At 56.2% G+C, this 135218-nt stretch overlaps 10 protein-coding genes and 1 long non-coding RNA gene across 35 annotated transcripts; 6 read left to right on the forward strand and 5 right to left on the reverse strand.

The window, feature by feature from the left end:
• The first annotated feature begins 23638 nt into the window (after positions 1 to 23638).
• CAMSAP3 (calmodulin regulated spectrin associated protein family member 3) lies at positions 23639 to 38634 on the forward strand. 5 transcript variants are annotated; one of them, XM_023644634.2, is made up of 19 exons: positions 23639 to 23911; positions 28848 to 29101; positions 30068 to 30190; positions 30270 to 30365; positions 30582 to 30614; positions 31473 to 31520; positions 31771 to 31909; positions 32501 to 32640; positions 32717 to 32810; positions 32883 to 32937; positions 33106 to 33179; positions 33494 to 33563; positions 33710 to 35120; positions 36393 to 36532; positions 36613 to 36911; positions 37309 to 37405; positions 37719 to 37831; positions 37909 to 38027; positions 38107 to 38634. In XM_023644634.2, exons 1-19 carry the CDS (start codon positions 23764 to 23766, stop codon positions 38410 to 38412), a joined length of 3759 nt encoding a protein of 1252 aa, XP_023500402.1. In that variant the 5' UTR covers positions 23639 to 23763; the 3' UTR covers positions 38413 to 38634. The 5 variants fall into 5 exon arrangements, with proteins under 5 accessions (XP_023500402.1, XP_023500399.1, XP_023500401.1 ...); XM_023644631.2 differs by having other exon boundaries at positions 23640 to 23911; positions 33659 to 35120; XM_023644633.2 differs by lacking the exon at positions 31473 to 31520 and having other exon boundaries at positions 23640 to 23911; positions 33659 to 35120.
• A 1271-nt stretch (positions 38635 to 39905) lies between these two features.
• XAB2 (XPA binding protein 2) lies at positions 39906 to 49118 on the reverse strand. Its single transcript, XM_023644636.2, has 19 exons — positions 48914 to 49118; positions 47669 to 47817; positions 47251 to 47374; positions 46815 to 47012; positions 45739 to 45873; positions 45484 to 45648; positions 44188 to 44332; positions 43640 to 43791; positions 43430 to 43549; positions 43117 to 43248; positions 42889 to 43020; positions 42692 to 42805; positions 41565 to 41727; positions 41277 to 41467; positions 40972 to 41094; positions 40716 to 40887; positions 40319 to 40448; positions 40126 to 40235; positions 39906 to 40034 (listed from the first exon to the last, which is right to left on the reverse strand). The coding sequence occupies exons 1-19, from the start codon at positions 48962 to 48964 to the stop codon at positions 39973 to 39975; spliced, it is 2568 nt and encodes an 855-aa protein (XP_023500404.1). The 5' UTR covers positions 48965 to 49118; the 3' UTR covers positions 39906 to 39972.
• A 61-nt stretch (positions 49119 to 49179) lies between these two features.
• PET100 (PET100 cytochrome c oxidase chaperone) lies at positions 49180 to 50749 on the forward strand. The gene is made up of 4 exons (XM_005611497.4): positions 49180 to 49298; positions 49998 to 50084; positions 50242 to 50274; positions 50601 to 50749. Exons 1-4 carry the CDS (start codon positions 49272 to 49274, stop codon positions 50682 to 50684), a joined length of 231 nt encoding a protein of 76 aa, XP_005611554.1. The 5' UTR covers positions 49180 to 49271; the 3' UTR covers positions 50685 to 50749.
• PCP2 (Purkinje cell protein 2) lies at positions 50738 to 52936 on the reverse strand. 2 transcript variants are annotated; one of them, NM_001433535.1, is made up of 4 exons: positions 52674 to 52936; positions 51986 to 52100; positions 51580 to 51704; positions 50738 to 50930 (listed from the first exon to the last, which is right to left on the reverse strand). In NM_001433535.1, exons 1-4 carry the CDS (start codon positions 52722 to 52724, stop codon positions 50811 to 50813), a joined length of 411 nt encoding a protein of 136 aa, NP_001420464.1. In that variant the 5' UTR covers positions 52725 to 52936; the 3' UTR covers positions 50738 to 50810. The 2 variants fall into 2 exon arrangements, with proteins under 2 accessions (NP_001420464.1, XP_005611555.1); XM_005611498.4 differs by lacking the exon at positions 52674 to 52936 and adding an exon at positions 52220 to 52440 and having other exon boundaries at positions 50742 to 50930.
• Positions 52937 to 53657: 721 nt separating this feature from the next.
• Positions 53658 to 64169, forward strand: STXBP2 (syntaxin binding protein 2). Of its 6 annotated transcripts, none has more exons than XR_011440402.1 (21): positions 53658 to 53927; positions 54211 to 55697; positions 55854 to 56001; positions 57413 to 57462; positions 57732 to 57813; positions 58329 to 58405; positions 58551 to 58629; positions 58710 to 58813; positions 59217 to 59365; positions 59566 to 59650; positions 59745 to 59875; positions 59974 to 60081; positions 60365 to 60422; positions 60569 to 60634; positions 60732 to 60812; positions 61098 to 61236; positions 61748 to 61857; positions 62486 to 62721; positions 63311 to 63396; positions 63522 to 63679; positions 64013 to 64169. XR_011440402.1 is itself a non-coding variant. In XM_070272605.1 (21 exons), the coding sequence occupies exons 5-21, from the start codon at positions 57756 to 57758 to the stop codon at positions 64096 to 64098; spliced, it is 1671 nt and encodes a 556-aa protein (XP_070128706.1). In that variant the 5' UTR covers positions 53658 to 53927; positions 54211 to 55697; positions 55854 to 56001; positions 57413 to 57462; positions 57732 to 57755; the 3' UTR covers positions 64099 to 64169. The 6 variants fall into 6 exon arrangements, 3 of the variants coding, with proteins under 3 accessions (XP_070128706.1, XP_070128707.1, XP_023500405.1); XM_070272605.1 differs by having other exon boundaries at positions 62626 to 62721; XR_011440403.1 differs by lacking the exon at positions 53658 to 53927 and having other exon boundaries at positions 55447 to 55697; positions 55851 to 56001.
• An 8969-nt stretch (positions 64170 to 73138) lies between these two features.
• On the forward strand, positions 73139 to 74607 carry RETN (resistin). Its single transcript, XM_014741141.3, has 4 exons — positions 73139 to 73264; positions 73441 to 73568; positions 73939 to 74016; positions 74340 to 74607. Exons 2-4 carry the CDS (start codon positions 73451 to 73453, stop codon positions 74474 to 74476), a joined length of 333 nt encoding a protein of 110 aa, XP_014596627.1. The 5' UTR covers positions 73139 to 73264; positions 73441 to 73450; the 3' UTR covers positions 74477 to 74607.
• A 4494-nt stretch (positions 74608 to 79101) lies between these two features.
• MCEMP1 (mast cell expressed membrane protein 1) lies at positions 79102 to 81964 on the forward strand. Of its 2 annotated transcripts, XR_002809012.2 has the most exons (7): positions 79103 to 79250; positions 79531 to 79620; positions 80181 to 80309; positions 80504 to 80554; positions 80645 to 80791; positions 81077 to 81139; positions 81251 to 81964. It is a non-coding gene; the product is annotated as a mast cell expressed membrane protein 1 (long non-coding RNA). The 2 variants fall into 2 exon arrangements; XR_002809013.2 differs by lacking the exon at positions 80181 to 80309 and having other exon boundaries at positions 79102 to 79250.
• Positions 81965 to 82620: 656 nt separating this feature from the next.
• TRAPPC5 (trafficking protein particle complex subunit 5) lies at positions 82621 to 84860 on the forward strand. 3 transcript variants are annotated; one of them, XM_023644639.2, is made up of 3 exons: positions 82640 to 82707; positions 83895 to 84037; positions 84249 to 84860. In XM_023644639.2, the coding sequence occupies exon 3, from the start codon at positions 84258 to 84260 to the stop codon at positions 84822 to 84824; it is 567 nt and encodes a 188-aa protein (XP_023500407.1). In that variant the 5' UTR covers positions 82640 to 82707; positions 83895 to 84037; positions 84249 to 84257; the 3' UTR covers positions 84825 to 84860. The 3 variants fall into 3 exon arrangements, with proteins under 3 accessions (XP_023500408.1, XP_023500407.1, XP_070128708.1); XM_070272607.1 differs by having other exon boundaries at positions 82653 to 82707; positions 83883 to 84037; XM_023644640.2 differs by lacking the exon at positions 83895 to 84037 and having other exon boundaries at positions 82621 to 82707.
• A 1894-nt stretch (positions 84861 to 86754) lies between these two features.
• On the reverse strand, positions 86755 to 96686 carry FCER2 (Fc epsilon receptor II). Of its 10 annotated transcripts, none has more exons than XM_023644108.2 (13): positions 96494 to 96686; positions 94922 to 95042; positions 93761 to 93883; positions 93425 to 93478; positions 92860 to 92913; positions 92294 to 92347; positions 91681 to 91743; positions 91414 to 91476; positions 91219 to 91281; positions 91037 to 91126; positions 88839 to 88990; positions 88598 to 88704; positions 86755 to 88412 (listed from the first exon to the last, which is right to left on the reverse strand). In XM_023644108.2, exons 2-13 carry the CDS (start codon positions 94941 to 94943, stop codon positions 88274 to 88276), a joined length of 984 nt encoding a protein of 327 aa, XP_023499876.1. In that variant the 5' UTR covers positions 94944 to 95042; positions 96494 to 96686; the 3' UTR covers positions 86755 to 88273.
• Positions 96687 to 111646: 14960 nt separating this feature from the next.
• On the reverse strand, positions 111647 to 114907 carry CLEC4G (C-type lectin domain family 4 member G). 2 transcript variants are annotated; one of them, XM_001496835.4, is made up of 9 exons: positions 114826 to 114894; positions 114393 to 114494; positions 113967 to 114020; positions 113717 to 113779; positions 113443 to 113547; positions 113057 to 113146; positions 112694 to 112842; positions 112472 to 112587; positions 111647 to 112189 (listed from the first exon to the last, which is right to left on the reverse strand). In XM_001496835.4, exons 1-9 carry the CDS (start codon positions 114878 to 114880, stop codon positions 112051 to 112053), a joined length of 873 nt encoding a protein of 290 aa, XP_001496885.1. In that variant the 5' UTR covers positions 114881 to 114894; the 3' UTR covers positions 111647 to 112050. The 2 variants fall into 2 exon arrangements, with proteins under 2 accessions (XP_001496885.1, XP_014596881.1); XM_014741395.2 differs by lacking the exon at positions 113717 to 113779 and having other exon boundaries at positions 114826 to 114907.
• A 10657-nt stretch (positions 114908 to 125564) lies between these two features.
• LOC100066639 (C-type lectin domain family 4 member G) lies at positions 125565 to 128910 on the reverse strand. 2 transcript variants are annotated; one of them, XM_070272609.1, is made up of 9 exons: positions 128709 to 128910; positions 128355 to 128456; positions 127929 to 127982; positions 127680 to 127742; positions 127379 to 127483; positions 126993 to 127082; positions 126644 to 126792; positions 126411 to 126526; positions 125565 to 126133 (listed from the first exon to the last, which is right to left on the reverse strand). In XM_070272609.1, exons 1-9 carry the CDS (start codon positions 128761 to 128763, stop codon positions 125962 to 125964), a joined length of 906 nt encoding a protein of 301 aa, XP_070128710.1. In that variant the 5' UTR covers positions 128764 to 128910; the 3' UTR covers positions 125565 to 125961. The 2 variants fall into 2 exon arrangements, with proteins under 2 accessions (XP_070128710.1, XP_001496899.2); XM_001496849.5 differs by having other exon boundaries at positions 125565 to 126103; positions 128709 to 128887.
• Positions 128911 to 135218: the final 6308 nt, after the last annotated feature.

Consider the following 135218-nt stretch of genomic DNA (forward strand, 5'->3'; position numbering starts at 1 on the left):
GCATGCACAGGGCCAAGAATGTTACTCTCAGAGGCTCCCACACATTGCCCCTACTGTGTGCTCAGCTGAGGTTACACAGCAGGAGCCCGTCCCTACTGTCCCCTCACTCTCACTGTCCTGTCGTGTCAGTTAGGAGCTTAGACTGTGACAGCAGACGGCCTGGTGTGAAACCCCAGTCTGGCCTCTTGCTGGCGGCCTCAGGCTCGTGCCTGAACCTCTCTGAGCCTCAGTTGCTTCGTCTGTGAAGTGGGGCTGCTGACAGTTCGTGCCTCATCAGGTGTTGCTATTGCTGGGTTCTGGCTGGACCCGCGCCCCTGGAGGCCCCCAGCTGGAGCCCCTACTGTGGGTGCAGGCCTGGTGGGGCTCCAGGTCACTGCCCCCGCCACATGCTGGACCCGGAATGGGGACCAAAGGGTGAACTCATGCACAAGACTATCCTGAGAGCAATGGGAAGCCCTGAAGGTTCTTTTTTAGTGTTATTGTAAAATATACACGACAGAAAATTGACCATTTTAACCGTTTTTAAGTGTCCAGTTCAGTGGCGCTAAATACATGCTTGTTGTTACGCAACCACCCCCACCCTCCGTCTCCAGAACTTTCTCATCTTCCCAAACTGAAACTTTGTCCCCATTAAATGCTACCTCCCCATCCCTGTCCCCAGCCCCTGGCCGCACCATCTTAACTTTCTGTCTCTGTGAGTTTGATGACTAGGGACTTCCTGGAAGTGGAATCATTTAGGATTTGTCCTTTTGTGATTATTCACTGAGCATCGTGTCCTCAGGGTTCACCCATGTTGGTGCAGGTGTCAGAGTTCCTTCCTCTTTAAGGCTGATTAATATTCCTTTGTGTGGATGGACCACATTTGCTCATCCATTCATCCATCAGTGGACGCTTGGGTTGCTTCCACCTTTAGGCTGTTGTGAATGATGCTGCTGTGAACCTGCCATACATGTACTTGTTTGACTCCCTGCTCTCAATTCCTTTGGGTCTGTACCCAGAAATGGGATTACTGAGTCATGTGGTAATTCTAGGTTTAACTTTTTTGAGGAGCCGCCATACTGTTTGCCACAGCGGCCGCACCGCCTTACATTCCCACCAGCAGTGCACGCGGGCAGCCTGGGAAAAGCTTTGAGCAGAGGAGAGAATGGATCTGTGTTCCTGGAAGGGGGTGGGTGGCAGTGGGCAAAGCTCGAGACCAGAGACCAGCGAGGGCTGAGGGGGCCTGAATCAGGGCGGCAGACACAGATGGTGAGGACGGGACAGTGCCCAAGGAACCTTAACAGGAAAATTTGGCAGAACGTGGAGATGGACGCACAGTCGGGGACACGGGAGGGGACGCCAAGGAGAACAAGGGACCTTAGCATAGGGAGGGACGTCTTTACTGAGTTGGGATGAGGAGAAAGGAGCAGGCGCAGGGAAGATGCTGGGCTCCATTTTGGACTCATTGAGTTTGAGGAGCCAGAGGGACCAGCTGGGGGCAGATGGCGGGGACTCTGGACATTTGAGATGGGAACCTGAGAGAGACATTTGTGCCGGGAACAAGTCTGGACGTGTCAGGCCAGGGGCGGAGGTTGATGCGATGGGGATGGATGAAGTTATCCAGAGAGGATGTAATGGGTAAGAACAGCCCGGGGGCCGGGTAGGTCCTGTCTCTACACTCTCTTCTGAGCCTCCCCTCCTCGCCTTGGAATAGCCCCACACCTTGAGCCAGCTGGTGATGGGTTGAGGACCCTAATTCTGGTGACTCTGAATTTGGGAGCTCCACTCTGCAAAGGGGGCTCAGGTGGGGCTGGAACTTCCCAGAGTCCCCCGGTACAGCGGTTTTCTGGGGCAGCTGTGACAGAGTACCACGGGCTGGGCGGCTTAAACTACATTTATTGCAGTTCTGGAGGCTTGGAAGTCAGAGTTCAAGGTGTCGGTAGGGTTGGTTCCTTCTGAGCCCTCCCTCCTTGGCTTGTAGACAGCTGTCTTCTCCCTGTGTCCTCACATGGCCTCCCTCTGTGTGCCTGTGTCCTAGTCTCTTCTTCTTCTTCTTCTTCTTCTTTTTTTTTTTTTTGAGGCAGATAAGCCCTGAGCTAACTACTGCCAATCCTCCTCTTTCTGCTGAGGAAGACTGGCCCTGAGCTAACATCCATGCCCATCTTCCTCTACTTTATATGTGGGACGCCTGCCACAGCATGGCTTTTGCCAAGCGGTGCCATGTCTGCACCCAGGATCCGAACCGGCAAACCCTGGGCTGCTGAGAAGTAGAATGTGCAAACTTAACCGCTGCGCCTCTGGGCCAGCCCCAATCTCTTCTTGTAAGGACACCAGTCCTATTGGATTAGGACCTACCCGGATGACCTCATTTTAACTTAGTTACCTCTTTAAAACCCATCTCCAAAGACAGTCACATTCTGCCTTACTGGGATGTCTTAGTCCATTCGAGCTACTATAACAAGGTACTAAAGAATGGTGGGTGGGCTGGCCCAGTGGCGCAGCGGTTAAATTCACACATTCTGCTTTGGCGGCTGGGGGTTCTCTGGTTCAGATTCCTGGCACAGACCTATGCACCACTCAGCAAGCCATGCTGTGGCAGGCATCCTACATATAAAATAGAGGAGGATGGGCACGGATGTTAGGTAAGGGCCAGTCTTCCTCAGCAAAAAGAGGAGGATTGGTGGCAGAGGTTAGCTCAGGGCTAATCTTCCTCAAAAAAAAAAAAAAAAAAAAGGAAAGAAAGAATGGTGGCTTATAAACAACAGAAATTTATTTTTCACACTTCTGCAGGCCAGGAGTCTGAGATCAGGGTCCTAGTGTAGCCAGGTTCTGGAGAAGGCCATTTTCAGGATTACAGACTGCTACTTCTGCTTGTACCCTCACTTGGCAGAAAGAGGGCAAGAGAGCTCTCTGGGCTCTCTCTTATAAAGGCACTAATCCCATTCATGAGGGCTCCACTCTCATGCCCTGAATACCTCCCACCCCGCTGATGCCATCAAATTGGGGGTTAGGATTTCAACGTATGAATTTTTGCAGGGAACACAAACCTTGTGTCCATTGCGTGGGGATTGGAACTTCAACATATGAACTCGGGAGGGGGGACACAGTTCATCCCATAACACCAGGGAAGACATTTCCAGTACGATGAGGCAGTGAAGAGCACAGGCCAACAGTCAGACCACTTGATTTGAATTCTAATTTCTTCCACTTCCTGAATTTTGTGGGCAAAAGACCGGGTACTTCTGAGCTTTGGCTCCTGTGTGAGTTTCCTGTGGCTTCTGTAACTAATTGCCACAAACTTGGTGGCTTAAAACAATACCCATCGGGGGCTGGCCCCGTGGCCGAGTGGTTAAGTTCGCGCACTCCGCTGCAGGCGGCCCAGTGTTTCGTTGGTTCGAATCCTGGGCGCGGACATGGCACTGCTCATCAAGCCACGCTGAGGCAGCGTGCCACATCCTACAACTAGAAGGACCCACAACGAAGAATATACAACTATGTATTGGGGGGCTTTGGGGAGAAAAAGGAAAAAATAAAATCTTAAAAAAAAAAAAAAAACAATACTCATCGATTGTCTTACAAGTCTGAGGTTCAGAAGTCCGAACTGGGTCCCCCTGGGCTGAAGCTTCCTCACACTGCATCTCTCCGACCTCTGCTTTCATCGTCCATCTCCTTCTCTGACTCTGACTCCGACCCTTCTGCCTCCCTCTTATGAGGATCTTTGTGATGACATTGGACCCACCTGGATGATCCGGGGTCATCGCCCATCTCAAGATCCTCAGTGTAATCACATCTGCAAAATCCCTTTTGTCGTGTAAACTGACACGTTCACAGGTCCCGGGAATTCGGACATGGGCGTATTTGGAGGGGGGGTGCACATAATTTTGCCTGTCACAACTCCCTCCCAGGTACATGGACTGAGCCAATAGGAGACCCTGAAAAAATTACGTTTGTTACTAGGACGATTAATTAGTCTGACTGACGTTCTGACTATTCGTGCCTGGAAGGTCAGTGCCTCAAGGGTGGGGAACTTGATCTCCTGTGTCCCCATGGTCGAATCAACCTTTCTGTTCTGAGGAACCCGGTCTCAGGATGTCAGCACCACGGACAGCGAAGGGTGCTGTCCGAGGTGCTGCTGAGGCCCCCTCACCGCCTTCCCCTTCGAACCCCCACACCCCTGCCCCTCCAGATCTCTAGGTTTTCAGGGGCACATTAAGCTGAATACCCAGCCCCGGTTTGCCCCGTGTCGATGTCTCCATCCTAATTGCCTTCTGATCCACCCTCACTCGCTGCTCCAATTGCACAGCGTTCTTTCTGTTCCTCAAACTCTCTGTTGATTCCTGCCTTGAAGCTCTTTGCTCTTCACTCTGTGCAGCTGAATAAGTTTGTTCTCAAATGGCGCCTCAGACTGTCTGAAGCTACTGCCTCAAGCAGCTTACCACCCACCAGCCGCCCCCCCTTCCCTTGCCTTTAAATCACTCTCACTTATTTATCACCTGTCTCTGAGACACGCTCAGATATAAGTTCCATCACTTGAGAAACCTTGTCTAGAAGAGCCCCTGGCTCATAGTAGATGCTCAATCAATGTTTGTTGAATGAAATCAAGCTCTGAAGATAAGGCAAAGATGCCTGAGATGTCTCCCACTCTCTAGGAATCTTGAAACCACGTCATTTCCCCTTTTCCTTAAGCACGCAAGAATTCTCACGGTAGCTCTATGGAGAAAATGTTATTGCTATCCCATTTTATAGAAGAGGAAACTGAGGCTCAGAGAAGGGGTTAAGTTACACAGTTGTTCAGAGGTGGAGCCGGGACTCACGTTCGTAAGCTTACCCACCACACTATGCTATTTCCTCAGGTAGTTGATTTGTGGGGGTTTCCGTTCTAGGATGCTGACCTGGGGGCAACACTTGATCCTCAGGAAAGAAGTCCTCCATAGACCTAAAAGGAGCCCCCGCGGTCACTAGAGCCGTCCCCTAAGATGCCCTAAGTCCCTTCACCTACTTAGGCTGGCATCAACCTCTCTACCTTCTCTAACTGACCTTGAGCAGGCTGGGACCCCTAGCATCTTGTAGTTGGAATGGAGCCTGTTATGAGCTGAACTGTCTCCCTCCCAACTTCCTATATTGAAGTCCTAACCCCCAGCACCTCAGAATGTGACTCTGTTTGGAGGCAGGGTCTTTAAACAGGTGATTCAGTCAAAATTAGGATCCATTAGGGTGGGTCCTAGGCCACTGTAACTGACGTCCTTATAAAATGGGGAAATTCGGACACAGAGACAGATACACAGAGGGAAGATGAGGCGAAGACACAGAAAGAACGCCATTTGCAAAGCCAAGGAGTCCCTGAGGCCACCAGAAGCTGGGAGAGAGATGTGGAACAGATTCTCCCTCACAGCCCTCAGAAGGAACCAACGCTGTTGACACTTTGATCTCGGACTTCTAGCCTCCAGAACTAAGAGATGATAAATTTCTGTTGTTTGAGTCCCCCAGTCTGTGGTCCTTTGTTATGGCAGCCCCAGAAACGAACATGGAACCCTTGGCTGGACCCAGAAGCCACGGTGTGGATGGGTGGGTGTATCAATCAGGATAAATTAGATGATGCTGCTGTAACAAGTAACCCCAGAGGTTTGGGGACCTAAAACCATATGAAATTAATTTCTTGCTCCCAGGACGTATCCAAAGCAGGTCATGTAGGGGTTCTTTCCCACGTGCCTCTCTCCACAACCCAGGCGAGGAAGCAGCCACTATCTAGAATATTTCAGGTCACTGTCGCAAAAGAAGGAAATCTCTGGGGCACCTTGCACCAGCAATCAAATAATCCGGCCTGGAAATGACAGAGTCTTTCTGCTCACCGCTCCTTGGCCAGAACAAGTCACAAGGCCCTACCCAACCACGAGGGGGCAGGAAAGAAGGGCCTTGCCATGTGCTCAGAAGCAAGGGCACTGGGAATATTTGGTGACCATCACTCATGACTAACAGAGTTGGGTGGGCTTTCCCTGGAGTTTCTTGGGCTGTTCAGGCTACTTCGCTCTGGTTCCAGAGATTGGGGCTCAGCTAATGCCAAGAAATCTTGGGGTTCCTGTGAAAGCCTGGGTTCTGGGGGAGGGGGCTAGCAGCTCACAGGAGCTGACCAAGAGGAGTGAGATCAGAGGAGACTGATGGAGCTCGGCTCACAAGAGGACTTGCTCTGCATGTTTCCGGCCGGGTTTTTGGGAAGAGCCATGTAGAGATCAAACGGGGAAGCGCCAACCAGGTCAGCCCCCAGGACATCTGGGAAGCTGAGTTAAAAGGCATCTATAGAGTGGTCCCCCAGGTATCTACCCAAGACAAATGAAAACACGTGTCCAGCAAATTCTTGTATACAAAAGTTCAGAACAGCATCATTTGGAATAGCCAATCAAATGCCCATCTACTGATGAATGGATAAACAAATGTGGTATGTCCATACAATGGAATATTATTTAGCCATGAAAAGAAGTGAAGTACTGACAAATGCTACAATGTAGATGAAACCTGAAAACATGATGCTTTTTTTATTTTTAAGTCTGTTTTTTGGTGAGGAAGATTGGCCCTGAGCTAACATCTGTTGCCAATCCTCGTCTTTTTTTTTTTTTTTCTTTTTCTCCCCAAAGTCCCAGTACATGGTTGTATATCCAGGTTGTAGGTCATTCTAGTTCTTCTATGTGGGACGCCACCACAGCGTGGCTTGATGAGCAATGTGTAGCTCCACACCCAGGATCTGAACTGGTAACCCCCAGGCCACTGAAGTGGAGCATACAAACTTAACCACTCAGCCAGGGGACTGACCTCGTTTTTCAGCTTTTTTGAGGTATAATGGACAAATAAAATTGTAAGTTATTTAGAGTGTACAATGTGGTGATTTGATATGCATGTAATTGTGAAAGCATTCCTCCATTGAATTAACACATCCGTCACCTCACATATTTACCTTTTTTTTTTTTTCGGTGGGTACATTCAAATTCTACTCTCTTGGCAAATGTCGATTATACAATACAGTGTTATCAATCATAGTCACCATGTTATACATCAGATCCTCAGACCTTATTCGTCTTGTAACAGAAAGCGTGTATCCTTTTATTAACCTCTCTGTATTTCCCCCACCTCTCAGCCTCTGGGAACCTGTTTTCTACTCTCTGTTTCTAAGAGCTCAACTTCTATTTTTAGATTCTGCATGGAAGCGATACCATGCAGTGTTTGTCTTTCTCTGTCTGGCTTATTTCACTTAGCATAATGCCCTCCAGGTTCATCCATGTTGTTGCAAATGACAAGATTCTTTTTTCACGGCTGAATAGTATTCCAGTGTGTGTATATATATATATACCACCATTACTTTATCCATTCATCCATCAATGGACACTTAGGGTGTTTCCACACCTTGGATATTGTGAATAAAGCTGCAGCGAACGTGGGTGTACAGATAGCTCTCCCAGATAGTGATTCCATTTCCTTTGGATATACACCCAGCAGTGAAATTGTTCGGTCATATAGTACTTCTATTTTTAATTTCTTGAGGAACCTCCATACCGTTTCCCATAGCGGCTGCACTAATTTACATTGCCACTAGAGTGCACAAGATTTCCCTTTTCTCCACGTGCTGTGATGGACGTGTTCTCAAAATGATAGTGGCGATGGTTGCACAACCCTGGGAATACGCTGAAACCCACTGAATCGCCCACTGTCAATGGGCGGGTTTTACCGTGTGTGAATTTCATCCACGGACAAGACAGGGAACCTTCGGGAGCAGACAGACGAGGATTTTCTCAGAGCCAGGGGGCTCTTTGCCAGCTGGCGACTCAAGATTTCTCACCTGTTTATTTTGCATATTTTTATTGCACACTCAAAGGGTTGCTTTGTGATTTCAGTCAAATGAAACAGAGCTCCGTACAGGAGGACACACGAGTGCACACACACACATGCGCGCACATGCACACACTCACACGCTCACACGCCTTCTTGCATCAGCGTTTTATTTCTCTGCCACCAGGGGGCGATCCTGCTGTGATGTCCGGGTGTCCTCCCCCAGGAGTGGCGCCTTCAAGGGTGGATCTCGCCGCCGGCTTTGGGAGGGTTGGGCTGGCTAACTCCTTGCTTTTTTTGTCCTTTAGAGCAAACGATATTTATTGAGGAAGGGGGGTGGTTTTTCTCAGTATAAAATGATTACTGGTGTGCTTAAAATAAATTAAAAAAAATAAAGCAGAAAAATAAAGGTAATATGTGTTCATTCGGAAGTGTATATTCATGATAAACGTTCATTAGAACATTTGGAAAACACAGAATGTAAAGGAGGGCAATAAGTCACCCAAATTGAACTGCCCAGACATGAACTCTGCTAATATTTTCTTCTCTTTTCCCAGCTTCTCACTCTATGTTCAGTTCAAATGTTCCAGTTTTGCTTTTATTGAAACTCAGAGCCATGAAAGAAAAGACAGACATATTTGATGACAGGAAAACCCGTTGAACAGAGACAAAAGACCAACAAAGCAACAGCCTGGAAGGAAACATTTGCAACATAAATTACACGCAAAGGGTTGAGACGATGTTTATTAAAGGCTTATTGAATACCAGGCACTCTTCTAGGCACTTTTCATATACAAAGTGATTTAATCCTCAACCCTATGGGATAAATACTATCATTATCTCTATTTTACAGATGAGAAACAGAGACTCAGAGAGGTTAAGTGACTTGCCCAAGGTCACACAGCTCGTAAACAGCAGAGCTTGGATCAAAACAGCTTGGCCCCAGGATCCATTCTCCCAACCCCTACATCATCATACCTCTTTAGAAAATCCAGATCAACACGCAGACTATGTAAACAGGCTGGAAATACAAATAGCCAAAAGCAAATGACAACAACAGCCACATGCTCTGTCTCACTAGTAATCAGACGACTTTCAGTGTTCATTCTTTAATTTGGCAAATGTTAAAAATATTGAAAACTTCAAGGTTTATGGGGAATTGGATGAATAATAGGCATTGCCACGCTGTTGGGCTGGGGTATCCGAAATTATTGAAGGTTTGGGAGAAGAGAATTTGGCTGTGGTTGAACTAAATATTTAAAGCACGTAAGCTGGGACCTGGCACTCCACATCCAGCAATCGAGCCCATAAATCTGTTTGCCGAAAGATGGGTGCTCATCATAGCCTTCTTGCAGTCATGCCGTTGCTCGTAAAAGTGGAATGCAGACGGCAGTCTCGGAGCCTGACAATAGGGGCATAGTTAGACGGATTAGGACTTGCCATGCCCTGGGAACGCTCTGCAGCCATTAAAAGGAATGAGACAGACCTACATTCACGGACATGGAAAAATCTCTGGGCATATTGCTCCCTGGGAAAAAAAAAAAAAAGTCACATAACATTACGTCCAGGGCGATTGCATTTATGGCAAAGAACACGAAAGTTACACAAGTGTGTACGTGCATCAGACGCCCTGGAAGTCTGTTCCGAACAGCTGACGGTCGTTTCCTCTTGGGAAGAAGTGGCAAAACGAGTATTTAAGGGAGAATTTGTGTATTTTCGTTTTTTGTATTCTTGGACACCTGACAGCGAGATTGTGTCATTCCAAGACTTTTTAAAGCCCCAGAAAATATCTTGTTCAATATTCCTTTAAAACGCGACTCCTCCCCGTCTCCCCCGCCCCCACGGCTCCATGATTATTTAACTAGTTCTTCCCTGCTCGGGTCTTTAGGTGGTTTCCAGTTTTTCACTGTTATAAATGAAATTGGAACGAATATCCTTGCATGTCAATCTTTGTGTGCCTCTGTCATAATTTCTTTTTGCAACCTGCAGTTCATTAGTGAAGAAATAAAGGGACAAGCACGTATTGTTTCTCTGCCTATATGCTTAGCAAAAAATCCCAGATGTGGAAATGCTGGATTAAAATAAGTTGTTTTTTTTTTTTTTTGAGGAAGATTAGCCCTGAGCTAACATCTGCTGCCAGTCCTCCTCTTTTTGCTGAGGAAGACTGGCCCTGAGCTCACATCCATGCCCATCTTCCTCTACTTTATATGTGGGACGCCTATCACAGCATGGCTTGTCAAGCGGTGTCATGTCCACACCCGGGATGTGAACCGGCGAACCCCAGGCCGCCAAAGTGGAACATGCACACTTAACCGCTGCGCCACCGGGCCGGCCCCTGAAAATAAGTTTTGTTATCATTCTTGATGCATTTTGCCAAGTTGCCCTGGAAAAAGTGGTACATGTCCCCAGCAGTCGATGCAGAGTCTTGCTTCCTGGAACACTTGAAAACACCAGACAGAGTTACAATTTTAAAATATCTACTCCCGCCACGGCAAACAGAATAGCTCACAGCCCCATATTGTGTGCCGGGTTCCCTTCACACTTAATTTTAAATGGACTCCTAGCAACATTCCTACTTCACTTTTCACTTTCTAAGTAAACTGAGGCACAGGACAACGAAGTGACTTGGTCTATGGTTTGACTTTTTAAAGAAGCCCAGAGTTTAATCTCCTGGCCAAATGGCTTGAGGCTCTGGGTTCATGACCTCTCCAACCTCAATGCTTTCTCAACTTTTTCAGATCAGTTGGTAAATATTTTTGGCTTGGCCAATCGTCCAGTTTGTGTCGTGACTGCTCAATTCTGCCCTTGTAACTCAAAAGCAGACAGACCATATATAAATGAGCGGGCATGGCTGCACTCCAAGAGAATTTATTTGTGGACACATGACATTTGAATTTCATATAATTTTCAGATACTGTCAAATATTCATTTGATTTTTTTTTTTTTTGGGGGGAAGATTAGCCCTGAGCTAACATCTGCTGCCAATTCTCCTCGTTTTTTTTTTTGCTGAGGGAGACTGGCCCTGAGCTAACATCTGTGCCCATCTTCCTCTGCTTTCTATGCGGGACACCTACCACAGCATGGCTTGCCAAGCGGTGCCATGTCCGCACCTGGGATCCAAAGTGGTGAACCCAGGGCCATCAAAGTGGAATGTGCGCACTTAACCACTGCGCCACTGGGCTGGCCCCTCATTTGATTTTGAAAAACTCATTTAAAAATGTCAAACCCGTTCTTAGCTTACAGGCCATACAGAAAAAGGCAGTGGTCAGCTTGGGCCAGTGAGCCATACATCAAAGCTATTAACCCGTTGTAATTTATGTTGCAAATATTTTTATCCCATCTTATTTTCTGGCTTCATTTCTTTTGTGGGTCTTGAATGCATTCTGTTACATGGTGTGTGGTGGGGTTGGAACTAATTATTTTTCCAAATGGTAAACCAGTTGTTCAAGCTACACTTGTGGAATATCCCATCCTCTCCACCACTTTGAAGTGCGATCTTCATTGTGAATTATTGTTAAATATGATTAAAGTTCATCACGCTACATTTTATAGATAAGAAGATATATAGGTTAACACTAGGCTATATTCTTTCCTATTAATGTTTATTTATTCTTTTTTTTCCCTTCTTCTCCCCAAAGCCCCGCAGTACATAGTTGTGTATTTTTAGTTGTGGGTCCTTCTAGTTGTTGTGTGTGGGACGCCACCTCAGCATGGCCTGATGAGCGGTGCCATGTGCGTGGCCAGGATTTGAACCGGTGAAACCCTGGGCCGCCAAAGCGGAGCATGGGAACTTAAGCACTCGGCCACGGGGCCAGCCCCAGCTCTAATAATTTCCAGTTGATTTTCTAGGTAGACAATCGTGTCCATGATGAATTGTCTTCTGTTCCTCAATAATTGCATACCATTTCTGATTCCTGCCTTATTGCATTGGCCAGCACTTCTAGAAAGAAAGCTAAACACTACAGGTGATGTTGGCCATCCTCGTTTCTTTTGAATTTTGGGGGAATTCACCTCAAACATGATGTTGGCTTTGATTTAAGAGTTTTTGTCAGGAAAGAGTGTTACGTTGACCGACCCTTTCTAATCTGTATTGACAGGTGTAGTAGGTGAGCTGGACTCTCCGTTAGGGTTCCATTTAAGGGGTGTCTCCATCGACCAGGGATCCTCCCACCTCTCATGGATTCTCATAGAGGCTCCATCTCTCTGTGATTAATTTGGGATTGTCTCACGGAATACACTTGGACCAGCATTTCCCAAATTAAACTCCATAGGTCCTTTTTAGGAGTTAGGTAAAGATGGTTGTGTGGACCAGAAAGTGTATAACACTGGAGCTTAATCAAAGAGTTAAACCAGATTTCTTTATTCATTCAACAAACGTTTGCACCAACTGTTTGCAAACAGCATGTTGGGATCTGTGGCTACAGTGATGAAAAATTTAAAAAGCACAGTCCCTTCCGGTACATTCCTGTGGGAAAGTGAAACCGCTGCATCATATGATAAGTGGATGTTTAACTTTATGAGAAGCTGTCAAACCATTTTCAAAAGTGGCCACACCATTTCCTATTCCCAGCAGCAATGTGTGAGCAGTCTAACTGGTCCGTATACTTGCCACCTTTGGTATTGTCATATTCAAATTTTTTTTTTTTAAAGATTGGCACCTGAGCTGACAACTGTTGCCAATCGTCTCTCTTTTTTTTTCTTTTCTGCTTTTTCTCCCCAAATGCTCCCAGTACATAGTTGTATATTTTTAGCTGTAGGTCCTTCTAGTTGTGGCATGTGGGATGCCACTCAGCGTGGCCTAAGGAACAGTGCCGTGTCCGAGCCCAGGATCCGAACCTGGGCCGCCGCAGCGGAGCGTGAGAACTTAACCACTCAGGCACGGGACCGGCCCCCTAAATGTTTTTTGACATTCTAGTGGGCATGTAGTGGTATCGCATAGTTTTAATTTTAAAATTTCTCTGACAACCAATGATGTTGAACATCTTTTCATATACTTACTTGCCATTTGTATAATATTTTTGTAAAATGCTTGTTTAAATTTTTTACCCACAGGGAAAAGATGAATTGTCATTATTGATTTGTAAGAGTTTTTAATATATTCTGGAGACCATTCTTTCATCAGATACGTGTTCTGAGGATATTTTCTCCCAGTCTGTGGCTTATGTTTTCATTTTCCTACCAGCGTCATTGAAAGGCCAAAAGTTTTACGTTTTGATTAAGTTCAATTAGTCGTTTTCGAATGATCTGTTGTTTGTGTCCTACCTCAGAGATATTGGCCTAAACCAAGGGCACAGAGATCTTCTACTACGTCTCATCTGGAAGTTTTATAGTTTTTTACTTCTAGGTTTAGATCTATTAACTATTTGGAGTTATTTTTTTTATATATGGTGTGAGGTAAGGGTCAAGGATCACTTTGTGCATTTAGATTCACAATTGTTTCCATGTTATTTGTCAAAAAGACTATCCTTTTCTCACTGAGTTATCTTCACCAAGAGCAACTCATCGTGCGTGTGTGGGTCTATATCTATGGACTCTCATCTATTCCATTGATGCGTACGTCTATCTTTCTACTGACACAATACTGTTTTGCTTGCTGGAACTTTATAACACGTTATAACATTTATAACATTGAAATCATGTAAAATCTTCCAACTTCATTGTTCTTTCTCAAATTGCTTCAGCTGTTACAGGTCTTTTGCATTTCTGTACAAATTTTAGAATCAGTTCATCAATCTCTACCAAAAAAGCCTGCTGGAATTTTCTTGGGATTGCATCAAATCTACACATCATTTTAGGGAGAATTGACACATTAACAATATTGAATCTTCTAGTCTATGAACATAGTGTATCTCTATGCTTATTTTGGCTTTCTTTGACTTCTCTCAACAATGTTTCCTAGTTTTCCAAGTACGAGTCTTGGATACATTTTGTTAAATTTATCTCTAAGTACTTCATGGTTTTGGTGCTATTGACATGGTATTGATCATGTAAATTTTCAATTGTTTCTTGTTAGTATGTGGAGATAGAATTCATTTCTATATATCAACTTTGTATCCTACAGCTTTGCTAAACTCACGTTAGGTCTAGGAGACTACTTGTAAATTTTTTCTGATTTTCTATGTAAAAGATCATATTTTACCTATTTTCTTTCTTTTCACTTATGTAGATTATCATGTTTAACTTCTTCCTTTCCAGTCTGTGTGCTTTTTTAAATTTCTTTTCTTGTCATATTGCACTGGCTAGGGCCTCCAATACAATGTTGAATAGAGGCAGTAAGAGTGGACATCCTTGCCTTGTTCTCAACTTAGAGTAAAACGTTCCATCTTTTACTATTAAGTACATTGTGTTAGCTGTAAGTTTTTCACAGATACTTTTTATTAGGTAGAAGAAATTCCCTTTTATTCCTAGGTTGCTGAGAGGTTTTTTCAACATCATGAATGAATGTTGATTTTTGTCAAATGATTTCTCCACGTCTATTGAGTTAACGATTCTCATCTGACTTCTCTTGATATGGCAAATGACATTGGTTGATTTCCTAATGTTGAACCAACTTTGCATTCCTGAGATAAACCTCACTTGATCACCATGTGTTTTCCTTTTATATGTTTCTGGACTCTATTTGCTAATATTTTTGTCCATGTTCATGAAAGATCTTGGTCTCTGGTTTTCTTTTCTTATAATGTCCTTTTCTGGCTGTGGTATACGGATAATGTTACCCTCACAGAATGAATTGGGACGTACACTTGCCTCTTTTATTTTCTAGAAGAATTTGTGTAGGATCAATCTTATTTCTTTCTTATGTTTTTGTAGGATTCACGAGAGAAGCCATCTGGGCACCGAGTGTAACCTTTACAGGAGGGTTGAATCACAAACTTTATTTTTTCAATAGACGCAAGACTATTTGGATAACCTATTTCTTCTCTAGTAAGCTTTGGGAGTTTTGCATTTCAAGGAATTTCTCTATGCCACGTCGATGTGAAATTTATCGACATAAAGTTATTCATAAAATTTCCTCCTTATCCTTTTAACGTCTCAAGAGCCTTATGACCTCCTCTCTTTTATTCCAATGTGCAATATTTTTCAAGCGTCTGTTTCTGTCATGTTTGATACCCCATTGGCCAAAACGGGCCCTATGGCCAAGCCCTGAGTCAGTTTAGGAGGGGGACTCCCCGAGCGGGTGGAGACAGGTAGATGTGAACACATTGGGAGCCATTATTTCAAGAATCTACCCCACGCAGTCCCTCCCTGTGGTAAGTGTCTGCCCCTAAGGGACAAATTTGTTCCCATTACTTGCTTAGTGCATTTGTGGGAACCAGTTTTATCTATACAAGTGTGACAAAAGCATGGAACATACACTAAGACGGCCTTGTTGTATGCTCTACTTGTCTCCACTTCACCCTACCTTTCCTCCTCCCAGAGCACATCACAATTGTAATGAAATCATTGTGTCTTTAGCTGTTCAATGTCTGTGTTCTCTCTAGAACATTAGCTCCAAGGCACAGAGACTGTGGCTGCCTTTGTCTAGGTTGAGTCCCCAGCTCCTAGCACGTGGTAGATGCTCCATTAATTAATATATTCTAAATGAAAAACTACATTGCTGCAAGTTACTCCACACCTTGACAATGATCTTCATGTCTAGGATACATAATTTAATAGGGCAGTTGAGAAATGAGAAGGGGAGGCAGTGAAACAGTTTCTACAAACAGGAATTGAGCACCTCCCCTATGCATAACTCTGCTAAAGAAATAACGCTGTGGCCCACAGAGCTAGAAGGGGCTGCTTCTCTCAGTAGTGAGCTCCCTGTTCATGGAAAGAATCAAGGATCAAGAGACAGAGATGCTATAGAGGGGGCTTGTTGGAGCTCTGGGTGGAGGGTGGCTGAAGATGCAGAGGCTTCAGAGGGTAGATTTTATTTTGTTTTGTTTTAAATTTGAGGATCCAATTGGCTTTATCAAGCGAGCCATGTACTGGGCTGCATGCCACTCAGCAAGTAGAGAGATAACGCTCCAGTGGGAGGTTTTGAGTGAAGTTCCCACTCTCTCTCGTCTCACTTCTTAATCTGCCCCCCTCCCTCATCTCTCCCCACACACATGCCCTTGAAACTGCTTTCCCCAAGGTCACCATGGAACACAGTGTGCCTGTGCCTACCGTGAGTGCTCACTCCTTATCTCGCACACCCTCCAGGAACCCAGGGGATCCCTCCCACCTTCCAGAGGCTCTCACTCCCTTTGTTTTTCCTCTCCAGGCTCTGTCCTCAGCCTGTGTCTCATTTTCCAGGGGACTTCAATCTCTCCGACTCCCACACGGGCATCCCCCAACTCTGACGATGACTCCTAAGGGGCTGCCACACCATGGAGTGTTGCTGGCTGCATCATCACGAGACCCCAAAGTTTGTATATGACTTGCTTTTTCGAGGGGATCCCTTGGCTGTTGGTAAAGGCCAGTGAGCACAACAATGAGTTCAGAAGATGACACAGAACCTTCTTCCGCGCCGGGTCCCCACGTTGGTTCCCCAACATCAGAAGAGCAGCCAGAGCTCCCTTCTCTCTGCACTTGGTCCATTGTCCTCTGCCTTCCTTCCCCTACAGTCACCTTGGTCTTTGTCTTTTATGCCTGCAAAGCCACTGCCTCACTTCCGTCTGCCCAAAGACCTCCTCCTACCAGAGGGAGGGAAGGGAAGTAAGGGACGAAGTGGATAGAAAATTTCTTCCCACCAAGGACGTGCAAAGGACAGAGATACGTCTCTCCCTCGACCTCCATCAATGTGGAGGATGTGGATGAACGTGTGTGTGCGCATGCGCATGAGCTTGTGCGCATGAGTGCGATTGTGTGGGTATTATTGGGTATATTTGTAAACATCCAAGTGTACATTTGTGGATATTTATCTAGTATTTGTGTGTGTGTGTCTGTTATAGGCTATTTTTATTTTTATTTATTTATTTATTTATTTTTCTGAGGAAGATTAGCCCCGAGCTAACATCTGCCAATCCTCCTCTTTTTGTTGAGGAAGACTGGCCCTGAGCTAACATTCGTGCCCATCTTCCTCTACTTTATATGTGGGACGCCTACCACAGCATGGCGTGCCAAGCAGTGCTGTGTCCACACCCGGGATCCGAACCGGCGAACCCCGGGCCACCGAAGCAGAACGTGCAAACTTAACCGCCGCACCACTGGGCTGGCCTCTATAGGCTATTTTTTAGAGCAGTGTTAGGTTCACGAAAAAAAATTGAGCAGAGAATACAGATTTCCCATAAACCCCCTGTCTGCACAGGCACAGCCTCCCCCATTATCAACGTCCTGCGCCAGAGTGGGACATTTGTCACCAGTGATGAACCTACATGGACACACTGTCCTCACTTACAGTCTGTAGTTTACATTCGGGGTCACTCTTGGTGTTGTACGGTCTACGAGTTTTGACAAACGTGTCGCGACCTATATCCATCATTATAGTACCATATAGAGCATTTTCACTGCCCTAAAAATTCTCTGCGTTCCTTCTATTCACCCCTCCCTCCCCTCTGACCCCTAGCAACCTCTGATCTTTTTATTGCCTCCTTAGTTTTGCCTTTTCCAGAATGTCATAGAGTTGGAATCATCCAGGATGTGGCCTTTTCAGATCGGCTTCTTTCACTCAGTCATATGCTTTTAAGATTCCTCCATCTTTTCAAGGTTGGATAGCCCATTTCTTTTTAGCGCTGAATAATATTCCACTGTCTGGATGTCCCACAGCTTATTTATCCATCCACCTGCCGAAGGACATCTTGGGGGGCTTCCAAGCCCCGTTGTGTTTTTGTATGAGAGAAGAAAGGGGCCAAGCTGCCCCTTTGGGAATGTGGTAGCTTCACAGAGGCACATGGGGACTCATCATGACCTGTAAAAGATTGTGGACCTCTGCTCTCCTTCGTGTCCCTCTGGGGCCTGAAACTCCACCTGTCCAAGACGAAACTCATCATCCTCCCCTCCCTCACCCAGCCTGGCCCCTCATCTCACGTCCTCATCTCAGCACATGCCACCACCATCCACCCGGTTGCGAAAGGCCGAGATCTGGGCATCTTCCAAAGCCCCTCCCTTCCTCTCCTCGCCTCCTCCTTCCATCAACCAGCAAGTTCTGTCAATTCTCTCTCCCAGATGTGCTCTGAATCCTGGCGTTCTCTCTGGCCCCAAAGCCACGCCCTAGGACTGGCCTCCTGAGCGAAGCTTCCGTGGTTGCCCCGGCACCAGTAGGATTGTCCTGGAGATAGCAAGCCCCTCAAGGCAGCCCTGAAGCTCACAGACATGCGTGGGTTTTTCTAGACCGAGTTTGCAGATCTGACTTTGTCCCTTGCCTGCGTGCAGGGTTCTCAACAGGAGAGTGATTCAGCCTGCCGAGGGACATCTGGTGATGACTGGAGATGGCATCTAGAGGGTAGAGGTCAGGGATGCTGCTAAACACCCTACAATGCACAGGACAGTCCCCCACCACGAAGAATGATCTGTCCCCAAATGTCAATAGAGCTGAGGGTGGAAAACTGCTCTAAAACTACTCAAAGAGACCCACAGACTTGCACTGGTCCCGAACTGCTGATGACCAGTCCGGATGAGAGAGGATAGGAAATAATAAGCATTTGGAAACTTTATAGTAACTTGACATGGTAATTTTATGACTGTTGGACTACTCATGTTTCGCATGTCTTTTAAATTCTTTTTTTTTTTTTTTTTTGCAGAGGAAGATTCACCCTGAGCTAACATCCATGCCCATCTTCCTCTATTTTTTAGTATGTGGGCCACCAGCACAGCATGGCCACTAACAGGGCAGTGTAGGGAACCAAACCCAGGCCACCGACGTGGTGGTACATGCTGAACTTAGCCACTAGGCCACCAGGGCTGGCCCCTAAATTCTTTTTTTATTAATAGACTTTTTGAGAATAGTTTTCAATTTACAGAAAAATTGAGCAGCTAGGACACACAGTTTCCATATTCTCCCTCCCTGCAACACACCTATACATACACACACACCGTTTCCCTCATTAGTAACATCTTACTCTAGAAAGAGACATTTGTTACAATTAATGAACCCATATTGATACATTATTACTAACTAAAGCCCCTCCTTTACTCAGAATGCTCCAGTTTCCCCGTGATGTCCTATTTCTGGTCCAGGACCCCAAGTGACATTTAGTTGTCACATTTCCTTAGGCTCCTCTAGGCTGGGCAGTTTCTCGAGCTTTCCTTGGGTTTGATGACCTTGACACTCCCGAGGAGTACGGGGCATGCCTCCCAGAGGATGTCTCTGTCCTGGAAGGTTTCTGATTTTCCCCCTCATGATTAGATTGGCGTTATGGGGTTTGCGGGAAGAAGGGCACAGAGGCAAAGGGCCATTTTCATCACATCATATCAACCTAATTTATGACTGCTGATGTTGACCTTGATCACCTAGCCAGGCGACACAGTGGGTTTGTCAGTTTTCTCCACTGAAAAGTTACTTTTCCCCCCTCTTTCCGTGCTGTCCCTTTTGTAAGGAAGTCACACCTTGCAGCTCCAGCCCTCCTTGAGGATGATGTAATGACACAAAATATTTGGAATTCCTCTGCGCGTCAGGTTTGTCTTGTCCTTCACTTGTTAATGTATTCGATCACTTATTTATATCAGCATGGATGCACTGATATTTATTTTGTTCTTGGTGTTATAATCCAACACTGTATTAATTTTATCGCTCCACCTTTGGCCATCGGGAGCTCTTCCGGTCGGCTCCTGTGGAGCTCTGACATACCCCCACCATTCTCAGTGGCTCCTTGCTTTCCAGCACAATGCATATCTTTTTCAGTTTTATTTCCCCAAAAATGTGTTTTTATGGCATTTTATGGAGTGGGGAAAAAAGTAGTCCCTCACTAGAGGGAATTCAAGAAACATTCGCAAGACCTTCAGCATCTTCCTCTATGTGCCTCATTATACTCTGGCTACACTGATGTTCCCTGAGCACACCAAGCTTGTACCTGCCCCAGGGCCTTTGCACTGCAGTTCACTCTGCCTGGAAGGGTTTTCCTCTATCTGTTCCTTTTCATTATTCCTGTCTCTGCTCCATTTCCCCTTCCTTAAAGAAGCACCGCCCCCCCCCCCCCCACACACACCCCCCAGCTAAAGCAGCGCCCACTCCGGATTGTCTCTAGCACTCTTGCTTTGATTTTTTATCATCCCAATATTTTGTCCCTTGCTGAAATGATCTTTTTGATGTATTTCTTTCTTGCCTCTAAATGTAAATGTCACAAGGACAGGGACAGCCCTTGGCATGCACAATATTTTTTTAAAAAATATTTCAGAAATGTCTCGCTGAGGTCCCTGGGGGTCTGATAATAATCTTCCACTGAGGCCAAATTTCAGAGAGGCCACCATGGGATGCTGTGTGAGGAGAAGGGGAGGGCAAAAACAGTGGCCCCACCCCAATGCCATCACTAAGCCCCCTGTGGGCTGGAGGTACAGAGAGGGGAAGCCAACCTTCCTCTGCTCTGAGATCCCCAGAGCTATGGGTCTCCCCTGACCCCATGTGAGGGTCACGGATGTTTCGAGAAGCTAAGTCAGCTTCAGAATGGAAGGGCGACATACTGGTCCAATGGGTGGACCCTGGATCCAGGTCACTTGGGCTCCAAGCCTCCTTCCATCCTCCTTGCCCTGTGACTTCGAGCTCTTGGCCTCAACTCTTCCATCTGTAGAATCATTACTAGAGTTGCTGTGGCAATTAAATGAGATTGCGCTGGGCATCTAATATCCTCAAAAATTGTCACCTGTTGGTATGATCCCCAAAGTGCACACACATGCAGAATTTGCAGATGATTTGGGGGGGGGGAGTTCATACATCCCCCCAAACCTAGTCCTGAACCCTCGACCTACAAACCCTCTAGGTCATCCCCACCCACTCATAGCTTAATAACCAGGGCCTGTGTAATGAGTTGGGAGGCTGAGAGAGAAGGAGGCCCCACGGGAGGGAGGAAGCGGGAAGCAAGGACTTGGGGAGGACCAGAGCGGGGCTGCGGGGAGAGGGCCGTCCCGGGCACACAGGGGAGCCAGTGTGTCTGGAACTGCCTGGGCCCCAGGAACAGGCCCCCGGGGGCAGGTGGGACCGCAATTCCGCCGGCCTGCGTAGGTGGGGCGGTCCAGCCCAGCCGGGCGTTCCAGTCGGCCCGGTGTGGGGGCTGGGCCCGAGGAGGCCCCTGGCGCCCGGGGCGGGGGCACTGCGCCCAGCTCCTGCTCCGACACCGCCAGATGCCCCCAGGCCCTCCCAGCCGAGGACTGGCGAGCGCCTGCGGGCTCCTTCCCGGAGCGGCCAGCATGTGCTTGCGCGTTCACCGCGCGCACCCTGGCGTGTGCGCGCCCGGGAGCGTGTGCCAGCGAGCGGCCGGCGCGGCCTTCACCCCTGTTCGTCCTTGGGGTCCACAGAGGTCAAGAGAACCCTCCCAGGAAAAGCCAGCGCGTGTGTGAGCCGGCCGGAAAGGCCCTGTGCACAGGAGGGGCCAGGCGTGAGGGCACGCCCTTCTCTGCCAAGGGCGCCTCAGCAGGCCAGGAGCTCCGGAGACCCCCAGGGTGCCCTAGATGGGGAAACTGGGGAAACTGAGGCCCAGCGGGGAAAGGATGTTGTCCAGGTCTTTCAGGGACGCTGCGCCAGTAGCCGGGGCACGTGCATCCCTCACACCACACGTGTGCTCAAACTCATCCACACTGGTCCCTTTGTGCGCCCACACCCTCTCCTGCACCAACACATCCAGACAGGAGGGCCCACGCCCCAGCTCCCCCGGGGTGCACACACCCCCTGCCGGGTCACATACTCTGGACCATGAGACCCATGCCTCAGTCACACCTATGCGACGTATGTTAAAGGGACCCGGGAATTTCTACAAAGGCCGGGCTCAGGGACCACCATCTGGGGTGGGGGGCGGAACGGGGGTCTCAGGAGCTTGATTACTGAAGTGCTTTTTCATCTCATAGAATTTTATATAGTTAAGGAAACACTGATGGTTCACTGTGTGTGTGTGTGTGTGTGTGTGTATTAAAACCCCTCCGAGTAGTAAATGCACAAATTCACACTTACATTTCTTTACACGGAAGGCACTCCCCCGTCTCACTTACATATGACACACAAATGAATCTAGGTGCACAAAAATACTTACGCTTCCACACCCACAGAGCCATTCAAAACACAACTACTTACACACACCTACACACAACCACCATCATATATTCGCAGCCAGGCTCCTCAGACACCCACAAATACACCCGCATGTAAAGAAATATGTTCAGATGCTCAATTTACATTCAGAAAACAGATACACACACGTGCACCTTGTCACATTCACGCTCACACACAGATCCGTGGAAATAGCCGCAGATTCACACAGATGTAAACGCCAGCCTCACACACACAAATACTCTAAGAGCTACATGTCAAAACTCATGTGAACAGACAACACGCAAACCCAAACACATATGCACACTTAGACACACATGACTACACCCAGATATACACACCTAGATACACAGGCCCGTAAAGACCTAACACTGACCAACACAAACACTTGTGCGTTCACAATTACACACAGCTAAAAGGCACCAAGCAGATGTTTTCACACAAAACCGCGATGGAACACACAAACGCATATTAAATAAATATCTACAAAGAGGGCTCAGACATTTACAAATATGCCCATAACACCCACACAATTGTACTCCAGCACACAAATATCAGCCCTCACACACACAAATATATTCACACACTGACATACACAGACTCATACCACAAACACACACAAACATGCACACTCGCCCTCACAAAAATACCCAGAAATGGACATTTTTACACACGTATACCTACTTCCATGGTTTACACACCGTGTCACACTAGGCTGACACTATGTACTCCAACGCAGCCACCCACAAATACACTCCTATGTAAATACACATATATGTACAAAAATACCTTCCCAAACTGCCCCTTACGTACACACACTTGTGTGCATACAACCACATGCATATACTCGTGTACAAATGCACTTGCACACAAACATACCCCCACCTACACAGAACTGGAGCCCCTCCCAAATACTGCAGATATCACGAATACACCCGCAGACATTTGCAAACACACCCAGTCACAGAGGGACAACCACGCTCATAGACACAAGTAGGCACCCTCCTGCATAAATACACACGTGCTCAATTTCTCTCACATGCTCCTTCATCGACACTGATCACGCCCTTATACAAAACACAAGTATATTTAGATGCTCACAAATTTGCACACTCACAAATCCACTGACGAAACACAGGTACACACACGCTCACCACTCCTACAGACATCTACATAAGACAGATCCTTGTACACACAACACACATGCAAAACACGGCCACACACACGTACACGCGCTCTCATGCTCACACCCAGACATGCACACGCAGACACTCTCAAATACACTCATTCGCCACCCCAGTGCATTCAGGGACGCACACACAGACGCTCACAATACACCATCAGAAGCAGGTGCACCCACGCACACGCTGCTCACTGGCCACAACGCCAAGCCCGCACGGATGCTCACACTCGTATCTCAGGAGGCACCCTTGGGGCGGCACACACATCCGCAGGCAGAGGGTCCCTCATCCTCTCCGGTGCACGCGCGCGCGCGGGCACACACACACACACACACACACGCACACACTCCTCTGCAGCCTCCGGGGCCAGCACCCCAGTCCCGGCCCGCCCCACCCTGCGGGGAGCAGCGGGGCGGGGGACTCGCTCGGGGCCGGGGCCGGGCCGGGGGCGGGGGCGGGGCGCACCTGGGCTCCGCCCCGGGGCGGGGCCGACGCAGCGTCGCGAGCGCGAGCGGCCGCACCTGGCTCGGCGGCGGCGGTGGTGGCGGCGGCAGCGGTGGCGGCCCGGGTGCGAGCGCGGCGCAGCCCAGCCCGAGCGATCGCGGAGCGGGCGCCCGCAGCCCCGGCGCCGCCATGGTGGAGGCGGCGCCCCCCGGGCCCGGGCCGCTGCGGAGGACCTTCCTGGTGCCCGAGATCAAGTCGCTGGACCAGTACGATTTCTCGCGGGCCAAGGCGGCGGCCAGCCTGGCGTGGGTGCTGCGGGCCGCCTTCGGGGGCGCAGGTACCGGGCCGGGGGCGGCAGGTGCGGGGGGCGGGGCGCCGGGCCGGGGAGGCCGGGGCCGTGGGAACAATAGCGCCGATCGCCGGGGGTCCCCGGGCCGGGCCCGCCGCGCCGGGCCTCCGCGCTTCCTGCTCGGCCGGGCCGTGGACTTTGCCCGCCGGGCTGCGGGAGCGCGGTGGGGGTGGGGCCGGCGGCCCGGCTCCGCGCGGGGACCCCGGCGTCCGGGCCCCCAGGTGAGCGCGGCTCGGTCTGCGGGCCGGGTGGGCTCTGCCAGTGCGGGCCTTGCCTGGCACGCCCTCCCCCCTTTGCACACTCACATCACGCGCCCGCGAGGACCCCCCCACCTCGCCCGCCCCGCAGCCCGGACACACGGCCGGCGTCGGGCCTGCCTGCGCTGCGGGCGGCCAGGAGAGCTCCGGGCACCCCCTCTTTCGCCTCCATGGCTCCGGCCAGCGGCTGGCAGCTGTGACTTATTGCCTCATTTTGCCTAGCAGGCTGACGAGCCCAGGAGAAGGGAAACGGCTTATCCAAGATCGCCCGGGGAGGGGGGGGGGCCCAGGTGCAGGGCCTTCTCCCAGTGGGGCAGCCCCTCCTCTCGGTCCCCCAGGCCCACATGTGTGAAAAACGCGGGCCACCCCGAGTGGGAGGATGCAGGTGGGTCCCCAGGATTCTAGGCCGTGGGCTGGCTCAGTCAGGGCCCCAGGCCAGAGCTGGGGGCTAGGGCCTGGTGGTGGAGAAGACGGGGTTAATTAAGTTCTGGGCCCTCCGAGGGGGACGCCCTGCCCTCCCACTGGTCCTGCCCACTGGTCTTGGCACCAGCTGGGCACAGCCCATCCCCCCTCAGTGGCCTTCCCAGATGAACCTGTTCTGGGTGTGGGTCTCGGCGACAGCTGGCCATCTCCTGATGGTTCCACCTGTGTCTCTCCCTGCACCCTCCCATGGAGGGCCCACTCTGGGGCCTACCTATCCTGTAGGATCTGCTTAAGGAAGAAAGGGGGGTTGGAGGAGGGCCCCAGGTGGGCCCCAGGCCCTCACATCCCAGCTTAGGAGGCCACAGAGGGCTCCAGTGACTTTGGGAATCAGAGATGGATTTGCGTCCCAGCTCCACCAGAATGTGGACGGATTATGGCAATTCTCTTAAGCTTCTGCTTCCCGCTCTGTAAAAGAAGGCATCCATTCACTGCTTTATCCATTTTGCAAATGTCTCCGGGGCACCCACAAAGTGCCGGGGCCGAGCCTGGGCCATTGGGATCCCAGTATCTTCATCACAAGGCAGCTGGGAGGCGGAAGGGAGAAACCCACCACAGGGTCCTTCACGCTGTGTCTGGCACACGGGACACGCTCCACAAACGCTCACCACTGCTGCGGTGACTGGTGGTGGTATTTTGATTATTATTATTAATATTATTCATCCTCCCCTGGCCAGGGGACAGAGCAGAAATTACTATCCCATTTTGCAGAAAGGAAAGCGAGGTCCCCAGGAGATGCCCTCACTCGCTCAGTTCTGTTTCCACCGACCCAGCTCCCTGTGCTGTGTGACACCCTCACTGAGGGTCACATTCAGTTTGCCCCCCACCCACCTTCTCTAAACAGAGGGGGGCTGAGGAGGGTGAGACACCAGGCCCTGAGGGGGGAGCAGAGCTCTGGGACCCTTTACTGATGCCTGCTGGGTGCCTAGGACAGAGAGGAGAGGATGGGGATGGACGCGGGAGGGAGGGGGATGGGACATGAAACCAGATCACCCCTGCTCAGAGTGATAAGGTCTGTGACGCAGAGGTGTGCCCCGGGGCCCGGAGGACGAGATCCCTGAAATCTTCCAGGGTGGGGAAGAGAAGGGAAGGCTCCCCAGAGGAGGCGGGGTTTGAACCTTGAGAGACGTGTAGGAGTTTGCCAGGAGAGGAGACCACATGTCGGAAGGCCTAGGGTCTGGACCAACAGGGAGTTAGTTCTCCAAGAAGAATGCGCATCCCAGTGGTGGCCAGGGGAGACGAGAGGTGGGAGACGGGGAAAGCCTCTCAGGCCGTGGGTAGGGATCTGAGGGCACCGGGGAGCCATCGAAGGTGTTTGAGGACTGACAAGATGAGATGTGCAGTTGCCCCAAAGGGAATAGTGGCTGGGAAGGAGGTAGTTCTGGTGGCCCCAAGGCACAGGTATGAGGAGGCTGGACGGGAACGCAGGCAGGTGGGCTCAGCAGAACTCTAGGTCAGAGATGAGGAAGGGCGCCATCTTTAAGCAAGTTTGGGAAACACCACCTGCAGTCCCTTATGCCTTCAGAACATCAGTGTGACGCCCGGGAAACTGGGTTCATGTCGGCTCTGCCATTCACCAGCTGTGTGATCTGGGGCCAGTCATCTCAGCTCTCTGGTCCTTGGTTGTCTCCTCTGCACAGCGGGGAGAAGAAGAAATATGTGAGCAGTCAGTGAGCCAATGCGTGCAAGGTGATCGTGGTGTCAGTAAATGGCAGCTGGCCCCGAGAGCCGTGCTGTCCCAGGTGGTAGCCAGGAGGGACACGTGGCTGGTCCCAATCGCGAGGTGCTGTCAATACGCAGTGGCATCGAAGACTTGGGACAAAAAAGAGAATGTGGACTAGCTCGTGGATGTTTTTATGTTGATGACATGTAGCCCTGATCACGTTCCGGGTGTGTATCGGGTTAAATGGATTACTAAGTAAACGCTACCTGTCTCTTTTCTAATGGGGCTACTAGAAAGTAGAAAACTGTGACCGCGGCTCGCATGGTATTTCTCTTGGACGGCATTGCTCTGCGGTAAAGGGTCAGTAAACGCGTGGGACTAGGAGCGGTGGTTCTCAATGGGGGGCAGTGGCTGGAGGCATTTCGCTTGTCACTACTTGGGAAGAGCGTATCTCTGGCATCTAGTGGGGACAGACCAGACATTCTGCTAAACATCTCACAGTGCATGGGACACGGGACAGCCCCACACCCCAGCCACCGCCCAACACGAGGAATTAGCCAGACTCCAATGCAAATCGTGCCAAGGTGAAGAAACGCTGGCACGGACCTCGTGCTTGATCCACACTGGCTGTCAGTAGGCTCTAGCTCACGTTTTTTTTCATCTTGAAGGCCCTGACAAGGCCTGCAGGAAAGAAACTTGTTTCATTTTGCTGATGGCAGCAGGAAAGGACCAGCGGCTGGGGAGAGAGGGGGGAGGGTTTGGCTCCGGGAGATGCTGGGAGGTGGAAACCAGATGACTGGTTGGCTGTTGGAGGGGAGCATGAAGAAGGAGGGGTGGGGATTGCTCATTGCAGCAAGGACAGAGAGAAGGAGCGGGTCCCGGAGCAGGTCGCTGAGGGTCATGAGAGAAGCCTGGGCTGCCACAGGTGGGCCGTGGAAGCCATCAGAGTGCTGGACGGGGCGGGGGTGGGGCGGGATGTCCATTTACTAGGCTGCTCAGACAGAGCTGTCAGGAACCCCACAGGGAAGTGGCATGTGTGGAGGAGGCTGGACTTGATGGGAGAGAGAAAAAGATGGGAAGCTGGGGGATGCCAGGGGGAGAGAGGTTTCCAGAAGAAGGAGGCGTTGGGCAGAGAGCCCAGGTGAGATACGGGCCCACAGTTGCATGTTGGATGGCCCCTGCTGGCCTTGGGAGGCTGGGAACCAGGAGGGCAGGTTGGGGAGGGGTGAGGCGGAAGGAGGCAGGATCTGAAGAACTCTTCTTTCAAGGAGCTGACCTGGCGGGGGCAGAGAGCGAGAGCGGGCACCCCTCTCCACAGAAGTGGGGTGTTCAGCGGGGGAGGACCTGGGGCCGGGAGGGACTGAAGGCAAGGATGCCTGGGTCCTTGTGGGGGAGGGGGAGCCTCTGGGGGGCGTGGCTGGGCAAGATGTGGTTGTCCCGTTCAAAGGCTTCTGAGCAGTAGCACGCTGCCCGCGTTCTTTCAAACACCCAGGAGCCCCAATATACAAATAGCTGCTCTGACGGGAATAAGAGTGGAGGCCTCTCGGAACCCCCCATGAGGGCAGGTCCCCACACCGTGTTGGCCCCGGTCACCTCCTCCTCGACCTCCCCAGATCTTCCTGGCGGCTTGCTCCCGTCTTTCTTCTCTGCACCCTTGGGTCCTACTTGGGGCTCTGCCACCCACCTCTCTGTCCACAGGGGGCTTCCTCAGGCCTCTCCCTGAGGTGCCCTCCTGGGGGTGCCCCCAGTCTGCACCCCCTCCCCTGCTGCCTTGCCTGGACCCCCATCTCAGCTACCACCTTCTTCCCCCCACCTTCCCCTCACACCTCATGGGGACCTGGACGTCTCCCTCTGCCTTGCCCACCTCCTCCCTTCAGTCACCAAGTGCAGCCCCCTCACGCCCCTCACGCAGCCTGTCCACCTCCCCCTTTCTGTGCCCTGCCAGCCAGGCCCTGACTCTGCCGCTCATCTCACCCCGATGTCCAAGCTGAGAGGGTGGAGGGTCTGCCTCAGGCCCGGGCTGCAGTCCCAGCCGCAGCATGGCCCAGCTGTGTGGCCTGGGCACGTTACTTTCCTTCTCTGAGCTTTGGTTTCTCATCTGTAAAGCCTAGTTACCTACTGTGCCCTGGCCACTTCTTGAAGGATTGCCAGAAGGTGTGAAAAAGTCCACAGGGGTGGTGGGGGCACCCAGGGAGATGCATTAAACCATATTGTCATGATGATTGTTCATTTTCCCCCAAACCCTGCCCAACCGGCCTACACAATCTCCCTTCAGGGTCCAAGAGCCCACCTCCCGGCCTTTGTATGCGCCGACGCCACTGCCTGGAATACCGTCAGCCTTCCACTGGCAAACTTCTGCACACCCGGGAGTTATGTCTCGGCCCGGCCCCCACTCTCCCTTCCTGGGGCGTCCTCCCTAGTTCAGGCCTCCGCCCCTAGACTGGGGCCATGTGATGGTACGGGGTGGGAGTGCCCGCTGGACCCGACCCCGCTCACCGCCCACTACCGTCACCTCGCCCCCCAGAGCATGTGCCCTCGGAGCTGTGGGAGCCCTTCTACACGGACCAGTACGCGCAGGAGCACGTGAAGCCCCCGGTGACGCGGCTGCTGCTCTCGGCCGAGCTCTACTGCCGGGCCTGGCGCCAGGCGCTGCCGCAGCTCGAGACACCCCCCAGCCCCGCCGCCTTACTGGCCCTGCTGGCGCGGAGGGGCACGGTGCCCGCGCTGCCCGAGCGCCCAGTGCAGGAGGCCGACCTCAGGCACCAGCCCATCCTCATGGTAGGCCCTGCCTGTCGGGCCCCGCCCACCAGGCCTGGCCCCTCCCCTCCGCGCTCCTCCCACCACGCCTGGCTGCTCCCCACAGCGCTCTTCCCACCAGTCCTGGTTCCTCCCCTCAGGGCTCCTCCCACAGGCGTTGCTCCTCCCACTAGGCGTGTCTCCTCCCACCAGGCCTGGCTCCTCCCCTCATCACTCCTGCCACCAGGCCTGGCTCCTCCCCTTAGCACTCCTCCCATCAGGCCTGGCTCCTCCCCTCAGGGCTCCTCCCACCAGGCGTGGCTCCTCCCCAAGTGCTCCTCCCACCAGGCCTGGCTCCTCCCCTCAGAGCTCCTCCCACTAAGTGTGGCTGCTCCCACCAGGCCTGGCTCCTCCCCTCAGTGCTCCTCCCACCAGGCCTGGCTCCTCCCCACAGTGCTTCTCCCACCAGGCCTGGCTCCTCCCCTCACTGCTCCTCCCACCAGGCCTGGCTCCTCCCCTTAGCACTCCTCCCATCAGGCCTGGCTCCTCCCCTCAGGGCTCCTCCCACCAGGCGTGGCTCCTCCCCACAGTGCTTCTCCCACCAGGCCTGGCTCCTCCCCTCACTGCTCCTCCCACCAGGCCTGGCTCCTCCCCTCACTGCTCCTCCCACCAGGCCTGGCTCCTCCCCTTAGCACTCCTCCCACCAGGCCTGGCTCCTCCCAAATGATGCTGTCCTGGCCCTTGAAGACCTGCCTCCATGGCCCGCTTGTTCCTAAGGCCTACTTTGTGACCCCAAAGCCCGGCCCACCTGGAGTGGGTCTTCCTGGACACTATCCCATTTCCTTCCCCGAGGCCCCACCCACTAACCCTGGCCCCACCCCTCAAACACCTCCCACGTCGAGCCCTTCCCACCTCCAGGCTCTTCCTCCTCCTCCTCCTCCTCCCTCGGTGGCGGAGAGGAGCCTCCATCCCGCCTCTGGTCTCATCCTTCAGCCCTTGCCCCCACAGGGAGCCCACCTGGCTGTCATTGACGCTCTCATGGTTGCCTTCGCTTTGGAGTGGACAAAGACGGTGCCCGGTCCGTTGGCCCTGGCCAGCTTGGAGCACAAGCTCCTTTTCTGGGTGGACACGGTAGGCGAGGTTGGGCTGGGTTGGGTCTGCGGCCAGGGTCACCCAGTGACCCGAGCACTGACCTCTCCCTGCTCCCCAGACCATCCGGCGGCTGCAGGAGAAGACAGAACAGGAAGCCGCCCAGAGAGCATCTCCCGCGGCCCCTGCAGATGGGGTGGCCCCAGCGCAGCCCTCGGTGAGGCTGGGGTGATGGACGGACAGAAGGACGGATGAACCGAGGGCTGGGTGGGCAGGGCAGGGCTGCGTCTCGAGGCCATCCTGCATCGGGGGGCAGGGTGGGGGGTGCTGGAGGTGACTCTCTCTCTCTCTCTTTCTCTGTCTCTCTCTGTGTCCTCTCCCCTCTTTTCTGTGCCCACTCCTCCTGCTCTCTTCTCTGCCTCTCTGGCATCAGTGCCCCACACGCTGGTACTGGAAGCTGGTTCCTGTAAGTGGGGCTGTCTCTTCGCCCCGTCTGCCTGTCCCGCTTGTCGCTCTGTCTGTCTGTGTGTCTGTTTCTGCCTGCCTGTCTGCTCCCTCTCCTAGCCCCCCAGCTGTGAGCAAAGGAGGTGGGACCCCAACCCTCCATGAACCAAGGGAAGGGGGAGTCTCTGCTGTTAATTGAGAGGGTGGACCCTCTCCAGTTTCTGGACAGCGGGGATGGCCTCCCTAGCTGTTAACCAGCAGGGCGGAACTCCCTCTGCTTGCCCACGGTAGCCGAGGTGGGGAGACCCCTGGCGCTTCTGAAGGGAGGACCCTAGCCCGTCAGACATGTGGATCCTGACCCCAAAGGGCAGGGCACAGGGAGGTCCCCCTAGGCAAGAGGAAGACCCTCAGAGGCAGAAGAGGGTGGAAGAACCTTAAGATTAAGAAGGACAGATCTCAGCTTTGCGGCGGGGGGGGGGTTGTCCATCCCGGAAGCAAGGGAAATGTTACCACTGCAAGTGGGGGAGGCTCTGGGCTGGACGGGGTCCCCGCCTTTGCTCACTCCAGGGCCGCCTTCTCCCCACCCTGGGCCTGGGTTGGGGTTCCTCTCCTGCCTGCCTGCTTCCTTGCATCCTGTCCTTGAGCTGGGGCCTGGGTCTTTGCGGGGGGGGGGATTTCCTGCATGGGAGGCTGCTCTGTGGGGTCCCTCAGGGCTGGGAGGAGCTGGGGTCCCCAAAGCCGGCCAGAGTGCAGTCAGGGAGCTGGACGGCCAGGGCTCAGGACAGGGGTCAGGGCTTCCCCCACCCCCCGGAGGTGTGCTTGGGGGCCCAGCAAGTCAGCACCCCTCCCGCCCGCTGACGGCTGCTCCTCTCCCCCCCAGCACGCAATTGCCTTCTGTTTGAAGGAGTCGGGGAGCAAACCCCCCATGGTAATGTATCCCCCACCCCGGGGTCCCAGGAGTCCCTGTCCCCAGCCCCCGCTGCTGGCCTGGCTGCTCGCAGACACCTCTGCCTCTCGCTGCTGCCCTTCCCCTGCTCCAGGCTGGCCCCCCACTCTGGCTCTGGGGCCACTGGCTTCACGCCCCCCGTGGCGGAAACCCCAGGCCTCCCCGCCCAGCCTGCATGACCGCTGACCTGGGGGCCAGCCTGACCTCTGACCTGACCCTGCTCCCCCCACAGATCCGATACCGCAAGGACCGTGCCGTGGCCCGACGCGCCCCCTGCTTTCCAACAGTGACCAGCCTCCAGGACCTGGCAAGTGGGGCTGCGCTGGCCGCCACAATCCACTGCTATTGTCCCCAGCTGTTGCGACTGGAGGGTGAGCGAATGGGCCCTTGGGTGCCCTGCATCCTAAGACCCAACCCCCAGGCCTCTGTCTCCAGAGCATCTCAGTGATTATGAGCACAGCCTCCAGAATTGGCAGACTTGGGTTTGAACCTCTCTCTCTGATTAGCTGTGTGACCTCACCCAAGTGTCTAGATCTCTCTGCACTTCACATAATTCACTCCTGCAGCAAATATTTATCGAGTGCAAACTGTGTGCCAGACCCCGTTTTAGGCTCCGGGGATCCCGCGAGAACAGTACAGACTCACTCCTGACCTCAGGCGGCTCATGTCTTAGGAGCGAGAGAAAGACAATAAGTTTATCCAGAAGAATGTTCTGGATGTTACATGCCCCAAAGGGCGCTGGGTGGTCAGGAGAAACCTTGTGAGTTGAGTTCTTGGGGGACTCGCGCTCCAGGGGGTGGGAACAGCAGAAGCAAAGGAACAGCCTATCACAGGACCACCTCTTGAAGGGCACCTGGCGGGAGGCCTGTAGGAGGTCCTCTGTGTATGCTGGTGGCCGGGCCCTCGGTTCCCCATCCTCCTTCCCGTAGAGTAGTCGGAGACCCAGGCTTCTGTCCCTGCAGAGGTGTGCCTCAAAGACCCCATGTCTGTGGCGGACAGCCTGTACAACCTCCAGCTGGTGCAGGATTTCTGCGCCTGCCGCCTTCCTCGTGGCTGCCCGCTGTCTCTCGAAGACCTGCTTTATGTCCCACCGCCCCTCAAGGTAAGGCCGTCTCGGGGCCTCGAGGTGGGTGTCCAGGGCTGTGGGTCCCCTTGCTGACCCTGCCTTCCACCCCCAGATCAACCTGGTGGTGCTGCTGGCCGAGATGTTCATGTGCTTCGAGGTGCTCAAACCCGACTTCGTGCAGGCCAAGGACCTGCCTGACAGTCACGGTGAGGCCCGGCCTGGGATGGGGTGGGGGTGGGGAGGCCAAGCCCCACCTGACCCTCCTCTCTGTGCTGCAGCTGCCTCCCCCCGGGCCATGGAGGCCTCCACCCCTCAGAACGGCAGTGGCAGCAGGTATGGTTGCCCACTGGGCGAGTCCCCACCGCAGGATGGGCTCCTCCACCTGGCTGGGCGCCGGGATGGGGCTGGGGATGCTCCGGTTTGCACCCCTGGGAGAGATGAGGGCCCCCCCCACGGGAGAGGTGACGGGGGTTCCTGTGGCTGACGTGCTTCTCTCGGCAGTTCTCCTGTCTTCAACTTCCGCCACCCTCTCCTGTCATCTGGCAGCCCCCAGTCCCCACTCCGTGGATCTACAGGTGAGGGCAGGGGATGGCTTGTCACCGAGAACCCCACCCAAAGACTGTCCCAGCGGGCCTCCTGTTTTCTCCTTCTGACCCCTCCATTGGGTCTCTCTGGCACCTGAATGTCCCCACAGTGACACTCACTGACCCCCACAGTGACGTCCCCAGTGGCTGGGCAGGACCCCCTGGGAACAACAAATGGCCCCCAGCTATCTGTCCACATAATGACCCATCAGTGACTCACCCAGTGACAGCTCCTGGCTGATCCCACCCAGGGTCCCCAGTGACTCCATAGTGACCACTGAGTGACCACCATTGCCCCTCCCCAGGCTCGCTGAAGTCCTCCCCGTCCATGTCCCACATGGAGGCCCTCGGCAAGGCCTGGAACCGTCAGCTCAGGTGAGCACATCTCCAGGGCCCAGGCGGTGGAGCGGGCTGGGCCGGGGTGGGGCGGGGCTTGTCCCAGGGGCTGACCCCTCCCTCCGGCCGCCCAGCCGTCCCCTTTCCCAGGCCGTCTCGTTCAGCACCCCCTTTGGCCTGGACAGCGACGTGGATGTTGTCATGGGAGACCCCGTCCTCCTGCGCTCCGCCAGCTCGGACAGCCTGGGTCCCCCGCGCTCCGTGCCCGCCCGGACCCCCGCCCAGCCACCCCCGGAGCCTGGTGACCTGCCCACCATCGAGGAGGCCCTACAGATCATCCACAGTGCCGAGCCCCGGCTGCTCCCGGATGGGGCTGCCGACGGCAGCTTCTACCTCCACTCCCCGGAGGGGCCCTCCAAACTGCCACTGGCCTCCCCGTACCCGCCCGAGGGGGCCTCAAAACCACTGCCCGATGGGCCCACCAAAGCACCCGTCTACTTGCCCCACCCCGAGGGCCCCTTGAAACCGTCTCCCTGCCCAGCCGGGGAGGTATCGAAACTGCCAGCCCTGTCTGAGGGCTCCCCAAAGGCGGCGGCTTCGTCCCCGGCGGCCAGCAACTCGGAAGTGAAGATGACCAGCTTTGCTGAACGCAAGAAGCAGCTAGTGAAGGCCGAGCCCGAGGCTGGGTCCCCGGCAGCCGGCTCAGCGGCCCCGGAGGCCCTGAGCTCGGAGATGAGTGAGCTTGGAGCCCGGCTAGAGGAGAAGCGCCGGGCTATAGAAGCGCAGAAGCGCCGGATCGAGGCCATCTTTGCCAAGCACCGGCAGCGCCTGGGCAAGAGCGCCTTCCTGCAGGTGCAGCCCCGGGAGGCCGGCGGGGAGGTGGAGGTGGAGGAGGAGCTGGGCCCGGCCTCTGGTGGGGAGCGGCCAGCAGGCGAGGGCCAGGGCGAGCCGGCCCCACGGCCCAAGGCAGTGACCTTCTCGCCAGAACTGGGCCCGGCGCCCCCCGAGGGGCTGGGGGACTACAACCGGGCCGTCAGCAAGCTGAGCGCCGCCTTGAGCTCGCTGCAGCGGGACATGCAGAGGCTCACGGACCAGCAGCAGCGGCTCCTGGCCCCACCCGAGGCCCCCGCGCCGGCCCCGCCGCCCGCCGCGTGGGTCATCCCTGGCCCCACGACGGGTCCCAAAGCCGCGTCCCCCAGCCCTGCCCGGCGCGCCCCAGCCGCCCGGCGCAGCCCCGGGCCCGGCCCCAGCCCGACACCCCGCAGCCCGAAGCATGCACGGCCAGCGGAGCTGCGGCTGGCGCCCCTGACGAGGGTGCTCACGCCTCCCCACGATGTAGACAGCCTCCCCCACCTGCGCAAGTTCTCGCCGAGCCAGGTGCCTGTGCAGACACGCTCCTCTATCCTCCTGGCGGAGCGGCCGCCTCCTGAGGAGCCTGCGGCCCGGCCCGGCCTCATCGAGATCCCACTGGGCAGCCTGGGAGAGCCCCCGGCCGAGGATGAGGGAGACGGGAGCCCCCCTGGGGCTGAGGACTCCTTAGAGGAAGAGGCGTCTTCAGAGGGAGAGCCCCGAGCTGGGCTGGGCTTCTTCTATAAGGTGAGTCAAGAGAGCAGGTGGGGGAGGGGCCAGAGGTGGGGGTGGGGGCGCGGGTGGATGGACAGATGGTCATGGAGTGGGGAGGTGGGTGGGTGGGTGGACAGACAGGCGGGTGGACAGGTGGTCGGACGGATAGGGCTTTCCTGCTGGATGGCAGATGGACAGAAGGTACGTGGGCAGAAGGACAGATAGATGGAGCTGGCAGAAGGAGAGAAGGTGGGTGGATGGGTGAGTGGGGAGCCAGGTGGGAGTGGGCAAACAGATAAGATGTGTGTGGCCAGACGGGCAGATAGATGGGGTGGGTGGAGGACAGGGTAGATGGGTAGGTAGGCAGATGGTGGATGGGTGGGCAATGGACAGATGGACAGGAATGGGTGGATGGACAGACAGGACTAGGGTCTTCCATGGCATCTCCTCCCTCTTGCTCTCTCCTTCACACCCCGCCCCCAGCACAGCCCCACCTGCTCCCCTTCCTGACCCTGTTCTGTGGCCGGTCACTCTTTTCCATCCTCATGGCACCCCCAGCCTGGGCTGCTGTGTCTCACCCGGACACCTGCAGTCCAGTCCTGACTGGTCTACCACACACCCCCTCACCACACACCCATCCCTAGATATTTTCAACGGAGCAGAGATTTTTTTTTTTAATGCAAATTGGACCTTGTTGCTCATCTATTTAAAACCCTTCTGTAGCCCCCTTATTAGAATAAAGGTTCTTTCCAGGGCCTTAGGCTTTGCTCACCTCTGACTTGTCCTCTGCCATTCTCCCCAGCTCTCTGTCCAGCCACACTGGCCTCCCTGCTGTTCCACACTCTCCACCCTCACTAGGCTTATTCTGGCCCCAGGGCCTTTGCACTTGCTGTTCCTGCTGCTTGAACCAGTCTCCTCACCCCTCACCCCCACCCAGTTAAGTCTTCCTCATCATTCTCGGGGGCTGCTTCCACCAGGAAGCCTCGCTTGGTGCCCCAGGCTGATAGGTCCCTCCCCACGGTGGAGACGGGTAGCTGTTCTTGCTGGTGTTTACCATTGTCAGTGTGACACCAGATTGTCTTCCCTGCTGCATTAAGCACTTCGTGTGAACAGCACTAGGTCTGCCCCATCCCTGTCATGCCCCACAGCATGGGGCTGTGCATAAAGTAGGTGCCGACTAAATGCCTTCAGAACAGTTACAGAATCCCAAGGACAGGTGAGTGGCTGGCAGGCTGGGTCAGCGGAATGTGCGACCCCAGCTGTGCCGGCGAGGGGGCAGCCAGCTGGACTCGTGCGTGCCCCCAGGATGAAGACAAGCCTGAGGACGAGATGGCTCAGAAGCGGGCCAGCCTGCTGGAGCGCCAGCAGCGGCGGGCGGAGGAGGCCCGGCGGCGGAGGCAGTGGCAGGAGGCCGAGAGGGAGCAGCGCCGGGAGGAGGCCGCGCGGTGAGGCTGGGCCTGGCCCGGGGACCCAGCCGCCGGCGACCCCACGACCCCTCTGACTGCTTGCTCTCCCCCATCTGCAGGCTGGCCCAGGAGGAGGCGGCCCCTGGGCCCCCGGCCCCCCCAGCCCCTGCGGCGACCCCGGCCCCTGCTGCCAGGGCCCCGGCCGAGGAGGAGGTGGGCCCCCGGCGCGGGGAGTTCACGCGGCTGGAGTACGAGCGACGGGCCCAGCTGAAGCTGATGGATGACCTCGATAAGGTGCTGCGGCCCCGGGCTGCGGGGACAGGGGGCCCAGGCCGGGGTGGACGCAGGGCCCCCCGGCCACGCTCTGGTTGCTGTGATGATTCGGCCCTGGCACGGAGCCCGGCCCGCGGCCTGCTGGGTGAGGACCCTGTGGGGTGGGGCCTGCCAGCACCCTTCCAGGCAGGGGGGGCCGCCCAGAGGGAGGCGGAGGGCTGCAGCGAGAATGAGGAGGTGTGGGCAGAGCCGGCCCAGGGTGCTCTCCTCGGCTGGAGGAGGACACCCCTCGGGATGTCTGGGGCCAAGGGACTTCCGGGGGGGGGGCCACCCACGTGCTGCTTCCGCACAGCCTGCCGGGCAAAGCTCATGCCCCCAGCCATGGGGGAAGGGAGTCCATCTCAAGGGGGCAAACGGGGTGAGGGTCTCGGGCAGGGCTGCCCCCACTTTCCCTCCCCAGCCTGCCCGGTAAGGCCCCCAAGGGCATCTGTGGAGGCAAAGGGGCTTTGTGTGGGGCCTGACCCAGTGCCCTCCACTCCCAGGCTCTCGGCTCAGCAAGGTCTACTCCCAGTCCACGCTGTCACTGTCCACCGTGGCCAACGAGGCCAACAACCTAGGCGTGAAGAGGCCCACGTCTCGGTGAGCTCAGCGGGGCAGGTGGCCCCGTGGAGTCTGCGTGCGCGCTGACGAGTGTGATGTGGCATGAATGTGTGTATATGTCACCGAAGGGATGGAAGGGCACATCCGTGTGCCCAGTGCCAGTGGGACCGTCTGTGCCAGAAGGAGGGCCCAAGAACGGGCCTCTGGGCACCTGGCTGCGTGCTGAGCGGGACTGAGGCGGGGAGAGCTCGAGAGGACACTGTGTGGACTTGGGAGTGCGTAAAGCATACGTGTACGTCTCCCCATCTGCGGAATGTTCTAGGCTTGCCCATCCCATCCCTTCCCCCTGCAGGGCTCCCTCCCCCTCCGGCCTCATGTCCCCGAGCCGCCTGCCTGGCAGCCGAGAACGGGACTGGGAGAATGGCAGCAACGCCTCCTCCCCGGCGTCGGTCCCGGAGTACACAGGTAGGTGGGACGCAGGGGGGCGAGCACCGCCTGTTCCCTGTCCCCTGGTCCTCCCTGCTGACCACCCTGTCCCCCAGGTCCGCGGCTGTACAAGGAGCCCAGTGCCAAGTCCAACAAGTTCATCATCCACAACGCCCTGTCCCACTGCTGCCTGGCGGGCAAGGTGAACGAGCCGCAGAAGAACCGCATTCTCGAGGTGAGCCTGCGCTTGGGGGCATGGGGCGGGGGGGTCACGGGGGCCCTGCCGCCAGCTGACCGCTCCTGCCACCCGCCAGGAGATCGAGAAGAGCAAGGCCAACCACTTCCTGATCCTCTTCCGCGACTCGAGCTGCCAGTTCCGGGCCCTCTACACGCTGTCGGGGGAGACGGAGGAGCTGTCGCGGCTGGCGGGCTACGGCCCGCGGACAGTGACGCCCGCCATGGTGGAGGGCATCTACAAGTACAACTCGGACCGCAAGCGCTTCACGCAGATCCCTGCCAAGACCATGTCCATGAGCGTGGATGCCTTCACCATCCAGGGTCACCTCTGGCAGGGCAAGAAGCCCACCACCCCCAAGAAGGGCGGCAGCACCCCCAAATAGCCCGTCCCAGGTGGGCTGGCCGCCGCCCTGCTGGAGGACCGCCAGTCGGCATTCTCGGGTCCTGTGTGTCCCCGACTTTGTCCGGGTGGGGCTGGAGTCTCCACCCCCTAACTTCCGTCCCGTCCTGCTGTGGGGGCTGAGCTGGGAGGTTCAGGGACTCAGGGCTCAGCTCGGTCCCCTGTCTGTCCTCCCCACCTTCTTGAATAAAATAATTTAAAGAGAGCTGGTGCGCTGGCATCACCCCGAGGCTGGCTGGGGTGCTCGGGGACACCTGGGCCTGCGAGTTTTCCACACGCACCGGCCCTTTCCTGTCTGCTGTTTGCTCTGGAATCTACTCCAGCCTCTCCTCCGCCCCCTCGAGGGCTCTGACGCAGCTCCTGCTGAGGGCCGGCACGCCTTCCCTGCCAGCGCCCCTTCAGTGACGTCCTGGGCCCGTGAGGCCTCTGACCAGCCCTCCCCGCCCGTGGCCTCCTGCCCCCATGGCTGCTTCCTCTTTGGTCAGCCTGTTATTATGGGCCTCTCCTGGCGTTCGGCCAACTGCTACACTCGATCTTCTCTCCCCAAGCCGCCTGCCTATGTCTCCAGGCTCAGTTACCACCTCTGGGCCAGGATGCCCGTGTTTCTCTCCTCTGAGCTCCGTGTCTGAGGGTCCAGTTGCCTCCTTGGCACGGCCACTGGACGTCTCAGGTGTTGGACCTACGGCCCAAGCTCGAGCCGGGCGGAGCTCCGGGTCTCCGTGCGGCTCAGGTGTGGGCCCAGCCTCACTTTCTAAAGGCCTCTTCTGTTTCACTCCACTCTCTGCGTCCCCGCGCCCGCCCCCGAGGCCACGCCCACAGCCTGGGCCTCCTACATCCCGAGCTCCCTCCTGCCACAAGCCAATCCCGTACAGCAGCCTGCGTGGCCTGTTCGGGGCACAAATCTGATTAAGTCCCTGAACGCTTAAAATCCCTTAATAGCTTGGAGCCCGCTAATGGCTTCCCAGAGCTTAAGACTAAAGACCACACCCTGGCCGTGGCCTGTGGCCGAGGTCTGGTTCCTGGCTGCTGTCCAGGGAGAGAGGGACCCTGCTAAGCTCACAGCTGGACCAGGGACTGCCTGCCTCCAGAGCTCACTGACCGAGGGGAGGTGGGCCCTCGCCCAGGGAAAAGGGTTTGCGGAGGCGGCTGGGAATCGACCTGTGATGGTGGGGGTGGGGAGAGAGCTGCTCTAGGGGCAAGGGCTGGCGAGACCTGGGCGACTGGGGGCAAGGCCCCCAGGCTTGGGGCTCAAAGCAGCCTCAGGTGGCAGAGAGGCTGGCCTCTCAGAGTCCAGAACTGGCTCTGCAGGGTGAGGGTGGAGCGTGTGCCCTGGCCTGATGCCCGGCTGCCCCACCTCCCACACTAGCCAATCTGGGGGTGGGGGGAGCCGGGCCCGGGGCCAGGGCGTCACCGAGCTGGCACTCCCTACAGGCACCTGGGCAGCAGGAGGGGCGGGCAGGAAGGAGGCTCAGACCATGACGTACAAATGGAGGCTTCATTGCGGGAGGGGTGAGGTGGGGCAGCAGGGTGGGGTGTGCGGGGGTCAGTCTTCCTTCAGGCTCCCGAAGACGGCGGCCGGCACGCTCTGCTGCTCCAGCCGAACCTCTGGGCGGGGAGGGGAGGACACGGTCACTCTCCAGGAGGGGCCCTCCCCTGCCTCTGCCCCACCACCCTGCCTGGCTGGCTGGCCCCTCACCGTTGGGCTCCAGGTCCATCTCATCCTCGTCCTCGTCCTCGCCCAGCTCGATCTCCTCAGGGTTGGCTTGCTGTGCCAGCTCGGCCAGCTCCTCCCGGGAGGCGTCGCTCCTGGGGGTGGGCGGGGGCGGGGCACACTGCTGAGCTGGGCCCAGCCCCCCCTCCCAGCCCCAGCCCCAGCCCCCCGCTCTCACCTCACGAACAGGATCTTGCTCTGGGCCCGCGGGGGCTGATCCCGCTCCGCCTCGGCCGCCAGCTGCTCCGCCCGCTGCTCCAGCAGTTTCATGTCGTCCATGCCGCTCTGCCCAGGGGCGAGGTCAGACACTGGTGGGGGAAGGTGGGCATCAGATGCCATGGGCAGGCCCTCTCCACAGCCACACCAGGCCCTGCCACCCTCGCTCTGGTGCGCTGGGCGCCCAGCTGTCCTCGAGGCCCCAGCCTTCAAGCTCCCAGTCTGAGGGAGAAGCAGAGTCGGGCCCCACTGCTCGCAGTCCCAGGAGGTCAAGGCTGGGCCGACAGGCCCTGAGACGGGGGAACATGTCGCCCCAGGGCGAGCCCGGCCGAGGCCAGGGGTGGCCCGCAGCTGCTCACCAGTACCCGTGGCGCTGCCCGACACCTTGAGCATCTGTGAGGCCATGAAGTTGACCTGCGTGTTGTACGTGGCCTGCACGCTGCGGCGGATCCGCAGCATCTCCCGGATGGTGTCCTCGTTGCCATGTCGGACCTCGAAGTCCTTCCACGTTTGCCAGAAAGCCCCAGTCGTCTGTGGAGAGGGTCTACACGTAAGCTGGCTGGCTCGGCCGCAGCCTCCCAGAGCCCACCCGCCCGCCGGCGGATCCATCCCTACCCGGGGGTCGCAGATCTGGGAGCAGAAGCTGTAGATGGCCCGTGCGCGGTCGATCTCCCCAAGCTTGCACTCCATGTCCGCAAACCGCAGGCACATCTCCCGCGCGTGCTCGTCCGACAGCACCTGGATGACGGTGGGGTCAGAGCAGGCAGGGTGGGAGGCAGGAGGGGCACCCCTCTTGGGAGAGCTCAGGTGGTTCCCAACACACCAGGCTGGCCCCTTCCCAAACGCCCCTCCCAGCCCCCACGCGTAGGCACGCTCCGATCCCCCAGCTTGCAGGACCCTCCCACCCCTGCGGCAGGCACCTCGATGGCCTTCTGGTAGATGCCGCGCGTGTGGGTGACCCCGTAGATCTCGGCGGCCCGCTTGATGTAGATGTTGAACATGTCGTACTGCTGGGCGGGCTCCACGGCCCTGGTGGCGCGCTCGTACACGGCCATGGCGTGCCGCGCCAGGCCCCACTCCTCCTCCAGCTGCGCGTACAGCAGGTAGAGCGCTGCAGAGGGACGGGAGCGCCCGCCGTCAGAGGGCAGTGGCCCCGCCCACGACGCCCCTCCCCACACCCTCCGCCCAGCCCGCGGGGCCCTCCTCACTCTTGGCGTGTTTGGGAGGGCAGCCATCCAGCGCCTGTTCAAAGAGGTCCCGCGCCCGCTCCAGCTTGCGGCCCCCGTAGCGGGCGATGAACTTGGTCAGGTAGGTGCTCCAGATGTCGGACACGTTGGGCCACTTGAACAGCGAGATGCCGCGCTCGTACGCCTGCCGCGAGATGGGGGGCGTGTGAGTCTCAGGGTGACTTCACCTGGCACCCAGTCCGCCAGGAGACTCCTTCAAGCTTGGTGAGCGGGCCCCCTCCTGTCCACCCCTCCCCACTGTGGCCCTCCCCGCCATCACGGTGCTGGCAGGGGGGCCGTGCTGCCCGTCTGCCTCAACAGACTGCAAGAACCCCAAGGACAGGGCGGGACTAGGACTCAGTAAGTCACTAGTGGGGGATGTTGTGGGTGAAGAGGGGGTGGACCCTCAGCTCTGCGGACACTGGAGTCCAGGCCGAGGGGCAGGGCCTGTCACTCAGGCAGGGGCGGCACACGTGCATAGGGACGACTGCCCTGTCCGTGAACATGCGTCATCTCCACACCCACACAACCAAAACCCCAGGGTGGGGCAGGGCCTCACCATGGGTACACGTGCATAAGACACCTACGACCCGCGGCCTGAGCGGCAGGGCACCTACAACAACACCCTCCCCCACCTCATACACACACAGAGGCGGGACTCAGTGCCTGTGATGCGCTGAACGGCGTCTCCTGAAATTCACGCTGAAGCCCTAACCCCTGGGACCTCAAGTGATGTCTGTGTTTGAAGATAAGATCTTGAAAGAGGTAACTGAGCCAAAACGAGGTCACTAGGATGGACTCCAACACGACTAACGTCCCCATAAGAAGAGACTCGGAGACACAGAGAGACAGCAGAAACACACACCAACAGAGATGCCCACGTGAGGACGCAGTGAGGATGGCCGGCTACAAGCCAAGGAGAGAGGCCTCGGGAGAAACTGGCCCGGCCGACCCCTTGATCTTGGATGTCCAGCCTCCAGGATTGGGAGGAGATATATCTCTGTTGATTGAGCCTCTCAGTCTGTGGTACTTGGTTACGGAGGACCAAGTGCATGAACACAGTGCCCGGGGCCCCTAGGGAGGGGACACTGCCACCCGCGCCCCCTCACCTTAAAGCTCTCCTCGAAGTACTTGTGCTCCTCCAGGAACATGGCGTAGTTGATGACGATCTGGGGAGTTGCGATGCGCAGGTCCAGGATGCGGTCATACACGGCCTTGGTGGACTGCAGGGGGAGTGGGGGCTGAGTCGGTGGCCTTGTCCCTCCCCTGCCACAGGCCCGCGGCCCGTCCCTTCCCGGCAGCTCACCTGGAAGGTGCCGAGGCTCTCCTCCAGGTCAGCGAGCATCGACCACACCTTCAGCGACTTGTACACGCGGTTCTGCACGGGCTCCGAGGCATCGAAGTACTCGGCCCGGCGGGCGGGCAACGCCGTCGCCTTCTGCAGGGAGTCAGTAGCACCGAGCAGGGAACTCAGACGGGTTTCCGGGGCCGCACACCCTGCACCCTCCTCCCCAGGACCCAGGCTGGTGCTCACCCGCAGCAGCCGCAAAGCCTGGTCGTAGTTCTCGTGGCGGAGTTCCAGCTCGCCACACTCGCACCACACGCTTGCCAGGTCATCCACCTGCTTGAAGCTCACTTTGGTGGCCTTCTCCAGAATGACACGGGCCTGCGGGCGGGCGGAGGCCAGGGCTGAGACCCTGCCTGCCTGGCGCTCAGCTCCTTAGAGTGCACATGCCTGCATGCTCATGCAGATGCACCTGTGCCCCCGGGTCCTCCGGCCAAGGACCCGTCTGTACTCATGCACACACAACATGCTCAAGCAAATACACACAGGCCATGGCACTCACATCGTCCAGCTGCCCGTTGTCCTCGTAAAACTTGGCAAATGCAACCCACAGCGTGTGGGGCTTGCCTGTAGCCTTGAAGGGGTCCACCGTCTGCACGGCCTCCGTGTACGTGTTGATGATCTGGGCGGGAGGGCTGGGTCAGGTGTGGGTGGGGCTAGGCAGATGAGGGCGGAGGGGGGACAGGGCTCCGGGGCCGGGGCCATCACATACCTCCCGAGGGCGGCCCTGGTGCAGGGCCACGCGCTTGTGCCACTCGTGCACGTGGTGTGGGTTCTGGCGCAGCAAGACGCTGTTGAGGAGCAGGGGCCGCCGGGCGATGAGCTGCTCGAAGCGAGCCAGGCGCAGCTCCAGGTCCACGTCGTCTGGGACCCACGACAGGGGCCAGGGAGCAGGGGTGAGGGCCTCAGCACACAGCTACCTCCGGCCCCCACCCCCTCTCCCTCCAGCCCCAGCCCAGGGCTCTGGGCCTTACTGCCTCACCCCACTTTCCACCCTGGCACTCTCTCTGCTGGCCCTGGCCGGAGCTGCCCCAGGGCCACCCTGACCCCTGGCTCACCCCCGGCCCACAGCATTCCCCACAGCCCTCCTTCCCCGCCAAGCTCGGGCCCAGGCCCTCCTGAACCACCTCCATCGTCCAGTCCTCCCTCCCTGCTGGGCCCTGACTGACCCGGGATGCACCTCTCCCCTGCCCCAGCCACTCAGGACTCCCCGACCCCTACAGCCCACCCCAGCCCCATCTGCCCACCTCTTCCGCTCACCTTCCTCCTCCCGCCCCAGCTCCGAGGCCGTCTCCATCTTGGCGGCAATCATGCTCTCCTCAAACTGGGCGTAGCTGTCGAACACCTGGGTGAAGTCCCGCACCGTCATCACGGTCCGGATGGCCTCCTCGTACACGTCCCGAGCCTACGGGGACGGGGACGGGTGAAGGAAAGTGCTGGCAGGAGAGAGGCGCGGGTGCCCACGCCGGCACATGGGGAACGGCAGGAGTGCCTTTGGCACCAGGCCCCACAGGGCCTTCCCGGGGCCCTGCCCTCTCCCTGGGCCTGCCCGGTTCCGGCAGGCTGCAAGCAGTGATGTTCAGTAGAGCCGGGGCTGGAGACCTCCCCTCCCCTGCTGGAGGGACCTGGGGGCCTCGGCTCCTCCTCAGTAAACTGAGTCACAGCCCCTCGTGCAGCTCAAGGCAGGCGTGTGTAAAGCACCTGGCACCCAATAGGTGACCCATCTCCCTGTCCCCAGAGGCCACCCTGCAGGGACCCTAACCTCAGCTCAGCCGTGGAGGGCTCAGGGGTTGCTGTGAAGCAGCCCTCAACCTGCCCAGCCCCCTTCTCCAGCTCACACTCTCCCAGTCACCCCCGCAAGCTCGGGCCCCATCTCTCTGCCCCGGTCACTGGCTGGTCCTGCCCCACTGCCTCCACCTGGCCAGTCTCCTGCTGCCGGCCTTGGCCTGTGCACTCTGCTCAAAGTGGCAGCCTGAAGGGTCTTTGTAAAAGGCACAGCTGGTCATGCCTCTGTCCTGCCCATGCCGGGTCGGAGGCTCCCCACAGCGGGACACAGACAGCCCCTGCTGGGCCTGCGGGGCTCCCCACTTCCCTAATCCTTCACTGCCCCCTCTCTCTGCTCCCCCCTGCTCCCATCTTCCCTGAGGCCCCAACAGCCCCAGCCAGCCCCCCTGGGGATCCCCAGAGCCCAATACTCTCCCCTATCCCCTGAGCTTGCCACTCCACTGCCCAACACATCGAGCAAGCAAACATGGTGACTGACAGTAACACCAACACCTCAACAGCGACTGTCACTCCCATTGTGCAAATGAGGACGCCCAGGCTTAGCGGGCCCCAGGCCACACAGCCAGAGAGAGGCAGGTCTGGCTGACCCCAGGGTGGGCACACAGGTCCACAGGGCTGAATGGCGTCTCCTCACCTTCAGGAAGGCAAATGTGTGGTGCACGCGCATGTGTGCACCACCAGCACATGTGCACCTGTTTCCTGTTTACACACGTGTACACGTGCACTGGGGGGAGACCCTGGCCCGCAACCAGGGCCCGTGTGCCCGCACACCTTCTCAAAGTGGCCACTGCGGATGTAGTAGTCAGCCAGCGAGCACCACAGCTTGCCCAGCTGGTCGGTGAAGCGGGTGAGGCCCCCGCGGATGATGGCATCCACGTTGAGCGACTGCACCTTGTCCGGGTTCTGGGAGATGAGGTCGCAGAGCTCGTGCCACAGCTGCGGGGCCCGGGGAAAGAGTCTCAGCCACAGCCTCTGAGGAGGCGAGCCCTCCCGCCGGACCCGACTCCCAGCTCCCCACAGGCCCACCTGGTAGTTGGACTTGCCGGCCTTGGACACAAAGCGCTCGTCATTCACCACGGTGGCCAGGCGCTGCGCGGCCTCGTCCAGCCGGTCACTTGACTTAAGGTACTCGATGTACTCCTCTGCGCTCTCAGGGCTCAGCTGGGCACCGACCACCCCCACCGGCAGTCAGTGGGGCTGCAGGGCCACTGTGCCATGGCCCTTTCCTCTCGGTGGCTCCAGGCCTCCTGTCAGCCACCCACCTTGTCCCAGCCAAGAGCCATCCCTGCTGACTCAGCCTTAGCCACATCTGTCCAGCCTGGGCCCCAGTGGTCCAGCCTAAGTCCTAAATGGTCCAGCCTTGACTATAGTGGTCCAGTGTGAGGCCTACTGGTCCCATTGATCCAGTTGGCGCCCCAATGGTCCAGCTTTGACTAGTGGTCCAGCCTGGGCCTCACTGGTCCAGCCTCAGCCCTAAGGGCCCAGCCTGGGCTCTAGGTGACCATCCTGGGTCTCAGTGATCCAGTGTGGGCCCCACTGGTCCAACCCCAGCCCTAACTGGTCTGCCTTAGACACCAATGGTCCAGCCTGCACAGGCCAGGCCTTGGTTTCACCACAAACTGTTACGCAAACAGTACCATGCTAAGGGTTTCATGACATCACAGATGTCAGAAGTTTGAGAAAACCGCACACACTCCCACCCGGTTTCTACCTCAACTCTCCACCCGCCTGTTACACATCCTCATAGCCGCTTATCTCCCATTCCTTGGCTTTCCATGGCTGTGGTTTTACTCGAGTTTATGCGCTCACCTCGTGCTCATCTGTCTACCCCGTTAGATGGAAAGCTCCTGCAGGCAGGGACTGTCTCAGTCACACTGTCCCCAGCACCTGTCTCAATGCCTGATGAGAAGCAGGCACTAACGAACAATTTACAGAACAAGTGAATGAACGGCAAACAAAAGCCAGTTTGTCTCAAGGAGCCTTTTCCCACATCTTGTCCATTAGGTGACATCCTGCATGGGGCAAGTGTCCCAAGGAACCAGTTTGGGCAGCTCTTGACCTGGAAACCTGGCCCACCTGCCTCACTGACCCGACGAGCTTACCTTGAGGAAGCGCCGGTAGCCCCGCACGGCCGTCTCAGGGAGCGGATGCGAGCGCAGGAAGCGCAGGTACAGGGGCCAAACACGGGAGTGCTGGGTGATGGGCAGCGCCCGGAGGGCACGGTCGAAAGTGCGGCGGGTGTGCGTGACGCGGCCCTGGTCCATCAGGAACTGGCAATAATCTAGCCACAGACGTGGCATCTGGAGGCGTGGGGAGAGGCAGGCCGGTCTGAGCCACCGGCATGGTGGCCTGGCCACAAAGACACATCAGGTGTCCCACAGCCAAGAACGCAGCAGGACCCAGAGCCCTCATTCCTCTTGGACCAAGTCTAGTTCAACTCCAAGTGCACAGAGGAAATAAGACTCAATCCTCTCTGGGTCATCCACCTCCATGGACTCTGAGCCCCACCTCCCACCCATCCCCTGGCCCAGCCCCCACCTTGTGCATGAACACAAAAGCCCTCTCGTGGCAGTTGTTGACATCTTCGTAGGCGGGGTCGGTCACGCAGCGATGTTTCACCTGCGCCCGGCGTGCCTTCAGGTATCGGTACCAGAGTTTGTAGCTGGAGGAGGTGGGGCAGGGGCAGACAGTATTGGTCAGCTTTCTGGACCCCCAGAACCCTCCGCCCTGCCCCAGGAGGCAGCTGCTGGGAAAAGGGGCCCGGGGAAGGGTGACAAGTCTCAGCACCGGCGGGATGGACCCGGAACATCAGGAAAGCTGTGCTGACTGGCCGGGGGATGTATGCTAGTGACGGACCACAAAAGCAATCACCTGGGACCTACTGGCCAGTCTCGTTACGACTAAACAAGGTGGGGTGGGGGCTGAGGCGGGCAGGGCAGATGGGAGTCGCTCCCACCTGCAGGGCAGCAGCTTCAGCGCCCGCTCATACAGCTGATTGAGCCTGGGCTTTGGGGCACCCTGTTTGAATTCGATGTAGCGCAGCCAGCATTTGACAGAGAACTGGTTCCGCATGATTTCCTCCTCATAGGGGAGGTCCTCTTCCTCCTGCCAGCCGGTGAATGGGGAGAAGAGAGACGCGCCCTCAGAGCCTCGCACAGCACCCCTCCACTCCAAACCCCAGACTTTCAGCCAGACCCCACTGTCCCCCACCGGCGCCAGGTCACCAGATCCCCAGATACCAGGACTCACACTTTTACCCCCCCAAATTCTACTGCCCACAATCTGATCCAGATCATCAGACTCCTCAGTCATAGGGGTCTAGAGCAGACACGAGACTACCCCCACACCCCCCGCCATCACTCTTTTGGCCTTTCTAATCAAGCTACCCACTTTCTGGCTCAGATCACCAGACTGCTTAGACACCAGGGCCCTGGTCCGATGCCAGTCCTCTGCCCTGAACACTAAGCCTTACTGCCTCACAACATGCCTCTTTCCAGACACCAGTACCTTCTGGCTCCTACTAGCCAGAGTCTAGCTCAACTCCACCCCAGAACTTGGGAGCTCAAACCTTATCTCAGAGAGAGATGCACCGTACGCCAAACCTTTAACTCTGGACACCAAGCATCTAGTAAAGACGTCAGGCCTCTACTCCAAACACCAAACCTTTGACTCTTCAGCATCCCACGGACTATGCCCTGACCAGCTCCACACGACCAGGTCTTTACTTCCGACTCCAGAGTTCTTCTAGCCCGGACACCAAGCCTTTATCCCAGAAACTATAACGCTCAGGACCAGACCTACGCCGTTACCCAGAACATCAAGCCTTTACCACAGAAACCAGGCCCCTGGCCAGGTCACCGTGCCTTTACTTCAGACATCAGGTCTCTCAAGATTTAGCTATGTCAATCTCCCTTCCTTCTTCCTCCCGCGCGCTCCCATTTCCGTCCCATGTCCGGAACGACAGGCCCTTAACCTCGACAGAAGCTCTTTACTCAAGCCACCAGGGTTCCAGCACCAGACCTTTACTCCTGACCAGCCTGGTCCGGACACCCCCATACGGCCTCTGGCCCGTTAAGGTCCCCCAGTCCTCGGGCCCACAGAGCTTTGGCCTAGATCGCCCTGGCTGCCAGGCCCCGATCCCCTGTGGCCTCCAGGCCCCGATGCCTCAACGCGGGCCACCCCGACCCTGCCGCGGACTCACGAAGACAAGGTCCGGCCGCTCGGGCCGCGAGAGTCGCGCCATCACCACCATCTTCCTGGCTCTCCAGGTACGGGTGAAAGTCGCGTTTTAATGACGTCTCCCCTTAAGGCCCGCCCACCCAAGCCAGACCCATTTTTCTATTGGCTGAACCCTTCCCAACCGCGCGGGCGCGTTGTTGACTTTTGCTCAGACAGCGCCAGCGACCGGAAGCAGAGAGAAGGCTCCTGAAGATGACGTTGTGCCGAAACTCCTAGACCAATCAGCTTCAGCGGTGGAGCCCGCGAACTCCCAATGAGCTGCTGTCTTGCTGGAGGGTTGGCTCTGGGCGGAAGCGGGTTTGTATCCTCGGAGGAGCGAGATGGGGGTGAAGCTGGAGGTGTTTCGGGTTAGTGAGCCCCGGAGCTGGTAGGCGGCTGGGCAGGGGGTTCTTTCTGGATCTGCGGAGGAGGCTCTGAAAAGGAGGAACTCCCCCAAAAAAGTTCCTGAGATTTGAGAGGGGTTTTCCCGGTTGGAAACCCAGAGAAGGGGACGCTGGGTTGGGGGGCATCTGGGAGGGCTGGGGCGAGGAGGGGCCTCCGAGAGGGATGATCTGGGGAGGGCGCCCCAAGAAGAAAGGCTCCAGACCCTGGGGGAGCTCTCGGGCTCGGGGTGGGTGGGTGAGTGATAGGGAGACTTCTATACTTAGAGCGGTAGATTCTGAAGAATGAGGCCTCCTGGATTTGGGGGTGCTCCTGGGATCTGACTCGCGGGGATAATGAGATCTCGAGGAGATGTCTTTGCTTGGAGTGAGAGCTCTTGGGCTCCTGGGACCGGTGTGTGTGTGCGCGCGCGTGTCTCTCTGAGAAGGAATCTCCCAGACTCGGAGGGAGCTTTCAGGAATAAGGTTTCTTGGCTTATGGGGACTAGACTTGAAGGTGTGTGGCTTCTGCACCCTTGGTGGGAGTTCTGGGGTTCTTGGGGGCCCCGAGGAGGCGCCCCTGGGTTCTACTGGAGGACCGTCCTCCAGGCTCTTGAGAAACCTCTGCACATTGGGGGAGGGGGAGTAATCCCTGTTTCTGCTCAGCCCCGCGCCCTGCCTTTCCAGATGACGCTGTACCTCACCTTCCCTGTGGCTATGTTCTGGATTGCCAATCAGGCCGAGTGGTTTGAGGACTATGTCATACAGCGCAAGGTGGGCACCCGGAGAGTGTTCCTGGGTTCATTCCAGGGGGAGGATATGAGGCAGTGTTCTGGGGACCGATGACTGCCTCCCATGAGCCAACTCTCCCTGGGTGTGGGGCTCTGGAGGCTCCTGGCTTGTGCCTCCAGCTCTGATTTTGTCCCCACAGAGAGAGCTGTGGCCACCTGAGAAGGAGGACCAGGTAAGTGACATACTCTTCCTCCCACCAGAGGGACGGAGGGGCCTTCCCTGTGGCCATGATGGACTTGAATGAAAACTTTACCCTCAGCCATCAGCAGAGAACTGAGAGCAGAGAGGCATATGGTTTCCTTATTGCCCTCTCCCTGAAAGATGAAGCTGACCCCACTTGGACCTTGGTTATAATTGGCACAGGGTTTCCAGTGTAGACACTGAACTCTGAAGCCATGGCCTGGGGAGTAGGGGGCAAGGTGGTGGGAGGGGGGGTGCAGGCCCTGAGGTGTGTGCCCCCCTCCTTCCTTCCCATCCCACCCACTTCCCCACCCCCAGCGCCAAGAGCTAGAAGAATTCAAAGAGAGGATACGGAAGCAGCGGGAGGAGAAGCTCCTTCGGGCTGCCCGGCAGAGCTCCTGAGCCTCCAAGTGCCTGAGCCCAGCCCCTCCACCCACCAAATAACACACACACGGTTCCTCGTTGTCCATGGAAGTGTTTTATTGTCTGCTTTCGGGGGCCGAGTGGGGCCCAGGACGATTCAGGCCCTCAGGGGGCTTGTGTCTGGGGTTGGGGGCTGCTGTTCCGACGGAAGCTGAGAGCAGACGGGTCCTGAGGGGTGAGGAGGGGCTGGGGGCTGAGGGTCCCCGCTCGTTTCTGCACTCCGTCCTGTGGATGAAGAGGGGTCAGCCAGAGGGAGGGACCAAGGGCAGTGCCGGCCAGAGGTGACACAGACATTGGAGGAAGGTAGCTGGTGGCAACCCGTGTGCTGCCTCCTGCCATCGGTCCCACCATCCCCAAACTTCTGTAGACCTGCGTTACTCAACATTTAGGGTGGTATTTGGGGGTGAGGCGGTGGCTCTTGGGCATCTCACTGAGGTCTTGATCAGAACCCAAGCTGTGCATGAGTACGTGTGACGCGGACACACGTGAGTGTATGGATGTGTGTCCTGTGCCCTCCTACCTGGGGGTGTCTTCCCAGACAGGAAGTCTTTCTCCCTGGCCTCCCCTAAACCCTCAGACTTGGGAGCAGGAGCCATGAATTCAGCCACGGCTCTGACATTAACACGCCCCCTGCATGACCTTGAACCCCTCTCGGCCCTGTCTGGGTTTTCTTCCTCCCATCTGAAGGCCAGTATGGGACTGGCCAGGGCCCTGTGACTGGCAGGGACAAAGACGGGGCCCTCCTCCCAGGCACTCATCTTCAGGGCAGATGATGGCCAGAGGTGGGGGTGGGGCCCCATTCACTTGTGGCTGGGAGTGGGAGGCGAGCTCAGCCTGGCTGGTCTCTCCTCAGCCCCAACAGAATATCACCTACCTTGGGGCCCACGGGCTGGAAACCAGGCAGGGCGCTGACTGTCACGCGCTGGTCATCCATACGACGGCCCTGGGTACTGGCTAGCATGTCCATGAGACTGTCCATCTCAGGTGGGGGGCCGCTCTCTGCATGGAGCGGAGGCACATGGGGATGAACACATATGCAGACTCCTGGGGACACAGCCCCGCTCTTCACTGCCACTCACACCCCCAGGATGCACACTTGTCTCTCCCTCCACCCCCTGTACCCCGAAACCCACAGGCATCTGTGTCCCCAGTTGCCTGCGCACTTTCTCAGACAACCTCTTGCCCACAGTTCCCCGAGATGGCCACTCGCCACGCACCCTGTCCCGTTCACACCCCCAGACAGCACAGCCACTCCCAGGCACCCCGCTGCCCACTCTCACGGCTCTCGGAGGTCTGGCTTGGCCCTGCCTGCAGCGAGCAGCGCTGTTCCTCCATCCGGTCACCCTGCACGTGGCTCAGAAGATTGAAGAAGCCCTCCTGGTCTGGGGAGCCCGCCTGGGGACAAACACACTCTGTCCAGCCAGGCTCTCAGCTCGGGAGCCCCGTACCTCCCGTCCTGTCCAGCCAGCTCCCACCCTGACTCCAGAGCCTGCCCTGCCCTCCTCTGCGCTCACCATAGTCCCCGCTGCCGTGCTGCTTGGCAGAGCTTCTCCGAATGAGACATGAGTCTCCTCAGTCTCGGCCCCCACCCCAGGGGCCCGGCCAGCAGTGCCATTTCACGTGGTGCTGCCTCAAGGGAGAGCTGCTGGGCTAACATCCCGCCGTCCTAGATTGGGGCCTGACTGGAGGGTGGCCTGGGGGCTGGGACACAAGCCAGGGAAACAGTCCAGGGGCCGCCCCTAAATCCCATCATCCCCCACCTCACAAGGGTCAGTTCTGAGAGCCCTGACCTCTGCCTTGGCGTACGCTCAGGCCCTCGGACCCTCCTGCCCACCAGCACCTCCTTGGGCAACAACTGGGTCAGGGGTCCCAGGAGACTCGCTCGCTAATTAGGTGCCCTACAAACTAATTAGTCTTGTCATTCAGGGGCCCTTGAGTTGGGGGTGGGGGGGGGCAGGCCTTGCTTACCTTGACACAGGGGGCCAAACCCCCATCCTCTTTCTCTTCCTGGTCCATCATTGTCCCTGCTCCCCTCCCCTGGGCCCCGTCCAGTTCTCTGCTGGCCTCTGCCCCGGCCCCGTGCCAGAGAAGGCTTTTTAAAAGACTGGGATGTGGGGGGAGTGGATACCCGGCCCCAAATCCCCAGCTCATGCCCCATCTGCTCCCACCCAGGCTTAAGCCCCATAAAGATGATCCAGATAATTGCTTTTGCAGCACAATGCTGGGGCTGCTGGAGGAGTGGGAGGCAAGGTGACCTGAGTTTGGACTTTGCTGGCCCAGCACAACTCGCTGGGCCCCAAGAACTCTCAGGTGGGGTGCAGTAGTGGGCCAGAACAGTGTCCCCACAGTGGGGAGCAGGGACTGGCTGGGCCTCATTGGAGAGGGCAGCCAACGGCAGCTGGGGCGGGGTCTTCTGCTCACCAGTGGGAAGCGGCGCAGCCGCCCAGCTTGCCCACCAGCACCTGGGGCCTCACCCTGTTGGAAAGGCGGTTGCCATCTGCAGGTGGTGGGGGAAGAGGGAGCTGGACCCGAGGACCCCTGAGGCACCACTGGCCAGCCCAGCTCCATCTCTCTCTGCTGGCCACTCCTCCCTCCCTCACTGGCCCTGGCCCTGGTTGCCCCCCACGGACCCCAAAACAAGAAGGTCTGGGCACTCCTGTCTCTTTGACACCAATGCCAAATTGAGCATTGATCCTTCACCCCGGGAGGAAAGCCCCGCCCCCTCCCCGAGCAGCTACGGCTGCCCCTCAGTGCCCTGGGAGAGGATGCCACTGGCAGGACCCCACCTACACCCCATCCCCTCCCCAAGATGCCTTTCTGGAAAGCAGTTGACATTTCTTCTTGGAATAAACCGGCTGCACTGTCACCACCCCGGGCCAAGCACAAAGCTTGGTCCCCCTCCCCAGGCTGCCCTTCCCCACTCAGGGGCCCACGTTCACTCGCTCTCCGCAGCCCCAAGTCATCGATGTCGAGGTGATGTCCTGCTCCTCCACGGCTGTCTTCATTTCCCGGGGCTGCCTTAACAAAGTGTTACCAACCGGATGGCTTAGAGCAACAGACATTTATTGTCATACCCTTCTGGAGGTCTGAAGGCTGAAATCGAGCTGTCATAAGATGTGGATACCAGTCATATTGCATTAGAGACACCTTACTCTAGTGTGACCTCATCTCAACTGATTACATCTGCAACGACCCTATATCCAAATAAGGTCACATTCTGAGGTACTAGGGGTTGGGATTCCAACATACTTTGGGGGGAAGAGGCTCAGGACACCATTCAGCCCTTAACAGCGGAAGCCCCTGGTCACCCTCACCAAGTAGAGTGCGGAGTGGCACGCCTACAGACTCTCCCCTCCCAGGGTGAGAAGCTACAGGTGGTCCCGCTTCCTCACCGTGTCTCCCAGCGCCTCCCTCCACCCCTGCAATCCATCCTCCCCGCCAGGAGCTGCAGGGGTCCTCTCCTTCCCCTGCTCAGGACTCATTCTTGGCCCCCCATTGTCCTCAGGGGAAATCCCAAACATCGTGGGGTAATAGGAATGTTCTAAAATTGACTGGTGACGGATGCACAACTTGGAATATGGTAGACGCCGTTGAATTGTACCCTCTCAGTGGGTGAATTGTATGGTATGTGAATTATATCTTCGTAAAGCTGTTAAAGAGAGAGATTTGCCTGGGGACGTTTTAGCCCTGACCGTCCTGTGTCCTGGGACCCTCTCAGTCCCAGGCAGATCAGACTGGGTTGGTCCTACCTTGTCTTTCTGAAGAAGGCTGGCCTTTGCAGCCCCTCCAACCTCACCTCCTGCCCGACCCTCCTTCCCTGGCCTCACCGCACTCCTGCCACTCCACACTCATCCCTGCTTTTCGCCGGGATCGCTGCCTGGCTGCTCCTTGATGTCATTCAAGGGTAAGTCTGAAGGCCACTCCCTCAGGGAGGCCCTCTGGTACCACCCCCAATAGGGCCCCGCCCCCCAACCACGTGATGCTTGCTCTCACATCACCGTTTATTTCCTGGAGGGTGGATTTGATCATTTTCCATCCCCTCCTTCCCCATTCAACTCTGCCACATGCAGGCCTTCTGGTCCTACTCACTGTTGTCTGTCCCACGTAAGTGGCGGAGGGGCTGGCACCTGGCTGACTCTTAATAAACATGGCCAAATGAAGGCACCAGCTCAGGACCGAATCAGGTCAGGACTCTGCATTCACACACGTGCATCACACTTTAAATCCGGGCCCTTGGGGGCCGGCCCGGTGGCGCAGCGGTTAAGTTCGCACGTTCTGCTTCGGTGGCCCGGGGTTCATCGGTTTGGATCCCGGATGCGGACATGGCACCACTTGGCAAAAGCCATGCTGTGGTAGGCACCTGTCCCATGTATAAAGTAGAGGAAGGTGGCATGGATGTTAGCTTAGGGCCAGTCTTCCTCAGCAAAAAGAGGAAGATTAACAGTAGTTAGATCAGGGCCAATCTTCCTCAAAAAAATAAATAAATAAAAATAAATAAATCCGGGCCTTCACTTGTATGGGTGCTACTGGACTGTGCCCTGTATGTGACAAGGTGCCAGCCCCTCGCTGGCACACTGCTGGAGCAGGCCCTGAAATTTCCAATCGAGTGTGAATCGAAATGTGTGCGTGAATGTGCAAGCGGTTGAGCCTGCCACTAAACCCACGTGTGAATCAGCCTACGAATGTGATTGTTGCTTGTGTGGGGGTGGCTGCACCCGGTGAGCACAAGGCTGTGACAAGCATTCCTCCTGGGATGGACTCCTGGTTCAAATCCCAGTAGGCCTGCTCATCATGTGGCCTTGGACGAGAGTCCCGCTGAGCCGAGGTTTCATTTTTTATACCGCATTCCCTGTCAAGGTCTCTAGGAGGATGCAGTGAAAATCTGGCACACACGGTGCTGGTTTAGCTCCAACCACGCCTCCACGCCTCCTCTTAAATTTATCAAATGTTGCCCGAGCCTGTTGCTGCTGCTCAACTCGGGGGACACAGACGGTAAGTGGGTCACAGAGGTGTGGCCACCGTGCTCCGGGTCGGCACACAGCATCCCTCAGCCACGGAGAAACTTCTAGCAGGGTGGTGGCTGTGCCTGGGGAAGATGAGGGGGTCATCATTGCCCTGTGATCCCACTTTCTCGCTGCACACAAGCAGAGGAAGTGTGTCTGAGCCCACGTCTGTGAGCGTGTCGTCGGGGCGCGCCCCTCCAGGGACTCCGGCCCGGTCTGCAGGGACGCATCCGCCCGTCCGCTCTTCGAGGGACCGATCTTCATCTCCGTACACCAACGGGGGGTGGGGCCAGGTGCGTAGGGGCGGGGCCAGGTACACAGGGGCGGGGCCCGCGTGGAGGACGCACGAGGCCACGCCCCCACCTTGGGACAGACCCGGAAGCGGCGGTGGCGGTGGCCCTGGGGGAAGATGGCGCCCTCGGGGCTGAAGGCGGTGGTGGGGGAGAGTGAGTGCCGCCCGCGCCGGGCTCTGGCGTCCCCTGGGGGGCGAGGGCCGGGGGCGCACGGACTCTGGGACCCCGGCGGGAGGGAGCTGGGGGCCGGGCGGGGCGTCCGTGGAGAACCTGACGCTCGAGGGGGCGGGCGGGGACTTGGTCCCAGCTGGACGTCCCGGCTCTCCGGTGCCGGAGCGGAACGAAGTTGGGAGACTGGACCGCGGGGACCCAAGGGGATCAGGCTCGGGGTGGCAAGCGCGGGGACTCGGACTCCTAGGACCCCTACGGTGCCGGCGGGACGAGGGCACGGTGGACACTCAGGAGTCTCAGCCGGGCAAAGTCCGGGGCTGGACTCTTGGGGCCCCATGGTGTGGACCAGGGTCGGGCTGGGGGCGCTGCTCAGTGACCCCAGGTGGTGTGACTGCTCAGAGGGTGTGTCTAGGCCCCCCTTCCAGGTCCAGGGGTGGGGGACGACTTCCTCCTGCCCAGTCCCCAAGAGCCCCACGCAACGTGAGGGCTCAGGTCCTTGCGGGTGGGGTAGCGGACTCCCCCTCCCCCGCCTCGGGTGGTTCCGGCCTCAGCGGCTCCTTCCGCCCTGGCGGTCCTGATAACAGTGGACAGGACACTCTGGCTGGGCGGGGCCACCCGACCCTTCTTCCCTCCTCCTTTCACTGGGCAGGGCAGAGTGTGGCCCAAACCCTCAGCACCCCAACTAACGAAGGAGCCTCCTACACAAGGGTTGACGGGGGAGAAGGGAAAGCCACTGATTCCATTTTACAGATGGGGAAACTGAGGCTGGAGGCTGGGTGATGGGAGGACCGCAGCAAGGCACGCCTCTGAGCAGGGAACCAGGGGAAACTGATGGAGGAGGATTAGGGGTGGGGAGGTTCTGGTTGAAACCTCCAGAAAGCCAGGAGAACTTGAGGTACCCGATGGGGGAGCCGAGAGCCCAGCTCTGGAGGCGGGTAGACATGTATTGGAGCCCTGGCTTTGCAGTTACTCGTTCATCTAAAACATGCTTATCCAGTGACCACTTATGCCCTAGGTACTCGGCCACTTAGGCGCTGAGGGTGCTTAGGCTGGTCACTTGTCCTCTCTGAACTTCAGTTTCCCTGTCTGTAAATTGGGGGTGACACCAGGAGCTACCTCGCAGGCTTGCGGGGAGGAGTAAAGAGTTAGAATAGAGGTCCAGTTAAAGACCCAGAAGATTTGAGGTTGTGATGGGGTCAGAGGACCCAGCATCCTGAGCCTACTGCTCCCTTCCCTGCAGAAATTCTGAGTGGAGTCATTCGGAGCGTCAAAAAGGATGGGGAGTGGAAGGTAGGGGTGAAGCAGAATGCCTTGTCCAAACCCACGTGGCAGCCCTGAATGTGGGACCCCCTCGAACTCCCTGAGGAGGCTGCCAGCCCACAGGGTGGATGGGTAGGCGGGTCTGGGATATGGGGGTGGGGGGTGGGGTCCTGGGTTCTCTCCTCCAGCTAGTTCTTGAAACTGTCAGTCCTTGCCCACTGCCCCAGCCCCTCCTCGGGGGCACCTACGGCCTCTCCTGCCCACTTGTCTGTCGGTCCATCCGTCCATCCATGCATCAGGTTCTCATCGTGGACCACCCGAGCATGCGCATCTTGTCGTCCTGCTGCAAGATGTCAGACATCCTGGCTGAGGGCATCACCAGTGAGTGGACACCCCTACCCCATGCTCCCCAGATGGGACCTGAATGTGAGATCCCCTCAAATTGGCCAGAACTCCCAAGTACCAGTTCCCCGCATAGACAACCCCAAGCATGTGACCCTCCCCTCCCAAGTATGTTCCCCAAATGGGCATCCTAAGAGTGGGAGCCTGTGATGGGCAGACCTCCCATGCAGGACTCCCCAGCTGCAACCCCTAAGGGGTCAGCCTCCCAGACTTTGCCATCCCTGTATGTGGAACCCCGTGTAGGACCCCCAGAATGAACTCAGGGTGAGGCCCCAGAATGCACAGCTTTCTATGGGAGGCCCCCAGGAGGTGTGACTGTGACCCCAAATCTGCAGAACCCTGCCCACATGGCTGTTAGCTGTGTGGCCTGTGGATGTGCTCCTCTGGCCTAGGCCATTCAGGGATTGCAGCCCCCCAGCATCTGACCCTGCACCCCAGGTGTCCACCCGTGTTCCCCAGTGCCACCCACATGGGTCCCTTCCTTTTCCTACTAGTTGTTGAAGACATCAACAAACGGCGAGAACCCATCCCCAGCCTGGAGGCCATTTATTTGCTGAGTCCCACGGAGAAGGTGCCTCTGTGAGCGAGTGTGTGTGTGCCTGCATGTTTGCGCGCGTGCCTCTGGGCCTGTCTGCATGTGTATGTGGCGGGGGACAGACAGGCTGAGAGGCCAGGCCAGAGGATGGATGGGACTGAGAGCCGTCTGCATTCCCCAGTCCGTGCAGGCTCTGATTGCAGACTTCCGGGGCACCCCGACCTTCACGTACAAAGCAGCCCATGTCTTTTTCACCGACAGTGAGTGAGGAGAGCCGGGGAGCGTGGGGGGTCAGGGCGTGCGGCTGCTCTGGCCTGATGCCCCCTCTTGCCCACCCCAGCCTGCCCTGAGCACCTGTTCAATGAGCTGGGCCGCTCCCGCCTGGCAAAGGTGGTGAAGACGTTGAAAGAGATCCACCTTGCCTTCCTCCCCTATGAGGCCCAGGTACAGTCCAGCCTAGTCCTGGGCAGGGGGTGGGGGACCGTGACCAAATGTCCCAGGTCAGAAACAGACACTGAGACCCATAAAGGGGACACTGAGTCAGAAAGGAGAGAAGCTAGCACAGAATGAGCTCTTACCACTGTGGGCACCTGGGCTTCTGTTCCCCTGGGGACCTGCAGGGGGCAGTGTAGAGCCCCCTCAGCGTTGTCCCGCCCAGGGGGAGGGGGTTGGGGTATTTCTCTACCTCTTCCTCCAGGCGTTGGTTAGGGGCTGCCCAGGCCTGGGGTGGGGTGGGGGGGGTGTAACAGGCCCCAGAAACCTGGAAGGGGAAGCCCCCCAAGGGAGCGGCAGGTGCTGGCAGCTGGAGTCAGGCAAGTGTGTACCTCTTGGCACTGTGTCTCCCCAGGTTTTCTCCCTGGATGCCCCCCACAGCACCTACAACCTCTACTGCCCCTTCCGGGCGGGGGAGCGGGCGCGGCAGCTCGAGGCGCTGGCCCAGCAGATCGCCACACTCTGCGCCACGCTGCAGGAGTACCCGGCCATCCGCTACCGCAAGTGGGGACCCCACCCCCGTGCCGTCCCCTGACCTTGACCCCCTCCTGCATCCAACCTTTAATCTCTCTTCTGACCCCAGCCCCGGTCTTCACCCTGGTCCCTGACTCCCATCCCTGACCCCATCCTTGACCCCTAGTCTGTGCCTGGCCCTCCCTGACCCCCTGCCCTGAGGCCCCTGTGTCTGCCCACCTCACCCCCAGGGGCCCAGAGGACACAGCCCAGCTGGCCCATGCCGTCCTAGCCAAGCTGAATGCCTTCAAAGCAGACACCCCCAGTCTGGGCGAGGTGAGGGGGCCTGCTGGGGGGTTGAGGGGTGAGGCCCCAGCCACAGCCAGGGTCAGTGTCCTCATCCCTGCCCATTCCCCATCCCACCCCCCAGGGCCCTGAAAAAACGCGCTCACAGCTGCTAATCATGGACCGGGCAGCCGACCCCGTGTCGCCCCTGCTGCATGAGCTCACATTCCAGGCCATGGCCTATGACTTGCTGGACATCGAGCAGGACATGTACAGGTGGGCGGACCCCTGAACCCGCCCCTGACCATCTCCATGGACCTGGGTCCCTGGTCCTCAGCTAGTGCTCCCAACCCTCCTGTCCCCACCGCCTGCAGGTATGAGACCACAGGGCTGAGCGAGGCCCGTGAGAAGGCCGTGCTACTGGACGAGGACGATGATCTGTGGATAGAGCTGCGGCACATGCACATTGCGGATGTGTCCAAGTGCGTGCACATGGTGGGAGGTGGGTGGGAGCCACTCTGCACCGGTCCCCACCTGAATCCCCCTCTGCCATTGTGGCCTTCGGTTCTGGGTGAGCCACCCGTCCACAAGCCATACCCCTCAGCCGGACTCCCGGGTGTGTCCCCAGTGTGTGCTTGCACGTGGCCTGGTACAGGGACGTGTGTCCCCCGGCTCCCATCCCCCGGCCATGTGACCCCCACTGCCTTCAGATTCTAGTTTTGGCACCAGCCCCCCAACCTCACCTCTGCCCGTCCTCCCCACCAGGAAGGTCACAGAGCTTCTGAAGACGTTTTGCGAGAGCAAGAGGATGACCACCGACAAGGTAGGGGGCGGGCCTGCATCAGGATGGGCAGCCTGGGAGGAAAGCCCCCACGCCTCCAGAGCAGGGCCCAGGCTCAGCCTGGATCCGGAGCCTGGAGTGGGACCTCAGGTGGGCAGGGCCTGGCCTCACGCCTGCCCTGTCGCCAGGCCAACATCAAAGACCTGTCCCACATCCTGAAAAAGATGCCGCAGTACCAAAAGGAGCTGAACAAGGTGAGTGCGGCCGGGGAACCTGGCCTCCCCTCCTTGCTCTCTTGCTCTCAGCCTTGACTCAGTCTCTGTTCCCCCAACTCCCACCCCCACCCCACAGTATTCTACGCACCTGCATTTAGCCGATGACTGCATGAAGCGCTTCAAGGGTTCCGTGGAAAAGCTGTGCAGTGTGGAGCAGGTGAGGGTGGCCTGGGACTGGTGTGGGACTTTGTGAGGGGCGTGGTCTTGGAGAGGCGTGGCCTGTGTGAGGGGCGGGGCCTGTGGACAGGAGGTTAGGACTGAGGGGGCGGGGCCGTGGAGAGGTGTGGCTTGTGAGGGGCCGGGCCTGTTGGTAGACAGGGCTGGAAGCTTCCAAGGCCCGGTAGTAGGGTAAAGCAGAGCCCAAAGGTCTTGTCAAGGACCTTGGGGATGTCCCTGCCCTGCCCCCTCCCCCCACGTACTGTCTGACCCCCACACCCCACAGGACTTGGCCATGGGCTCGGACGCAGAGGGCGAGAAGATCAAGGACGCCATGAAGCTGATCGTGCCCGTGCTACTGGACACGGCGGTGCCAGCCTATGACAAGATCCGGGTCTTGTTGCTCTACATCCTTCTACGGAATGGTGGGTGTGGGGCCTGGGGGGCCTCCGGATACCCCCATTCACCAGAGTCTCCAGTGATCCTGGGAATGGCTTAACCCCACAGTGCCTCTGTCCTTGGCATGCCCCTACTTCTCATGCATGCCAGCCCCCACAGATACCTCTCTGGACTGTGGGACCCCCCCCCATTGCCCTGGGGGACCCCTCATTGATATAAGGGCTCCACTGACATACATGCCCCAAATCTATGACGCCTCCAAACTTAATTTCCTCAACTAACTCCAGAGGATCCCCCAGTGTACCCGCTCTGGGCTCACCATCCAGAATTCCAGCATCACGACACCCCTCACACTAGCCCCGGTGGCTCTCTCGGTCCTGAGGACCTCCCACCTGCAGGATACTCCCATCACAGCTGGGACCTCCTGACGGCACTCTCAACCCCCTTAACCCAGGAACCCATATGGCCACTTCCTGGTCCCCCCCATCTCCCCTATGAGAATCCCACCCACCAAGCCTGCCCCTCCCCCCCATCCAGGTGTGAGCGAGGAGAACCTGGCCAAGCTGATCCAGCACGCCAACGTGCAGGCGCACAGCAGCCTCATCCGGAACCTGGAGCAGCTGGGGGGCACCATCACCAACACTGGGGTATGCTGGGAGCAGGCTGGAGGGTCAGAGACAGGGCAGAAGGCAAATGTGGGGGTGGGGCGGTTTTTGGGGTGGAGAGGGCGTTGAGTCAGAGCCTGGCCCTGTGGGGCGGAGGGCATGTCACAGGGCTGGGGTACACAGGGTGTGGTGTGGTTCTAGGGGGAGAGAAAGCACTGAGTGGGGTCTGGTGTGGGGACCAGGGGGCACCGGGCTGTCCCCAACCGTGGGTCACGCAAAAAGCAGAGGAGTGAGCCGTAGTCAGATCCCGGGTCCTGGTGGTGGTGCGGTGTGGGGAGTGTGGTCTGAGCCCCAGGGGCAGATCACGGCATCACCAGCATTGGGGTGCACAGCTGACGTGGGCTCCTAGACGTCTCCCAGGACCCCCCACCCACCCAACACAGACACACACACACACAGCAGCTTCTGGGCTCACCTCCCCTGACTCAGCCTCCACCGCTGAGGCACCCCTCTCGGGTCCCCCTTGTCCATCCCCCATCTCTCTCCGGGTCTGTCTGTCACTCTGTCCCCCACCTCTCGATTCCCTGTTTCTCTGTCCTCTCGTCTCTTTGTCTCACTGCCCTTGTATTTCTCCCTCTCTCCCTCTCTCCCTCTCTCGTTTCTCTCCCAGTCTCTCTCTCTTGTTCTCTGTTCCATTTCTCCATCTTTATCTGAAAACGCCACCCCACCAACCTGCAAGCCAGAGGAGCCCCCAGCTCCAGCTGTGACCCCCCACCTTCCCCCTAATTCCCCCACCGGCCCCGCCTGTAGGGCTGTGGGACCTCAAGCCGGCTGGGGCGGAGGGAGCGCTCCGAGCCTACCTATCAGCTGTCCCGCTGGACCCCGGTGATCAAAGACGTGATGGAGGTACTGCCGGTGCGGGGTGGGCACCGGGAGGCTGGGGGCTGGGGCCTGACCTCTGCCTGCCCCCTCCAGGTCCTGCCTGATGCAGGCAGTGGCTCAGCCCCCTTCATGCTAAGCCCCAGGGCTTAACGGAAAATCCCTCATTATGGGCATCCCCCGGCATCCGAGCCGCTCTGCCAGGGGGGTACCCCAAGTCCACACACGAGGAATTGGGATAGCAGAGGGCCCCCCTGCAGGGGAACCTCGTTTCCTCTCTACCCACCGACCTCTTCTTCCGTCCCCCTCTCTTCTCTTCGCCCTGCCCCCCACTGACCCCTGCCCATTGTGGGAGCCCAAAGCAGCAGCAGCAAAAAGAATCAGGTTGGGGGCCCAGCCTCCTGCCTGCAGTCCCTCTGAGGTCCCAGCAATCTTGGCACCCCATCCCCAGGGACCCTGGGGCCCAGACTCCGGGGTCCCCAAAGGGCTAGAGATGCAGATAATGGCTCCTATCTGCCAGGATCTTGGCCCCTGAACACAGCGGGTGGAGGGGGCTCCAGACTCTGGGCCCCATCACCCAGGGCTTCTCTCCTGAGCCTCCCTCTCTGGCCCCCAGGATGCTGTGGAGGACCGGCTGGACCGCAAGCTGTGGCCATTCGTGTCCGACCCCGCCCCCACGCCCAGCTCCCAGGCTGCTGTCAGGTGACGACCCGGGGACACGCCATGCCCCACGGCCCCCACCTCTGCACTCCCAGGCCCGTGTCAGGTGGCGGGGGAGGGGAGTCTCCTGGCCCCCTCACTGACCTCTGCCTGCCTCCCCTGCACAGTGCCCGTTTTGGCCACTGGCACAAGAACAAGGCGGGCGTGGAGGCACGGGCGGGGCCCAGGCTCATTATCTATGTCATGGGTGGCGTGGCGATGTCAGAGATGAGGGCCGCCTACGAGGTGACCCGGGCCACCGATGGCAAGTGGGAGGTGCTCATTGGTGAGTAGCCAGCACTGGGGTCCTCAGGGGGTTGGGCTGGACTCCTGGGTTTAGAAGGATAGGGGCTGACAGCTGGTCTCCTGGTCCCCAAAGCCTGGAGCCTCTGCAGGGCTAGTGTCTGGGGCCCCTGGGTGAGAGGACGTGGCTGGACACCTGGGTTCTGAGGGGTTTCTGAGCCCCCAGGGAAGGGTCACCTGGGGGCTGGATCCCTAGGTTTCTAAGGGGTCTAGACTTCTGAGTCCTCAGAGTCAGGGCCTGGTTTCCCGCAGCCCCTGGCTGGGGGTCCCGAGGTAGTGGCCCAGCTCCCGCCCGCCCGCCCCCCCCCTTGCCCAGGCTCCTCACACATCCTTACCCCGACCCGCTTCCTGGATGACCTCAAGACGCTGGACCAGAAGCTGGAGAATATTGCCCTGCCCTGATCCTCCTGCCCCCACCCTGACCTGCCCCCCTCCCTTTCTAGAAAAATAAACTCCCTCCTTTTTTTCTGCCAGCCAGTGGCCACCTCGCTTTCTTTCCCAGGGATCTGTACTGGGCCAGCCTCCCGTGGGTCCCATTCCCAGACCTGGGCCTGAAGCCCCACCACACCCTATTGTCCTCCCAGAGGGCATCTGAAGCCTGTGTGCAGGTTATGAACTTGGGCTGTGGTTTGAACACTGGCTCCAAGGTGGACTAGCTGTAGGCTTTGGCCAACCCGCTGGGTGCCCCATCCCAAACGGAGGGGCCAGTAATGGCAGCTGCTTTGCAGAAGAGAGGAGATGGTGCCAGAAGGCAGACGGCCTGGGAGCATGACAGCAGCTGCTCGTCTCTTGTCCCTAGAGTTATCTTACCCACTCCAATGGGACTGTGAGTTGTATTATTAACAAGCAGAGCAGGCCCTGTGTTCCGGCCCTCCCCAGCCCCCAAGGACTGTCCCTTTGGGTCCTGGAGCCACACAAGGCCAGGAGTCTTCTCCAGCTCCTGGGATCAGAGTCTGCATTTGTACGAGGACGGGCACACAGCAAAGCATGCCTGGTCGCCACCCCAGAGAGTGAGCACTCTCCCTGTTCCTCCTCCTCCTCACCCCAGCAGGTTCAAAGGAGCTCCTAACTGCAGGACTTATCAGAGCCTTTACTGGGTGTCTCAGTCTGTTAGGGGTGCTGGAGCAAAGTGCCACATTTCAGGTGACTTAAACAGCAGAAATTTCTTTCCTCACAGTTCTGGAGGCTTGAAGTCCCAGATCGAGGTGTGGGCAGGGTTGGTTTCTTCTGAGCCCTCCCGCCTTGGCTTGTAGACAGACGGCCGTCTTCTCCTTGTGTCTTCACATGGTCTCCCCTCTGTGTGTGTCTGTGTCCTCATCTCCTCTTATGAGGACACCAGTCAGATTGGATCAGGGCCCACCCTAATGACCTCATTGTAACTTAATTATCTTTTAAAAAACTATCTCCAAATGCAGCCACATTCTGAGGTCTTGGGGGTTAGAGCTTCAGCATGTGACTTTGGGGGACACCATTCAGCCCCTAACACTCAGCTAGAATGAGAGGTGAGTCTCACAGCATGAATAAGACAGACGAGGACCCTACTCTCTGGGGCACAGACCCACAGCCAGGCAGACAATCCTCAGCAGAGGGGGCTGCAGGAGCCCAAGACACCCTAATCCACCATGTCTGGGGGCAATCAGGGAAAGCTTCCTGGAGGAGAAGTCCGAGTTGAGAAAGAAAATGAAGAAGAGTCAGGGAAGGGAGGAGAGGGTGCGGTGGAGGCAAAGAAGAGAGTGGACTGGAGCCAGAGGGAAAGGTATTGAGGGGCGACAAGATCGGGGAGCCACAAAGGCCCTCAAAGCCAGTGAGGATTCCGCTCCGCTGAGGCCATGGGAAACCACAGGAGGGATCTGAGCAGGGGCAGGTGGGGGTCCGAGTCTAATGCTGGCGATGAGGCTCTGCTGGGAGGGGCCCTGAGTGCATACCACCCCCGCCCCTCAGTGGAGCACTGCCTGTTTCCATTCTGTCACCTCTGGGGAGGTGGCCCATCCAAGGCTGGGACCAGGGCCCCGAGACCCTCCTTCCCCGCCCACTGAGGACTCCGGCCTGATTTTGAGTTCCCCTGTCCTGAGAATTCCGGGCAATCTGAAGGATACTCTTCCCGGAAAAAACGGCACACGCAGTTTTGCAGGTGGGGGAGGCGCCAACCCCTCTGATGCAGCCCTTCCGGGATTTACGGGGCCCTCCCAGCAGGGCCGAGAGATGGGCGTGCAAGGTTGTCGAGCGGATGCGGCGCCGCAGAAGAAGGGGGTCGGCGCGGACCCCTGAGACGCCCTCTCCGGACGCAGGGCTCCCACCCATCCCCACCCCGGCCTCGACAGGGAACCCGTTGCGAGAGAGATGGTTTTAAAGTTGCGCGTTTCTGGGGCTGGCCCTGTGGCCGAGTGGTTAAGTTCGCGCGCTCCGCTGCAGGCGGCCCAGTGTTTCGTTGGTTCGAATCCTGGGTGCGGACATGGCACTGCTCATCAAACCATGCTGAGGCAGCGTCCCACATGCCACAACTAGGACCCACAACGAAGAATATACAACTATGTACTGGGGGGCTTTGGGGAGAAAAAAGAAAAAATAAAATCTTAAAAAAAAAAAAAAAAAAAATAAAGTTGCGCGTTTCCACTCGCCTCCCCGGGGCCCGCGGGTAGGGAAGCGCCGTGCGCGCCAGGGGGCGCCGGGGCCCGGTTTTCCGGTTTCTTTGATCTTTCGCGTCGGTCCCTGGAGCTTGGGCGCCCTAATTAGAGACGGCGGGGAAGTGGGTCGCGGGTGGCTCAGTGGTTCTCGGCGGGGACGACAGCGATGCCTAAACCGCCTGGGCCTCTGCCCCTTACGGATCCCCGGACGATGCTGCCATGTCTCCGTCTTAAGGACATTTGGTTCTGCAGATACTCGCGGGCCCCTATGGGCCACCGCAGCCGGCAGGATCCGGCCGTCACGGTGTCCCAGGCTTCGTGCCAAGCCCTCCACGCGCGCGACACAGAACCCTCCAAACCCGCCCATGAGAAGAACCAGCCTCCCTCCCCCCTCTCTGCGTCCTGCGGGGTCCCCTCCCCACCTCGGGGTCTCCATGATGTCTCCTCGCTACATTGATGGATCGTGCATTGGCGACGTGGGGAGGGGTGGTCCCCGCCGACTCGCCACATGAGGGGGCTTAGCAGCCATGGATGCTGCCACCTGGACCTATTCGCTCCTGAGAATTATCTGCAACTTTATCATTCCTTCTGCTGGAATTAGCTGGGGTTCTTCTCGAAAGAACCGTCCCTCTGCAGCCAGTTGGTTTGTACAGAAAGTAACCTCCTGATCCTTTTTTCAGTGTATCTCTTGCGGGCTCCCCAGAGCTCATCAGGGAGGCCTGGGGTGGGGACAGACCTCAGGGTCACTGGTGGTCGCACTATAAGCATATAGGAAACACCCAGGAATCACTGGCTGCCACATAATAAATATTAATAAATATTCATATACGCTGTAATCATTTATTATTAATATATTATTATGTAACATCATAACAGGGTCTGGCCCTGGGCTGGGGGGTGGTCCCCAGTGTGTGCAAAGAAGGAGGGCCCCACCGAGTAAGCAAAAAGGATTCTCCAAGCTAACATGAGTGCTTTGGAAGGTTGGAGGGCACCCCTGGGAGAAGCGAGCTCCGATGTCCTCGGGTCGGGAATGCCTTACGGGGGGCAGGGGGTGGTGTCTCCACCGGGGCTTCTCAAGAAGCATATCTCATCCATCTAATGGGAGGGAAAGGCTTGTGGTCTTGAACTTGCTCGACTTAAAAAAAAAAGTGAGGGTCCAGGGCGTGCTGGAGCTGCCGGTCGGGCCAGGAGGGGTGGAAGGGGGCAGAGAGAGAAGGGCTGGGGGCCTCCAGGGGAGGGGGCTTAGTGGCCCCGGGGCAGAAAAAGGAAGCGACCATGACTCCGTGAGCCCAGGAAAGCTCGTGGAAGTGAGAAAGTGAAGAGTGTGAGAGGTCAGCATCCCAGAAACCAGCATCCAGGAAGAAATGCAAGCTTCCTTTTTTTTTTATAAAGTTGCTCAAAATCTGAAAACACAAATTAACCAATAGCTGCTGCCAAGAACATTGTGAAAAGGCCCCTGGAATGAAGAAATGGCCTTGTGAGTGGGAAGGTTCCGCTCCTGAGGGGACAGAGACGGGGTCCCCAGTGCTGGGGTGCTGGGGAAGAGGAAGTCCTGGCCGGGCCCCCCCCCCCCATCTTGAGTGACCACAGTTCCCTTTGAGACCTCTCAGAATCTCAATCCCTGTTGGTGGCTGGGGAAATTCTGGAAAAGAATGATAAACAAAGGCAACATTTATGAAGTACTTTCTATATGCTGTGCCCCATTCTGTATAATCTACGCGGATTCACATAAAGGACTTGCTTAGTGAGATAAGGCAGATGGAGAAAGACAAACACCATGTGATCTCACTTCTATGTGGAATCTATCTGTCTCCCCCCCAGCTTTATTGAGATATAACTGGCATATAACATTGTGTGAGTTTCAAGTGTATAACATAATGTTTTAAGGTTTTTTTTTTTTTTTTTTTTTGGTGAGGAAGATTGGCCCTTAGCGAACATCTCTTGCCGATCTTCCTCTTTTTTTTTTTCTCCGCAAAGCCCCACTACATAGTTGTATATCCTATTTGTATGTCTTTCTAGTTCTTCTATGTAGGATACTGCCACAGCATGGTTTAATGAGCAGCGTGTAGGTCCGTGCCCAGGATCCGAACCAGCAAACCCCAGGCCGCCGAACTGGAGCAGGAGAACTTAACCACTATGTCATCAGGCGCACCCCCTAACGTAATGACTTGATATATGCATATATTGCAAAATGATTCCCACAATAAGGTTAGTTAACACCTCCATCCCCTCACGTTGTTACCTTTTGTGTGTGTGCGTGGTGAGAACTTTGAAGATCTACTCTCTTAGCAACTTTCAAATACAGAGGACAGTATTAACTATAGTCACCATGCTGGACATCATGTCCCCAGAGCTTATTCATCTTGTAACCGGAAGTTGGTATCTTTTGATCAACATCCGACCCCAGCTCCTGGCAACTACCAATCTGTTCTCTGTTTCTATGAGTTTGGTTTTTTTTTTTAAAGATTTATACGTGGAATCGAAAAAGCGCTGTACACCTTAAACTTACACAATTTCATATGTCAATTATACCTCAATAAAGCTGAGAAAAAAAGTCCTCAGTTAATCCTCCCCATGGCCCTGTGAGGTAGTCATTAAGAATGCTCCCATTTCACAGATGGAGACACTGAGGTTCAGAGGTGCTTAGCCACTTGCTCAAGGTCACACAGCTGGTAAGTGGCTGTGCTGGGACTCAATCCCAGGAAGGGGGCTGCAGCCGCCTCAAGCATAACCACCGCAGCATCCTTAAACCTCCTCAAGCATCTGCTTTTGTTGCTTGGGTGTGCTGGGCAGGAGAGGGAGGCAGGTATGGCAGGAAGGGGCAGGGGAGGCAGCTCATCCTGGGTGGACAGGGCCCCAAGAGTCGGGCTGGGTGGTGGTGGGGGGTCCACAGAACTGGTCCTGTTTCCCCTTATTTTGCCCTCCGCATGTCCCCCCTGGCCTGTGTCCCCCTCACCCCGTGGTATGGATCCGGGGGGAGCCTTGGTTAGAAGTAAGGACTACGTCATCGGACGAATCGGGGTCTGAAGTCTCCCTTTTGAAAATGAGGCAGCCTCGCCCGGCATCAGTCCTCCCATCTGTAACAGCGCACATGGCTCTTTCCGGAATTCTGGGAGGTGGTGCTCGGGGAGCACTGGCAAGGTGGCTGAGGCTGCCGGGAAGCTGTGGCCAGACGCTGCCCCGCCTCCAGTCCCTACACCATCCCTTTTTATTGACAGTTCCTCAGTTGGGGGGAGATGCAGGTTACCTCATAACCCCTCCCCCTCATTTCTTGATTGCTCCAGGTGAGTGGGGACATGGGGACCTTTTCTTTCGTAAACTTCTGCATTCTTTGAATTCCTTTTAAAATGGGGACATTTTAGTTCTGTCATTACTTTAAAGGCAAAGAGCGGTATGAATATTCTCAAAAGAAGGTCACCTTTTTCTTTTTTTATAAAGAAAAGCGGAGACAGTGGCTGTGACCATCTACAGACCCCGCCCCCCCAACACCGCCCCCTCTGCCACACACTTCTTGGGGCTGAAATGTGCAGGTCCTAGAGCCAGACCACCCGGATTTAGATCCCAGCTCCTATACCAACTGGCTGTGTGACTCCAGGCAAGTCACCTAGCCTCTCTGGGCCTCAGTCTCTCCTTTTGTAAAGTGGAGACGGTAATCATATCTACCTGACTGGGTGGTGGCGATTAAATGAGATCATATGTGTAAATCGCTCAACACAGGGTTAAGTGTTCAACAATAGAGCAGACACGATCATGTCAGAACCGGCCAGGGAGCCCTGAAGGGGAAGATTGTAAGGAGGCAAGAGGCTCAAGGAGCCAGGGGAACATGGAAAGACGGGAGTGGGGCTCTGCAAAGGAGAATCTCAGAGAGTTAACGCTGGAAATCGCCGTCATTTTTACTACCCAACCTCAAGACTCTAGACGCTCCTTGCCCCAAGGCACAGTGTGGTCCCACTGGGTCCTGCTAGAGCCACTTCCTGTCCTCTCCCAGCCTTCGCTGCTGGCAGCTGCTCAGAATCCCCTTCTGCAAGGGTCCATCCCTCCGCCCCCCCCAACACACCCCTGACCCCCCAGGTCGGAAATGTTTACCTAAACCAGGCTGGGCTTTCCAGCTGTTGGTAAAGAAATCTAGCAGTGTTCTAACCGACAGGAAGCAAGCGTCAATGCTTCCTTTCTGATTTGGCAGGGGCACCTGTCATCGCAACATTGTCACCACGGCAACAAGTTATCATCTAGCGAGCAACCAATCAGAAGCGCAGGTTGCCTCTGCAGGTTAGTTTCACAGGAAGTGGCGACACTTGCCAGTCTCCCAAAGGATACAAGCCCCCTTTGTTCAAAATAACCCTTCAAGGACGGCATGTATATTAACAGAGAGGAGAACAAGCTGGTTACAGTTATGAATATTCACAAGGTTTGTAAAGCACAGGAAAACCAGTTGTGCCCGGCAGAAAAGTGCCCTCTTTGTGTGGCTTCGGGACACTGATTACTTTCAGATCTTTGGGAACCCCCTTTTTTTTCCAACTGTAATTTAAATTATAGACATTTGGCGGTGGTTACACAACTGTATGCATTTGTCAAAACGCGCAGAACTCACTTAAAAAGGGTGGGTTTTACTGTATGTAAATTACACTTGATTAAAAAGAAATACTTGGGAAAAACCAAACATTCACGCAGCAAGCAGGTATATACACTTGTCTAAATGCACCCAACGGAACACAGGATGGATGCATTTTATGGTATGGAAATTATACCTCAATAAAGTCGATTTAAAAAATTTTAAGTACATGATTGTCCTGTTGTACTTATGGAAGTTTACTAGATAGCATTAGATGCAAAATTGAGGCCACTGGAGCTCAGTTTTACTGGTAGAAATCAGGAGGAATCAACAGTTTTTTTTTTTTTTAGGGAGAATTATGGCACTACAGCTCTTTCCTGCTACTGAACTAAAGGTTTTCAAACTGAGGCCCCGGGGAACCCTAGGGGTTCCACACATGCCCTCTGCTTTTCACCCGACCTATAGTCAGGGGTGCCCACTTCCTCTGCACCCCTCAAAAGGTTTTATCTGAAAAGTCCTGAGACTGGAGTGGAAAGTCTGAGCTCTCAAAAAATGATTTTTGCCACCTGCCAAGCTACCTTGTGCCCAAGCTGTGTCTGGGGGTCTTCAAGAAAGGGAACCCATGGAATTCATTTATCCCAACCAGGCTATCTGCCTTCCCACCCCACGAGTTTTCTTTCAGTTCCTCAAAACTGGTGCACTCTGTCCTACCCCAGGACCTTGGGACATGCAGTGTCCCTCCATCCAGAATGCCTTCTCTGGCTTGTCCTCCTGGGTTACTCTTGTTCCAACTTCCGCTCAGCCATCCCTTCCTCCACAAAACCCTTCCTGGATTCCTCCAGTGGGGGCCCCTTTCTCATCAGTGTCTCCCACTCTCCAGGAAAACCCCATCCTCATTTCCAACAGCACTGATTAGCTGCATTTGGTTGTTTTGGTCCTTGTTAATAAGTGGATTTGTGTGGTCCGTTCCCTTTTGCTTGCCATTATGTTGGTGAGAATCATCCAGATTGTTGCATGGAGCAGTAACTGGTACATCGCTATTGATCAGGGGTGGGCAAAATTTTTTTTCTGGAAAAGGCCAGACAGCAAACACGCTCAGCTTTACGGGCCATCTGGTCTCTGTCACAACCACTCACCTCTGCCAAGGACACGCAGAAGCAGCCCCAGCCACTGTATGAAAAAGTGGGTGTGCCCGTGTTCCGAGAAAACTTTATTTATGGACCCTGGAATTTGAATTTCATATCCTTTTCATATGCCACTGAATATTACAGTTTTTTCCAATGATTCCAAAGAGTAAAAACTGGTGGTTCCTTAGAGTCAGACATAGAATCATCATTTGATCCAGCAAGTCCACGCTTGGGTATATACTCAAAAGAATCGAAAGCAGGGTCCCAAAGAGAGATGTGCACACCCATGTTCACAATAACCGAAAGGGGGAAACAACTCGATTGTCCATCACCGGATGAATGGATAAACAAAATGTGGTCCATCCGTACGATGAGTTATTATTCATCCTTAAAAGAGGAAGGAGGTTCTGACACATGCTATGACCCGGATGAACCTTGAGGACACCGTGCTCAGTGAAATAAAGCGTAAATGTTGTATGATTTTACAGCTTTGAGGTATGAATAGCCAAACTCATAGAAACAGAAAGTGGAATGGTGGGTGCCAGGGGCTGGAGAGGGGGGAATGGGGAGTCAGGGTTTACCGGGGACAGAGTCTCCATTTAAGATGATAAGCAAGTTCTGGAGATGGGTGCTGGGGATGGTGGCACCGCCATGTGAGTGTACTTGATGCCACTGACTGGCCGCTTCAAAATGGTAAATTTTACATTCTATGTATTTTACCACAATTGTAAAAATCCGTTTGTACTGGAAACAAAAATCCAAAGTGTAAAAGCCATTCTAAGCTCGTGGCTCATCCAAATATAGATGGTGGGCTGGATGTGGCCCACGGGCTATGGTTTGCCACCTTCTGTTGTAGATTGTTTCTTGAAGGAATAAACCCCGATTTTATTGATCCATTTTATTGCTGACGGGCATCTGGGTATGAACTGGGGTGCAATTCTCACCCAGGGACATTATTTTGGTTATGTTTGCATCCTCCACCCCTACAGGCAAATCATCCCCCAGGTACCACCTCCTGGTCCAGTCCCAGCCTCGATGTGGGAGAGCACGGCTCTTGAAAGGAGAGACTGTAGCAGAGAGGGGGGCAGGCTCCCTACCCGTGGGCCTCTGAAGTCTGCCCCACGGGCTTCCGCTTGGCCCCAGGTGTTGGCCACGGACTTATTAGCCAAGACAGGAAGCCTCACGTCCAGAGGCCTTAAAGAGGGAGATGTGGCAAGGGCGGGAAGTTCATGCCCAAGGTTTGGCCTGCTGAGTCCACCAAGAGGGTAAGTGACAGCTGCTCCTGGCCCTGCCTCGACCCCAGCCAGGGGACCCGGGGCAGAGCTGGGCGTCCAGCCCCGTCCTCCACAGGGACCCAGGACTCCAGATCCCACTTGCTCTGTGGCCCTGACCCGCCCCAGGATGGGAAGGGGCTGAGCCAGCTGTGGGTTCCCTCTCACAGCCCCTGCAGGATGAAGGCCCTCTCCGTCCTCCTCCTCCCCGCCCTGGGACTGCTGGTATGCGGTGAGACGCTGTGTCCCGTGGATGAAGCCATCAATGCGAAGATCGGGACTGGTATCACCTCGCTAAGTAAGGACCTTCACATTCAACCTGAGCACTCTTGACCTGGAGTGAAGAGCATCAGGCCAGCCCCAACCCCAACCCCAGCCGCAACCAAACCTCAAGTTCCAGCCTAACCCTAAGCAAACCTCAGCCTCAAACCCAACCTAACCCCAACCCAGCCCCACCTTTGAGCACAGCCCCAAACCCTCCTTCCTCTAAAACACTCAAGTCAAGACAGAATCCTGCGAGGTAGTGAGCAACCCACCACCTGGGCATTCCCCAGGGGAGTTTTCCTGACCCCATGCCTCCCTCCAACCCGCCAGGGCCTGGGCACCATGAGAATGGGGGAGGGACAGCTTGGTCTCACAGTGCACCCCTCCCTCCCTCCCGGCTCCAGTTCTTGGGGTAATAAGGCAAGTGAACCTGGACTGCAGGAGCATCAGTAACCGCGGGGACCTGGCCACCTGCCCCAGAGGTGAGTACAGAAGTCCACTGTCCAGGCTCTCACCTCTGTCCCCAATACCCTGGAACCACCTCCCCCCATGTCCAGCCTCTGTTTCTCTAGGATCCTGGACTCCAAGCCTGTGCTCCCCTAGACTCCTGGGCCGAACCCCCAGCCTGCTCCCTCCTCCCCATCTCTGGGACCCCATATCCCCAGGACACTGATGTCCAAGCCCCCAGTCCTCCGCAGCCCACACATCCGGCTCCCATTCTCTGGCATGGGAGCCTCCAGCCCCGTGGACCCCTACCCCTGCCCCGGGCCCAAGGGGATCAAGCTCCCACCCCCGACCCCCGCAGGCTTCGCAGTCACTGGCTGCACGTGTGGCTCCGCCTGCGGTTCGTGGGACGTGCGCGCCGAGACCACCTGCCACTGCCAGTGCGCGGGCATAGACTGGACCGGAGCGCGCTGCTGCCGCATGCAGATCGCCGCCTGAGGTCGCGCGTGCGCGGCGCGGGCCAGAGGGGTGGGGCCAGGCCTCGGGGGCGGGGCCAGGCTTCTGGGGGCGGGGCCAGGCACCGGCGGGGGGGGGGGGGCGGGGCTGGAAGTAAACCCTGAGAATATGATGGAAAAGATGTGGGCGCTGTGCTGTGTCTTTTGTGGGGTGTTGGGGGCTGAGCTGGCGTCTCCGAAAAGAGCGGGGCGCACAGACAGCGGAGGGAGGCGGGGAGGGGGGGGTGACCGCGACTTTCTTCTGCGCCATCCCCTCTCCTCCCATGTCCCTTACCTCCACCTCTGAGAATGGGGCTTCAACTTCCTCTAATGCTACCCACACCCGAGATCCCGGCCTCCTTCAGGAAGGGACGTGAAGGTTACCTTTGAGCCGCCTTGATGGTCACCCTCGGGTCTCGGGCCTCCCGGGAAGTTGCTGGGTCGTTCTCCCCCACTTCCCACAAGGAGGCTTTATCCGGGGTCTGGCTCTGGACGGCACAGGGACCCCCTTCCCGCACCCCACATACGCTCCAGGGCCCCAAGCCTCCAGCAGCCCCAGGGCCAAGGTGCATCCCTGAATCATCTCTCAGCCCAGAGCCCTGAGCCCCCACGCCTCCCTACCCACTCGTGTCAAGGGACCCGCAAGCCGCAGGCAAAGCTGGGTTGTGGACAAGAAAGAATCTTCACAGGGGCCTACCTGAGGCCACGCGCCACAAGTTCACGTCTTCACACGTGCGGGAGCGGTTTCGCGTAGTTACAAGCTGCGGCACCCAGGGGCACGTGCGCCCTCGTGAACGCTCAGATATGGAAACTCAGGGCAGGGGACTTTGGTTGTTGGCGCGTGCCTGGTGCTTAGAAGACCACATAGTGAGAGGTCAGGAAATGTCTGTTGAATAAATAGCCACATACACACGTGGATACGCCACCTAGGTGCACACGCTACACGTACACATAGAGTTACACATGGCCATGTGCACACACAGTACACAACCCGGTTACATGGTCACGCAGAGACACTATGCCCACAGACACACACCTGGACACAGGAAGGCACCCCGAAGCACACACACATGCCCTTTGTGGGGGAGGGGGTCGGGGACACAGGGACACATAGATGCCCCAGAGAGACTCTCATGCTTCCAACATCAAGTCCCCATCTCAGCCTGGATGACACTGGTTCCAGTCTGGACTTTGCCCTTGAAGGCAAACCCCTAGCATCCCCCAACTCAGCTCCCTGGGGGCACAAATCAGGTGATTTAAGGTTTAGTTTCTCCCTGGGAATCCTAACCCGGGAGACTTAATATCCAGCCCTTGTGAGGGCTAATCTTCCTCAAGCAAAAAAAAAAAAAAAAAAGAGAGAGGAAGATCGGCAACAGAGTTAGCTCAGGGCGAATCTTCTTCAGCAAAAAAAAACCCCCAAAATCAAGCCCCTGTGAGATGCAGACACAGACTTCAGAACACATGGTGCCCAATCTTAAAAGGGACCTCAGACTTAAATGTCACAGTTTCAGCAGCAGACTCCAGGGGCTGATGAACAGGTGTTAGGGTGGGGTCCTGTTGTTGGGGATGTTCTGGACTCCTCTCCCACTGCCACCCACTCCGTATGATGGCACAGCCCCTTGCCTGATCCCGGAGGCCATGAGCTGAGATCATGAACACTCTTGGGGCCTGTGGAGCCCACCCAGAACCCGACTCAGAGTTTTCCCTCCCAGGTCCTCCCTCCTTGCCCCACTGCGGCCATGGGGTTGGGGTGGGGCCACTGAGTCAGAAGTATGTCCAGGACCCCCTCTCTCTTCTTCATTGACGTAGAGGGGGGAGTCCTCCCTTGTCCCTAGACCCTGATGTTAATGCCTTTAACTCCAAGTTCCACTCAATTGTCCCCTGTTTCTGGACCCCACGAAGGGTCTTCTCAGAGCCCTCAGTTCCAACACAGTCATCCTCCTGTCCCAGGGTGCAGACGTAGAGATCATATCTTACTGCCTATGTGACCTTGGACAGGCAAGTCCCCTTCTTGAGCGTCTGTTTCCTCATTCATCAACAGCCCAGCCCCCTGTGGTAGCCAAGATTCTTCTAGTTGCAAGTGCCACAGACTCCACTGCAAGCTAACTTGAGCAAAAGTAAAAGGAAGTTTCTGGATTATGTAACGGAGAGGCCCAGGGTTAGAATAACAGACTCAGGTATGGCTGGATCCAGGGTCTCAAATTATGTCTCCAGGACCTGACTCCTTCTTCGGTCTGATTTCCTCAGTGCTGCCTTCATTCTCAAGCAGGTTCTCCCCTATCACAGGCCCTGGCTTACATCCTTCCAGCCTGACAGTGCCAGTGAAGGGAAAAAAGGAAAGAATGCCTTTTTTTTCCCCCCTGGTTAACCCAACAATCGTGCCAAGCTTGAGTTTCATTGGCTGAGTCTGGCTCATTTGCCCGCCCCAATGCCAAATCTTAGACCCTGATGGGCTGGGCCTGGATCCTAGGTCCATTCTAAACCAATTCCCGGTTTAAGGTTGGCTGGACTTGAGACATATTGTCTTTCTTACAGGAAAATCGAGACTATTACCCCATGAAAGTGGCTGGTCAGGAAACTTCACGGAGCCCTGTCAGGCCACAGTGACACGGTTGATGTGGGCTTCCGGTTTCGTGGCTCCCTTTTTCCCCCCTCTCTCCCCCACCGAAGTCGAGAGGGCTGGAGCCTGGTCTAAGCCCCGCCTGAGCCAGAGAAACGTGCAACGATAAAGCCCCGCCCCCTGCAGCCGTCCATCAGAGTAGAGTCAGCTCCCCATTGGTCCGTTTCCTCCGCGGCTGCTACATCAAAAGGCGGTCTAATGGCTCAATGGGGGAGAGAAGTTAGCATCGAATTACCACCAAATCGGTCTGCCTTGAGCTGACAAGATGAGCAATAACTGAGGAAACAAAATATTATCTTCACCAGATCTTGGGGACCATCCCAAAGTTATCTTGAATTAAATCACCTATTTTAAGCCTAAAACATACTTCCTGCACATAGAAAGTCTTTTACTTATTTTTTTTCCAAAGGGAGAAAACTGCAATTCTCTCGAAAAGCGCTGTCCAACGCGGCAGCCACCGAACACTTGAAATGTGGCCGAATTGAAACGCATCTTAAGTGTGAATACACATTTGATTTCAAAGACCTAATACCAACCCCCCCCCCCCAAAACAGGTTAAACATCTCAATTTTTAAATATCGTCTACATCCTAAAATGATAATATTTTGGGTATATTCTGTTAAATAAAATATATTATTAAAATGAATTTAGCCCGTCTCTTCTTATTTTTTCAAGGTGGCTGCTACAAAATGTTTCAACATGTGGTTCACATTATATTTCTTTGAGAAGGCACTGCTGTAAAGAGAAAATTCCCTATGCACTTTGTGTTATTTTTATCCCCAGTTTTCAAGGTCACATAGACACAAGGAGAGCATTAAGACACCCTCTAGATACCAGGAACTCCTGAATATGTATATTTCTCTAGGCATTAAGGATGTGAATGAGCGTGCGCTGTGTATACTGAGCAGATGGGTGACTCAGGGTGTTCGGGAGTGTGTGTGAGTCTGGGGAAGCGAGCAGATGTGTGGATGAGAGTGGGTGTGTTTCTGAGTGTTTCTCCGTCTGGGGTCTCCTGGTTGACGGGAAGCTGTACTTCCGGGATTGGGTCAAAGCCAGGGATGGGGGCACGTGTCTGGCCTTAGTCCCAGATGTGGGTGTGGAGTTCCAGTGGTTAGCCGGTTGCCTCACATCTGTTCCTTTCCTCCAGGGGATCTTGAAGAAGTAGAAAGTCTTGGGGTGGAGCTGAGGGGCGGGACCGGGGTAGGAGGGAGGAAGATGTGGGGGACCCCGGAATCCTGTCTTCAAGGCCGGCTGCCTCTACTCTGAGAGGTGGGACTCTGAGGTGTCACAGCCTCTCTCTTGAGAGCGAGAGAGGAGACGGGAGGATGAAGTCCATCCAGGTAGACACACACACACAGTGCTTCCTGTGAAGCTCCTGATCATCTTTTTTTTTAAACAAAAATTATTATTATTATTTTTAAGGTATGCTTTTTGGTGAGGAAGATTGGCCCTGAGCTAACATCTGTTGCCGATCTTCCTCTTTTTTTTTCCTCCCCAAAGCCCCAGCACATAGTTATATATCCTAGTTGTAAGTCATTCCAGTTCTATGTGGGATGTCACCACAGCGTGGCTTGATGAGTGCTGTGTAGGTCTGCTCCCAGGATCAGAACGAGAGAACCCCGGGGCTGCCAAAGTGGAGCACACAAGCTTAACCACTCGGCCATGAGGCCGGCCCCCTAAAAAAATTATTTTTATTGAGTATAATTGACATATAACATTGTGTAAGTTTAAGGTGTCCAACGTGTTGGTTTGATCATTTATATACTGCAATATGACGACCACTGTAGCATTAGCCAGCATCTCTGTTACAAGTTCCTAACTAATCTATTCTATCTCCATCGTCTATGGACCCTTCTTGGTCCTCCCTGAGACCAAGGGTCTCCTAAGTCCCATCTTGATCTGGAGGGGGGGGTGGGTGGGCGGTGAGGATGCTCCAGGGTGGGAGGGTCCTGGATCCCTGAAAAGAGGAGGCTGGCCTCTCCTTCCTCCCCACACCCCAACCCGGAGGTTTCCTCATCTGCCGCAACACCTTCCGGTGGGTGGGGATGTGTGTGGACAACTTGGTGCGCCATGGAGGCTGAGGAAATCTACGTGAACCGGGAGGTCAAGATGCAGGCGGCAGCCTTCAAAGAGAAACGGGGGGCCCCAGCCAATAAAGGTTAGGCACTTCGGGGGCGGGGAGGGAGGGGAGAGACCAAGAGGGAGAAGTTGAGCTGGGAGAGAGAAGAACCTGAACGTGGGGACCAGAGAACTCCTTCCCCTACCCAGAATGTGTGTGTGTAGATCTTAGCCCCCCCCCACATCTTATCTTTTACCTCCAGAAATTTCTTGTGTGCAGGGGTTTGGTGAACCAAGATCTCTGAGCTCCCCTCCACCCTCACCCCCGCCCCATAACTCCAGGCAGCTTTCCACAACCCCCCCTACTGACCCATCTACAGGTGCAGGTGACCCCAACTATGAAAATATTGTCTTGAACTTCAGAAACCGGGACCAGCCAAAGAGTGCCCATTCATTGCCTAAGAATCAGGGTAAGTAGTCAGTCACCAGCCCACATCCCACAGGCTTGGGAGGGGCATATGGGAGGGCACTGCAGGGATGAGGGGCAGCATGGTGTCAGGGTCAGTGGTGTGGGGTGTGGTGGCATCAAGGCTTGTGTGTGACAGCGGTGGGGGGCAGCTTTGCAGGTGGCAATGATGATGGTGGTGGTGATTGGGCTGGTGGAAGTGTTGGTGAAGGTTTGGGTGGTGGCGATGCGGAGTAGGTGACACTAAAGTGGATCAGGAAGGAATCACTGAGCGCTGATGAGGGTGCTGATGACGCCTGTTGATGGGGACAATGCTGGCAACAATGGGCATGGATACTGGTGGATGTTGGTGATGAGAGTGGTAAGGGGGGGCTTCATGGTCTGTCTGGTGATGGTGGTGGTCAGGGTGCATTTTGGTGGCAGTGTTGTTGATGGTCACAGCTGTTGATGGTACTGGGAAGAGAGGGTGTAGGTGACAGAGCCGTTGATGGCGTTCGAGTCAGTGCTGATGGTCCACGTGGCGGTGTTGGGCCCTGGAGGTCACTTGAGCTGCCTCTGCTCCAGTCCCCTCCCGGTCCAGGCCACTCTCGAAGTCTTCCCAGGTCCCCCACTGGTTACACACAGCCCTCCTGAGCCTGTACATTCTCCTCACTCTGGTCTGCATCATTCTCTTGGCCTTGATCCTGGTGAAGAGTGAGTGGGTTTGTTTTTTGTTGTTTTTGGTTTTTTGGTGGCAGGGCCAGGGGCTGGGGAAGGGCAGAGGGGTCCTCAGGAGCTGGGGGGGGGGGGCCCAGTGTTCCCACTCTCCCTTCCCCCACCCCTGCTCCCAGGACGGTAGAGCTGGGGCCCTTCAAGGGTTTTCATGCCTCTCCCCATGTCCTCAACAGATTTGGAGACAAGCCAGGAGCTGCTGCACTTGAAAAGAGAGCTCTCCAACGGTGAGGGGAGGACCTGGGGCAGGCCCAAGGGGGCGGGGTGGGGGTAGGGAGGGCAGTGGTGACATAGACATCTCCACTCCGCACCCTCAGTGTCCCTCTTGGTGCAACAGTGCCAGAAGGAACAGAAGCTGAGCAGGGAAGACATCCTGAAGAACATCACAGCGGTCAAGAAGAACATCAGCATGGTCCAGGACAAAGTCCAGCACGTGAATGACAATCTGAAGGACCTGTCAAAAGGTGCCTTTACAGACCTTCACCAGGCAAATCTATCTCCGTGCCCAGTGTCAGGCTGGGTGCTGGGGATCGTGGAGGGGACAGCAGGGGTCCCGCCCTCCCAGAGGGCAGGGTTGGGAGGGGTGATGGATATCACCCTCTGTGTAACTTAGAGGGTATTTAAATGCTGCTGGGAACCCCAAGTACACGGGCTCGGCAGCACCCCAGGCTGGATGTCACGCAGAGAGGTCTAATAAAGATGGCGGCCTGTCTGAGGCCCCACTTCAGCTTTTCCTTCCACGCCCCTAGATGTAAGTAACATCATGACGAACGTAAAGAAAATCTTTGGGGAGCTGGAGAAGCAGGCAAATAGTAAGTTGGGGCCATGGGAGGTGGGTGACTGGGGAGCCCCGGATTCGGCCCCAGTTTCTCTCCGAGGGGCGGGATCTGCCTGACGTCGGGTCCCCACCTGCTTCCCCCCAGAGCCCACACCTTGATCAATGACAAGACATCAAAGCCCTGGCTGCCACATGGAGGATGGGGCGGTGCCTTCCCTTGAAGATGGAAAATGGGGGCCCCAGCCCGGTCTGAACCTGTTCTTCATTCCCACATATAAAAAAATCACGTGTCATGGTGAATGCGTGTTGTCGAGTTGTGGAGTTGCGTGTGTGCCTGTGTGCGTGTGTAGGGGGGTTAGCATTTCACGGAGGGCGAGCATTTTGGTGCGTCCCACAGGAAGGGGTCATGGGTACATATTAAATGCAGGAGTCACAGCGAGTGTGGGGGTGCGCCTGTGTCACCTGACATGTGACACACGTGTGTATTGTGATGTGTTGTGAGCGTAATGCACATCACGGTGGGTGGCTGTGTCATCGGGGACCACAAAGATGAGTCACTGTGAGTGTGGGTGCTGGCAACGTGTGTTGCCCTGTCGGTGTAAATACACGAGTGTCCTGTAGTATGTTGTGTGTACAAATGTGTCATGGCGGAGGTGTGTGTGGAGCACACTGTAAGAATGTATCACTGTAACTGTGGGTGTCATGGTGTGTCATTACCCGTTCCCGCACGAATGAGTATGTGTCAACGTGAGTGAGCCTGATTCTATCACTGAGGGTGTTTAGAGCATGTACACGTGTGTGTCTATGTTTCTGCACTCACATTTTGTGATTTATGAAGATAAAGGCCAAGGGAAAACAATGTGGCTCTCAGATCTGTTATTGGGGCCACTGGGGGGCTTTGGGACCCGGTGGGGCAGGGTCTCCAAGTGTTGGAACTTGGGGAATGGGGAAAGTCACACAGTAAACTGTGGGTGCAAGAGGGTGTGTGAGAATGAATGCCCCTGTGGGTCCCTGTGTGTCCATGAACATGGCCTCAGGAAGTAAGTGAGCCCCCGTGCCCTGGAGGGGGTGTCCATGAGGGTTTGTGACCTGATACGCATAATGTCTCCCTAAGTGTGCATGAGCCCGAGGATATATGGGCTTCTAAGCATGTACCCACGGGTGTACGTGTGTTTGTGAGCGTATCTGTCCACTGAGCATGTATCCATGAGTGCACACGGCCCTAAGTGTGCTATGCCCACGGCTCATGGATGTGTGTGCCCCTAAGAGAACGTGTGCCCAAGGACATACGTGTGTCCCTAAGACAAGAGAAAGTGTGCCCAAGGGCATAGGTGTGCCCCTGAGACAAGGAGACATACGCCCAAGAGCACACATGTGCCCCTGAAACAGAGAGGTGTGCCCATCGTCAGGCGTGTCCCACTGAGCACGGGCGACCGAGACCAGGGAGGCACCACGGCCACGCGCGCCCCCGCGCGGCCGCTCTCGGGAATCACTGCGCGTGCGCGCCCCGCCCACAAGCCCGTCCGGCCGCCGCGCCTGCGCACGTGCGGCCTTTTACGGCGCCGTAAAGCAGCTCGGCCGAGCCGACGGCTGCAGTTCTCGGTGAGACCCCGGCGCTCGCGTCTTCGCCCCGCCTCGTCCGCCCCCCCAACCGCTCCCCGCTGGCCTGTGGGTCCCGGGCCAGGGTCTCGGCGTCCGCGAGCCCCGCCCGCCCACTTCGGCCCACCCGGGGGAACCGCGAGGAGGGTGGGCTCCTCCCGGGTTCCGGCGCCCGGGTGCAGGCCGGGGCTGGGGTCTCGGGGCCCCGCCTTCCGCAGCTCAGCTCACCAACCCCCATCGCAGCCCGGGGCAGGGGTGTCGACATTCCCCTCCCATCCCGCGCCCTGGGCCCTCCCCATGGAGGCGGCGCCGGCCGGGAGTCCCCGGGACCCCGCCCCCGCGGGTCCGCTGGCCTCCCCATCCCCCACGCGGCCCTCGTTGCCGCCATCTCTGCACCCCCAGACCCCTCCGGCCTCTGGCCCCGGCCCTGCATGCCGGGGGCGGGCTTCTCAGCTCCCCCTCGCGACCTCACTCTTGGCGGCGGCTTCACACCTGAGGGGGCGAGGTGGGGGGGCGGAGGGAGGGAGTCTCAGCGCTCGCTCTGGGGACCCCCTTCCGTTTCCCCCCTTCTCCCCTCCCCGCTGCCACCCCCTCCGCAGAGCCACAGTGTGGAGGTCTCGGCGCCCCCTGGGGGTTTTCCCCATCAGCCTCCTTCTAGTCTCTTCCCTCACCGATCGCTGCGGCTATATTCGCTGGAATGGGGCGACCACAGCCTCCCCGCCCCCCCAGGTTCCCCCAAACTCCGGGTCTGACAGTCCGCCCCCTCCCTCTTGTTTCCCACGGTCCTGCTAGCTACCTTGCTGGAGAGCATGGGAATCGGGGGCTCCCAACGCCTCTGCGCCCCCCCTTCCAGTCTTTGTTCCGAATGCAGGCTCATCCGCGGCCCAGGGGGGCGCGCTTCGTGCGTGGGGGCGGGGGCTTGGAAGGGTTCCCAGCGTCCCCTCTGGTCGGCCCCCTCGTCTGTATCTCGTCTGTGCTCTCAACCCTCCTGGCCTTTGGTCTTGACACCCACCCCCCCCCCCCCCGCCGTTTCTCTGCCTTTCCGCCTTGGGAAGTCAGCGCTGCTGGAGCGCACGGCGGGGGAGGGACAGTTGCCCGTGTCCTCGCACAGTCGCCCATCCTGGTCCCCTCCCTGCCCTAGGTCTGACGCCCCCCTCCCCCATGCATTAGTTTTCTAGTTACTCCCACAGGTGGCGGAGTGGGGCACGAAGGTGCTTTTCACATACGAGGAATCACCTGGAACTCGAGGGCCGGGGTGATTTCCAGCGTCCCCTCTGATTCGCCTCTTGTCTCTGCTCCCCGCTTCCCCGCCTGAGCCGTCTCCTCGCTAAGGGTATAAGCCCACCCGTTCCCCCGTTTGTCCTTCCCTGACTAGGTGTAATGGAGGCGCCTTTACGCGCAGGTAGATGCCCCCTTTCTTTGCCATCATCTCTTCCCACGTGGGAAGTCAGCGATAGAGCACAGGAGCGGGGTGGGCCGGGGCGGGGGGGTCCCAGGGTTCTCCCCCGCGCCCCTGACCCCGGTGTTTCCTCGCGCCCCCGCAGGGCGGCGGCATGGAGGCGCGCTTCACGCGCGGGAAGTCGGCGCTGCTGGAGCGCGCACTGGCGCGGCCTCGCACCGAGGTGAGCCTGAGCGCCTTCGCGCTGCTCTTCTCCGAGCTGGTGCAGCACTGCCAGAGCCGCGTCTTCTCCGTGGCCGAGCTGCAGGCGCGCCTGGCCGCGCTGGGCCGCCAGGTGGGCGCTCGCGTTCTGGATGCGCTGGTGGCTCGCGAAAAGGGTGCCCGGCGCGAGACCAAGGTGCTGGGCGCGCTGCTCTTCGTCAAGGGCGCCGTGTGGAAGGCGCTCTTCGGCAAGGAGGCCGACAAGCTGGAACAGGCCAACGACGACGCGCGCACCTTCTACATCATCGAGCGCGAGCCGCTCATCAACACCTACATCTCCGTACCCAAGGAGAACAGCACGCTCAACTGCGCCAGCTTCACGGCGGGCATCGTGGAGGCCGTGCTCACGCACAGCGGCTTCCCCGCCAAGGTCACGGCGCACTGGCACAAGGGCACCACGCTCATGATCAAGTTCGAGGAGGCGGTCATCGCCCGAGACCGAGCCCTGGAGGGCCGCTGACCCCGCGGGAGATAAAGGATGCGGAGCGCCCCCTTCCGAGTGTGTCTTGTGTTTTGTGTGGGGGGCCTCGGAGCTCCACTCCACGCCGGGACCCAGGCAGGTTTATAATACACTGGGGACGGGGCGGGGGCCGGGTCTGACCCAGTTAGGCTTTCAGAGAGGGGTGGGGGTTAGGGGAGGCCAGGGGCGGTGCTGGAAAACCCAGGCAGAAGGAGCAGCTGGTGCGGCTGGAGCGGGGAGAAGGCCGGTGCTTTCTGGGATCACAGCTGGAGGCCCGGCTGGGGCGGGGTGGAGGGCCTCCCTTAGACCGGGGAGTGGCGCACCTTTTGTGAAGGACCCGCTAGTCCCACAATTTATGCCTGCCCGCCTGTCCCTCTGTCCAGCTGCGGTGTCACAGCAGGAGGTCAGCGATGGGTGTGGCTGTGATGGCAGGACTGGGGTGGTTTGCAGACCTCTGCTTTAACCCCTTGTTACCCTTGCTGCGGTAGCAAGATCCCGGGCGCGGCCTGTGCACCTTGGCGACAAGCAGGGCCCCTGGGCACAGTCTTAAATCTCGCGTGGCTGGGCCCCAGCCCCAGAGTTTCCGATTCTGCAGATCTTGGGTGGGGGGGCCGAGGATTTGCATTTCTAACAACTTCCTAGGAACTGCTGTTGCTCCGGGGGCCACACTTTGAGAACTCTGACCCTGGTTCTCAGGGCGGAAATGGGCGGGCTCATTCGGAGTCACCTGGATGCTTAAAATATCCTGAAGTGAATGTCTAAACCCGTGATCGGCGTCCGAACACGTGTTCCTTGTTAAAAAAGGAAAATATTACGCTTCAGGTGACGCTTCCTCTCCTTTTTGTTCCCCACTCTCCGCTCCGCTCACTCCTCTTCAGGGTAACTCCTGCCAGACTTTTGGGGGAAATTGTTCAAGTTCTCGCCAGCCCTCACCCCCGCCCCAGGACCTGAAAGGGAACCCCAGGGGCTCCGGCTGGGTCCCCCTCATTGCTTATGAGAAGGGTTGAAGGGGATGGGGTGGGTGCAGGTTTTCAATTTGCCGTTGGGGTGCTCCATCTGGCTGCCTCGTGGAGGGCGGCACAGACGGGGAGACCGGGGACAGTTTAAGTCACCCAAGCAGGAGGTGACGAGCCAGGTGGGCTTCAGCACGTTGTGAAGACCAACAGAAGAAATAAAACCACTGAGCACCCACTGTGTGTGGCGCTGGATGGTCAGGACATAGCTCTGGGCTGGGGGAGGGGAGGGGGCCCAAGGGAGCTGGTAGAGGGGACGGCCAGGGTGGCAGCCTGCACTGGGCTGGGGGGCAGGGCAGAGACGGAAGCCACCGGCCTGGAGGAGGGAGAGCTGAGGGTGGGGTGCTGGGAGGCCAGATTTCAGAGGGAACTGCAGGAGTCTGGGTCTAACAGCCCTAGGTCCTCAGGGATCCTGGCAAGAGTGGCTTCCAGGGCCTGCTGCTGGGGGACAGGTGGGGCAGATGGCAGGAGCGAGAGGCGGAAGGCAGGGGCAGCGTGGCCAGCTCGGTCCACAGGCCCAGGAGTGAAGGATGCCAGAGAGAAATAGTGCCGGAGGGAGGAGGTGGGGCCGGTCCCCAAGGGAGGGCTTGGCAGCTGGGAGAGGAGGGCCTGGGGTCTGTGGAGGGACTTGCCGGAGAAGGTTTGGGACAAGCTGCAGGGCTGTGGGGCTGGACCCCGGTTTGCGGCAGGGGAGGACAGGGAGAAAGAACAGGCAGCTGTGCTCCTCAGGGTCCCGTCACGGTGGTTCTGGCTTAGGATGCTTTGGGCTGCAAGTTAGGCCTCCACTGAAGCCCTGTGATGGGGGGTGGGCGGTGGGGGGACCCAGGACCAGCCCTTGGTGACCCAGGCAGGCAGCATGCCTCATTTCACAGGGCACAGAGCAGGTTCCAGAAGAGTCATCTGCCTACAGTCACGTGTTAATTAATTCAACAAATATTTATTGAGCGCCTACTGTGTGCCAGGCGCTGGGGACAGCTGAGAACCAAACAAAGGCAGGCACCTGCCCTCCTGAAGCTTGCATTCTAACCCGTGTACACAGGCAGTGAACAGATCAGTGAATTACACATCTTGTCGGAAGGAGAAGGGTGCCGTGGTGGGAGAGTACAGAGGAGTAAAACGGACTGGGAGTCAGGGCTGTCATTTTAAATGGGAGGGAGGGAGAGCTCAGGATAGGCCTCACTGAGGAGCTAGCAGGGGAGGCAGCATGTGCAAAGGCCCTGGGGTGGGAGTGAGCCTAAATGTTTAAGGTATAGGGAGGTGGCTGGGGTGGGTGCCGGATGCGGGGAGGAGAAAGAGAAAGTGAAGTTGGGGAGATAAGGCACGTGGGAGGGGTTCTGAGATCGCAAAGGACCCTGTAAGGCTTTGGCTTTTCCTCTATATTGAAAGGAAACTTCTAGAATGTTTGGGGGCAGTGAAGAGGGAGACCAGAGGGAGTGAGGATGGGGGCCACGCCAAGGCAGTGGGTGGATTCTGAATGTGTCTGGACACCACGGCCCATGGCTCTCCTTATGGGTTTGGAGGGGGCAGTGAGGGAACGAGGTGGCCAGGGTGCCCCCAGTGCGGGCCTGAGTGACTGGTAGAGGGGAGCCTCGAATACAGTGTGGAGGGCTCAGGTAGGCAGTTTTGCGCTGGCTGGGAGTTCCGGGGTGGGGAGCTGGGGGACACAGACATCTAGGGATGGGCAGTGAATAGAGAGCACAGGTGACCTGGAGTCCAGCCCATCTTTCGCTCCAGAGGCCCAGTCCTGTCCCCACCCCGTGCTGGGCCCTGGGCCTCCCAGCTCCCACCTTCCACACCTGCAGGCCCCTGAGGAGGGGGCCAGGCTGAGGGGCCCCCGTCGCCCTGTCTTACTGATGCAGGCCGGGTGGGGAGGACTGGCTGCCTGAGCGGGGGACTCTGTCGTGTGGTGCCCGGACACGCGCGGCGTCTGGGGAGGGCACGGGTGGGGGTTCACTCCTGACTCCAGCAGACGGCCAGGTCGGGGCGACAGGAAGCACACGGGTCGGGGCCGCTCCCTGGACGGCTGGGCTGCCAGGAGCTGTGCCCCAGTGAGGAGGGGGCTGCTAGCCTTCAGGCTCGTGGGCAGGGGTTCTCGAGGTGGGATCCTCAAGCCCTTAAAGTCAGGGAGGTGGCAATGGCCAGCTGGCCTGAGGAACAAGGGACAAGCCCTCCGGGGCGTTGGCAGGAGCCGAGGATGGGTCAGCTGCTTCCATTTGGGGTGTAGGAAGTATCACCAGGACCCTTCAGCCACCAAAGAGGTGTCCAGGCCTTGGGCGGGGGTCCTCAGGGTCCTGCCATGGGCCTTGCTGTTCCCGTGTTTGAGATGGGGGAGTGACACAGAGGGGCGCTCCTGGTGGGCGGGCAGGGGGCTGTCAGGGTCCACGACTCAGGACAAATCCCCGTGGACCCAGGGGGGCCGAGGTGGCTGGTGGGCAGTCAGCACGTGACCAGCCGGTCACACACCCAGCCGTCCAGGTAGCTGCCACAGAAGGCGTCGTTCCAGTGCCCGGAGGCCCGCATCATGACGCAGTCCTCGCCTTGGCCCCCGTTGTTGGGCTCCCCCGGCTGCCAGTTGCTGTAGCACAGGGCTTCAGGTCATTGGGGTCGGGGATGGGAACGGGGCCCTCTGCCCTCAGCCCAGACACATCCCTGTGAGTCTGGGCCCTGCCCGTCATCCTTGGCCATCTCCCTCAGTTGCCATCCGGAAGCTCCCCCAAGTCCAGGCCTGGGGCCCCCTCCTCTCCATTGGCCCCTCCTCACCTGTAGTCCAGGGGGTTCTGGTCCATCCAGACAAACTCCCCTTCTATGTTCAGGTCCCGAAGGCCAATCCAGGAGCCTTTCTTGTTGGCGTGGCGGGTCAGGAAGTCCTGGGGAGCAGGACAGGGCTGGAGGACTGGGGAGACGTGTCTGGGTCCCCCTGCCACACGACGAGTTGGGCTGGGGACCCCCTCCTCCCCCTCCCCCACAGCACCGGCGGCACCCTCTGCGGAGCCCGGCCCACCTGCTCCTCCTGGCTGTGGATGCTGACCAGCCGCCCGTGCAGCTTGCTGCAGGCGAACCGCGCCTGGATCCACCGCTTGGGGCCCTCCCCGAAGTAGTAGCACTTCTTTTGGAAATGGACCCAGTCGTCGGGGCACGTGTTACACGTGGAGCCTGGGGTGGAGGAGAGGCTCAGGGGGACAGCGGAGGAGGGCACCATGGCGGACACTGTGGTGGGAACCGTGGTGGGCACTGTGATGGGAACCGTGGCGGGAACCGTGGTGGGAACCGTGGTGGGAACCGTGGCGGGAACCGTGGCGGGAACCGTGGTGGGAACCGTGGCAGGCACTGTGGTGGGAACTGTGGCGGGAACCGTGGTGGGAACCGTGGCAGGCACTGTGGTGGGAACTGTGGCGGGAACCGTGGTGGGAACCGTGGTGGGAACCGTGGCGGGAACCGTGGCAGGCACTGTGGTGGGAACCGTGGTGGGCACAATGGGCAGAGTGGGTGGCAGCGTCTTTCTTGGAGTCGCTCCTGGCCTCCGGGCTGAAAGCAGACCCACCCCAGAGCCTAGCAGAGTCTCGCAGTTTGCCTTCCTCCCTGGAGCTCTGATGCCGACGTGCTAGACCCGCTGCACCGCAGGAGCAGCTCAGCCGCCAACATCATGGCCACGACCTCCACCCTTGTCAGGAACACCTTTGTCACCAACATCATCCCCCAGACACCCATGATCGCCAGCAACATCTCTCACCACCACCAACACCGCCTTTAGGGGCCCCACACCAGCCACGTCTGAATCACCAGTGCCGGTGGTCATGCTGAGGCTGAGACCACCAGCATTACTCTGCCGGTGTCCTGTCCTCACCAGCTGCTCCAATAACAGCCCTGGCCACCATCGCTGCCAGCACCACCGAAGCCAGCGCCCTTGGCCACTGTCTTGGAAATGGAGATGATTTTCTTGTTGGAGCCCATGGGGAGGACTGGAGGGCTGGAGCGTGGTCTGTCTCCTCTTACCCCGACCCCAAGAAACCTGTCAGGCGCTGTCGCCACCCTAGCATTCCCGGGTGGGAGTTTAAACGCACTGTTACTGGATCCACTCACTCGTGATTCGCTGCAGATTTTCTTAGAGTGAACGTGGACCGAGGGCTCCCTGGCTTTGGGGGAATTGTTCTAAGGGGTCTGGAGTCCACGGCAGCTTGAGGACCCCCCGGGGAAAACAGAGCTGGAGGTGCTGCTCACACGTGAACTGGGGAACCAGCGCGTAGCCCTCTGGGGGTGAAAACAGGAAGAGAATCTCTCTGGGTCCTTCAAGGGAACTTCAGGGAGGGTGACCTGCCCACGTGTCACGTGGTCATTGAGAGACAGCCCCCAGAGCTGGGCTGAGACCCCAGGCCATGGGACTAGACTTGGTGAGGGGTGGGGGGCACTCAGGGACAGAGCAGGAATTAGGAGGGGCCCCATCACAGTGAGCGAGGCTCAGATCCCTCTTCCCACCCTCCCCAGAAGGACCACTGCGGGGTTTCTTCCTGGGATTCCCACAGCCACCCCACGTCCCAGGGGACAGCTCTCCACACCCAGCACTTCCTCTTCTCCCCAGTTGGGGCAGCTGGGGCTCCACAGAGGGCAAAGATCAAATATCCAGGGTGGGCTGGGGTGGGGGGGACCTCAGAGCAGTGACAGCCGGGTCCCTACCCCAGGATAAAGGCACAGGGATCGAATCTGCTCTTTCTGCAGCCTGCTGGGGCCGCCCCCACGCCCCCCGTAACTGCCAGCATCCCCTCCATCACTGCCACCGCTAGGGAAGACGCCACGGTCCCCGCTGTCCCCATCGCTGCAGAGGTGACTCCCCTCCGGCCCCCTGGCTGGATCAGGCAAGCTTCCCCCAGGGCTGTGGCTGAGGGCACCCTAATGATGACCGTCTGCTAAGCCGAACTGGGCAGAAGAGAGAGAGTGAAGAGAACCCAGAGATGGTAAATGTGGGGCAACTTTTACCTAGAGGAGGGAAAAATGGTGGGACCCCCCCAAATCGGTGGAGGGAGCAGCTGGACTCAGAAAGGGCATTCTCGTGGGGCCCCCATCACCCCTGCCACACACATAAATACACACCCATCCACGTTGTCACACATACACCTCTACTGTGTGTTTGAACATACAGTGCCCACACCTGTGCAGTCACATGCGCACACCCACACAGCCGTGGGCCCAGACGCTCACACTCACCGTTGGACACGCGTAGCTCTATCCACAGCTTCGCCACTTCCTCCTGGAGCCTGTCCAGTGCGTGCAAGGCTGCGCGTCTCTCATTCAAGCCTGGCGTGGGTAGGGGTTGGAAGGGGGCTGTGGTCAAGAGACCCACTTGCGAGCCCCCTTCCTTGCCCCTCCCCTCCTCTCCCCAGGCTCACCCTGGGACTGGAGGTCGCTCAGGTCCTCGCGAAGTCCGTTCAGGTTCCGGGAGAGCTCCGAGTCTGATGAGAGCGGGTATGGGGGCAGGAGCGGTGTCAGGGATGTTGTCTGTGGGCCGAACGTCCCCGAGCTTGGTCCCCAGCTTCACCGCCCACCATGGCCCCAGGACCCTGCCCCCAACCCTGATCTCTCACCCTGAGATTTCATTCTGTTCTGCTCATCTTGGATTTTCTCCATGCTCTGCGACATCTTGGCAGCTGGTTGGGGGGTGGTGCTCAGTGGCAAGCACGTCATCAGAACCACACCCCCATTACCCCCCACCGGCCCCTCGGCCTCTGACCCTGGGTCTTTGGGGTCACCTGCTCGTTTCCCAAGTCACAGGTGGCCTAGAGCACTTGATCCACGTGTTATCCAGGTTCCCCCTGACCCCTCCTCTCAGGCCCCAAGCTGAGGCTGCTCACCCTGGGATTCCTGGGCCACCTGCTCCCCCTTGTGTTTTTCCAAGTCCTTGGAAACCTGAGAGACTGGGGCGGCAGGAGGTAAGACGTGTTATCAGGACCCAGGAAGGCAGGTCCTTGGGTCGCCCCCACCAGCCCCAAGTGCAGGCCCCCCCACCGCCACCCCACCCAGTCACAACGGCCGCAGCTTTTGTTTTGAATTTGGGGGGGAAATGTACTCAGGAGAACTCAGGCGAGAATCGAATGAACTTCTCCCCCCCAGGATGGAATAGAAAAGTAGCAGGCTTTTACTAAAAGCTCCCTGGAGGGGTTCTAAGTGCCTCGCGGGGTCTCAGCTGGTTTCTGCCTCGTGACACTGAGCCGATGCCCACCTTGCAGGGGAGGAAGGCGAGGCAGGGAGCCGTTTGGGCAGCTTCCGTTGGGCATGTCTCAGAGCCCGCCCTCGCAAGAGTCGCGGGGTCTTCAGCCCCGGGGAGCGGGGAGCACAGGCTGACCCTCAGTTCCCAGGGGGGACCCTGGAGCCGTTTCTCCCACATCCCACAGCCATCAGGGGCAGAAGCAGGACAAGAGCCAGGTGCCCCCCAGCCCCGTCTCTCCCCGCTTGGCTCCTCCCTACCGTTCTGGGCCGCGGTCTTTTCCAGCTGTTTCAGCTTCTGCACAGTCTCCAAGTCTGGGGAGGAGGAGAGGAGAGGGGTGAGAAAGGATTTTTCGGGTGCCCCCCCACCCCCACCCCACACGGTCACAATGGCCGCAGCTTTTGTTTTGAATTTGGGTGGCAAATGTACTCAGAGAACTCAGGGGAGAATCGAATGAACTTCTCCCACCCAGGATGGAATAGAAAAGTAACAGGCTTTTACTAAAAGCTCCCTGGAGGGGTTCTAAGTGCCTCGCGGGGTCTCAGCTGGTTTCTGCCTCGTGACACTGAGCCGATGCCCACCTTGCAGGGGAGGAAGGCGAGGCAGGGAGCCATTGGGGCAGCTTCCCTTGGGCACGTCTCAGAGCCCGCCCTCGCAAGAGTCGCGGGGTCTTCAGCCCCGGGGAGCGGGGAGCACAGGCTGACCCTCAGTTCCCAGGGGGGACCCTGGAGCCGTTTCTCCCACATCCCACAGCCATCAGGGGCAGACGCAGGACAAGAGCCAGGTGCCCCCCAGCCCCGTCTCTCCCCCCTTGGCTCCTCCCTACCGTTCTGGGCCGCGGTCTTTTCCAGCTGTTTCAGCTTCTGCACAGTCTCCAAGTCTGGGGAGGAGGAGAGGAGAGGGGTGAGAAAGGATTTTTCGGGTGCCCCCCCACCCCCACCCCACACTGTCACAACGGCCGCAGCTTTTGTTTTGAATTTGGGTGGCAAATGTACTCAGGAGAACTCAGGCAAGAATCGAATGAACTTCTCCCGCCCAGGATGGAATAGAAAAGTAACAGGCTTTTACTAAAAGCTCCCTGGAGGCGTTCTAAGTGCCTCGCGGGGTCTCAGCTGGTTTCTGCCTCGTGACACTGAGCCGATGCCCACCTTGCAGGGGAGGAAGGCGAGGCAGGGAGCCGTTGGGGCAGCTTCCGTTGGGCTCGTCTCAGAGCCCGCCCTCGCAAGAGTCGCGGGGTCTTCAGCCCCGGGGAGCGGGGAGCACAGGCTGACCCTCAGTTCCCAGGGGGGACCCTGGAGCCGTTTCTCCCACATCCCACAGCCATAAGGGGCAGAAGCGGGACAAGAGCCGGGTGCCCCAGCCCCGTCTCTCCCCGCTTGGCTCCTCCCTACCGTTCTGGGCCGCGGTCTTTTCCAGCTGTTTCAGCTTCTGCACAGTCTCCCAGTCTGGGGAGGAGGAGAGGAGAGGGGTGAGAAAGGATTTTTCGGGCGTCCCCACCCACCCACACCCCATCTGCCAGTTAGGGATGGAGGGAGGCCTTGCATATACCATGTGGGAGACGCGGGGCGGGGCTCCTGGGGGTCAGGGGCACGGGGCTGCAGGGTCAAGGTGGGAGACACGATGGGAACACTGGGCTCTGGGGCTGTGTTGGGCTCCCCAGGACCTGGGAGCGGGGGGCTGGGAGGGAACACGGGAGGGAGGCCGCAGGGGACTGGGGGTGTCCTCACGCCACAGGAGAAGCAGGGTCAGCAGCCCGGCCCACATCGCGGTGGTCACCAGTCCCAGCAGTGCGAGCAGCGTCCCCCGCTGGCAGCACTGCCGCCGCCTCCTGGGAAACTTTGGGAACTCTACTGGGGGTAGGGGGAACACCGAGGGGCACAGGGTGAGGCTGGGCTCTGGCTCTGCCCGTCTCTGCATCGCCCAGAGCCCCAAAGTCCTGGGAGCCTGCCCAGAACCCACACTGAAGCAGAGGGTCTCAGTGGACCCCCAGCCTCCTCTGCACACCTTCCCCTCGCGCTGCCGTCTTTCATGTCCATCAGGCCCCCCCAGCCCCGACCTTTGTGTGTCCATCTCTGCATCTGTGCATCTCTGGGTGTGTCCCTCCACCCATCCAGCCCAATGTCTCTGCTCCTTCTGCCCACACTCCAGCAGTCAGCAGGCCAAACTTGGGGCCAGGTCACTGTCCAGAGAGACAGGCCCGGGGCCAGGAGCTGAGACCTCCTCCTCCAGGGGCCACCTCCTCAGGTGAGGCAGCCGACCCCCACCCAGCTCTCACCTGAGACCCTTCTCCCTTTTATGGGTTCACTTACGCCCCCACTAATGCTGGGCCCCAGCCTCACCTCCAGAAGGCCGCGTCTCCCCTCCCCTCCCACCCCCAGCCCTCGCCCTCACGCCCGTCCCCCACTCTGAGCCTCTCCCCCAAACACAGGACACCGGGGCTCAGTTCCTCCCCGTATCCAAGCTCTTCCCCAGATGTCAGGCCTCCCCCAGGCCTCACCCCAACTCCTGGGCCCCCCAAGGCCCTGCCTTGACACCTCACCGCGGGCCCCAGGCCCCCTCCCCTCACCCTGGCTATGAGGATCCATCGTGTTGAGTCCCACTTGGTCTCCGACTCTATCGGGCTCCCAGAGCCCCAGCTGGAGCTGGTTTTTGTTGGGAGGGTGTTGAGTCAGAGAAGGGCGGTGCCCTGGCTTCCCTCTCCTGCCGGGCTCTGTGCCAGGAGGCCGGTTGGAGCTCACCTCCCCCCCGACGCTGGGCCTTTCCTAGAAATTCACTCTTCTTTCCAGATGGGGACCCAGGAGCCTTTCTCCTCTCCAGGGTGGAAGGTAGGAGGTCAGGGGGTCAGAGTTCTTGCTTTGGCCAGTGTCAGCTCCTGAGAGCCCTCTCACCTGAGTATGCATGTTCCTCCATGGCAGCCCTGCTTGGATTCTCCCAGTGACAGAGTGCTCACCACCTGTCAAGGCAGTCCACTTGACTGGCACAGTCACAGCTCTGGCTGGGATCTGGGATCTAATGAGGGTTAGGGTTAGACGTCAGGCTCTAGTTACTGGCACAGGCCAGCAGCGGGGACTTGAGGACCCCAGGGTCCCCCAGAGTCCACAACCGGGAGTCAGTGTTGCTCCTGCAGCTGGCATGGAGGGTCACAGGCCTTGAGACCACAGGTGGGCACCCCAGAGCCCATCACATGTGAGGTATACAGCAGGTGGTCCATAAATGTGCACCTGTGTGATCTTGGCAAGTGACTGAACCTCGAAATCAGTTTCCCTAACCCATAAAATGACAACATTCGTAATACCTACACCGTAGGGTGGTTGTCGGCTCTATGTGAATGTGTAAAATGCTTTGAACAAGGCCTGGCACATGGTGAGCACCAAAAGTAACCTCAGTTCTTGTCACTGTTGCTGCCTGTGTAACCTCAGTCCGGGACTCAACGTTTCTGAGCCTCCGTTTTCCCCTCTGTAGAAGGTGGGTGATGACGGTACCCAATTCATGAGACCGTGGTAGGATCAAATGAGATAATAATGTATTCCTGAGGCTTTGGGTGCGTGGCTGCACACAGAGGGTCTTCAGGTCCTCAACATTTATCAGGCATCTACTCTGTGCCAGGTCCTGCTGGGAAAAGCAGCGACTCTGTCACCCAGGCCTCAGCTTTCTCCTTTGCCAACGTGCCCAAGGTGTCTTTAAAGTCTCTTGGCTTGAAAGCACTGAGGATGTGCCAAAGAGCTTGGGCTTTGGGGTCAGACAAGCCTGGGGGGTCATTGGCTTCCTCCTTGCTGTGTGACCATGGGCAAGTTGCTTCCCCTCTCTGAGCCTCAGGGAAGCAGAGATGTGGGCTGCCAGGCTCCAAGGAACAGCATCCCAGACTGAGTCTTGCACTATCCTGGAGGGAGCCAGAGGGGTCACCGTCCTGTGACAGGGGAGACAGCCGGACATGGCTGAGCCCAAGCCGGCCAGACTCAGAGCTGAGTCTTGGCTGCTCCCTAGATGAACAACTCAGCTTTCTCATTTGTAAATTGGGGGTAAGTGACAGCGCTGGCTCCACAGGACGCTCAGTCAACCTAAGGGTGGGATGCTGGGGGAACTGAGGGACCGAGAGCGTAATTTATCTACGTCACACAGGGGTGGACATGATCATGGTCACCCCCAGTGCACCCGCTAGGCTCAACTTTGCTCAGCCAAGCCGGTTGACTGGCTTTCACTTCCCCAAACCAGGTCCCTGCCTGCCTGGCGAGGCTGTCCACACCTGCCCCCTGCCCCCTGCCTTTCTCTCGCACAGACCTCTTCCTGGCCTCCCTCAAGACTCAGCCTGATGTCGTTCCCTCCAGGAAGCTTCGATGTCCAGTTTCCACCGCCGACCCGACACACACACACAGAGCCACACGTGTCCACACTCAGGCACACGCACACTGACACACCGTCGCACACTCACACGCACCGTGTGCTCACACAGGCTCACTCACATGAGTTTCGAGCGCGTCGTCCTCCTCCTAGTCTGTTGGGGCCGTTGGGCGACGCCGGCAGGGGCCACAGGCCGTGGTGACAGGTCTAACCTGGAGAGACAGTTTCTTCTGAAAGCAGACCCACCCACAGCTTCTATTTTCACAGACCTAATTATGGACTTGCCCATCCACGCATGGCCTCCTCAGATGCCCCCCACAGCCCGGTAAAGTCCCTGCTATTATTATCCCCACGTCTCAGGTGAGCAATTCGAGGTTCAGACACGCAAAGCCACCATCCCAGAGTGCTTTAGGACGGAAGTGGCCGAGTCAGGATGCGAAGCAAAGTGACTTCGCGCTGAATCCTTATTCCACCATGGCAGGGAAGAGGGAGCGAGAGAGGAGAGAGGGAAGGAGGGAGGGAAGAAGAAAGAGAGAGAGAGAGAGGAAAAGAAGAGAGGAGGGAGGAAGAGAGGGAAGAAAGAGATCATGAGATGACATTGATCAGACATTGACGATTCGTTATATAGTTTAATTAAGTGGCACCGTGTGCTGGGCACAGCTCTTAGTGTCAGGCACATTGACACGCGTGATGTTCACAATCGCCCTGTGAGGTGGACGCTTTTGTCATCCATGCCGCCTTCTGGATAAAGAATGTGAAACGCAGAGGATGTTGAGTAACTTGCCCAAGGTCACACAGCTCATCCATGGCAGAGCCAGGCTTTCCACCCAGGCAGTGTGGATCCTAACCACTGTGCCACTTCAACTTGCATTCACAGGAACTCCTTGACACTTCACACACTCTGCTTCTCCTCCCCTCAGACGTGTCCCCTGATCCTTAACCCCCTCCCCGCTCTCGGCTGGGGGACGCCCATGCTGACCCCCACTCCTGGATGGGCTGCCTCCCCACCTCAGGCTTGGCGCCCTGCCTCTCACTCCAGAAGAAGCCCACCTGTGCCCCCATGTCCCACCTCTCAACCAGGACTGACCTGGGCCAGCCACCGGCTGGGGAGGGGCCTGGCTGGAAGGTCCCCAGGACTTGGCACTCCAGGACAGAGGGGACTGTCTATCACACTGTGTCCCCAGCGTGGGGACAGGTAGCCATCAGTCCCCGTCTATTGAATGAATGACGCAGGTGGGCTGAGGCTGCTTGTTCTGGGTCCCCGAATATCTCTCTGAACCTCGATCTGGGCTAGTTGTGGGGGCTTGAACCCATTGCATGGTCTGGCAAGTGACAGAGGATGACCATTTTAAGCGAGGAATAGAGTTGTCAGGTGGGCATCAGAGAGGGGTCACTGGGGGCTGCTGAGCGGACAAAAGACAGCAGGAGGTCTGGGTGGGGTGGGGACCCTGGGGGGGCTGTCATGGGGGCCAAGGGGGAGTGGGGACACTGAGGGGGCTGTCACCTGGTCAGGGGGCCAGAAGAGGTGGCCTGGGGCAGCAGCGATGGGGATGGAGAGATGAGGTTGGTTTGAGAAGAGACGGGCTTTGGTGATGGGTGGGATGTGTGTGTGGGGGGGGGGGGGAGGGGTTACTCAGAAAATGCTGTGGAAAATGCCCGGGTGTCCCCCGGAGCGTCTAGGTGGACAGTGGGGCTGTCCTAGTGATGAGGACACAGGACAGGACTTGGGACAGAGGATGGGGCTGGATGGCATTTGGTGTTCTGAGTTTCTGAGCGTTCTAAGATCCAGGTGGCCCCACCCTCAGCCCCACTGGGGCCCACTGGCCCTGCAGGTTCTTCCAGGCTCCACGGCCATGCGGTTCTCGGTCCCTGCCAAGACAAGAGGATGCTTTGGGGGTGAAATCTTGACCCCTGACTCTGCGGGCTGCCGGGACCCTGTGACGCGATGGCCTCCCCCACTCCTTGCGGTGTCAACCTACGTCTCTTGCTCAGTTTAGGGGAAAAACAGGAAACCGTGCGGATGTGGGCCTTGATCTGAAGGTGTCGGTTCTCCTTTCAGGTTTGGGATCCTTGAACCTCGGGCTGCACCGAGCGCATCGCCAGTCCCGAATCCCGACTCAGCAGGAGCGAGTCAGGGACCTCGCAACCACCATGAAGGATCCCCAGGCGGGATCCCACCGCCTCCCCAGCCCTGCCCTACTCGCCCCCAGCTCGCCCCTAGCTCGCCCCTAACGATGTTCCATTTCGAAACCCCAACCTGCGCTCCGTGCGGCGCGTAGCCGCCTCCACCGCGCTCAACACAGCACCTCAGCACCTGGGACAGGGCCCCGCGTGCTGCAGACGTGAGGAAGGGACCTCGCGATCCTGACCCCAACCCGATCCGGCGCAGCCCCGGGCTCACCCCGCCTGTTTAACCTCTCCTGATGTGGCGAGAGGGAGAAGGGAAGGGGAAGTGTGTGTGTGTGTGGAAGGCAGTAGGTGTGTCAAATCCAGGAGGGCTTCCAAGAGGAGGTGCCCCTAAAGCTGTTTCTCTTTCTCCACGCTGTTGACATTGGGGCTGGATGATACCTTGTTATGGGGGCTGCTCTGCCCTGTGTAGGGTGGTGGGCAGCATCCGTGGCCTCTACCCACTAGATGCCAGCTGCACCTCCCTCTTCCACCTAATCGTGACAACCAAAAATGTCTCCAGACATCATCAAATGTCGCCTGGGTGGCAGAGTCACCCCTAGGTGAGAACCTCTGCCTCAAACCATGATTTAAAGGAGAAGATACTGGCTTCAGGCTTCAACACACTTTCGCTCTTTCTCTCTGTCCCCATCTGTCCCTCCATCTACTGTGAACAGATCACTTGTCTCCCCCATCATTCATTCAACAACCATTTCTTTCTTTCTTTTTTTTTTTTTTTTAAGATTTTATTTTTTTCCTTTTTCTCCCAAGCCCCCCGGTACATAGTTGTATATTCTTCATTGTGGGTCCTTCTAGTTGTGGCATGTGGGACGCTGCCTCAGCGTGGTTTGATGAGCAGTGCCATGTCCGCACCCAGGATTCGAACCAACGAAACACTGGGCCGCCTGCAGCGGAGCGCACGAACTTAACCACTTGGCCACGGGGCCAGCCCCTCAACAACCATTTCTTGAGCATCTACTGTGTGCTGGGCTCTGGGAACAAGACAAAGTCCCAGCTCTCGTGAGGGAGGAGACAAAACTTTTTGTTTTTAATCGTGGTAAAATATACATAACATCGAATTTACCATTTAATCATTTTCAGTGGCATTAAGTGCACTCACATTTTGTTGTGCAACCATCCCCTCCATCCGTCTCCAGAACTTTCTCATCTTCTCAAACTGGAGCTTTGTCCCCATGAAACGCTGACTCCCCATCCCCGGCCCCCAGCCCCTGGCCCCACCATCCTACTTTCTGTCTCTGTGCATGTGACTCCTCTAGGGACCTCCCGTGAGTGGAATCACACAGGATTTGTCCTTCTGTGACGGGCTTATTTCACTGAGCATCATGTCTTCAAGGTCCATCCTGGGGCAGCATAAAAACCGGGTTGAAGTCCACAAATCCACAGGACAATTGCTGCTGGTGGAAAGCAGGCTCGGGGGTAGCCGGTGGGGGTGGGGGGAGAGCCGGTTCAGACCGGATGATTCAGAAACTTGAGGGATGTGGGGTGACGTCTGAGCAGACCACTCTGGGAGAAGCAGAGACGGCTGCTGGACTTTTCTCCTAAATATTTCCTGCTGCCACAGGTCCCCGCAGGGGACTTTGTGACCTCGAAGTCATCGGCTGGTACCCTGCCCCCCGCCCCCAGCCAGGGGAAATCCACGTCTTCCTCTCCCAGAGGTCCCCGGACCTGGAGGGGAAGACAGAGAGGGGCCAGCGGCCTTGTGGCCTCCCCCGACCTTGACCATGTGGCTTAAGCAGTCTCCTCCCTTCTTGGGCCTCAGTTTCCCCCACAGAGGAGGGCACTGGACTCCTGGCCCTGGAAGCTCAGGGGTCCGAGTGGCCCCTCCCCGGCCCACCCGGATGTCTCACAGCCTCTCACAGCGGCCCCCCCGACTGTGGGGAAGTGAGAATTCTGAAGAACTGGAGTTGAGCCCAATCGACAGCTGCTGCGAGTCACTAGGGTGAGGGGTGGGGGGGGTTGGGGGGGTGGGGCCCCCAACACGCAGACACACGGACACACACACATGGAGTGACGCCACGCCATCACTCACAGAGTCACACAAATACACAGAGACACACACACACACAGATTGACGGGCACCCCGCTACCGAACCACAGACAACACACCCAACACACACACAGACACCACACAGTAAGAGCACAAACAGACACAACCCAGAGACATCTATACAACACATCCACAAAGATATAGACCGCAGGGCTCAATCAAACTACAGACACGCACAACCAAATAAAACCACACGCACACACAATAGACATATACAATTCATACACACAGATACACACAGAAGTACAGACAAACATATGGAAACAGATGCAACACAAGCAACAAGAAACACACACCAACACACAATACAACAAAACTACAGATTCAACCCATGGACATCTACACAACACATACACAAAGATAAAGACCACATGACACAACCACACCACAGATAAACATACACACACACACAGACAACACAATAAAACCACGGACACCCATAGCACACACACAGGGACACACAGATACCAACAGATACATCGAAACACACACAAGTACACACAAGACACACGGACAGTACACACAAAACACACACATGACGTGAACACACAGATTCAACACCACACAATCCAACTACAGAAATAAGGTCAACACACCCAATGTGCTCACAGAGCTACACACACAACACAATCGCATACACAAACACACATATAAATGCAGAGAAACACATGCCAACAAAATGCACAGACATACAGAGACACACAACACAGTATGAACACATGCTCAGACACACAGACACACAGACGTGCACGCTCACACAGACACACGCATGCACCCTCTGCCGGTCTTCTGCAGAGCTGTTTCGTGGGGAGGTTAACGACAGAAGCCGGGCTCCTCCACCAGCCGTCCTCCTGCTGGACTCGGCTCTCTTTCCCCTCTGCCGGCCTCAGTTTCCCCCCAGGACCTCTCTCTGCCTCTCCACCAGCCCTCGGCTCCAATAACACCCAGTCCTCGCTGACTTCCTGCATCTCTCCCTTCAGCCCAGCCCCACCTCCTGAGCTCGATTCGTTCCTGCATTGATTCACCCACTCATTCATTCATTCATGCATGCATTCATTCAGTGAGGCACTGGACACTGTGATGGGCGCTTGGGGCTGTAATAGGGAGCGCGGCAGACAAAAATCCCTGCCCTTGGGTCTGACATTCTGTCCGGGGAGACGGGCAAACGTCCGATGGTGGCGAGTGCCGTGAAGTGACGTGAAGCAGTGGGAGGAGGGAGACAGAGGGGCTGTTTAAACAGAGGGTCAGGGAAGGCTCTCCGAGTGAGTGATGCTTGAACTGGGGACCCTGAAGGGAAGGGGAGAGCCAGCCCTCAGAGATCAGGGGGAAGGGTATCTGGGCAGAGGGAACAGCAGGTGCAAACTGGAACAGGATGCAAGGCCCTGTGTGGCGGCCCCTCCCTACTCCATGGTGGCGAGCTGGGGACCCTGCATAGTGTGTTGGAGCAACATCTGGGAGGCCAGTGTGACTGGAGCAGAGTGACCCCAGATGGTACCCTTGCCCCAAGCTGGGCACAACATTGGCCACCACCACCCGGCCATGGGCCAGAGACCCGGGCATCCCCCTGCCTCCTCCCTTGCCCTACCTTCCACATTCTTCATGTTCTGATGGGTCCTGTCTCTCCTTTTCCATGACGCCAACCCCAGCCACCATCCTCTCTCCTGGACAATGGCAGCAGCCCCCTGTCTGGTCTCCTGCCACCCCCTCCTCAGTCCTTTCCTCGCACAGCAGCCACCTGACCACATCTTCCGCCTGTTTACAACCTTCCATGGCTCACTTCTGCTGTGGGCCCAGAGTGCCAGCTTCCCTCACCTTCAGTTCAAGGCCCCCGCTGCCGGCCTCTCCAGCCTCACCTCCCTCCACTTCCTACAAGCACCCAAAGGCACTTCCCCAAGCGCCCAAGCTCACAGAACTCCACAAACTGCTCTCTCGCACGCACCTCTGGGCCTTTGCACGGGCAGGTCCCCATGCCCAGAGTGCCGAGCTAGCCTGCAGCGCCAGTTTGCCTGGAGGCCTCCCTGACGGCAGAGGCGGGCCAGGGGCTCCTCTGAGCCCCGCAGTCCTCTGTCCACCCCTGAGCCCAGCCCTGAGCTGCACTGGATCGGTCTCTCTTGGACTGAAAACTCCCAGAGGGCAGGACTGGGCCCCGTTGCTGGAGGGGCCCTGAGCTCACAGCCACATACACCTCCAGCCACATGCACCCCTCCCCACTCACCTCTGACCCCTCACCCCTGCAGAGAGCAAGTCAATAGGAAGAGGGAGGGTGTGTGTGGAAGGGCAAGAGGCTGACTCTGTGTTTTCGCCTTCCTGGAGCCTCGAAGTCTGGAGCTTGGCTGGTTTTGTTTTCGTGTGTTGTTGGAGGCTGGGGAGAGGTTGGAGGGGGGCTCATGATGAGGGGGGACACAGAGGTTGGCTTGTCCACAGCCTTCCTTCTGGAGGGCCTCGCAGGCCCGCTGCCCACTCCCTCCAGCCCTCAGACCCCAGCACCGCACCCCCCCCCCGCCCCCCCACTCAGGGCTCAGGGGGCTGAGCCAGTCCATCCTGGGATTCCTGAGACCATTCCCAGCCTGCGCTGGAAGATTTGGGGATTTCTCTCCGAGAATGCCCGAGGTTCAATGAGAGGATGGGATATTGTGTGGAGACCAGGCTGGAAGATGGGTCCCAGTCTCTCAGAGATCCAGAAATCCTGGACCCCAGGCTCCACCCTCAGGGACTCCCGTTCTCGCCTTCCTGGAGACCCTGAAATCCAGCCCTCCAGGCCCCCAGCCCCTCAGAGACCCAGGCCCAGGCCAACAGGGACCCAGGAAGCCAGGACTCCATGCCCCACCCTTAGAAATCCAGGCATCTAGCCTTTTGAGATCCAGGACTCCAGGACCCTCGTCCTGACCCTCAGGGACCCGAAAATCCAGGACGCCAGCCCCGGAGGGACCCAGGAGGCCAGGATCCCGGTCTTGACCCTCAGGGACCCAGAATCCAAGTTCCCAGGTCCCACTTTCAAGGACCCAGGCCCTCAGCCCCTTAGGGACTTCGGTCTAGGGTCATGTGCTTTTTCTACTCCATCCAACTATTCTGCCTGCTGGTTCCCTAGGACAGCCAGGACCATAGGAGTGCTGTCCCCTGATGGATGCACCTGGTCACTACCCCCGAGTGGTGACCGCCCCCCCCCCCAACAATTCTCCCACATGGGTTGTTGTGTGTGTAAAGCTGTCCACACAACACTGGAGAGGAAGAAGCACTCACTAAACGGGAACATCGTTAGCCCTACTTCCTGAAGCCGAAGCCACATCGGGCTGCGGCCCCGTGTGGCTGCCCGCTTGCCTGCCTGCATTGTTCCTCCTTCACTCCTATCAGCTACATCTGCTTGCTTTTCTGCTTTCTGATCCCCCTCGCTGGTCTTTCCTCATCCTCTGGTCTCTGCTCTCTGTGGGTGGGGGAGGGGGACCAGCCAAAGCAGCCCCTAGCCCCGCAGACCCCCCTATAATGGTCTCTGTGGCCCCTCTTTGTGTGAACGTGTTTGCTTGTTCATTGCCTGAACCCCACTAGATCATGAGCCCCTGGAGGGCAGGGACAGTGTCCATCGTCACCACCGAGTCCCCCGCCCAGGGTTCAGGGCTTGGCGCACAGTAGGTGCTTTACAGGCATCGTATATGTGTGAGTTTCCCATGACTGCTGTAAGGAATGGTCCTGACCTGGTGGCTTTAAAAACATCAATTTATTGGCTTGCAGTCTGGAAGTTAATGTCCCCAGCACAGATCTCACTGGGCTGAAGTCAAGGTGGCGACAGGGCTGAGCTCCTTCCGGGGATTCTAGGGAGGACGCGGCTCCTTGCTTTTTCCCAGGTCCCAGAGGTGCCCACATTCCTTGGCTCATGGCTCCCTCCTCCATCTTCAAAGTGAGGAGTGTGATGTCATCCCGTCTCTCTCCACCTGTGCTTCTGTTGTCACATCTCTCTCTCTCTGACTCTGACCCTCCTGCCTCCCTCTTCTAAGGACCCTTGTGATGACATGGGGCCCCCGGGGAATCCAGGATCGCCTCCTTATCTCCAGATCCCTAACTTCATCTCACCTACAAAGCCCCTTTTCCCACGGAAGGTCAGGGGCTCATTATTCAGCTGCACAACGCCCTAGGAGGTAGATGCTGTGGCTGGTGTTATTCCTACTTGATAGACGCAAACACTGAGGCACAGAGAGGCAAAGACACATGCCCAGGCTCACCCAGCACGTAAGTGGCAAGCACAGATTTCAGACTCAGTGCTTTCTGTTGGCGTCTGCTGAATTCACCTGTTCCAGTCATCTGTGACCGCATCTGGGGACACAGAAGAGGGGAGAGTCCAGCGACGTTGTGGAAGACGGGGAAGGGGCCGCCAAGGGCTGGAGGAGAGTGTGTCCCTTCCACCCTGGGGGCTTCCCCAGACCCCTCAGCCAACCTGGTAAGACACCTCGGGCTCCCAGGGGGTTTCCTGGGATAGTAAGGAGGAGGCATGAAAAGGACAAGCAACTCTGTCCCAAGGCCATTTCCTTGGAAAGTGGGGTGACGGGTGGGGCCGGTCTGTTCAGGAAACACTGGCTGGGCTTCAGGGTCACCACTGACTTGCTGACTTGGTTCCAGAGACCATGGTCATGTGGTCACTCAGAGGCCTGTTGGCGGGGACCCCCACTGGGAAAGAGTCGGAGGGAAGCCTGAAGGGGCCTCTCCTGCCGCCACCCCCTGCCGCCCAGCACAAGCCTCCTTGGCCTCTCCAAGGCAGACACTCTTTCCCTCACTCTCCTCACCCCTCAGGCCAGAAGTGTGGGGAAGAGGGGGTTGCTTTTCCAGAATGTTCCACCTCCGACCTCTCCAGGTGGGCACACCACCTTCTGTGCCTCCTCACCGCCTCCTGCTCTCTCCGCCAGGCTGTGAGGCCCAGACGGCAGCACCCCTAGCCTGAACCCCGACATTTCATTATGACAATTTTCAAGCAACCAGGAAAGTTGAGTTTTAGGGTGAAAAACTCACCCTTAGATTCTACAATCAATATTGCCTCTACTTCCTTCATGACGAATCTGTTTACCAATCCACCCCTTAATCCATCTTATTTTTTAATGCATTTCAAAGTAAGTTGCCAACAGCAGTCCACTTCTCCCTACACACTCCGGCATGCAGAACGCAAACTAGATTCCAATATTGGTTGACCACCCTTTTTACTTTTTTCCTTTTGAGGAAGATAGCGTAGGATGAAATTCACAGATCCCAAGAGTGTTTTCTTTGAGCTTTGACAAATACATTCACCCGTGGAACCCAAATTCCCATCAAGGTACAGAACACTCCCATCGCTCCAGAAAGTTCTTTCAAGGCCATTCTCGGCCAATCTCCACCTCAGCTCCCAGGCAATCATGCCTGTTGTGGAACTTCATAGAAATGGGCTCATAGAGTCTATACCATTTTGTGGGTGGGCTGCTTCTGCTAAGCCCAAGGGTTTTCAGGATTCTCTGTGGCCAGAGACCCCAACCTCTTGTCCTCCATTGGAATGCCACTGCCCCGCATATAATAAGAATTTGTGGGTGAGAATATGGTTGCATTGAATGAAGAAATGAAAGAATGAATGCATGAATGCACGAAATGGCTCCTTATTCACGGGAGACTTGATCTCACTTCTTCCCTCCGGCTTCTCTTCCCAACCTCCTCCTTGGGCTGGTTCAGAGGCTGTAATTCCAAGTAGCAGAGTGCCCCCCTCCTGCTTCCCAGCCCCCGAGTCTTATCTTCCCACGAAAACACGCGTTATCAGGCCCATGTTCCCGACGGCTTCCTGCATCCCCTCACGATCTGCTTCAACTTCCAGCAGCATTTCCTCCCCTCCCGCTCTTCTCTAGAGACACCCCCCCCCACCCCGGCTGCTCTAGAGCTGCCGAAGGCTCTCTTGGGTCAAAAATACCCACCCTGAGCCACCAGGGCCTTGAGACATTGTTGATGGGGGTGCAAAATGGTGCAACCACTTTGGAAAGTGGTTTGGCAGTTTCTTATAAACATTCCTCCAAGATCTGACTCACTCCTAGGTGTTTACCCAAGAGAAGTGAAAAATGAGATCCATTAAAAAGATCTGTACAAGAGTGTTCGCAGCAGCTTAATTCATAGCAACTCACATTGGAGACAATGCCGACATCCATCGGCGGGTGAATGGAGACACAGATTGTGGTCCAGCCACACAACAGAGGAAGATTCGTCAATGAAGAGGAACAAACTGTGGATGCACACAACAGCATGGGGGAACCTCGAAAACATTCTGCCTGGAGAAGGAATCCAGGCACAAAAGAGTCCACACTGTGTGAGTCTATTCATATGACATTGGAGACATGACAAGTGTGGTCCATGGTGATGGGGAGCAGCTGAGCGGTGGCCTGGGGCAGGGGTGGGGTGAGGACTGTCTGAGAGGGGCAGGAAGGAATTTCAGGGGAGGATGGAAATGTTCTACGCCTGCAGTGTGGTGGTGGCTACACCGCTGTACATTTCTCAAAACTGATTGAGTTGTAAACTTGAAATGTGTGCACTTAAAAAATTATTGGGGCTGACCCAGTGGCGTAGTGGTTAGGTTCACATGCCCCACTTGGGTGGCCAGGGGTTCGCAGGTTCAGATCCCGGGTGTGGACCTAGCACTGCTCATCAGGCCATGCTGTGGTGGCGTCCCACACACAATAGAGGAAGATTGGCACAGATGTTAGCTCAGGGCCAATCTTCCACACCAAAAAAAAATATTAATTTTAATTGTGGAGTAAAATACAGATAACATAAACTTCGCATCTTAACCATTTTCAATTGTACACTTCAGTGGTGTTAAGCGTATTCACATTGTTGTGGAACCAGTCTCCAAAATCTTTTCATCTTGCCAAACTGAAAGTCTATGCTCATTAAACACCAACTCCCCATTTCACCCTCACCCCACCTCAACCACCATTCTACTTTCTGTTTCTGTGAGTTTGACTACTCTAGATAACTCACGTAAGGGAAATAATGAAGTATTTGTCCTTTTGTGACCGGTTTATGTCACACAGCAGAATATCCTCCAAGTTCATCCATCCTGTAGCAGGTGTCAGAATTTCCTTCCTTTTTAAGACTGAATAATATTCCATTGTATGGATGGACCACCTTTTGTTTATCCATCCATCCACCAATGGACACCTGGGTTGTTTCTCCCTGTTGGCTGTTGTGAATAATGTTGCTATGAACACGGGTGTGCAAATATCTTTTTGAGACTCTGCTGTCAATTCTTTTAGGTATAGACCCAGAAGGGAAGTTGCTGGATCGTATGGTAATTCTATTTTTAATTTTTTGAGGCACCGCCATACTGTTTCCCATAGCGGCCGCACCATTTTACATTCCCCCCAGCAATGAGGCATTGCTGGTTCAAATTTCTCCTCTTTCTTGCCGACACTTGTTACTTTCTGTTCGCATTTTTTCACAGATGCCATCCTAACGGGTGTGATAAATGGGTGCATTTTATTGTATGTAAATCATACCTCATTAAGCTGGAGGTTAAAAAGAATTGTAAAGCAAGAATTATAGCCAAGACAATCGCAAACCAGGACCATTTGAGACAAACGGAGACACATGGCCACTCCAGTTAATGTAAGTTACATGTGTGTGTTGTCAGATTACCAGCAGGTGACTGCCATGTTAGGGATGTGAAAAGTTTATTACCGATGTTTCCAGTGGGTTTTGTTGAGTTGAGTTACGTCTGTGGGGGCGGACATTCACTCACTGACATGTTAAAGTGAGTTACGGGATCATCACAGGTGGCGGCTGTGTTATATGTGGTTCCTGCTGAGTATGGGGAGCTCCAGGGCAGCCCGTGCATTAGTTTCCTGTGGCTGCTGTAACAAACGACCTCAAACTCAGCGACTGAAAACAACACAGATTCAGTACTCAGGTTCTGGAGGTCGGAAGTCTGACACTGGTCTCACTAGCCTAATGTTAAGGTGTTGGCACGGAGGCATCTTTCTGGAAGCCCTACAGGAAAATCCATTTCCTTTCTTTTCTTGTTGTCGTCAAGACTATTTTTGGGGAGCAGTTTTAGGTTCACAGCAAAATTGAGCAGAAGGCACAGAGATTTCCCACGTGGCCCCTGCCCACACACACACACAGCACACAGGCACAGCCTCCCGGATTATCAATATCCCCCACCAGAGTGGTACCTTTATTACAATTGATGAACCTACATGGACACGTCATCACTCAAGGTCCATAGCTGACACTGGGGTTCACGTTTGGTGTTGCACATTCTATGGGTTTGGACAAATGTGCAATGACATGGATCCATCGTCACAGTATCATACAGAGGAGTTTCACTGCCCTAAAAATCCTCTATGCTCCACCCTTCATCTCCTCCTCCCTGCTAACCCCTGGCAACCACTGATCTCTTTATTGTCTCCATCATTTTGCCTTTTCTAGAATGTCACAGAGTTGGAATCATACAGTGTGCAGCCCTTTCAGATAGGCTTCTTTCACTTTTAATGCGCATTTAAGGTTCCTCCATGTCTTTTCATAGCTTGATAGCTCATTTCGCTTTAGCACTGAATAATACCCCATTGCCTGGGTGTCCCACAGTTTATTTACTCATCCACCTGCTGAAGGACATCTTGGGTGTTTCCAAGTTTTGGCAACAATGAAGAAGGCTGCTGAGTACATCTGTGTTCAGGTTTTCGTGTGGGCAACTTTTCAACTCCTTTGGGTAAAGATCAAGAAGCTCCAGTCTTGGATTGTATGGGGAGAGTGTGTTTAGTTTTTTAAGAAACTGCCAAACTGTCTTCCAAAGTCACTTCACCATTTTGCATTCCCACCAGCAGTGAATGAGATTTTCTGTCGCTCCACACCCTCACCAGCCCTGGGTTTTGTCAGCGTTCTCGATTTTGGCCATTCTCATAGGTGTGCAGTGGTTTTCCTTGCCTTTTCCCACCTCTCAAGGCTGAACGCCTCCTCGGCACCTGGTCCTCTCCTCCATCTTTAAAGCCCAGCAATGGTGGATCAGGTCCTCCTCATGTCACATCACTCTGACCATCCTTCTGTAGCCACGACTCCCTCCCTAGTCTCTTCTGCCTCCTTCTTTCCCTTTTAAGGGTCCTTGTGATGACAAGGGGCCCACCTGGATAATCCAGGATCATCTCCCCACCTCAGGGCTCCTAGTGTCATCACATTTGCAAAGTCCCTTTAGCCATGTGGTGACATTCCTAGATTCAGGGATTAAGATGTGGACATATTTGGGAGACCGTCCTTCTGCACAGAGGGGCCCATCACAGTAATCTCACAATTGTTGCAGGGGTCTATCCCAGATGCTATGGGGCTCTCTCAGAGAGCTCAGGGTCTCCAGGAAAAGGGGTCTGTCTTTGAGACTGCTCACCTGGCCCAGCCAGGCTCTCAGGGAAACACGACAGGGCTTCTCTGCGTACCGGCTCCTTTCTGGACCATCCATGAACCTGTAGACTACAGTCTTTCTGGCAAGACCTATGTTCCAGGCCAACAAAAGCCAACTGAAGGTCAAGGTCTGTTCCAGGATTAGGGTTAGGTTCCAGGGACTCCTTTCTTCCCAGGGACGCTGAATCTGGGAGGGAGGAGGACCTGGGGCTGATAGTCCAGACAGGGGGGAACTTGACCCTGACCCTCTCATCCAGGGTCTTCGTGTACCTGCTCTATGCTGGCACGTTACAGCCAGGCAGCCAGCAGTCGATACCTGTGAGCTGACCAGGAGTGCAGACAGCAGGATGGGGGTCCCCGCTCCAGCCACCTTGTTCTCTGGGCTCCTGATCTGGCGCTCCCTTGGGCCCTGGATCCCACGGTCTGAGCCTGGGGTACCAGGAGCCAGAGGGCTTTCTCTGAGCACACTAGGTCCTTGGTGGATCCCACAGCAGCTCCTGCTTAATTCCGGGGTCTAGTCCTTCTGCCTCGCCCACAGCCAGCACTCACTCAGCTGAATCCCTACGAGAAACCCCTGGACCATCCTGCCCGCCTGCACTGCCCTATACCTGTCACTACACCTTCAGCCTGACTGCCTGCTCTCAACCTGACAGGCAGAAAGTCTGGCCGTCAATGTGTCTCTCTTGCCTTCACTCCACCAGGAGTCTCCACCTGAGTGTTAGGAAGTTGGACTAGAAGATGTGAGTCCCTCAGATCATCATTCACCCAGCTCACCAAGCACATAGGCCGCCAGGCAGGTGCTCGGGCTGCTCCCCCACCTGTGAGTCTGTCATTGGTCACATCTTGTGTGAGGCTGCATAGTGGCCCCTGAAAATTCCACGTCCTAACCCCTGGAACGACTGACTGTTGCCGTCTATGGCAACAGAGCATTTTACAACATTTTTTCTTTTTTTTTTTGAGGAAGATTAGCTCTGAGCTAACATCTGCCACCAATCCTCCTCTTTTTGCTGAGGAAGACCGGCCCTGAGCTAACATCCGTGCCCATCTTCCTATACTTTATATGTGGGATGCCTACCACAGCATGGCTTGCCAAGTGGTGCCATGTCCACACCGGGATCCGAACCTGTGAAGCCTGGATGGCCAAAGTGGAATGTGTGCACTTAACCGCTCTGCCACCGGCTGGCCCACGGCAAAAGAGCTTTTGCAGCCAACTGCTGCACCACCGGCTGGCCCATGGCAAAAGAGCTTTTGCAGCCCCCCCGCCTCAGGGCCTTGTCATCTCCACAATGGGGTGCCAGTCTCCTCAAGGAAAGGGGCCCCCACTGCAGCATGTCAGCACAGTCCCTGTCCCTGAGGACAAAGGTGGCTCCTCCAAGGGCATCACCTGTCACGCCTTCATGCATTTCTCCATTGAGTCACTAGTCACATGGTTCCTGTGTCCAGCTAGACCAGCATGAGGGGGTTCTGGGGGGTAAGGACTATGTCTGACTCATTCCTGTGTCCCCAGAGCCCCACTGCCCTCCTGGCCCAGTGCAGGTTACCCCTGGGTTTGGGGACATCATAGGGCTTTGAGGTCGCTTAGAGAGTTTGGGGTCACTCACAGGGACACCAGATTTCTAGAATAAAGCTTAGAACAGCTCGCCAGAGCCGGGAGCCAGAATTCATTTCTCAAACTTTTATTGATCCCCTAGGGCTACAAAGACAGCTCACAAAAGCCCTATCTTTGAGGCCTCTCAGGCTGGGGAAACATGCAAGCGCCCCAAAGAGCTCCTTCTCAGTCACCTGACCTTGGCTAGGGAAGGAGGGAGGGTGAGATCAGGGACCAAGGAGCTGAGATTTTGGATGAGGTGACGGCTAGGCTACGTTAGCTCCATGGGTGAGGGGTTGCAGTCAAGCTGGAGCGGAGGTCCCAGAGCGCAGCCCCTGGACCGGGGTAGGCAGCATGATTGTCGGTAGTGGTTGGTGGGGGAAAAAAAATCGATGGTGGTGGGCGGATCCTTGACGGTGAGCGGCTCGGACAGCGCGCGTGCGGCGGTGGGCGTGGCTCGGGGGCACTGGGCGGGGTCAGCAGCTCTGCCTCTTCTCGCAGATCCAGCTGTCCCTCTCGCTGTTGCACGGTGCGTCGTTCCACATCCCCGTGCGCAGCATCATGACGCAGTCCTCGCGCCCCTGAGCGTCATTGGGCTCCCCCTGGTTCCAGTAGCTGCGGGGGTTTGGCATGGGTGTTGCTGGGGGTCTAGACGGAGGATGGCCCTGGGGTCCAGGCTTCCTTCCCAGGGTCTAGCCTGTTTATTGCCCAGGTCTAACCTAGACACCCTGAGGGTCCGACCTAACCGCGAATCCTGGATATAACTTTCTAACCCCCAGACTTTAACCTCAGCCAGTTCCTGGACCCGCTTGCCCATCCTAACTGAGACCCTGAGATCCGGGCAAAGCATTTCTCCTCCCGTCTGATCTGTCCTCCTCCCCGTGTCCCTTCTCTCACCTGAAGCTGAGCGAGACTCCGTCCACCCACTGGTAGCTCTGGATCTTGCGCGCACGGCGCACCGCCCTCAGGCCCAGCCAGTAGCCGCGACCTCGCGTATTCCGACTCAGGAAGCCCTGGGTGGGAGGGGAGATGAGCCGGCCCTGTGCGCCCCGCTCTCCCCGCCCACCTCCAAGGCCACGACCCCTCGGTGCGCTCCGCCTCCCGCTGCGCCCTGCACACCTGCTCTTCCAGGCCGCGGACAATCACCAGGTGCGCGCTGGCGCCCACGCACCTGCGCTGCGCCTCGTCCCACGTGGCCGTTATCTCGGAGAAAAAGTAGCAGGAGCCCTGGAAGGGCAGCCACGACGCGGGGCACTGCTCGCAGGAGCCTGCGGGGTGACGAGGGTCAAAGAGGGGGATTGCTCCCAGGTGGAGAGCACGGAGAGGATACGGGGGAGGGATGGGACCCTCGGGCCCCGGGCAGGGTCACAGAGAACAGGCCAAGGTCAAAGGGCGGGTCCGTGCGTTTCAGGGATCCCAGAGGTCCACGAGCAGGGCCCCCTTGTCCCCTCCCCCCTTCCCTCCCTCCTCGGTCTTGCTCACTGTTCCTGAGCCGGGCCGCCTCCAGCGCCCGCAACAGCTCCGTGCGGATGTCCTCGCGGTCTCTACCCGCTTCGGCCAAGCCCTGGGTCACTGCGAGGTCAAGGAAGCCAGATTACAGCTGGGTCAGGGTCAGGAGCAGGGTCACGATTACGTAAGGTCAGCATTCAAGTCTGTGGGCAGTGTCACCGTCAAGAATGACATCGCGGTCAAGGACTGTCGTAGCCGGGTAGGGTCCAGTTGTGGTTGAGGTTGGGACTTGTCGTCAAGGTCAGATTCCAATGGTCAGGGTCAGGATCAGAGGATAGGGTCGGGGTAACAGAAGGGTCAGGACGTAAATCGACAGCCGCGCGGAGGGATGAGGGGTCGTGGCGCTGTGCCGCCCTCACCGCGCTCGCTGAGTTCTTTCAGGTCGCTCTCCTGCTGGAACAGCTTTTCCCGCGCCTCCCCAAGCTCGGTGCGAGCGGTCTGCAGCTGCGCCTGCGTCTCCTGGCCTGGGAAGGGTGGGAGGATGGGGGCGCGACACCTGACACCAGCCAGCCCAGCGCCCACCCACCTACCTCAAACCCAGCCACAAGTTTCGCCCTTCTTGCCTCCTGGGATCCTGGCCACAAGCCCCTGCCCCAGCCCACAAGCCCCGCCCTCTCCGCCCTCAAGTCTTACAGCAGCTATTGCAGACCGAGACCTTCTCCTTCAAGGCAGCCAGCACCGCCGTTTGCCTGGAAGCTGAAATGACCCCCGTCCGCCCCACGCACACTAGGTCACACCAGGGCACTCACGGGACACGCTTCCCCACTCCTGGGCCAGCCCCAGGGATCGCCGTGTCCCCACTCAAACACTACCGGTCTCCAGGGTCCCCGGCGCTCCAGCCCCGCACACCTCGGGGACCCAGGAGCCCCCATTCTGCACGCACCGTTTGTCCTCAGCAGGTCCTGGTGGCCGAGCAGCACCCCGCGCTCTGTGGAGGCTGCAGAGAGAGGCTCCTGCAGGCGCGGCCCCGGGGGACCCGGGAACTGTCCCTTCGCCCAGGGGGCTGGGGCCCCCGGTCTTGGGAGGGACAGAGGGGGCAGGCAAACGTCCAGCGCCCATGATCTGCACTCACGCGGAGGGGAGACAAACACCCGGGGACATGAACACACATTCATGCATACACATGCACACACATGTGGATGTACACAGTCCGAAGATGTACACACTGTTCACACGTGTTCACACTCAGACCCAGGCAGGGGTCTGGGATCCAGGCAGGGGTCCAGGACCCAGCTGGTGCACCCGGAGTGGAGAGGTCTACGTCCTCAAGGGGGCCAGACTCCGCTACCCCCATTATGCTGTCACTCACCCTTGGAAAATAAGACGGTCAGAATGAGGGCCCACAGGACTGTGGCCACCATGAGAGACAGGACCAGGAAGAGGAGTCTCCTTCCCCAGCGTCCCCAGGACCCTGGGATAACACAGAGAGAATCCTGGGTCCCTCCTGCTCCGGGACCATCCTGGTTCCCTGGGCCCTGAGGACCGAGCCCAGGACACCTGGGTTCCTCCCAGGAAACTGGGAATCAGAGAGGTTAAGTAATGTGCCTATGGCCGCACAGCTGCCAAGTGGCAGAGTTGGAATTTGAATTGAGGTCCAGCTGGCTCCAGGACCTGTGGTGTCTCTCCTGCACCCACTTCTTGGGCCTCCTCTTGGCTGTTCCTGTCCCCTCCCCCATCAAACCCCAAACCACTGGCCAGAGTGTGACCCACGGGGGATGGTGAGGCAGTCCCATTGCTCATACCTCCAAGGGCCTCCTCGAGCCCGCCGCCCCACCTGCAGTACGGGGCAGTGTCCATGATGAACTGACTCCCAGCCCAGGGCTCGGATATAAATGGAGCCCCCTCCCTCCCTCGCCCCACCCACTCTTCCTTCCTTCCCATCTCCTGAGTCTTCATTCCTGGTACCAGGGACCCACTGGCCAGTCACAGCGCTGGGCCCTTTCTGGGCAGGGCTGGGCTAGGGGTATGGCTAGGGTGGGGAAAGTGGGAGTTGGAGGTGGAAGGGGGTTGAGAGAGTGGAAGGGTCGGGAGTGCGTGTGTGCATGTGCGTGTGTGTGTGTGTGTGTGTGTGCAGTTCCATCCTCCGTGGCCTGGGAGCTGCAGCAACATCTCCAGGCTGGTTTTGGGGCCTCACTCTGGAGCTTGGTCCCATGTCTTAGAGGCCTGGGGCTGGCCTTCCTCTGAGAGAGACACGCTGAACAGGCCACGTTCTGGCCCCTCCCTGCTGGTTCCTGAGAAAGCCCCTCAGCCGTGGCCCCCCAGGCCAGCTCAGCTTCCGTCCTCAGCTCTGCTGCAGGGGCCTGCCAGAGGCTGGGTCTGCCCCGCCCTTAATTCAATCCTTCTCAGCCAGAAGGGAGAATACGGACATTTGTTGGATGCCTGTCAGCTAAGCTTCTGGATTCTACCATTGGGTGGGTGACCGGTGTGTGCGTGTAGCTACTGGAAGCCTCAGTTTTTCTCCTCTGTGAAAAGGGGGCCATGACAGGACCTCCCTCCAAGGGATGCTGTGATGAAGGCATGAGGTCATTCATGATGCCCTGCACCACCCCAGGCACAGAATCCACTAATATTCATTCATTCTTTGGACAAATATTCAACACCTGCCATGTGCCAGGATCAACCTAGAACCTGGGCATCCATCAATACCCCAAATAAGCAAATTCCTTCCATTTTGCAGCAAATGTTCTGGTAGGGGGTGGGGATAGACAGACAGCAAATAATGAACAGAATGAAAAGTCAATTGTAGAGCGAGTGGTTCTCACCCGGGGCGATGATGCTCCCCAGGGGACGCTGGGCAATGTCTGGAGACCTTTGCGGTTGTCACAGTTTGGGAGTGGGGGCGCTCCTGGCATCTAGTGGGTGGAGACAAGGATGCTGCTCAACACCCTACAATGCACAGGACAGCCCCCACAGCAGAGAATGGTCAGCCCCACTGTCAATCATGCCGAGGGGGAGAATCCTTGTATCATATATTAAAAGTCACAAGTGCTGTGAAAAAAAAGAAAGGAAGAAAAGTCAAGTAGGGTGAAGGGCTTAGAGTGCTGGGGCTGGTGCAGTGGCCAGCGGGGAGGGTGGCCAAGGTGGGCCTGGCTGAAAAGGCAGATATTATTTTTTATTGAGCCCTCCCTACGTTCCAACCCCTTGCAGATGCGTTAACACAGCCCACTGTCTGGAACCCTCTCAAAAACCCTCAGAAATAACAAACATTATCCCCATTTTATTTAGAAATGAATTACAGATACAGACAACAGATAACCACACATGCACCACAGGCACATGTACTCAACCTATAGACATCTACACAACCCGTACGAGAAGACCATACAACGCAACCAGACCACAGATAAACATCCACACCTGCACAGACACAACACAATAAAACCACAGATACACACATGGGTACACACAGACACCAGCAGGTACATAGAACACACACAAGTACACAGAGAACACATACAGAGAATACACACAAAACACACACACAACATAAACACAGATATGGACACCACACCATCCAAGAGATACAAGATAGACACCCAATGTGCTCATAGAGACGCATACACACACACGCACACACACACGTGCACGCTCATACAGACGCACGCATGCGCCCTCTGCTGGTCTTCTGCAGAGCTGTTTCATGGGAGGGGTTGATGGACAGAAGCTGGGCTCCTCCACCAGCCGTCCTCCTGCTGGACTCGGCTCTCTTTCCCCTCTGCCGGCCTCAGTTTCCCCTCAGGACCTCTCTCTCTGCCTCTTCACCAGCCTTCGGCTCCAATAACACCCAATCCTCGCAGACTTCCCGCATCTCTGCCTTCAGCCCAGCCCCACCTCCTGAGCTCCATTCGTTCCTGCATTGATTCACCCACTCATTCATTCATTCAGTCATTCATGCATTCATTCAGTGAGGCACTAGACACTGTAATGGACACTTGGGGCTGTAATAGGGAGCGCGGCAGACAAAAATCTCTGCCCTTGGGTCTGACATTCTGTCCGGGGAGACAGACAAACGTCCGATGGTGGCGAGTGCCGTGAAGTGACGTGAAGCAGTGGGAGGAGGGAGACAGAGAGGCTGCTTAAACAGAGGGTCAGGGAAGGCTCTCTGAGTGAGTGATGCTTGAACTGGGGACCCTGAAGGGAAGGGGAGAGCCAGCCCTCAGAGATCAGGGGGAAGGGTATCTGGGCAGAGGGAACAGCAGGTGCAAAATGCAAAGGGCAACAGCCCACAAGGTCCCATGTGGCTGCCCCTTCCCCACCTGCATTGTTCCTCTTTGCTGGCCTCCACCGGTACCCACTCAAATTTCTGCTTTTTGAGCTCTCTTACTGGTCCTCATTCCCTGGGTCTCTTCTCTCTGAGGGACGAGACCCTGGCTCTAGCAGTTTATGTCCAGAGACCCTGGCCTCTTGTTCTCCATTGGGTACCAGAGCCTGGCGTATAATGAGCGCTAGAGAAGTGTTTGCGGGTGACAAAATGATTGCACTGCATGAAGGAAGGAACAAATGAACGAATGAATGAATGAATGAAATTGCTCCTGGTTCACGGGAGACTTGATCTCACTTCTTCTGTCCACTTCTCTCGCCAACCTCCTCTCTTGTCTTTCTTCAGAGGCTGTAATTCCAAATGGCAGAGTCCCCCCGACTTCCTGCTTCCCAGCCCCCGAGTCTTATGCACCCATGAAAACACGCGTTATCAGGCCCATGTGCCCGCTGGCTTCCTGCATCCCCTCATGATCTGCTTCAACTTCCAGCTGCATTTCCTCCCCTCCCGCTCTTCTCTAGAGAAACCCCTCTGCCTGCTCTAGAACTGCTGAAGGCTCTCTTAGGTCAAAAATACCCTTCCTGATGGGGGCTGGCCTGGTTGCTTAGTGGTTAAGTTCACACGCTTAGCTTTGGTGGCCCAGAGTTCGCTAGTTCTGATCCTGGGCACAGACCTACACACCGCTCATCAAGCCACGCTGTGGTGACGTCCCACATAGAAGAACTAGACGGACCTACAACCATATACTGGGGATTTGGGGAGAAAAAAAGAGGAAGATTCGCAGAAGATTGGCAAGAGATGTTAGCTCAGGGCCGATCTTCCTCACCAAAAAGCACACCTTTAAAAAAAATAATACCCTTCCTGAGCCACCAGGGCCCCAAGACATTGTTGATGGGGGTGCAAAATGGTGCAACCACTTTGGAAAACTGTTTGGCAGTTTCTTATAAAGTTAGACACTCACCGAGTAACTGACCTACTCCTAGGTATTTACCCAAGAGAAGAGAAAACTGAAATCCCTAAAAAGGTCTGCACAAGAGTGCTCATAGCAGCTTAATTCATAGCAGACAACGCCAACATCCATCAGCAGGTGAGTGGAGACAGATTGTGGTCCACCCACACAACAGAGGACGATTCCTCACTGAAGAGGAACAAACTATGGATACCCACAAAAGCATGGGGGAATCGCAAAAACATTCTGCCTGGAGAAAGAATCCAGGCATAAAAGAGTACACACTGTGCGAGTCTATTCATAGGACATTGGAGACATGACAAGGGGAGTCCATGGTGATTCGGAGCAGCTGAGCGGTGGCCTGGGGCAGGGGTGGGGTGAGGGTTGTCTGAGAAGAGGCGGGAATTTCAGGGGAGGATGGAAATTTTCTACGTCTGCAGTGTAGTGGTGGCTACACCGCTGTGCATTTCTCAAAACTCATTGAATTGTAAGCTTGAAGTGGGGGCATTAACAAACTTCTTTTTATTTTTAATTGTGGTATAAAATACACGTAACATAAAATTTACATCTTAATCATTTTTAAGTGTGCAGTTCAGCAGTGTCAAGTGTATTCACATTCTTGTGCAACAAATCTCCGGAATTTTTTCATCTTGAAAAACTGAAATTCTGTATTTATTCAACAACTCTCCATTTGCCCATTCCCCCAGCTCCTGGCAACCACCGTTCTACTTTCTGCTTCTATGAGTTTGACTAATCTAGATCCCTTATGTAAGTGAAATAACACAGTATTTATCTCTTTGTGACTGGTTTATTTCGCACAGCCGAATGTCCACAAAATTCATCCATGTTGGAACACGTGCCAGAATTTCCTTCCTTTTTAAGGCCGACTAATATTCCATTGTATGGTGGACCACCTTTTGTTTATCCATTCATGCATTGATGGACCCCTGTTGGCTATGGTGAATAGTGCCACTATGAACATGGATGTGCAAACATCTTTTTGAGATCTTGCTTTCAATTTTTTCCAGTATACACCTTGAAGGGAAATTGCTAGATGATCTGGTAATTCTATTTATAATTTTTTTGAGGCGCCCTCATACTCTTTTCCACAGAGCTGCATCATTTCACATTTCCACCAGCAACACTTGAGGGTTCCAATTTCTCTACATCCTTGAAGAGACTTATTAATTAATTAATTAATTTCTTTTTTGATAGACACCATCCTAATGGGTGTGGAAATTAATAAAAGAAACCCTAACTAAATTGCAGTCAGGAAGGCCTGTAGGGGAGGGCCTGTCATACATCCTCAGTTACACCAAACAAGAAGAGACGTGGGCTTGCATCTTGAACAGGAAGTAAACCTACTTTCCTGCTGAAGGAAGATTTCTCCCTCCACCTGGCAACAGCCCAATGAGAAACACCACAGCTCAGCCAATCAGAAATGCTGCAGCTCAGGCAATGAGAAACGCCACAGCTCAGGCAATGAGTAACGCCACAGCTCAGCCAATGAGAAAAGCCACAGCTCAGCCAATGCGAAACACCACAGCTCAGCCAATGCGAAACACCACAGCTCAGCCAATCAGAAATGCTGTAGCTCAGGCAATGAGAAACGCCACAGCTCAGCCAATGAGAAACACCACAGCTCAGCCAATCAGAAATGCTGCAGCTCAGGCAATGAGAAATGCCACAGCTCAGGCAATGAGTAACGCCACAGCTCAGCCAATGAGAAAAGCCACAGCTCAGCCAATGCGAAACACCACAGCTCAGCCAATGCGAAACACCACAGCTCAGCCAATCAGAAATGCTGTAGCTCAGGCAATGAGAAACGCCACAGCTCAGCCAATGAGAAACACCACAGCTCAGCCAATCAGAAATGCTGCAGCTCAGGCAATGAGAAACGCCACAGCTCAGCCAATGAGAAACACCACAGCTCAGCCAATCAGAAATGCTGCAGCTCAGGCAATGAGAAACGCCACAGCTCAGCCAATGAGAAGCTGTTGTGGCCCTGAACTAATTTCCACCAATGGAATTTCCTTTAGAACAGCTCCTCCCTACTCCCGCTTTTTTCTCCATAAAAGCACCTCCCCTCCTTTGTTTGTTGGATTTGTCCATGGTTTGCCATAGCACGCACATCCCATGAATTGTAATTCTTTTGGCTATTCATGAATAAACTCCTTTTGAGGCTTTTCAAGTGAACAGGGGTGTGATAAATTGGTGCATTTTACTGTATAAAAATTATACCTCTAAACTTGATTTAAAAAATAATTTTAAAACAGGACTTACACCTAAGACAAGTGCAAACCAGGACCATTTGAGACAAACGGAGACACATGGCCACCCCAGTTAAGGTAAGTTACATGTGGGTATTGTCAGATTACCAGCAGGTGACTGCCATGTTGGGGGTGGGGGGGTGTGTGTGAAAAGTTTATTACAGGTGTTTCCGATGGTTTTTGTTGAGTTGAATTACGTCTATGGGGGCAGACATTTACTCACTGACATGTTAAGGTGAGTTACAGGATCATAACAGATCGTGGCTGTGTGGTAGGTGGTTCCTGTTGAGTATGCGGCAGCTCCAGGGGAGCCCTTGCATGTTTCCTATGGCTGCTGTAACAAACGACCTCAAACTTAATGGCTTCTCCAACACAAATTCATTACTCATAGTTCTGGAGGTCAGAAGTCTGACACTGGTCTCCCTGGTCTGAAGTCAAGGTGTCTTCATGGTACATCCTTCTGGAGGCTTTGGGAAATATCTATTTTCTTGACTTTTTTCTGTTGTCATTAAGACTTTATATTTTTAGAGCAGTTTTACATTCACAGCAAACTTAAGCAGAAGGTCCAGAGATTCCCATGTGTCCCCTGCCCGCACACAGGCACAGCCTCCGCCATTGTCAACATCCTCCACCAGAGCAGTACTTTTCTTACAACTGACGAACCTACAGGGACACATCGTGACCGCCCAGAGCCCATAGATGACATTAGGGTTCACCCTTGGGGTTGCACATTCTATGGGTTTGAACAAATGTATAAAAATACGTATCTACCACCACAGTATCATGCAGAATAGTTTCACTGCCCTAAAAATCCTCTGTGATCCTATTCCTCCTACCTCCCCCCAACCCTAGGCAGACACCTACCATGTCACTGTCTCCATTGTTTTCTTTTTCCAGAATGCCATGTAGTTGGAATTATACAGTATGTAGCCTTTTCGGAGTGGGTTCTTTTGCTTATTAATATGCATTTAGGATTCCTCTATGTCTTTTCCTAGCTAAATAGCTCCTTTCTTTTTAGTGTGAATACTAATCTATTGTCTGGATGTCCCACAGTTTGTTTATCCATTCACCTGTTGAAGGACATCTTGGCAGCTTCCACGTTTTGGCAATTTTCAATAAAGCTGCTATAAACATCACGTCCAGGTTTTCATGTGGACATAACTTTTCAACTCCCCTGAGTAAATTCCAAGGAGCACGATTGCTGGATCTTATGGTAAAAGTAGGTTTAGTTTTATGAGAAATGGCACAAGTGTCTTTCAAATAAGCTGCACCACCTTGCATTCCCACCAGCAATGTTAAGACTTCCTGTTACTCCACATCCTCACCAGCATTGGGTGTTGTCAGGGTTCTCGATTTTGGCCATTCTCATAAGTGTGCAGTGGTTTTCCTCCCTTCCCCAACTTCTAAAGGCTGAACGCCTCCTTGGCTCATGGTCCTTCCTCCATGTTTAAAGCCCGGCAATGGTGGATCAGGTCCTTCTCATATCACATCACTCTGACCATCCTTCTGTAGTCACGACCCCCTCCCTTATTCTCTCCTGCCTCCTTTCACTTTCACGGCTCCTTGTGATGACACGGGGCCCACCTAGATAATCCAGGATCATCTCCCCACCTCAGGGCCCTTAATATAATTGCATTCACAAAGTCCCTTTTGCCATGCGGTAACATTCATAGGTTCAGGGATTAAGATGTGGACATATTTGGGAGACCGTCCTTCTGCCTAGCAGTTTCTATCAGGGTAATCTCACCATTGCTGCTGGGTCTCAGACACATGGGTCTATTTCAGATCCTATGGGGCTCTCTTGGAGCGTCCAGGGTCTCCAGGAAAAGGGGTCTGTCATTGAGACTGCTGACCTGGCCCCGCCAGGCTCCCACAGGGCTTCTCTGTGTACAGGCTCCTTGCCATACTACCCATCAGCCTGTAGAATACAGTCTTTCTAGTAAGACCTATTCTCCAGGAAAACAAAAGCTAACTCAAGGTCAAGGTCTGTTCCAGGATTAGGGCTCGGTTTCTTCCCAGGGAGGTTGCATCTTGGAGGCGGGAGGGCCTGGGGCCAAGAGTCCAGAGAGGGGGGAATGTGACCCTGACCCTCTCACTCAGGGTCTTCAGGTACCTGCTCAAAGTGGGCATGTTAGAGCCAGGTGGCTGGAAGGCAGTACCTGTGAGGTGACCAGGAGTGCAGAGGGCAGGATGGGTGTCTCCATTTCAGCCATCTTGTTCTCTGCGATGCTGCCCTGGGGCTCCCTCAGGCCCTGGACCCAACTGTCTGAGCCTTGGGCACCAGGAGCCAGAGGGCTTGCTCTGACTTAGCCGGGTCCTTGGAAGTTCCTGGAGCAGCTCCCACTTAACTCTGGGGTCTCTTCCTTCTGCCTCGGCCACAGCTAGCACTCACTCAGCTCCATCCCCACGAGAGACTCCTGGGAGACTTCCACCCACTGTGATGCTCTCTATCTGTCACTACCACTTCGATCTGACTGCTGTCAACCTGTCAGGTAGAAAGTCTTTCTCTGTGGCTCTTCCATAGGCCAGGGGTCTCCTTCTCATTGTCAGTGAGTTGGACTAGAACGTGCGAGTCCTCCAGACCACCACTCACCCAGCTCAGCAGGCACACAGGCCACCAGGCAGGCCTTCTGGCTGCTGCCCCACCCGTGAGTCTGTCTGTCATTGGTTACGTCTTGTGGGAGGCTGCACAGTGGCCCCCAAAGACGTCCACGTCCCAATCCCTGGAACCTTGACTGTCGCCTTCTTATGGCAACAGAGATTTCACAGATGTGTGTAAGGATTTAGTATTGTGAAGATTTTGTATATTAAAGAATCTGGTGGCTGTTTGTCCCATTCTTGGAAGGGAGTACTCAAACCCTTGGGATTTCCCAAGCGATAGGAGTGCCTTGGTTCTTCCTGGGGCCCTTGGACCACACCTGAGTTTATACCGAGGAGATGGCTCAGGGTGGGGGCTGGTCATGCCAGAAAGACCAACCATGAGGGATGGGCCCTTCAGCCACCCAATCTCTGAGGAGGGGACGGGGGCTGGAGATGGAGAGCAATCACGTGGCCAATGATTCGATCCACCATGCCTTCCTAATCAAACCCCAGTAAAAACTCTGGACACGAAAGCTCAGAGGAGCTTCCTTGCTACTGAACAGCTTGATATGGCAGGAGGCTGACATGTCCTGATTTCCTGGGAAGAGGACACAGGAGCTCTGAGTTTGGGACCTTCTTAGTTCTCACCATAGCGGTCTCTTCATTTGGCTAGTCTGGATTTGTGTCCTTTATAATAAAATTGTGCTCATAAATATACTGATTTCTTGCGTTCTGTGAGTCATTCTAGTGAATTATGGAACCCAAGGGGGTCATGAGAACCTCCAAATCTGTAATCAGCTCCTCGGAAGGGTGGCTGGTCTGAAGACTTCCACACTTGCCACTGATGTCTGCAGTGGGAGTGGTCTTGTTAGGCACTGGGCCTTCCTCTGTAGGCAGTGTCCACAAGAACTCAGGGTGGTTAGTGCCATGACTGCATTTCAGTGTTACAGACCAGCCTGGATTGTCTGAGAGGACCTTAATTGCAATCACAAGTGTCCTTATAAGAAGGGAGGCAGAGGGATAGCTGACACAGAAGAAGAGGGGAATGTGACCACTGAAGCAACATGCTATCCTACTGGCTGGAGATGGAAGAAGGGCCATGAGCCAAGAAAGGCGAGGAATGCAGCTCCAGAAGCTGGAAAAGGCTAAGAAAAGGATTCCTCCCTGGATTCCAGAGGGAACCTGGCCGTAGTGACACCTTAATTTCATCCCAGTGAAACTAATGTTGGACTTCTGGTCCCCAGAACTGAAAGAGAATGAATGTGTGTTGTTTCAAGCCACTAAGCTGGTGGTCATCTGTTACAGCAGCAGTAGGAAACACACACACTCCTCCAGCTGACTGTCTGGAAATCCACCACTGTGGCCAGCAGGTCATGGGGTGTGTTATCTGTCCAGGAGTCAGGCGGCTCCTGGGTCCGCTCAGTGCCTGGCTCGGGGCTGCAATTGTTGAACCCCAGAGAAGGGTTGGGGGTTGTGTGGTCACAGCACTGAAAGGTGCCACCTGGCCAGGTGTGTGGATGGTGTTGTCCCCTCTTCCTTCTCTGTCAATACTCTCAGGGATGCACAGCCTGGGGGCTCCCTGCAGCCTTTGCTTCTGGACTCCATTCTGCACAGAACTAAAGGTTGCTAGCTTGTCACTCCCCTCCACGGAATCCCTCTCCACCGGAAATTCTAGGAGAGTCCCCAGGTCCCCAGATGGAATCAGGAAACTCTGGGAGTGCAGGGTGAATACAGATCAGAAGTCCCCAGTTGACAAAGCCAGGCTCTGTGCACCCCGTACCCATAAATGGCTCAGCCATCTAACACCTTCCAACACCTTCCAGTACCTTCCAACAGCCTCGGCCTGCAAAGCCCACCCTGCCCAACTCCCTGTGCTGAGATCTCATTGTGCCTCAAAGTCCGTCTTTGCTGGGATGCATTTCCCGATGCCCCACCCAGTGGTCACAGAACCTGGTGCCCGAGACAGAAGGGCCCTGCTCCTTGGATCCAGCCGGGTCCTCTCCCATCTGCCTCAGGGCCTTGTCTCAGGCTGCCTGTCATCTCCACAAGGGGGTGCCAGTCTCCTCAAGGAAAGGGGCCCCCACTGCAGCATGTCAGCACAGTCTCTGTCCCTGAGGACAAAGGTGACTTCTCCAAAGGCATCACCTGTCACTCCTTCATGCATTTCTCCATTGAGTCACTAGTCACATGGTTCCTGTGTCCAGCTAGACCAGCACGAGGGAGTCCTGGGGGGTAAGGACTAGGTCTGACTTATTCATGTGTCCCCAGAGCCCCACTGCCCTCCTGGCCCAGTGCAGGTTACTCACTGACTTTGGGGGCATCATAGGGTCAAGAGGTCACTTAGAGAGGTTGGGGTCACACACAGGGATAATCAGAGACCCTGCAATAAAGATTAGAACAGCTTGCCAGAGCCAGGAGCCAGAATTCATTTCTCAAACTTTTATGGATGCTCTCTAGGGCTGCAAAGACAGTTTCCAAAACCCCTGTCTTTGAGGTCTTCCAGTCTGGGAAGAAATGCAAGCAAACTAGACAGCTCCACCCCTCAGTCACCTGACCTTAGCTAGGGAGGGAGGCGGGGTCAGATCGCGGGCCGAGGAGCCCGGATTTTGGAGCCGGTAAAGGCTAGGTTAGGTCCGTGTGTGAGCGGTTGCAGTTAAGCTAGAGTGGAGGTCCCCAAGTGCAGGCACTGGACCAGGCTGGCTAGGGCAAGGCGGTTGGTAGGAAAAAAAAAAAATCAGGGGCGGTGGGCAGATCCATGAGGAGGAGCAGCTCAGAGAACGCACGTGTGGTGGAGGGCGTGGCTCGGGGGCACTGGGCGGGGTCAGCAGATTTGCCTCTTCTCACAGATCCAGCTGTCTCTCTCCTTGTCTTCACACCGTGCGTCGTTCCACATCCCCGTGCGCAGCATCATGACGCAGTCCTCGCGCCCCTGAGCGTCATTGGGCTCCCCCTGGTTCCAGTGGCTGCAGTGGTGCAGTGGTTTGGCATGGGTGCTGCTGGGGGTCCAGACTGCGGATGGCCCTGGGGTCTGTCCTCCCTACTCAGGGTCTAGCCTGTTTATTAATTGGGTCTTACCCAGACACCCTGAGAATCTAATCTATCCACAGATAGAACTTTCCAGCCCTGGGACATAATTTTCTATCCCCCAGAATTTAACCCTCAGCCAGTTCTTGGGGTCTAGGCTGCCCAACCCAACCGAGACTCTGAGATCTGGTCAAACCACTTCCCCTCGGGTCTGATCTGTCCTCCGCCCCACGTCCCTTCTCTCACCTGAAGCTGAGCGGGACTCCGTCGATCCACTGGTAGCCCTGGATCTTCTCGGCGTGGCGCACCGCCCTCAGACCCAGCCAGTACCCTCGACCTCTCACATTCCGACTCAGAAAGTCCTGGGTGGGAGGGGAGGCTGAGCCGGCCGAGTCCGCCCCGCTCGCCCCGCCCACCTCCCAGGCCACGCCCCCTCCGGTGAACTCCGCCTCCCGCCTCGGACCGCCCAGGCTGCGCACCTGCTCGTCCAAGTCATTCACGATCACCAGGTGCGCGCCAGCGCTGGCGCAGCTGCGCTGCGCCTCGACCCACGAGGCAGGTGGAATGGAGAAAAAGTAGCAGGAGCCACGGAAGGGCAGCCACGACGCGGGGCACTGCTCGCAGGAGCCTGCGGGATGGTGACGGTCAAAGAGTGGGGTTGCTCCCAGGTGGAGAGGACAAAGGGGATTGCGGGGTTTGGGTTGGATCTCCGGGCCCAGAGGCGGAGCCAAAGAGAACATGCCAAGGTCACAGGGCGGGACCAGGCAAATCATGGAACCCTGAGTCCTATCGGCCTCCCCCCTTCCCTCTCTCCTCCATCTTGCTCACTGTTCCCGAAACGGGCCGCCTCCAGCGCCCGCAACAGCTCCGTGCGGATGTCCTCGCGGTCTCTACCCGCTTCAGCCAAGCCCTGGGTCACTGCAAGATCAAGGAAGCCAGATTATAGCTGGGTCAGGGCCAGGAGCAGGGTCACGATTACGTAAGGTCAGCATTCAAGTCTGTGGGCAGTGTCACCGTCAAGAATGACATCGCAGTCAAGGACTGTCGTAGCCGGGTAGGGTCCAGTTGTGGTTGAGGTTGGGACTTGTCGTCAAGGTCAGATTCCAATGGTCAGGGTCAGGATCAGAGGATAGGGTCGGGGTAACAGAAGGGTCAGGACGTAAATCGACAGCCGCGCGGAGGGATGAGGGGTCGTGGCGCTGTGCCGCCCTCACCGCGCTCGCTGAGTTCTTTCAGGTCGCTCTCCTGCTGGAACAGCTTTTCCCGCGCCTCCCCAAGCTCGGTGCGAGCGGTCTGCAGCTGCGCCTGCGTCTCCTGGCCTGGGAAGGGTGGGAGGATGGGGGCGCGACATCTGACACCAGCCAGCCCAGCGCCCACCCACCTACCTCAAACCCAGCCGCAAGTTTCGCCCTCTTGCCTCCTGGGATCTTGGCCACAAGCCACACCTCCTCCGTTTCCGGCCACAAGCCCCGCCTCCAGCCCACAAGGCCCGCCCCCTCAGCCCGGAAGTCTTACAGCAGCTGTTGCAGGACGAGACCTCCTCCTTGAAGGCAGCCAGCACCGCGTTCTGCTCCGAGGCTGGAATGACCCCGCCCGCGCCACACACGCTGGGTCACCCCCGGGGAGTCACGCGACACGCTTCCCCAATCCTGGACCAGCCTTGGGGCCCGCGGGGTCCCCACCCGCACCCTGCCGGGCTCCAGGGTCCCAGACACTCCAGCTCCGCACACCCCGGTGACCCAGGAGCCCCCGTTCTGCACGCACCATTTGTCCTCAGCAGGTCCTGGTGGCCGAGCAGCGCCCTGCGCTCTGTGGAGGCTGCAGAGAGAGGCTCCTGCAGGCGCGGCCCTGGGGACCCGGGAACTGTCCCCTCGCCCAAGGGGGCGGGGACCCGGGTCTTGGGAGGACAGAGGGGGCAGGCAAACGTCCAGCGCCCATAATGTGCACACACGCAGAGGAGAAGCAAACACCCGGGAACATGCTCACACCTTCATGCATGCACATACACACACATGAGGGTGCACACAGTCCGAAGCTGCACACACTCTGTTCACACGTGTTCATACTCAGACCCAGACAGGGGTCTGGGATCCAGGCAGGAGTCTGGGACCCAGCCGGTGTGCCCATCATGGGGCCGTCTATGTCCCCATGGGAGCTGGACACACCTCCCCCCATTATACAGTCACTCACCCTTAGAAAGCAGGATGCTCAGAATAAGGGCCCACAAGACGGCGGCGATCATAAGCGACACGGCTACGAAGAGAAGCCTCCATCCCCAGCGTCCCCAGGACCCTGGGATAACACAGAGAGACTCCTGGGTCCCTGGTCCTCGAGGATCAAACCCAGGGCACTTGAATTCCTCCCCCAAAAACTGGCATTCAGAGAGGTTAAGTAACGTGCCTATGGTCACACAGCCCCTAAGTGACAGAGTTGGAATTTGAATTGAGGTCCAGCTGGCTCCAGGACCTGTGGTGTCTCTCCTGCTCTCAAACCACTGGCCAGAGGGACCCATGGGGGATGGTGAGGCAGTCCCATTGCTCATACCTCCTGGGACCTCCTCGAGACCGCTGTCCCACTTGGTGAGCGTGGCAGTGTCCATGATGAGCTGACTCCCAGTCCAGGGCACGGATATAAATGGAGCCCCCTCCCTCCCTCGCCCCGCCCACTCTCTTCCTTCCTTCCCGTCTCCTGAGTCTTCATTCCTGGTACTAGGGACCCATTTTCCAGTCAGAGGGCTGGGCCCTTTCTGGGCAGGGCTGGGCTAGGGGTAAGGGTGTGGTGGGGGAAGTGGGGGTTGGTGGTGGAAGGGGGTTGAGAGAGTGGAAGGGTGGGAAGTGTGTGAGTGTGTGTGTGTGTGTGTGAGCGTGTGTGTATGTGTGCATGTGCATGTGTGAATGTGCAGTTCCATCCTCCCTGGCCTGGGAGCTGCAGCAACATCTTCAGGCTGGTTTTGGGGCCTCACTCTGGAATTTGGTCCCCACCTCTTAGAGGTCTGGGGCTGGCCTTCCCAAGAGAGATGCTCTGAGCCAGCCAAGATCTGGCCCCTCCCTGCTGGTTCCTGAGAAAGCCCCTCAGCCATAGCCCCCCAGGCCAGCTCAGCTTCCGTCCTCAGCTCTGCTGCAGGGGCCTGCCAGAGGCTGGGTCTGCCCCGCCCTTAATTCAATCCTTCTCAGCCAGAAGGGAGAACACGGACATTTGTTGGGTGCCTGTCAGCTAAGCTTCCGGACTCTACCATTGGGTGGGTGACGGGTGTGTGCGTGTAGCTACTGGAAGCCTCAGTTTTTCTCCCTGTGAAAAGAGGGACAGTGACAGGACCTCCCTCCGAGGGATGCTTGAGAAAGGAAAGAGGTCATGCATGTCACGTCCTGGCACCGTCCCCGGGCACAAAACCCACTAACGTTCATTCTTTGTTTCGACAAATATTGAACACCTGCTGTGTGCCAGGATCAATTTAGACCTTGGACATCCATCAATGCCCCAAATAAGCAAATTCCTTCCTTTTTGCAGCAAATGTTCTGGTAGGGGGTGGGGATAGACAGACAGTCAATAATGAACAGAATGAAAAGTCAATTGTAGAGCGAGTGGTTCTCACCCGGGGCGGTGATGCTCCCCAGGGGACGCTGGGCAATGTCTGGAGACCTTTGCGGTTGTCACAGTTTGGGAGTGGGGGCGCTCCTGGCATCTAGTGGGTGGAGACAAGGATGCTGCTCAACACCCTACAATGCACAGGACAGCCCCCACAGCAGAGAATGGACAGCCCCAATATCAATCATGCTGAGGGGGACAATCCCTGTATCATATATTAAAAAGTCGCAAGTGTTGTGAAAAAAATGAAAGGAAGAAAAGCCAAGTAGGGTGAAGGGCTTAGAGTGCTGGGGCTGGTGCAGTGGCCAGCGGGGAGGGTGGCCAAGGTGGGCCTTGCTGAAAAGGCAAAATGTTATTTTTTATTGAGCACTCCCTACGTTCCAGCTCCTTGTAAATGCGTTAACACAGCCCACCTTCCGGAATCCTCTCAACAACGCTCAGAAATAACAGACATTATCCCCATTTTATTTAGAAATTTTATTTGATGCCTATTTTCCTGCTTGCTCCATGAAGGACTGAGAGACACGTTTGCTATAAAGTAAAGTGAAAATGCAAGAGGATTTTTTAAAAAAGGAACACAAAGAGGGAAATGAGAGTCAGGAAGGCGGACACGAATCTAAGAGTGGAGGCTGGTGCGCAACCTTCAGCCCGAGGGGCCCGGGCTCTTGGTAAATGCAGCTGTTTGATTTGCAGCAGGTCAGACGCTTGGAGGACGTGCAGTGAATTCTTTCAGCGGAAGCTGTCAACCAGGTGTGTACACCAAGTCCTCATGGAACTTTCCATCCATATAGTACCGATTTCTACCACTGGGCCAAGGGGATGGCTCATGACCAGGTGCAGTTGTCATAAATGCAGGCTGCCTTAACTCCAAGTGAGTGGCCGTCCCCACTGTTGGGTGCTTTTAGCACGTTTCAAGCAGCGGTGAGTCTGAGACCATGGAGAGAAGCTGATGGCTGAGGGGCGACCGTGGGTTCCAGTGGAGACCCGGGAGGGGTCAGCCACTGGCTCTCTGTCTCTGTCTCTCTCATCAGGGATGAGGATAAATGAGAATCCTGGCCCAAGGAGAAAATGATAATTTAGACACAGCGGGAGAAATTGTGCATCATATGGAATCAGGAGATGGGAAATGTCCCCGAAGAGCCAGGTGTTAACCTCAGGCCATCATTTACTCCCCGGCTACTCCATTATACTCATGTTTAGCATCAAGGGATGATAAAGCTTTTGTTACCCAATTCGTTATGTTTCTGTGGCCATGAAGGAGACAGATGTGAATGTATTAAGAAATGTTTAATGTAAGATATTACTTTATATAGTGGAGAGTACATTTACTAAACACATTGCTATGGTGTCACAGATCGGATGTCATAAATTGTGGACCAGTGTGGACCAGCATTGGGGGCTAGCGGTGGGCTCTAGCGGGTCCCTGGGAGGCATCTGTCACTCTAACACACACCCATACCCACCCACCCAGCCACCCACACACACCATCTGTCAGTGACTCTCTCTCTCACCCCCCCCCACACATACACACAGACACGGGCACCCCAAGAATCTCCAATGACAGCCCTAAGTGTTTTGTTTAGAAACGATCTTAGCCCTGTTCACAGGTAACAGGCGACCAAGTCTCGATGGTTCTAAGTCACAAGGATGTGATTATTTTTAACTTGAAATGTTTTAATTAATTAATTCACACACACACAGGAAGTGATGCAACACCATGACCCACAGAGTCACCCAAATATGTACAGACACACACAGAGACTGACAGGCACTACATGACCACGGACGCTCACCCAACACATGCACACAGACAAAACACAATAAAACAACACACATACACAACACATACACACACAGAGGTACACAAATACGTAGAAACACACACAGGCACTCCCAAAACACACACAGACAATGTGCACAAAACACACACACGACGTAAACACCCTGATATCAACACCACACAACTGAACCACAGATAAAAGATTGACACACCAACGTGCTCAACACATGACGTGAGACACACACAACACGATCACATGCACAAACACATAAACACAAACACACATATAAATGCACAGAAACACACACACACCGAATGCACAGATACACAGGGACAAAAAAACACAGATATGCAACACATGCACAGGTAAGACAGACGCAGACACACAGATGTGCACGCTCACACAGACACATGCATGTGCCCTCTGCCGGTCTTCTGCAGAAATGTTGCATGGGGGGGTTGATGGACAGAAGCCGGGCTCCTCCACCAGCCGTCCTCCTACTGTACTCAGCTCTCCTCCCCCTCTGCCGGCCTCAGTTTCCCCTCAGGACCTCTCTCTGCCTCTCCACCGGCCCTTGGCTCCAATAAAACCCAATCCTTGCTGACTTCCCACATCTCTGCTTTCGGTCCAGCCCCACCTCCTGAGCTTCATTATTCAGTTTCTCATAAACACTCACCTACTATCTGACCCACCCCACCCAAGAGAAGTGAAAACTGAAATCCATAAAAAGATCTGTACAAGAGTGTTCGTAGCAGCTTAATTCATAGCAACTCACATTGGAGACAAGTCAAACCTCCGCCAGCAAGGGAATGGCTGCGCAGATTGTGGTCCAGCTGCACAGTGGAAGAAGATTCGACAATGAAGAGGAGCACACTCTGGATACACACAACAGTATGGATGAATCCCGTGTTTCAGAACCAGACTCATTTTTGCCCTTTGCCCAGAAAGCCAATCACGAAGGTGATGAGCTTACAGCACAGAGAGGGTTCTAATCACAAGGCAGCCAAGCAAGGAGGAGTGCTCCCGGCAGCTGCTGGACTCAGCCACAGATTCTCCACACCGGCAAGGGGCTGACGAACCCCAGGCAAAAAAAAAGTCGGTCTGGACTTACCTCCTGGCTGGCTTGCAAAATTGTTACTGACCCAAGTTCATTTCTGCCCTTTGCCCAGAAAGCCAATCAGTGAGATGACGAGAGAGGGTTTTTAGGACAAGGCAGCCAAGTGTGGAGGTGGGAGAATCAATCTCAAACATGCCTCCCACAAAATGGGGACTCAGGGATATTTACAGAGTAGGAGGCAAGGTGGGATGAAGTATGGGATAGATGATTGGAGGTAAGAGGAAGTGAGGTGATTGATCTGTGCAAGAGTAGTCAAGCTTCGTGGCTCTGCATAGGATGCATGTTCACAAAATGGGGGCATGACCGTGATCTGAGTGTGGAGTTCTTAGCTCCTTGATGTCAAAAGGTCACTTCTGGAGCATTTGCACAAGCCCAGTTGAGACATTGGTGGCCTCAACCAGCCTGAACTGGCCAAGGGTTCTCAGTTCCTAGAGAAATAATCCAGGCACAAAAGAGTACACACTGTGTGATTCTATTCATATTGATGAGGGCTCGGTGAGCTGAGGAGTCAAAAGAAAGATTTCTTGGACTCTCAAGGTCTGGTAGTAATGCTCTTTTATTCAGAGGTCCCTGAGCGCCTTCTCGATCACTTCTTATAGGAGGGGCCCTATGATGATGAACTCCCTCAACTGTTCTTTATCTTGGAACATTTTAATTTCTTCCTCATATCTGAAGGATAGTTTTGCTGGATAGAGTATTCTTGGCTGAAAGTTTTTGTCTTTCAGTATTTCGCACATATCATTCCACTCTCCCCTAGCCTGTAAGGTTTCTTCAGAGAAGTCCACCAAAAGCCTAATAGAAGTTCCTTTGTAGGTTATTTTCTTCTGCCTTGCTGCCCTTAATATTTTTTTCTTTGTCATTGACTTTTGCTAGTTTTACTAATATATCCCTTGGAGGAAGTCTTTTTGCATTGGTGTAATTAGGAGTTCTATTAGCTTCATTTACTTGTAATTCCAGTTCCTTCCCCAGATTTGGGAAGTTCTCAGCTATTATTCCTTTGAACAAGCTCTCTGCTACTTTCTCCCTCTCTGCTCCCTCTGTAACACCTATAATCCTTATGTTGCATTTCCCAATTGAATCCAATATTTATGAGAGAATGTCTTCTTCTTTTTTTTTTTTTAGTCTTAGTTCTCTCTCCTCCACTGGGACTGTTTCTATATTTTTGTCCTCTACATTACTAATTCCGTCCTCCATAATATCAGCTCTGCTTTGTAAGGTTTCTAGATTTTATCTTATTCATTGTGTTATTCATCTCCAGCATTCCTGGATTTTTTTTTTTTTTTTAGTGTTTTAATCTCTTTTGTGAAGAATTCCTTCTGCTCATTAATTTTATTCCTGAATCCATTGGCCTATCTTTCTGAGTTTTCTTGTAACTCATTGAGTTTCTTTATGGCAACTATTTTGAACTCTCTGTCATTGAGATTGCAAATTTCTGTGACTTCAGGATTGACTCCTGGAGATTGTCATTTTCCTTTTGATCTGGAGCATTAATGCATTTCTTCATAGTGTTTGATGGAGTGGACACTTGTCAGCACATAGTGGAGTATCTGGTCACAGATTCCACCTGCCACCACTGGGGGGGGGGGGTGCAGGAGCTGTGTTTTCTGAACTTGCCACATCAGCTGGAAGTTGGGCTGATAGGGCTTATCTGCATTTGCCCACTGGTCGTCACTTCTTGGCGGGTCACACATACAGGCGCGTGTGCTCTGGTGAGGATTTGCTGCCCTGGCCAAGTGGTTGAGCTGGTGTGCCAGGTGGGAGGGGAGGAAAGGCGCATTTTTTTTTTTGCTCATGTTAGCCTGCTCTGCACTCACTGGAAGCCCACCTAGGCTGCTGGCTCGGTGGGGGCACCCACAGGGTGCTGAGCCACCTCGGTGGGGAGCATTCCCTGGGCTGGGAAGAAACTCTGAAAGCCAGGGCATTCCCTTGGAGGTGTGCCTGTTCCCCCATCTCTCTTAGAGTCACACACCAGCTGCTGTTTGAGGTCCCATGCCCTAGATCGCTGCCACTGGGGGTGAGGAGGACATTTGTTTACCTCCTTCCACTGCTTCCCATGGATCCAGTACCCCCACGTTTGGACATATGGCTGCATGGATCTCTCAGATGTCTCATTGTGTTCTGTGGATGTCCTGTGTTGGTTAATGAATGTCATTTTAGTTGTATTTTAGGGGGAAGAGACTAAGGGAACAGCTCATTCTTCCATGTTGCTGACGTCACATCTCATTCCTTTTTAAGCTGAATAATATTCCATTGTATGCATGGACTGCCTTTTGTGTATCCATTCATCCACTGAAGGACACTTGGGTTGCTTCCACCTGTTGGCTATTGTGAACAATGCTGCTATAAACATGGATGTGCAAATGTATTTTCAAATCCTTCTATCAATTTTCTTGGGTATATACCTAGAAGGGAAATTGCTGGTCATATGGTAATTCTATTATTTATTTTTTGGGAAATCACCATACTGTTTTCCACAGCAGCTCTACCACTTTACATTGCCACCAGCAATTGCGCATTGCCAGTTCCAACTTCTCCACATCATTGTCAACACTTGCTATTTTCTGGTTTATT

Source organism: Equus caballus, chromosome 7 (assembly GCF_041296265.1).
Source record: "Equus caballus isolate H_3958 breed thoroughbred chromosome 7, TB-T2T, whole genome shotgun sequence".
Lineage (NCBI taxonomy): Eukaryota > Metazoa > Chordata > Mammalia > Perissodactyla > Equidae > Equus > Equus caballus.

Bases quoted from the DNA above. Each gene is read 5' to 3' on its own strand.
- CAMSAP3 (XM_023644631.2), top strand. From the start codon at position 23,764: ATGGTGGAGGCGGCGCCCCCCGGGCCCGGGCCGCTGCGGAGGACCTTC. The intron at 31,910-32,500 runs GTGAGCGAATGG...CTGTCCCTGCAG, and splicing joins CCAGCTGTTGCGACTGGAGG to AGGTGTGCCTCAAAGACCCC. The intron at 38,028-38,106 runs GTGAGCCTGCGC...GCCACCCGCCAG, and splicing joins AGAAGAACCGCATTCTCGAG to GAGATCGAGAAGAGCAAGGC.
- XAB2 (XM_023644636.2), bottom strand. From the start codon at position 48,964: ATGGTGGTGATGGCGCGACTCTCGCGGCCCGAGCGGCCGGACCTTGTC. The intron at 44,333-45,483 runs GTGTGCGGGCAC...CCGTCCCCGTAG, and splicing joins GCAGTGGCCACTTTGAGAAG to GCTCGGGACGTGTACGAGGA. The intron at 43,792-44,187 runs GTGAGCGGAAGA...CGTGGGTCCCAG, and splicing joins GCTGGGGCGGGAGGAGGAAG to ACGACGTGGACCTGGAGCTG.
- PET100 (XM_005611497.4), top strand. From the start codon at position 49,272: ATGGGGGTGAAGCTGGAGGTGTTTCGG. The intron at 49,299-49,997 runs GTTAGTGAGCCC...CTGCCTTTCCAG, and splicing joins TGAAGCTGGAGGTGTTTCGG to ATGACGCTGTACCTCACCTT. The intron at 50,275-50,600 runs GTAAGTGACATA...CCCCACCCCCAG, and splicing joins CACCTGAGAAGGAGGACCAG to CGCCAAGAGCTAGAAGAATT.
- PCP2 (NM_001433535.1), bottom strand. From the start codon at position 52,724: ATGATGGACCAGGAAGAGAAAGAGGATGGGGGTTTGGCCCCCTGTGTC. The intron at 52,101-52,673 runs GTAAGCAAGGCC...GTTTGTCCCCAG, and splicing joins GTTTGGCCCCCTGTGTCAAG to GCGGGCTCCCCAGACCAGGA. The intron at 51,705-51,985 runs GTGAGAGTGGGC...CGCTCCATGCAG, and splicing joins AAGCCAGACCTCCGAGAGCC to AGAGCGGCCCCCCACCTGAG.
- STXBP2 (XM_023644637.2), top strand. From the start codon at position 56,118: ATGGCGCCCTCGGGGCTGAAGGCGGTGGTGGGGGAGA. The intron at 58,406-58,550 runs GTGCCTCTGTGA...TGCATTCCCCAG, and splicing joins TGCTGAGTCCCACGGAGAAG to TCCGTGCAGGCTCTGATTGC. The intron at 61,858-62,625 runs GTATGCTGGGAG...CCCCGCCTGTAG, and splicing joins GCACCATCACCAACACTGGG to GGCTGTGGGACCTCAAGCCG.
- RETN (XM_014741141.3), top strand. From the start codon at position 73,451: ATGAAGGCCCTCTCCGTCCTCCTCCTCCCCGCCCTGGGACTGCTGGTA. The intron at 73,569-73,938 runs GTAAGGACCTTC...TCCCGGCTCCAG, and splicing joins GACTGGTATCACCTCGCTAA to TTCTTGGGGTAATAAGGCAA. The intron at 74,017-74,339 runs GTGAGTACAGAA...CGACCCCCGCAG, and splicing joins CCTGGCCACCTGCCCCAGAG to GCTTCGCAGTCACTGGCTGC.
- TRAPPC5 (XM_023644640.2), top strand. From the start codon at position 84,258: ATGGAGGCGCGCTTCACGCGCGGGAAGTCGGCGCTGCTGGAGCGCGCA.
- FCER2 (XM_023644109.2), bottom strand. From the start codon at position 94,943: ATGGAGGAACATGCATACTCAG. The intron at 91,127-91,218 runs GTGAGCCTGGGG...TACCCACGCCAG, and splicing joins GAGCGACCTCCAGTCCCAGG to GCTTGAATGAGAGACGCGCA. The intron at 89,363-91,036 runs GTGAGTGTGAGC...GTCTGCTTTCAG, and splicing joins AGAGCTACGCGTGTCCAACG to CCCGGAGGCCAGGAGCGACT.
- CLEC4G (XM_001496835.4), bottom strand. From the start codon at position 114,880: ATGGACACTGCCCCGTACTGCAGGTGGGGCGGCGGGCTCGAGGAGGCC. The intron at 113,548-113,716 runs GTAAGACTTGAG...CACCCTTCCCAG, and splicing joins CTCGGTCTGCAATAGCTGCT to GCCAGGAGACGCAGGCGCAG. The intron at 113,147-113,442 runs GTGAGGGCGGCA...TTGACCTCGCAG, and splicing joins GAAAGAACTCAGCGAGCGCG to TGACCCAGGGCTTGGCCGAA.
- LOC100066639 (XM_070272609.1), bottom strand. From the start codon at position 128,763: ATGGACACTGCCACGCTCACCAAGTGGGACAGCGGTCTCGAGGAGGTC. The intron at 126,793-126,992 runs GTGAGCAAGATG...ACCATCCCGCAG, and splicing joins GGCGGCCCGTTTCGGGAACA to GCTCCTGCGAGCAGTGCCCC. The intron at 126,527-126,643 runs GTGCGCAGCCTG...CCTCCCACCCAG, and splicing joins TGAATGACTTGGACGAGCAG to GACTTTCTGAGTCGGAATGT.